Raw genomic sequence first — 144,179 nt, 5'->3', positions numbered from 1 at the left:
AAGTGAATGATTCTGAGAAGAGCTGCCAAACCCTCCTGTGGCGCCCGTTCACTGGGAGAGGGAAAACATTTCCAGGTAAGGAGGCTGCAGTGACTGTCCCTCCTCGGGGAGAGGCTGCGGCTGCTTTGGGAGACGGTGCAGAGCGACCAGACTAATGAGTGCCGCCAAGTGTGTGTGTCCCGAGGTCACAGCCAGGGCAGCCACTTTCAGGTCACCCTCACAAAAGGATGAAAAGGAGTGAGGCCGACTTCTGGGAAAGCCAGTGCTGGTGAGAAGAGACTGGCTGGGGTGGGTGTGGCTGCCCATGGTCCAGTGCCCTGGGGCCGCTGGAGAAAGAGGTGTGCCTGAGTCTGGACGGCCAGGGACTGAGGCCGACGTGGGAGCTGCACGGGATGGCTAACAAAGCCCTTTCCCAGATGGTCCATGAAAGACAACATTGTTCCATTCATTCATTCAACAAATAGCTATTGAGCACCTCATGAATGCTGCACTGGGCACCAGGGAGAAGGAAGTGAAAAACAGACAAAAATTCCCACTCTCTGGAGTTTTCCCCTGGGAGGGGCAGACAGGCCATAAATAAGGACATCCTCAAGTGGACAAGATGTGTCAGAGAGTGAGCAGGGCTATGAAATCAAGAAACAAGGTGAGGGGGTGGACAAGGGGGACGGGGGGGTGATACTTGATAGTGTGGTCACAGGAGGCCCCTCTGAGGGGGGAGGCGTTTGCGTTGAGACCTGAATGAATCCCTGAGGAGGGAAGAAGCAGGCGTGACGGTGACACATCTGTGCTGCTCTGGCTGCTCCTTCGTCCCACATGGCTTTTCTGCGATCCTCTCCCTCCTGTGCCCAGTCCACCCTCCATCCCTCTGTGCAAGTTGCCCTTTGCAGTCACCCCCCAACCACCTTACTGCCCACACCCAATCCCTGGCTTCAGTTAATGTTCCCCAGATCGGCTGCTGCTGCGAAACCCGTGCTGAGCTCCGACAGCACACCCCTACCTGGATGGTGCTTGCATCTCCATTTGGATGGTCCTGAACTCACGCTCAACTGGTGTCAAAAGAAATTCATTGTGTTTTCCCACATTGCCCCTTCCAACCCACTTGTGTGGCCCCTGTGTCAGCGAAGGATAACACCACCAATCGATCCAGAACTCTGAGCTAACTTCCCTCTCTCACACCCTCCACATCCAGTCTGTCTCCTAAACACCTCGTGTAATCCTTCTTTTTTCCATCCCCAGCACCCTGGGTTAGGTCACCAGCCTTCTCATTGGTCTCCTTGCCTTCAGGCTTGCCCTGCTCCAATCCATCCTCCATACTGTGGCCAGATCATCTTTCTAAAAGCTAATTCTGATCATGTCATCACTCCTGGCCCTGCCATGGAATCGTTACCTGCCCCTGCACTATAACGAGATGAAGCTCACACTCCTGTATTCAGCAATAAAGGATATCCTGGCGAGTCCCACTCCTCCCCCAGCCTCATCTACATCCATGCCACTCTTCCTTCACCCAAGACCTACAACTTAGTAGGTCACGCCTACTAAGGCTGCTACATCCTGCCTCTTTATCTTTTTACATGTTCCTTCCTCAGCCTGGACTATTCTGATCCCCTTTTCCATCTAGCCAACTCCTAGCTCCAGCATCACCTCTTCCAGGAAGTCTTCCTCGAAGCTCCCTGTGGTTACCTCCCTGGCACAGGCCTTGCTGATTCCCTCTGCTTTACACTTAGTGCATCTTCTCACTGAAGAACTCTGGTACCCAGTGCTTGTTAAATGACTGAATGGTGACAGTTTGTCCTTCCGACTACTCTGTGTAGGAGTAATGTGGGTAGATAGTACTGCTCCCATCCTACTGGTGAAGAAATTGAGAATCAAAGATACTTAGCGACGTGCCCAGGCTTATGAGCAATCACGTACAGACAGAAAATGGACCCAGGAAGAAGTCCACTTCAACCTCCACCCTCATCCTAGCCTCATTCCTCATCCTACTTCCTTCTCCAGCAAGTGAAAGCAGCAGTTTGACTTGGTGAGGACAAAAGTCTTAGGGACTGGAAAGAGATATTCCACAAATTTTTGTGTGTTTAGGAGGGCAGGTCCCAAAGATCCCAATGCAAGGCCAAGTGTTCTAAGCCCTGGGCCTCCTGCCCTGGGCCTGGCACAGATGCCCAGGGAAGCTGAGGATCAAGGCCTGGCTGGGTGGGCAAGGATGGGCCTGAGCAAAGGCTCTGGTCCCCTTCTGCTCCCCACTCTTCCCTCCTCCTGCTTTCCCAACTTCCCCCTCTGGGGATCTCCTGTCTATCCTTGGACATGGTCACTGGGGTAGAGCCCTATAGCCTCTCAGAGCCTACAGGCAACAGTGCCGTGTGTAAGCCGGGCTTACACTGGTCCCTTGGCTAATAGGGGCAGAATCAGGCTTGAAGCTGGGTCTCTTAATCCTAGTGCCAAAGCACTCTCTTGGGAGGCCCAGTGCGCACAGGAGAGCTAGTTTGGACGTGGCCAAAGAAGGAAGGCCCAGCCCTTTCAAGAGATAGACAGTGCTGTCCAATATGGTAGCCACATCTGGCTGCTCACATTTAAATTTAAAATTAACTAAAATTAAATATAACTAAATATTCATTTCCTCAGTCACACCAGCCACACTACAGATGCTCAAGAGCCACATGTGCCTAGTTGCTACCGTATTGGACAACACAGATTATAGACGTTTCCATCATCACAGAAAGTTTCACTGGACAGTGTTAGTCTGTACCAACATGGCTAAGAACCCACGCAGGAGATGGACTCCGCACAGACTCTACTCCCGTGTTAGACATGTACTATCACCTAGATACCAAACCACACATCTGTTATCCAGAGCTCCCACACTGTATTCTTCTCATTGCCTTCCTGAATTTGGAAAAATAAAATTCTTTCTCCTGTTTTTCTATTTCTCTTTTTTGGGTAATTTTAGCATTTATCTTTAGCGTTTATTTCTTCGGTTCATAGTTCTGTTTTGCTTATTAATTTTCTTTTAATTTCATTGCATAGTAGCTTTTAAATAAAGTTTGTAAATTAAAATGTTACAAAGTTTCAGTTATGCAAGATGAGTGCGTTCTAGAGATCTGCCATACAACACTGTGCCTATAGTTAACAGTACTGTGTTGTGCACTGAAAAAATTCGTTAAGAGGGTAGAGCTCATGCTAAGTGTTCTTACCACAGTAAAGAGGCATTTTTAAATATCTCACTGTAACTGTTGTTATTTTTTTCAAATCCTCCAAACAAGGCATGAGCCAACCTGTTGGATTTCCCTCCAGCTCCTCAGGGACACTCCCTCAAGGCCAGCAGCTCAGATTTCTGGGAACCAGGTCCCCCTCAGGGTCACTGGACTCCCCTCCTCTTCACCTCTCCTCACCTAGCCTCACCTGCTCATCCTTTGCATCTCTGCTCCAACGTCACTTCCTCAGGGAAGCCTTGGTCCACGTCCTCCTTTTCCCATTCTCATTGGATGGTGGTCCTTCACCTCGGACCAATGATCTTTGTCATATTTCCACATTAATTTGCATGATTGATTAACATCTGCTTCCTCATGCCCTGAAAGCTGACACTGTATTTCTCTTGCTCACTTATAGCTGACTTCACATCTAAAGATGTCTCAGCAGCTCCGGAGAGCTGAGCCCCGGCCCCGGTGGAGCCCATGGCTAGAGAGGTAGTTAAGCCTGGAGCTCTAGCCCTGAGCCTGTGCCTGGAGGCACCCAAGCAGAGACCCCGGAGCTTGGCCCTGGGCCCGGCTGGAAGAGGAAGGGGGTCATGGACAGCTGAGCCCCAGGCAGCTTAACCTTGGAACCTTGCAAATGGGCTTTGCAGCTGATTGCTCCCAAGGCAGAAGAGTGACGACAGCAAGAAAAATGATGACAGAAACATAGATTCTAGCAGCAAATCCAGCAGATATCGTGGTAGTGGTGCCTTAGGATTTATATCTCTGATACCTCTTACTGCATGCCCAGCGATTAATTCAGAGCTGAGTGCCAGCAGAAACAGGTGACACAATAAAAGGGTGTGGGGAAAAAACTGGAAGTGCAGAAGACCATTTCCCTGTGTGGTGCAACTTGTAGGTATTACCGTGGAAACTTTGAAAAGGGAGTTGTGAGCACACTGCTTCCTCAGAAACGGGGAGGAGGGAAGAAAGGAAAGATACCCAGGGACTTTGATGGATCCGAGCAGAGTTGGAGGAAATCTGGTGAAACACCCTCAGCTTTCCCAGCAGCTGCGAGGGTCCAGGAGTTAGAAAATGAATCTAGGGGCCAGCCCGGTGGCACAGTGGTTAAGTTTGCACGTTCCGATTCTCGGCGGCCTAGGGTTCGCCAGTTCAGATCCCAGGTGCGGGCATGGCACTGCTTGGCAAAAGCCATGCTGTGGTAGGTGTCCCACTTATAAAGTAGAGGAAGATGGGCATGGATGTTAGCTCAGGGCCAGTCTTCTTCAGCAACAAAAGGAAGATTGGCAGTAGTTAGCTCAGGGCAAATCTTCCTCAAAAAAAAAAAGGAAATGAATCTAGTCAATAAACACTGGGTGTTTGGTTACGGGGAGAAGGCAGAACTCCTCCCTGACTGAAAGGGATGCCCAAACCAGTGAGGGAGACAGAGAACTCAACAAATTACTTCCACAAGGTACCTGGTACTATTATAAAAGTAACTATCAAATTAAATAGGAATCCCCTTCTCACCCATTGGATGGCAATTACTAAAAGAACAGGAAACAACAAGCGTTGGCGAGGATGTGGAGAGATTGGAACCCTTGTGCATTGCTGGGGGGAATGGAAAATGGTGCAGCTGCTAATGAAAACTGTATGGCAGTTCCTGAAAAATTTAAAATAAAATTACCGTATGATCTAGCAATCCCGCTTGTGGGTATAGACCCAAAAGAACTGAAAGCAGGGACCCATGCAGATCTTTGTGCACCCACGTTCACAGCAGCACTATTCACAATAGCCAAAACGTTCTGGAGATGGATGGTGGTGATAATTGCACAACAATGTGAATATACCTAATGCCACTGAACTGTACACTTAAAATGATAAATTTATGTTGTGTATATTTTATCACAATTAAATAAAATTTTTTTTTCATTAAACAGAAATAAGAAAGAAACTAACTTGATTCTCCAAGGATGTTGGGAAAAGAGTTGTCCTGGGGATGAGAAGCAGAAAAGAGGGAGGAATGGTATTTGTATTTAGCGCATACCCAATGAGAGGACCAGGCTGTAACGGCAGCTGTGTTACTTGCTGAGTGAACAAGAGCGAATCTCTCGACCGCTCTCAACTCTGTAGCAGGAACAGGGCTCCTGGGAGGACAAGTTGACTCTGAATGTGCATGGATGCCCGCTGTACGGGAAAGTTCGACACAAGTGCATGGAAATAGGATCTCTGCTAAACAGAGCAACGTCATCAACCTGCTGAGAGCAAAGGTGATGAGAAGGGGGAGGTGGTGATGGGGGACGCTCTTGAGGTCTGGATGAAAGTGATGAAGGTTTAGTTCCCCCCTTTGAGGAATAAGGAGGACCAGAGGAGAGGCCTAAGGGGTTTGCTGGGCAACAGGGAGGGGCCCTGAATTACAAGTAGATGGATTCTAGAGACCCAGGCGGGACACTTTGAGGAACTCTCTTAAGCCCCCATGGTAGCCTAACACAAAGAATGAAGAGCTGTGAACATTGTCAGATGCTCCTAAGAGAAGAGTGAACATATGCCCTAAAATAGTAACCGTAGGTCCCAGCCTGGGAAAAAGGAGGAATACATGAAGATTAATTGGAGATCATTGATCAGGGTCAATGTTTCCCCAAATTCTAAGACTGCACCCCTAGGGGTATGTGAAATGATTTTGGCCAGCACACAGGCTCACATTCAAAGGCATAGCCGTTTTAATTCTCATCCAGTCTTTCATATGACTTCCAGGACAAAATCGCCCACTGGTGCTATGAATCTATCCCCTCTGAAATCTGTGAATCTCAGGACTTTATCTGAGAAAAGAGAGAACAGGCCTCAGGGTCAGCAACTTCAAGAGGCAACAGTGTCTAATTCTGCACTTGACAAGTCCAGCCCACTTCCTGATTTTGTAAATAAAGTTTTATCAGAACACAGCCACACTACTCATTTATGATTCATCTATGGCTCCTATCCTACAGTGGTAGAATTGAATGGTTACAACTGAGACCTTAGGGCCCACAAAGTCTAAAATGTTTAATACCTGGCCCGTTACATAAAAATGTGAGGACCTCTGGTCTAGTTTAATTACATTGTTTTGTTTTCATCGTATATATCCTTAAATACTTGTTTTCTATTACAAGTGATATCAATTTTCCACTGATGGTGACAATAATTAATTGAAATTAAAAAAGAATCTATTTAAAGAAAAAATTAAGAAAATATTATAATATTCACAAAGTAAAATATTATTATATTATAAATAATAGAAATAGATTGTAGCTGTGGCAGAATCCTGGGAATATATGACAAGGTTTGATAAACGCTGGATTAGGAGAGTAGGGAAAATCAAGAGATCTGAAAATGATGAAGATAAAGAGCAGCTTCAGTGGAGATGAGAGATTGGGGACTGGAAAAGCATTTCATGAGAACGAGGGATTTGTCCGCGTCAAGGGTGGATCCGTACATCAAAGATGCAGAGGGCTCAGCATGTCCTGATTGGACCCAGTGGGGGTCAGAGGAGGCAGGGGGACAGGGAGCTGTAATTAGGTGAGGCCAAGACTGATAAAGGGGAGAAAATGATGGTGTAAGAGAGTCGGTGCAGATCTCTTCCAACCTGGGGTTTCCCTACAGAAGTGTCCTGGCAGAAAGAATGTAAAAACAGCAGTGACAACCACAAGAGTAACACTTGTCTATGTTATAGTGTGTGGGTTCTAAGCACTTTGCACCTATGAACTCACTTCATCTTCACAGTAGCCCTGTGACATAAGAGATTACTTTACAATGAGGAAATTGAGGCAATGAGGAAAAGAGAGGGCAAGTGACTTGCCCAAAGTCACGCAGCTAGTGGGTGGCCCAGGCTGGTGTGATCTGGTTGCCCCCTCCGCAACATCTGAGCCCTGCCCCTCAGGAGGTGACTGGGCCTTGGTCATTCATAGAGTCAGGCCTGAGAACTGTGACTCTGGGTCAGGTGAGCACCTGGCTGGCCTGTCCCTGTCTTGGTCTTGGTCTGCCCTTTAGGATCCAGGTCACGGAGAGGCTGTCATCCTTGTGACACCACAGGGAAATGACAGATCATGATGACTTTGCCAAGGGAATGACAAGGTCTCAATTGCCAAGAGCAGGCAGAGCTGTGAGGCAGCAGCAGCGGGACAAAGCTGTCTGAGACACGGGGATAGCTACCAAAGTCTCAGAAGCAGAGGGGCAAGGGGCTCTAAGGGACCAAACCAGGAAGTCCCAGGCCAGGGGCTGGGTGTCCAACTGGGCCCAACAACACAGCGTGTTCATGGTTCAGAAAACATAACAGAAGCCTAGCGTCCTACATTTCCTGTTTTAGTAATTCTTTCCATTGTATTTATCATTCTCTGAAATTATACCATTTATGTATGACTTAATTATTAATTATTTGTCTCCCCCCTTAGAATGTGAACTCTGTGATGTTAGGCACTGAACCCCATCGCATTCCCTGCTGCCTGGCACACAGTAGGTGCTCAATTTAATTTTTCTAATTTAAATCCCACTTGGGCTCAAGCTTCTAAATGCGTCAGGGTCACTCAGGGTTACCCACCTGCGGAAGATGAGTGCTCACCATGGTGAACCGTGGGGAGAGCCAGCCAGAGCCCAGGCCAGCCAGCAGGCCCTGTGTCCTGAGCTTCTCTCCCAGTGACCTAGGGACAACCAACGGCATCTCGGTGTGCCAGGGGCTGAAGCACCCTTCCATGTGCCTAGTGGCTTGGTGGGCCACTTTGATGGGGTGTTGACTTTGTAGTTAAGTCTGTTTCCGAAAGCTTGGATTGAGAGTCTAAATTTTCTGTATATACTACACTCAAGTTGAAAGATGTCCAAAAAAAAACCCTTTCAGCAACTGTTATGAGCTGAACTGTGGACTCCAAAATTCATGCGTTGAGATCCTAACCCCTAGTACCTCAGAATGTGACCTTACTTGGAAATAGGTGCAGATGTAATTATTTAAGTTGAGGTCTTACTGGAGCAGGGTGACTCCCAATCCAGTGTAACTGGCGTCCTGATTAAAAGGGGAAATTGGGGCACAGAGACACGCACACAAGGAGAATGATACTGGACTACGAGGGTGATGTATCTACAAACCAAGGAACGCTAGAGATTGCCAGCAAACCACCAGACACAGTGAGAGAGAGGCCTGGAGCAGATTCTCCCTCACGGCCCTCAGAAGGAACCAACCCTGCTGATACCTTGATGGGACTTCTACCTCCAGGACCGGGAGGCAATCAACTTCTGCTGTTCAGGCCACGCAGGTTGGGATCCTCCGTCACAGCAAGCCCAGGAGCCTCATGCATCTATTTCCAACAGTGGATGCTAGACTGCGCAGGCGAACAGGTGACAGAAGCTGTCTGTGGGAGGAGGAGGGTGGCGGCGTCCTTGTTAAAACTGGGCACAGCAAACTGCGCTTTGTCAAGTGAAGTGAATGTTTCTTGCTAATGACCTGCCCCTGGTCTAGGCCAACCTCCACCCCAGGCATTTTCTGTTTCCCCCACTTCTAGCTATTCTCTCTGCTTGCTCTGTCTCCTGCCTCCTCTTCCAGCCTGTCCCACTCCAGGGCTCGAGTCTCACCTGGCTTTCCATCGAACGTCCCTGTCTGTCTCTCCCAGCTGTGTAAACACCTCAACTGCCTCGACGCACAGGAGATGGGATGTCAGGAAACAGGAGCAGGGAAGACTCACCGTGCTAGCGTGGAGGGCTCCTCACAGCCTGGGCTGTCCCCTGGGGGGCCCACAGTTGGCCATAGGGAAGAACGGCCAGGTATTGTGAGAAGAGAACGGCAGGCTGCGGAACAGAGTTCACATGCAGCCCATTTCTGTAAGAAAGAAGAGGAATGTTGATAGTTCTGGAGGATGAATACCAAGGAGTGGATGCTGGCTAGTCTGGATACCAAAATTGTGAGTGGTTTCAATTTTGTTCCTTTTGCTGGTGAACATGTCGTAGTTGTTTTTCAGCTAGAAACATACGTGTGGTGTGTGTGTGTGTGTGTGTGTGACAATAGTAGAAAAAAAAGGTTGAGGAGATCCAGCACCTGAGGAATCAGTGTTTCCCTGGGATGCTGAGGGTCGGTTTTGAATGAGGCTGACCTGAAGTGGGGTGGAGCAGGGAAGACTGCCCATTACAGCTTCTCTCTGACCCACCATCTGAGGTCAGATGGGAGGATGGTGACCAACCGTCCAGGTTGGCCCAGGACTCAGAGACTCCCCTGGCACGCAGAAATTGTAACACTAAGATTGTTAAAATTGTTGTTCACACGTACACACACGGGACTCTGTGAAGGTGCCCAGAAACCTGTAGATAGCTAGGCCTGGACACATCAGCCTGGCCCTGCACAGCCAGGGTAGGGGTGCTCAACCCGCCCCTGCAGAGGGCATCGCAGGCCATCAACTGTTCTTCCAGAGAAACTCTCCTAGTGAAAGCTGGGGGACATAGGGCGGAAGAGTCATGGTTTCTCCAGCACCCGGAAGTGTTCCTCCTGAGGATACTCCGGGAAAAGGATGCGAATATTGGTGGGAGACTGGCCTCCGCTACTCCTCACTCTGAGATGCTCCTGCCTGGCTGCCTGACTTGAGTCAAGTCTCATGGTGTTTCAGATCCTAAAAGTCCATAACTTTTATAATTCTCTCCCTCCCCGATCTTTTTTTCTGAAAATTCCCCCACATCCTGGCTTATTTCACATGTACAAAACTAAATTTGAACCACCCATTTATTCTCACCCACTGGGGAAGGCAAAAAAACAAAGAGTGGAAATACTTTCTTTCAGTTGTGTGGGGAAACGGAGTCCCAGAGGTGTTTGGTGCCCAGGTCAAGGCCCCACAGTGAATCAGGGCTAAAAACTGTCACTTTGATTTTTGTAGCTGGTTGTCACTCCGCACACCCTGTGAGTGCCCATGAGGTAAGACCACCCCATTTTATACATAACCCCTCAAGGATGTGTGCAGTGCCCCTGAGACAGAAAGCAGACATGAAGTTCGTCAGTCTGGAAAATACAGAGTCAGAGAAGCAGTAAACATTTCTTGACTTTTGCCTAGAGTGGCCTTTCAGTCCACGCCTGGTCTACTGCAGACAGAGGCCACAGGCCCGTCTCTCCCTGACCGCCCCTCTCTGTGGCGCCCCCAGTCTTCTTTCTGGCTGCCCCTTTCTGGAGGCTGCCTTTACCCCGAAGTGCTGTGATGAACCCTAGTGTAGGAAGCGCAGCTCCTTGTATCTTCAGAGTAGAGAGTCTGCTAGACACACCGAACTTCTCTTGCTAACGCTGATCGATTCTTACGGTATAATATCAAAATCTATTTACGTCAACAAACTCTCTTCCATATCTTTTACATACACCCTCCCTTCCCCACCAAGAAGAAGCGGTAGAAGGGGGAAGGGGGAAGAAAACCCCACGTCACCACATGAGCAAAGGAAACCGTGTCTCAGAACCTGGCGGGACCTGCCCAGGACTCGAGAGTCAGAGAAGGCGGCCCAGGACAGCGCCTCTGCCGGGCCCACAGGCTCAACATCCCGAGTCCCGTGACGTGGCAAATCCACCCACCCTGGCTCCTCCCCTGCCACGTAACTTGGCTGGCTCCAGCGACGACCAGTCCCATTAACAGTGATGTCAGGCTGTTTTGGTTGGGATCATTCCTGAGTCATGAAACAGTTAAGAAATATCCTGCCCCACTAGCTGCCGAGCTCATAAAGGTCGATCCACGTGTACTTCCTTGTGGCTCCAGACTGACGGCTCACTCATTTGCTCACACCCAGCAGGGAGAGAAGGCAGCAGGAGGCAGGACCGCCACCCTCCCATGCAAATCACCCCTCAGGAGTGCAGCCCAGCTCCTCCGGCTCCTCTGGGGCAATGCTCCTGGGGAGGCCAAGGCTGTGCGGAAGATGCAGCCCCGGAAGGTGTGCACTCTTCTTTTTCCTGGCCCTCCTGCTCGACGCTGTGGGCCTGGTCCTTTTGCTGGTGGGCATCTTCGCCACACTCGATTACTGGGACTTCTTGGTCTACACGGGGGCCCTGATCCTGGCTTTCAGCCTACTGTTCTGGGTCTTCTGGTATTCCCTCAACATCAAAGTGCCTCTTGAAAAACTGGACTTGTAGTTTGGCCGTGGGAAGAGGAGGAGGAACACAGGCTCCACATGGAGCTGCCTGTGAACCTGGGGCCGTCGGGAAGTTGGAGGAACAGAGACAAATTGCTGCTCCCACCCAGAATGTCCCACTGGGGACCAGGTGAGTGCACACAACACCCACCTGGCGAGGTGGCCAGAGAGGCTGGGCTGAGCAGGAGCAGGCTAGAACTTTTTGAGGCTGAATGGGCAAGTGGCCGGATGACTGCATCCCAGCTGGGGATTCTGTCAACCGGGGCTCTGGCTGGACTTGTGGTGACCATCCAAGAGAGTGTCAGGCAGGTATTTTCTCCCCTGGGAGGAGGGTCTCCACAGCCCCTTCCACTTCTGATACTCCACGAATGGCCCTGCCACACAGAACAGGAAGTTATCTCGTCAGCTTAAAACTTGGGAGAAAAGAGCCCATCTTGATTCTCTGTTGGGAAGAAAAGGCTTTAGCACTAAGAGAGGATGGAAAGTTCCCTGATGGCTGCTTGTGCCCTTGCATGGCTGGGGCGCGAGCCAGGCTTCGGCAGGAGGAAACAGAGCAGAACCACCCAGAACAGCCCTTCTCATTAGCTTCCTCCCTGCACCTGCCGAAGGGACACGTGCGAGGGGGTCAGGACCTGCCTCCACGTCTGCTCTGGGTGCATCTGCCTCCTCTCTCAGCAGGGCCCCCACCCTGCCCTCCTCACACACACTCCCATGCAGCCAACACCTCCCAGCTGCAGCCCCCGCCCCCTGCCAGCCTGGGAGACTCAGAAGTCAAGAGACCGTGGCTGACCACTTCACTGGCAAACTGTGCTTCCCAGCTGGGCCAGCGGCTTGGTTGACAGCGTGTAACCAAAGATAACCAAAGGTAGAGCTGATAGGTCCGGCCCCCACAACCCTGAGTTACAGATGCAGCTCTCCCCAGTGGGTTAAAATTGGAGCCCTGGATGCTTTGATGATTGGCATCCCCTCCTCCCCAGGCGGGCAGGGACCTGCACTCAGGCATAGCCAGGCGCTCCCTGTGGGTGCTGGATGTAGCAACAAAGGTGACTGCTGGGCTGGGAGGAGGAAATAACCATGGCGTCTTTTCTAGGGTTCCATCTGACCCTTGGAACTGAGAGACGAGATCAGCAACTTGAAGAGATTTTGGGAGAGTAGCATAAACCTGTCCCTGGCAGATAACAGGAAAAGATAGGAGACGGCAGAGTGCTCGGTCCTACTCCAAGTGACACCGCTTGTTCGCTGGGTGACATTGCCCAGGTGCACAAGGCTTTGAGCCTCAGTACTCTCAGGTGTAGAATGAGGGTTATTTCCTGCCCTTGTTGCAATGGTCAAAAGAGGCAAGGCAGGAGAAGGCTCCTTGCACACAGTGTGGTTCTTACAAATGTCATGTTGTTACTAAACTTGTGATATGGGGTGAGTAAACCGACCCAGAGTCCTAATTGGGAGTGCCTTGGTGTACCTCAAATTAGTAGTGGTGGGGGTCAGTTTACGCTTTGCATCATAAAACTTTAAAGCAAGAAGGGACCCCTAATTTGTTTGCTCATTCACGAGGATATGTCAGGCACTGTGCAAGGCACTGGGGACACTGGGAAGAATAAAGCACATGAGGTCTCTACCCGCAAGGAGTTTCCCATCAGATGAGAGACAGACATTAACTAAATAATCTCACTAATGGGGGTGCAATAACCGAGTCAGGTGAGGACTAGGAATAAAAAGGGCATCGCTCCACGGGAACAGTCAATAGAGAAACTGACCCAGAAGGTGCAGTCTTTCAGGGAGAGGCAAAGGCTTGAGCAAAGGTCCTGGGGTAGCAGGAAATAAATGGCAGCAGGAAGGTGGAAGGGCAGAGGGCAAGTGCAAGAGAGAGTTAAGGCCCTGTGGTAGATCAGGCAGAAGCTTGAAGGCCCTCTTAAGGATTTTGGTCATTATTTTAAGAATAATAAGCAGCTATTAAAGAGATGTGCAGAAGTAGGGGCTTGACATAATTGGATCTACGTTTCCAAGTGACCACCCTGACCAGGGCATGGATGATGATGATGATGACCAGTTCAAGTCCATTTGGGGAGCTAAGTCACTTGCCCAAACAACAAAGGGTGCCTAGTGTGAGGCTCCTTGCCCTGCATACCCTTCCCTCATTGAAGAAAGAAAGTTCAGTGAAGAAAGAAAGTTCGATAGCTCAGTTGGTGAAGAGCACGGGCCAAGACCCAGACTGTCTGGTTGGAATCCAGTTGTGTTCCTTACTAGCTGTGTGACTGGGGCAAGTTACAGCACTTCTCTATGCCCTAGTTTCTAAATCTGTAATATGGAGATGGCGTTAATAACAGCTCCTATTTCAGAGATGATGCTAATAATACCTCTACGTTGTAAAGATGTTGCAGAGATTAAGCAGGCTAATATGTGTACAGCACTCTACAGCCAATGCTTAAATCAAACAAGGCGCATTCCATTAAACATCTGTCATGACGCAGGAAGCTAGTACATTACAGCGGGGCGAGATCTTCCTCCAGGATAGGCATCCCTGAAGCATTATGGTCAATTCTTCAGTGTATGGCACTCAGATTTTTCAGTCGATATGAAAGTGAGAGCTGCCCAGCCTGCCAGACTTTTGTCCAGGCTCAAAGCTAGCCTAAAAGTTATGATATCTGTGTATTCTCACTGAATATAGTCACACAAATACCACTTTCACCTTCTCAGTCCCCAAACACCGTGTTCCACAGGACCCTCAAAGCCGGCCGGCCCTCTCACCTAGCCTCCCTTGGTCCCTCCATCCCCTGCAATGTCCGAGGCTGACAGAGAGTGATGGTGTAATGTGGGCTTGGATCTGCTGCTGGGGCAGGGGCGGGGGGCACTGCTCACTCAGAGGGGCTGCCGCCCACCCCCTGGATGACCATGAGCAAGTCCTTTTCCTTCCCTTTAGAGTAGGAGATGTGGTCTCCAGGAGAGGTTTCAAACTGTGCTCTGCAAAGGCCTGTGGGGGCTCGGGTGGAGGGAGAGCCAGCAGGCAGGAATCCAGCGCCCCACCCGCCCCACAATACACACCCGCACCCAGAGCACTGCATTCTCAGTGGTTTTATCTACTGAGCTTTCACATAAGGCTTCTGTGAACACAAGTCCTGATGCTAAAAGATATTGCTGAAGACGACTAGGCTCAACCCTTTCCATTCTACAACCTTTGGCCAGGGCGTAATCTCTGACCATATTCCTGATTTACGGGCAGTGTGTAACTGGCTCTGCCAGTCCCTGACGCTCAGAGGGGAGTAAAAGGAGACTGGGCTCGCTGAACTCACAGACTGCTGCTGCCGTCCCGAGCTGATCCTTCAGAGTCTCAGCAAGATGAGTCTGCTAGGACACGCCCAACCCACCCCTCCCCAGAGAGAAGCAGGTCACATCCCTGGCGTGAGGTCTGGGACAGACCTGGGACGGTTTTCTGGGGACCACGTGGCCACTAAACCTCAGAGGGTCCCAGGAGTTTCAGCATGAGCGGCTTGTTTTTACAGCCCAACCGTGCACCAAGCAAGACATCCTGCCTTTTGATTTTATCACTCGGTCATTGTATTTTCCGACGCTTTGTTTGTTCCACGCTCCACTTGCTTGGCATTTCTTGTCGACAGAGATAAGTCCCCGGGGAAAGTCAGGTGAGGACTTTTGTCCTTTTACAAGAGGGTATAAGTCTACGCTCCCCCACCCCCCACACACACCATACACATATAGCAACACTCTTCCACCCACACACATCCCCCTCGTGTATACCTCATAAGCACATGCACACTCACACACACCCTAGATATCCACCTACCTCTCCCATTGCCCACACACATACACATTTTTTGCACTCTCCCTACACACCCACACACACCCATATTACTCTCACCTACACCTTACGTACACATCAACACCCCACACACGCACGTGCCTCCCTCCCCCACTGCACACACACATTCATGCACACCCCAACACACCCCACACACACATCTAAAAACCTCACATTCACATATCCTCCACACCACATCCACCCTACTCACACACACACACATCCTCACATCTGCCACACACAGGCCAGAAATACATGCTCACAGAAACAAACACACACCCACCCAAACACACCCACTCCCAGGCAACCAAAGCCAAAGGCACGGGGCGCTGACAGCCCCGAGCCCTGGAAAGGGAAACTTGCTTCTCACCATCGACTTTTTCCAACACGCAGACTCTCCTCTCTGCCCTCGGAGGGGGCCAGGGGAGCTGCCAAGTGGGATCAGAGGAGAGGCAGGCAAAAAGGCCTGCACACCCGCTCAGCACACTCGGATCACGTGCAGACGCACTGCTGGAGCTGTGTGGAGGGCCAAACATTCTCTAACCCCTGGAGGAATTTTTCATCTAGAAGGAGAGATAACACAAGTATACAATACCTCACAAAAGTACACGGAAAATGTGTTCTGTGAAATAAGCGCAGTCCTACACTGGGCTCTGGAAGCCGAGATGAGGAAGAGAGCCTCCTGGCTGGTGGGGGAGGGGGCTGTGTGTGGCTTCAGATAGCTGGCCGGGGTCCTAGGGAACAGGTAAGAACGTGACAGGTAGAGGTGGCACTTGGGCAGAACCAGAGGGAAGGACTACAGAAAGGAAAGAATTAAAGTGTCCCAGAAAGGGTGAGCAGACACCTGTGACTGGGGTTAGGGGTGCTCGTTGCTGAATGTGGAGGACGTTGAAAGCCAGATGAGGATTCTGACCCTTGGAAAGCAAGGAGGACCCTCAATGGCTTTACGGACTGGAGAGTGACACAGCTAGGCTCTGCTTGAGGAAGAGTCACTTGGTATCATGTGCAGAACAGGTTGGTAAGGAGAGGCATGGAGACAAGGAAACCATTCAGAAAGCCCAGGTGGCAGATAATAAGGGATAGAACTGAAATGATGGCCGTGGAGAGGAGAGGAGAAGGGCAGAGACAGCAGGAGTGAACAGACAGGACTAGTAGACACCCCCCCACACACACACACCCCCATCCCCATCCTGGTCTCCTGCGGGGGCATGACAGTATCAAAGGCTTCAGAAAGCATTGCCGTCCATGGAATGAGGAAAGTCAGAAGGCGCGGGATTGGTTAAAATCATGTGCTTTCCTTTGAACATGCAGAGTTTGAGATCCCAACAGCATGCAGATCTTCCTCAACTTGCGGTGGGGTTACTTCCCGATAAACCCATCGTAAGTCAAAAATGCGTTTAATACAGGTCACCTACCAAACATAGCCCAGCCCACCTTCAACGTGCTCAGCACACCTACATTAGCCCCCAGCTGGGCAAAGTCATCTCACACAGAGCCTATCTCATAATACAGTGTCGAACATCTCACATCATTCATTGAATACTGTCCCGAAAGTGAAAATAGGATGGCTGTCCAGGTACAGAGTGGCTCTAAGGGTGCCAGCTGTTCACCCTTGTGGTCATGGGGCTCACTGGAGGTGCAGCTCGCTGCCCCTGACCAGCACCACAGAGAGGATTGTGCTGCAGATGGCTAGCCCGGGAAAAGAACAACATTTAAAATTCGCAGGCCGGCTTCGACGGAATGCGTATCGCTTTCACACTGTCGTAAAGTCAAAAAATCATAGGTCAAACCGCCGTAACTTGGGGACCACCTGTATCTGAGGCGAACTACTCAACTGGTGTTGAATGTGCAGATTCGAAACTCAGAAGGGAGATCAGGCATGGTGATGGATGCAGGTGGAGACATGACTATGGATGAAACTGTGGAGAGTGAGAAGGTAGAGAGAAAAGGGAAGAAATGGAGTGAGAAAGTGGTGACTAGAAGGAAGGAACCCTGAGACTCACTGAAAGAGGCCCTGCATATTATCGCATTTCATCCCAACAGCAACGCTGTGAGGAAAGAATTATTCTCCTTTTACAGATAAGGGATGAGCAATGAGCCTTTATCAGTAAATGGTGGGGGCAAAAATCAGATAAGTGCTATTTACAGAGTGGTTGCTAAGCTGTGCAAAGGAGTGAGTGCAGATTAGTCTTCAAAATATTTGGTGATAAATGATTGGGGTAAGGCTATGATGGCAAGTATGGTAAGTATGATTTTTTCAGAGGAGAGGATACAGAAAATTGAGCAGGATGGTAAGAGGAGGAGGGGAAACCAGCAGAGAGGAGAAGAGGATGTTGAAGTTACAAATGAAGACGGATGTCTGGCCATGTCCAAGGTGGAGGTGGGGGTTGGAATCCAGAGCCCCGGGGAGAGAGGTATTAGTTTTGCCCATAAGGAAGGGTAGGGAGAGGGAATTAAGATTTGATGAGCGCCTTGATGTTTATTGGGCCAATCACTTATTTTCATTACCTTATTCAATGCTCACAACTCTGAGTTAGGGATTCAAACCCCCATTTTACAGGTGAGGAAACTGAGTCTCAAAGTGGTTTCATGACTAGCCCATGGTAATGGTGAGATTGAGCAGCAGCACTAGAATTCAAACCTAACTCCGGTTGAGTCCAAGAACTATGCCTGGTTCACCACACACAGACTTGAAATCACATATTCAAGTCTTGGGCCAATCCATTTTGTCTTCGTTTGTTGAACACAGGTTCCACCCGATGGAGAAGCATCACAGGAAGAAGATGCTCTCTTCACAGCACATCCTTTAACAGTATCCAAGAGGGACCAGAGGCTGTGAGATCGAGGCTTTCAAAGCAACCACTAGGATGCCTATGAATGGCCTCGATGCCAGGCTTCCAGCAAGTTCCAGGCTCCATCAAGAGTCCAGCATCCCTGCACCAGGCCACTGATGCCACTGCCAGTGCCCCAGCTATTTGTGAGGCCCCGAGAAGCCTTAAAGTTCTCACAGTTGGGCTTTTACGGCAGCAAACCTGCTATGGGCTTAGACACCAAGAGAGAAGTTACGTCCACTGCTGCTCCTCTGCTCCATATTAACAACGGGAACCAAGCACAAAAGTGCAAATGGGATCTCCCGCGAGCACATGCCACACTGCACTGCTGCTACTTCTGCTCCTCGGCTCTTTGGAAGACTGTGTGAGCCCCTAGGGGCTCCACCTCATCCGCCTCTTGGTACTATCCAAGTGGCACATGGCAGCATATTTCAACATGTTGGGTGCAAAAGCAAATGCACAGCTAATGCTGTGTGCAAGAGGCCTCCTCCTCGGGGCTGGGCACTGCATGCTGCTAGTGCAGCCCCACTCGCTTGCACAGCCAGGCCACGTGGGTGGCTCATATTGAGCTTTTAGTCAACTGAAGCCCTCTGGGCATTTTCTGACAAGCAAGCTAGGCCTCTGCTGTGCTGTCCTCGTGTCATTCATTTCTTGATTCTATGAGCAGGACTCCATTTTTACCTTCATTCAATTGCATCCAGTCAAATGCAGGTCAGCTGGTGCAACTGAGGGTCAACCTCCATAGGCTAATCAGATGTGTTCATGCCCGTCAGTTGTGCTTGACCTGCTCCACTAATTTATATTTCCCCTGGACTAATTTTGTACTTTTTATTTATATTTCACCCCAAAAGTGTATGTGTTTCTTACAAGCCACCTCAGATCTTTTATGGTAAGAGGTAGTTACCTAAATAAAGGAATAGATTTGGCCTTTTGTTTTAACATGACCTTTTTATGAGTCTGCATGGTCTCGTAACAATTCTCAAACTTCCAGTTTTAGAGTATCCTCTTCCCATTAGTTCAACCTTCCTCTGTGCAAATCCTGGAATTCTACATTTGGTACAGCACCTCAGGAACACATGGAACCTAGTGTGAGGAAGATAGTACATGGGTTATCCCGATACCGTGGAATCTTCTGGAAGCTGTGTGCTCAGCCACAAGCCCGGCTTCTCAGAACTAGGCTGGACTCAGAAACCTGAAGAGATATCATGAAAGAACATTCTAGATAAGGCACTACGAAGACAGATTCCTCTCCTACTCAGAACCTTCCCTGAACATTTGTAATGCTATTGATTTTCCCAATTGGAAATTTCTTTGTATGCCTGACCTGACTACATACAGTAAGGAAGCATTTCCTCTTACCTGAAGCTGTAATGTTAGTATAGAAGGAAAAGTGACCTGTAATCAAAATCACTCTGAACAGTTCCTTAGGAAGACACTGTGTTGGAGGCCACATAACTTCTCTTCATGAGACCAACACAGTTGGTTTTTTTATTCTAGAAATGGAACAGGTTTCCCTTTCTTTGGTTGGGAACAAAATGCAATAGTTGGCTTTCAACAGTTGGCAGCCACATTGTTCAAAATATGCAAATCTTGAAAAACTAGGATCACACTCAGCCCAGAGCATACGTTCGTGTCTGAGAGAGGCTGAAGGAACTGAGATTGGCTGAGCAGCCGTAGATCCCAACCTCCCACATCACACTCACGCCAGGGAATTTCCCACATTACTTACTTCTTCCTCTCTCCTCCGTCTGGCTGTTAATGTGCAAGTTAAATGCACATGTGATGGTTCTCCATGTGGTGCACTCCTGAATCATCTCCCAAATTAAAGGGCATGTTTCTGCAGGCCGGGAATCTGACCACAGCTTTGAAGAATGAGTGTAGAGTGTATCAGTGATAATAGAAGGATAATTGTATTCAATTCAGCTGATCACCTACTGGCCTTCGCATTAGCCCCTTGGAAGAAAGGGGAGGACCACATAGAAGGGCTTCCCGGAACCTATCATCAACCATCTGGGAACCCCAGTTAAGAGCTAGAACTGAGAAGGCACACATAGGCAATGCATGTGGAAAGCAAGGGCAATCCTTCTGGGGCTAAACTTGGTCTGCAACTGACTATCTGCCAGGACAGTGCTCAAGGGAATGCCTTATGGCACAGTATTGGAGGCTGCAAGCACCAAACTTAATCTTGAGAGCAGCACTTCTCAAATTGTATGCAGGTCACCTGGGGATCCTGTTAAGTGCAGATTCTGATTCAGTAGTCTGGGGACGGGCCTGAGACTCCGCATTTCTAACAAGCTCCCAGGCAATACCATCACTGCTGGCCCTCATGACACTTTAAAGAGTGAGGATCTCGAGAAACCTCATCGTTTCAGAGATGGAGAAACTGAAGCCGGAAGGTGAAGTGAACCTCCCAAGTTTAAGCTGCTGAAAAGCAGCAGATCCAGGCCTAGAGCCCAGGCCTCCAGGCTGCCAGTCAAGTCCTTTCCCCTCAGTAAACTGCTGACTGGTTTCTCCCAAGCCCTGCTGAACCTTGGGCAGAGTGAGGGAGCCAGCAAGCAGGGCGGCAGCCAAGGCGGGTGAGGCACGCTCATGCTGCAGATGAGTTATGAACTGCCACGCCTCAGGCCTCAACTTAGCTGTGCCACGTGCAGGGGAACGCAGTCCTGACCAGGCCTCCACACTGCTCTGCATCACTGCAGATGCCAGAGCCATGAGCACACGAGTGCCCATCATGCAAGGCAAGGCAGGGTGGAGAGGGAGGAGAAAACAGGAGAAGCCAGGTTTCCACCAGGCAGGGCCACACGGAGCCAGAGTAGGTCTGATCTGGGCTCGTCTTCCCAGAAAGTTCTCCCAAGGGGTTGGGCATTGGGAGCCTCCTACAGCTCTCCAGGGCCATCTCTGTGGCCCCTCCTCCTATCTGTTCCATGTGGGGCCATTGGCCTTTTTCAGTGACTTGAACTCAGTCGACTCTGCCACTTACAGGCTGAGGGACCTTGCAAGTGATCCTCAGCTATGAGGGGATAATAATAACAACATCACAATCACAAGGATCAAATGTGGTTCAGCATTGGCCTTCTGAGACTCCCACATGGGCAAATACTGTTAGCATACCAGGTTTGTTTTTGCCCGTCACCCGGAAAGCCAAACACTGAGATGAGATTGCAGCAGAGAAAGGGTTTAATCACAGGGCAGCCAAATGAGGAAACAGGAAAACAAGTCTCAAATCTACTTCCCCGAAAATAGGGACTCAGGGATATTTATGGGATAGGGGGCAAGGTGGTTTGAAATGTGGAGAGAGGTGATTGGAGGTGAGCAGAGGTGAGGTAATTGATGATCTCTGCAAGTGTAGTCAGACATCACGGCTCTTCATAGGATGCATGCTCACAAAATGGCGATGTTAGTATGATCTGAGGGTGGAGTTTTTAGCCTCTTGATGTCAAAAGGTCACCTATCGGACATCTGCGCCACCTGGTTGATGAGTTGGTGGTCTCAACTGGCATGAAGTGGACAAAGGGTTCTAATTCCTGGAAAACAGCTCACACACCCATTACCATGGTGACCCAGGCTCCAGGGAGATGTTATCTATAGGAACCCAGCAGAGTCGGATAGCGTATTGCGTAAAGAGCCAGTTAACAATGGGTGGGTTAAACAGCTAAAAGCCATAATCAGTAATCGCAAAAAGGAAAAAAGAACTTTAGCTCCTAGCTACTCAATCTCCAATGGCCAACTGCCGTTTCAATACATTAGAGCGTATTGTTTCTCCTTTGTAGAAATCAAAGTGTAGAGCTGTAAAGTTTAGGTCATCCCCTCAGATACCTAATGATTCCAGGACTACAGGCGCTGTCATTTACAAAGCTATTTAAAGTCAAGTCTGCCGCTCGTAATCAAGTCCACGCTTCACAAACTTCATCTGCAAGGTTTACCGCATGAAGGACCAACAGGGGCCCACAAAGCCCCTGGCAGACGGGCTTCCTAGGGTAGGTGCACCCTGGTTCTGCAGCCCACCCTCAATCAGTAGCCTTGAGGCCCCTCAGATTCAACTCATCTCTCGGTGAAATTACAGTGTGTGGAGGAAGTGGATCACAAGCTGAGTCCACCACTGTTGAGGCCAGCTCAGAAATGTATTTGCATGAGGGACCAAAGAGCCTTCTGGGTAAAAACCAACCCTATGGAAAAACAGTAAGGCAGACAAGACTGGCCTGGTAACAGCAAGGACACAGGTATGCTCAGTTGACTTCATCTTACAACTCCTGTTTGTTCTCAGGGAAGAAGGGCTGAAGGAGGACTGAGCATTTTTTTAGAAAAAACTGTATGTGGTACTGGGGTCCACATCTTATCACTCCGGAGCATCCAGCATAGACCCGGGCTCTGTTAGTTGTGTTAGTTCCTGGTAGACGCGATGATGTCTGGCAGAAAAGTGAGACAGTCAGTTCTAATAGTTGACTAAATGTGTTTATGAGCTGAATTGTCTCTTCCAAGACTCCTGGAAGTTTCTTGGCAGGGTAGGCACACAGGGAGAGAGGGGCCAGCCAGGAAAATGTGGATAGCAGTAAATCACTCCTTGTGAAAGATGTTTGGATGAAAGGTCCAGACTGCTAGAAACTGCATACCAGCCTGGGAATGCCAAGGTTTCACTGGGTGAGAAAGTACGGTGTATGCATCCAAGGACTATCCACAGAAGGTCCGGTCTAGTTGTCTCTGACTTCAGAGCAGTCACACATTCTCATTCCTTCCTGCATTCCCTTATTCAACAGATATTCACCCCTGGCCTTCCTCTTCCTGGATCCCAAAGACGGCCCCTACTGGGAGATCCTTTAGCATTTGAGGTTGCTAACTTTCAGGAGAGGGCAGGGGAGGTGAGGTGCAGATCCCCAAGCCCCGGTTCCATCTCTGCAATGCCCCCCACTGTGCTGGGCTCTGTGCCCCAAAACTCCCCGAGTCAGCATGCAAAGAAATAATTAACAGACTCTATATTTTATAGGTCAACAACTTAGACTCTGCTTCCAAATACAGGCACTCCCTAAGCATTTCCACATCTTTCCTTGCCTGCTTCTCCTTCCCCATATTAGCCTCTCGCCACTAAGCAGCCATTTTCTTCTTCGCCCACTTCAGCCCAAGCCACAGGCCCAGCCCACAGTGAGCAGGGTGAGGCTGTCTGGATTCTGCTCACTGGGGCATGCCCCCAACACACACAGCCTCAGCTCGGATGTCCTCTCACCCCAACCCCAATTGTCCAACCAACCCTCCTCACCCCCGTCAATCTGGGACTCCACAGCCAAAGTTCCCAAGTCCACATCCACCTCCCTGACTGCAGCTCTCTGGGGTCTGAATTCTGGCCCCTGCCCAGAGCCTCTCATTCTGAAGAGTCCAGACGACGATGGCCAGCTCTGGGCCTCTGTAGTTGCCAGGGAACAATGAAACAGCGATTCTCAGAGTGAAGTTCTGGACCCAGCAGTGTCAGCTTCACCTGGGAACTGCTCAGAAGGGTAAAGTCTCTGGCCTTGGTTGGATGACCAACTCATCCCAATTTGCCCACCTTGGTTCTGGGGGATCCTATCCCGGACCTGCAAAATAAGAGGCTCTGGGGGTGGGGCCAAGCAATCGTGTTGACCAGACTCTTCGGGGGTTCTGATGCATGCATGCTCAAGTCTTGGAACTTGTACTAGAAAGGGTCTTGGATGCTGCACTTGTGCTTGGAGGCTTCCCTCCGGTCACCCCGTCTTCCCCACCATCTCTCTGGGCACAGGGAAGTAAACCTTGTCCACTGTCACATGGAGTCCTGGCCAGGCAGTACCAGCCCCAGGTGGCTTTATCAGCTGTGAGGAACCTCATGTCCTGGCCAACCCATACTGTCCCAAATCACCTGCATCTAGTGTCCCTTGCTGGCTAGGGTGATGGACTGGTTTTTCCTCCTGTCTCGTCTGCATTTTGGTTTTCAAGAAAATCAAGTTTCCCATGGTTGAGGAGGAAAGTCAGGTGTGGGAGGCTGCTGGAGCTGGTGTATGAAAAAGAGGGAGGAGGCAGGAGAAGAGTCCACGGGGAAAAAGGGTGGAAGGCATCGAGGGAGTGAGACGGTGGGAGGGAAGGCTGGGATGGGGAAGGGAGATGGAGAAGCCATGGAAGAGAGAAACTGAGACAGGAGCAAATGGGGAAAAAGAATGATCCTCAGAGTGTGGTCCCTGGACCAGCAGCAGCGGCATCACTCAGGACCGTGTTCTACATACAAATTCTCCGCCTCACCTCAGACCTTCTGAACCGGAAACTCTGGGAGTTGGGCCCATTTGTCCGAGTTTTTAAAAGTCCTCCCAGTGATTCTGATGGGCACCACAGTTTGAGAACCACTGGGCTGAATAGTTCTATTATTTTGAGCAGGATGCTGCCTCTTGATCTTGGATTTTTCCAGTGTTTTTGAATTTCTGCCTTGAGCATAATGACTCAAAAGAGAGAGACTGGGATCTCCCTAATGTGAATCTCACACACACCACCTCTTGCTCTTGACCTAGTAACTTCCTGAATCTGCAGAGATTGGAAGTGATAGATGTAACATCCCCTGTTTCCTCCATCTCTCCTGCTGTACCATTGGTACCACCAGCCTCTGGCAGCTGTAGACTGTGCAGCCCCTTCCTGGAAAGTTTTGGAGGCTGGACAGAATCTTAAGGAGCCTCTGATCTGGTGTTACTTCCCAACCTATTCAACATCAAGACCCTCCTTTATTATTTTTCTCCCAAATCTCCCTTGTCTTGAAATATGTTGTCTGCCAGAGAGACTAATCATTAAGGAATAATTAATTCATTTCCCCATGATTTATTAATCAAACACATCCATAACTGGGTATGCAAAAAGCAGAAAACAGATGTATTATGATTTCCATTAGAGTTTTTGAAACATTTAAAACAATCCATTACAACCGCCATGAACCCCTAGGGAACAGAGGAGGAACAAATGAAACCAGAGATTCCAGATCTCAACTGCCTGCGTGAACAAAGTCGTACAAGAAAACAGTGAAACAATAAACAAGTGATTAGAGGTTTCCGCTACGCTCCCCCCACCCTCAGCCCACTCAGGTCTTTGCCCCTTCCATGAACTCCACCCTCCCTCTGTTTCTGGGACTCCCCAAAGGGCATCTCATTGAGAAACCAGGTCAGTACCAAAGCAGGTGAGGCCTGCGGCCAGCGGCTGCTGCTTCTGCTCCTGCTTCCCCAGCATGACTGCACCAACCAGACCCCACCTCCACCTCCTACAAACACCAGAGTCAGTCTTCAGTCTTCACCATTACATCCACCAGAGCCCCTACAAGACAGACCCCAGGCTAACGGTGGTCTGTGGCAGAGTGGGAGAGTAAGCCCTCTGTCCCCTCGGTCACAGCAACCTCCAAGCCGAGCTGCTTGGGCCACAGTGCAATGCAAGGTACTAGAGAAGTGATTTCTCCCATTGCCGCCTCTGGCCCCCTGTTCAGACACAAATTCACGGAAGAGTGGAGCTGGTGGAAGATCAAGTGACGGATCCCTCTTCCCCTCCAATGACTGAAGCTTTGTTACTGCTTCAGGCCGGATGGGCCTGCCTCTTTTGTTGCCTAGGATACTTGTCAGCCAAGGCATCTTAAGGCGGAGAAGAGAAGGAGCAGGACCAGGGATGGAGCTGGGAGAGGCCCGCCACAAACAAGGAATTTCTTGAAGACCTCTTTGTAGCTTTAAAATTTGTATGAATGTTGCATTTTACTCCATGACACATTTGTGCTTGCTCACTACTTTTAAAATGTCCCCAAATCTTTCCTGTAGGTTTACTTTCCTCAGCAGGATGACACGGATCCCCAGAGGGCCACACAGCGCAGTTGAGAAGGAATTCTCACGCTGGGAGCAATTCTTTTCCTGGAGGATCCTCAGCCTATCACATGTGGATGTTTGCCAGCTCACCCTGCAGGTGGCCAGGCAAGTCCTGCCATGTCTAAACATCCCTACTCAAAATCAGGAAGCACCACTCTTATCCAAGCTCCATGTTTCCACTCGAGAAAGCTGAGGCCCAGGACGTTAAGTGACTCACCTAAGGCCACACGACCTGTTGCTGACAAGGCCTGGGCTGGAACCCACATTTTCTGACTCCTGACCTATTGCTCTCTCTCTCTCTGCCACCTCATCCTTCCTTTGTAGGTGATGGCAAAGGTCTAGCAGTGAAACAAGGATTCCCTCAAGGACTGAGCCAAAGCACCTGGTAAGCAAGCCAGGTGGATCAGATTCTATTCAGGGAACCATTCTGTGCCTCTTCTATAAAATGGGAATATTAATGCCAACACTATACACTCTGGAGGGTTGTTTGAGATGTATGCTGGGTAATAAACATAAGGGGCTTTGGAAAGGTGTAAACAAAATGGCAGGTGGCTCTTGATCCCACGCTGGGAAGGCCTAGATGAAGCTTTGCTCATTCCACTCATTTCCTTTCTCTCATCCTGTTTACAGTAGTGCATCGCACACATGGGTGAAATGTGGGGGACTCTGGAAAGCTGACTCTGAAATAGTGATGGCAAGCCTGGCACGTGAACTACACGCCCCCAGCACTGGCCTCCAAAGCCAATGGAGAGCATCAATCAAGGTTCATGGAACTGTGCTGCAGGGCACACGATGAACTTCACCCAGGACTATGGGACCCACCACCAACCCATTGAAAATGGCTCCTGAGATAAAATCCATTTATGGTTCCTATCGTTTACAGTTGCTATAAACAAATCATCAGTGGTCAATTATGCAGGTGAACTTAGACCAGCCACCACAATGGGTGGATGCCCACAAAACATGCCCCCCGTGCCCTGGAACAAAGTGATTCCAACTGGAAAGAGCTCTGATTAATTACAGACATGCTAAACAATGTAGTTCTACAGTAAATCCATAACACTTATATTTTCACTGTTCTTCATTCCAAATTCCTCTTGGCCTACCTGACTTGGTGAAAGGCACCATGCTTTTTATGTGTAACTATTGAAATGGGTTTGGGAGACCTGGTACTGAACAGAAAAAAAATACCCTGCTTCCCCATCAACAAAGGAAGCACACAAAGAGAACACAGAGAAGGTCCGCAGATGGAATTAAAGTGTAAAAGCAGGAAAGGTAATTGAAAAGGTGGATTACTTGGAATGGGTAGTTAAATGCTTCAAACCTGAACTAAATAAGCTAGTTGAGTGGCCTGAGGTTGTGTGCTTGTTACTGACCTTATCCATAAGTAGATCCCACTCTATACTGTAAACAGCTCTACATTTGAAGAGGTTCTGAATGTGCTGTGCGAGAGCAGATGGGGCGGTGGGGGGAGGGGTGGTGAAACTGAGGGAAGCAGCGGAGGAACCAGATCATATATCCAGGGCCCCCACCCTCCGACTACACACACACTTCCAATTCCCTGAATCTTGGAGGCAGAATAAGAGTCACGCAAGAGACAGCCACAAATGGTACTCCAGCAATGCGGCTTTCATTCGGAGCATAGTCTAGGACTTAGCATAATATAAAACGCCACATTTTGGTGGTAACCCCCACAAAGTCAAAAGCTAATAGCTGATTTGAACCTCGTGCAAAGTGTAATGCAGAGTTTCCCCTCATTATTGCAAACACACACACTCATACTCACACATACCTGTGGTCCCTCTCCCCTTGGTGGTGACCCTCAACCTGTATTTCAGACTCCACTGAGGTAGGGAGAGCTTTGGACTAGAAGTCAGACTTGGGTTCTAGTTTTAACTCGGCTAATTTTTGGCCAAATGACTTTGTCATTAAACCTCCCTTGGGGACTCCAATTTCCTCTGTAAAGTGGGCTTTTATAACCATCAAGTGGGATAATACATACGATAATAACTAGCAGTGACTGAGTGTTTACCAAGTGTTAGCATTTCACATGACTTTTCCTCTTAAATAGTTATTATAATCCTGTGAGGTTGTTATGATAGATAATACAAAGAGATTGAGATGCTTGTCCAAGATTAAAGTTAGTTACAAGTAGACGTCACACTGGAACTAAGCAATCTGACTCCAGAGCACTTTGAGACCTGTAGAGCACACTACAGCTGTAGGCTGAAAATGGAAGGTCTCAAGTCATTGCTTCTGAAATTGTGGTCAGTGCACTGCACTAAAATGCAGATTCTTTGCTCCCCCCGCCCCGGAGTCAAATATTACTAGTAGGAGCATCTGCATTTTAATAAGCTCCACCAAATGATTCTTTTATACACTAGAGTTTGAGAACCTGTAAATTAAAAGTAACTCATAAAGTTCCACTTCTGACTAAGATGACGTAAAAGAGACTAGATTTACCCTCCTGTTTAAAACAACCAAAAGAAAACAAACAAAACATACGAATTGATGGTTTACAAGGTAGTGGGCATCAGGCAGTGATACATAAACGATGGAAAACAAATGAGGTTAGCCCAAAAATTGCCCCCATCTTACTGCTTTGAGAGAGTTGACAGGCCATGGTGCAAGGAGGAGGAGTTCAAGTGAAGGCTGGCAGACTCCCTGAGTCGAGATGGAGGTGAGACTCCAAGGAGAACAAGACAGCTAGAATTCAAAGAGCAAAATATCAGAGAGGAGAGAGGTGCACAGAGAGAGAGCCACAGAGAGTCCTAATTGATCTTTTGGCAGAGTTTGATTGGTGTGTGTGCGTGAGGAAGCTACTCAAGGCTGGAGGAAAGAATGATCTGAGAAGATTAGAGGGTACAATGCAAGGTGTTCAGTAGGGCCAGGAAGAGTGCCCCTTCCAACAAAACACTCTGAAAACTCATGTCTTTCACATATTAAGTAGAGTACTCAGAAGGGCCTTGATTCAGGAGTGGAGAATATTAGTTCAGACTAAATGCTCCTCTGCTCTTGTATAATAAGTTTAAAAGCAAAACCCCAAAGGATCAAATTATTCCCGAGTAACTTAACTGTGTTGCAGAGCAAAGCTCAAGAATATTTATAGGAATACAAAGTACCCAGCACCAAACAAGTTAAAATTCACAATGCTTGGCATCCAATAAGTGATTACCAGATGTGCAAAGAAGCAGGAAAACATGGCCCATAATGAGGAGAAAAAATCAACCATAAGAAACATGAAGAAAATGATACTAAGGTACATCATAATGAAATTGCTCAAAACCCAGTGAAAAACAGAAAAACTCAAAAGCACCAGAGAAAAAAGACACATTACCTACAAAGGAATAAAGATAAGGATAACAACAGATTTCTCATCAAAAACAACACAAATGAGAAAACAGTATAGCAACATCTTTAAACTACTGAAGAAAAACCCAAAATACTGAAAAAAAAAAAAAATGACAGCCAAGATTTTTATACCCAGTAAAATATCTTTTAAAACCAAAGGTAAAATAAAGGTGTTTTCAGATATTCAAAAGCTGAAATAATTCATCACTAGCAGCCCCACGCTACAGGAAGTTATAGAAGAACGCCCTCAGGCAGAAGGAAGGTTACACCAGATGGAAATAAGGATCTACACGAGGAATGAAGAATATCAAAAAGGGTAACTATGTGGGTAAATATATAAAAATTTTAACTTACTATTTAAATCTATTTAAAAGATAATTAATTATTTAAACAAAAATGATAGTGTAATGCCATTATATATGTATATGAAAAATATATGACAAAAATTGCATAAAGGCAAGGAGGAGACAACCAAAATGAAGTGGTATATTACTCGAAAGTAGATTTTTATAACAAAGACTTATAGCTAATAAGCCAACAAGAAGAGACAAGTTGAATAATAAAATTATTCAATTAATCTAAAAGAAGGCAGAAAAAAAATAAGGCAAAAGAGTACAAAGAATAGACCAGTCAGAAAACAAATCATAAGATGATAAACTTCAACTGAGCCATATCAATAATTAACTGTAAATAGTACAAACACCCCCAAGACAGAGATTATCAGATTGGATAAAAAAAGCAAAAACCAAATATATTGCCTACAAGAAATGCATTTTAAATATAAGGACACAAATAGGTTAAAAGTGAAAGAAGGGAAAAAGATATTCCATGCTAACTCTACTCAAAAGAAAGCTGGAGTGGCTATATTAATGTCAGATAAAGTTGATTTCAGAGCAAAGAATATGACCAGAGATAAAGAAGGTCAATTTCATAGTGATAAAAGGATAAATTCATGAAGAAGACATAACAATCCTAACCATTTATGCACCTGACAACAAAGCTTCAACATACTTTAGGTAAAAACCATAGAACCACAATGAGAAATAGACAAATCCACAGTTATAGTCACAAATTTCAATAATCTGTCACAATAATTGCTAAAACAAGTAGACAGAAAAATCAGCAAGGAGATACAACACTTGAACAACACTACCAACCAACTTGACCTCACTGACCTGTATAGGACACTCCACCCAACAACAACAGAATATACATTCTTCTCAACTGAACATAGAACATTTACCAAGACAAACAACACTCTGAGCCATAAAACAAGTGTCAATAAATTTTAAATGACTCAAATCATACAAAGCATATTCTCTCACCACAATAGAATTAAATTAGAAACCAGTTACAGGAAGCTATCTAGAAAATTTCCCAAATATTTGGAAACTAAATAACATACTTCTAAATAGTCCGTGAGTCAAAGGAAAAATTAGAAAATATTTTGAATTGAATAAAAATGATACACGACGTACTAAAATTTGTGAGATGCAGCTGAAGCAGAGCTTAGAGGGGCTTTATAGTTTTAAATTCTTATATTAGAAATGAAGGTCTCAAGTTAACCTAAACTTCCGTCCTTTAAAAACCCAGCAAAAAAACCCCCAAATCAAGCACAACAGAAATAATAAGATCAGAGGAGAAATCAATGAAATAGTAAATAAAAAAAGAAGAAATCAATGAAACCAAAAGCTTGTTCTTTGATAAATAAAATTGACAAACATCTAGCCAGATGAGTCAGGAAAAAATGAAAGATACAATATGAAATCTGGAATTCAATATCGTGAATGAGAAAGCGACATAGTTAGATTTTATAGATGTTAAAAGAATATTAAATGAATAATATGAACAATTTTATGCCAATAAATTTGACAAATTAAACGAAATGGACAAATTCCCTGAAAGACACAAACTACAAATGCTTACTCATGAAAAACTAGATACCAGAATAGCCTTATATTTATTAAAGAAATTGAGTTTGTAGTTAAAAATCTTCCAAAACAGAGAACTCCTTTATGCTGAAAAGCGCAAAATATTGATGAGAGAAGTTAAAGACAGTCTAATGGAAAGATATACCATATTCATGGGTCAGAAGATTTAATAGTGTTGTCAGTTTTCCCCAAATTGATCTATAGATTCATATAATCCTAATCAAAATCTCAGCAGGCTATTTTTTTTATTGACAAATGTATTCTAAAATTCATTTAAACACAGAAAAGACAGCATTATCTGCTTTCATGACTTGTTATAAAGCTATAATATTCAAGATCATGTGGTGTTGGCACCAAAAAAGATAATTAGATTAATACAACAGAATAGAGTTCAAAAATAGATCCACAAATATACAAACTGATTTTTTTTATAGAGATGCAAAGGTAATTCTATCAAGAAAGAGCACTCATTTCAATAAATGGTATTGGAATAACTAGATATCCGCATCAAAAAAAAAGAACTTTGATCTTATCTAACACTTTATACAAAAATTAACTCAAAATGGATCATAGACCTAAATATAATACCCCAAACTATAAAACTTCTAAAAGTATATGAGAAAATCTTTGTGAACTTGAGTTAAGCAAAAAGTTGTTAGACATATTAAAGGCACAATCCAAAAAGAAGAAAATTAATGAATTGGACTTCTTCAAAATTAAAAACTTTTGCCCTGCAAAAGACATTGTTAAGAGAATTAAAAGATTTAATACAGACGAGGAGAAAATTTTGCAAATTACTTATCATATAAAGGATTTGTATCTAAAATATATAAAATACTCTCAAAACTTAACAAAAAGCAATTAAACAACCCCAAATATGCAAAAGACAGACACTTCACCAAAGAGGAAGGCAAATAAGCACATGAAAAGATGTTCAACATCATTGTCCATTAACAGGCAAATTAAACTCATAATGAAATATCCCTAAACACATATTAGGATGACTAAAATTAAAAATACCGCCCTTGCCAAGTGTGAGCAAGGATGTGGCGTAACTGGAACTCTCATGCATTGCTGATGGGAATGTAAAATGGTATGACCACTCTGGAAAACAGTTTGGCAGCTACTTAAGTTAAGCAAACTCTACCATATAACCCAGCCATTTCAAGAGGAAAGAAAGTATACATCTGTACAAACACATGTTTATAAAAGCTTTATTGTAATAGCCAAAAATTGGAAACAACCCAGATATCCATCAACCCTCCAACAGGTGAACAGATGTACAAATTGTTGTCTGTCCATACAATGGAATAGTATTCAGCAATAAAATGAAATGAACGACCGATACAGGCAACAATAAGGATGAATCTCCAAATAATAATACTGAGTGATAGAAGTCAGATGAAAAGAATACATATTGTATGAGTCCCTCTATATAAAACTCAAGAAAACGAAAACTAAGCTATAGTAACAGAAAACAGATCTCTGAAGGGAGGGCGAGAGGAGTGGGAATTGGACAGGGAGAGAGGGACTTCAAAATTTAGTGTAGAGATTAAGAGATTCGCTGTTTATTTTACTCCTCACTCCAGATTCCGTAGCAGATATTGCCAGTTGATCATGATGCCTTCCTACATATATAGGCATGTATGACACCCAGTGGTGTTTGTCCCCAGTCCTTCTCTCTGGGTCTTTCATCAGATGACTGAGCACTTGGGTTTGTCTATGCTTTTGGCACTCGTTTCCTCATCCTCTCTGCCAAAAGGTCAAATTTATGGGCCAAAAGGCTCAGTCCATCCCAAGTCTGGCGTGGGGTGGTCTGGGAAACGTATCGCTTTCCCCATCTAGCCCACCTCCCTTTGCTGTCGTTGCTTTCTATAGTCCCAGTCTCCTTAAACTAGGGGATTGCAGAGTGGGCATGATGGCAACAGTTGACTGCAGGGATCAGAAAATTGACATGTGGGCAAAAGAAATTGTGGGGGCTGCTTTGGGGAGGTGCAATATAACTGCTTTGGTGAGCTCCACGGGGGCAGGGATCTCTGTCTGTTTCGTTCTTTGATGTGTTCCAAACACCTAGAACAGTATTTGGTCCATAGCAGATGCTCAATATATACTCACTGAAGGAACAAATGATAAACATCTTAAATTATTCTTCCCTCTCTTTTTCCCATCAAATGACCATTTGTCTTTCCATGGTTTTGTAGCTCCGTTTTTTCCACTGAGAGCAGAGAGCAATCCAATATTATTTGTTCAGACCTTATTGGTGCATTGCAAATGATTTCAAATCAGGGCCTCGTAAATTCGGCGCCACTCAAGGCATCTTACCTGAAACATTACGTCATGGCAGTACGGAGCCGGGGGAGACTGAAGGGGTTGAACAGAAAGTGCCAGACCTCTGAGTCCTAGGCAGGGCCAGGAATGCTGCACACTGGCTTTTGGGGAGTAGGGGCCATAGATCTTTGAATTTTGTTAAAGAGTTTTATTGGTGTGTTTTTCTGATTATGAGTATGTCATGGAAATTAAACTACATTAGCGTTGTTTACAGATTTTGAAAAACTAAGAAAGGGAGAAAAATTTATGAAAACTCAGTTTAGCTGCATAATGCTAATCACCTATTTACACGAGCTATTTACTATTAATGTCGAATTACCATGCACAGAATGAAATCTGCATATATTACATCTATGTCAGATGGATCCTGGGACTTCATTTGATTAGGAAACACTGTGAAGGGTTTAGTCTCCTGAGTGGCTTAAGCATTTGCCCATGACTTTAAGAGACTTTGCCTGGTGAATTGCAAATCCCTGACAACATTCGAATCACTTGGGGAAGTTTAAAAAATAGCCACTGTAAAATAACACGATGTTTGGGATTTGCTTAAAATGATCCAGCATGAGAAAGGGGATGGAGGGCAGGAGAGATGAAACAAGATGGATGAAATGCTGGTATTTGTTGGAGCTGAGTGATACAGATTCATTACGCAATTAGCTCTATTTTACGTATGTTTGAAAATTACCTCAATGAAAAGATGCATGAGGAAGGTTCTTCAGGCAGCTGTGAGAGCACAGACTACAGTCCAGGAGACCTGAGGATAGGGATGTTTCAGTTACTAGACACTTATCTCTGTTTGCATATTTGCATTCCCTGTCACCAAAAAAAATTCTTACTTGGGGGCCAGCCTGGTGGTGCAAGGGTTGAGTGCGTGCGTTCCACTTTGGCGGCCCAGGGTTCCCCAGTGTGGATCGCGGGTGTGGACCTACACACTGCTTATCAAGGCATGCTGTGGCAGGCCTCCCACATATAAAATAGAGGAAGATGGGCACGGATGTTAGCTCAGGGTAAATCTTCCTCAGCAAAAAGAGGAGGATTGGCAGCATATGTTAGCTCAGGGCTAATCTTCCAAAAAAAAAAAAAAAATTCTTACTTGAACAATTTCCAGTGGGTATATCTATCTATCTGCCTACCTATCAGTCCCTAGACCAGTTGAACCAGAACCTCTGTGGGAGGGAGCCCAGACATAGTTTAAGGTATCCAGGTGACTCCAATGTGCAGCCAGGGTTGAGAACTACCAGTAAGGGAAAGTTTCTGAAGGTGAACCTCAGGCCAGTTCTTTTAGAATAAAGTAAGCTGCTTTGACATGCCTGTGAGGGCACAGACTACACACAGGGAGGCCTGCGTGGCAATAATAATCACCACCATTTATGAAGTGCCTTGTATGTGCCGCTGGGTGAGTTCCTTTATGTACATAAACTCATAGATTTTTCACAGCTATCTTGTAAAGAAATTGAGGCTGGAAGAGGAGAGGTAACTCCCACAGGATCTAGCGGCTTCTAAGTGTCTGAGCTAGGATTCAAAAGTGTCTGAGCTAGGATTCAAACCCTATCATCCAAAAGTCTTTCTGCTCCAGCTGCTCTGAGTGTCACAAACAAGGAATTAAGAGATCATGGCTCTTCAACACTTCCCCTCCTTCAGCCCATCCTCAGTTTATTCATTTCCTCAGTCTCCCCTGGATATCTTATTTCCTCACTCTTCTAACCTACATTTCAGCTCAAGCAACACCTTTTTTCCCTGCTTCCCCAAGTGTCCCCCATTTCTGCTAACAAGAGTTCAAAAGCAGTTATAAAATGGTAGCATTCTGTTGCCAACACCCACTTCAGGTGGATCTATAAAAATCTGTCCCAGAAACATTTTTCCTTTATTTAAAAAACATGTTCACCGCATTCCATATGTCAAGTTTACAGCCGTGTATTTGGTCAGGACCCAGAGTCGTGTGACAACAGAACAACGCAGCTGAGTAACCAAGATGAATTCCAAAATAAGTTCTTGATGGCATGTTTAACGTCCAGAGTTGTCAGACGTGAGATAACCACAAGATCAAGAGGAGAGGCAAAGGCATCTACAACTTGAGGTTTCTACATTCCACTAGAAGTGGTGCAATATTGATTCTAAGCAAACAGAAAAGTTAAGTACAGTATGTATATTGTAATCCTTAGAGCAACCACTAAAAAACCACTTTTAAAAAAAGATGTAGTCAAAAACACACAAGAAAAATTAAAATGGAATACTAACAAATACAAAAAGGCAGGAAAGTGGAAACCAAGGGGTTGGGGAAGAGAAAACAAATAATAAAATGGTAGACCTAAATCCAAAGCAAGAATTAAAAGAGATTGTATCAATGGATTTTTAAAAATCATCCAATTATATATTGTCTACAAGAAAATCACTTCAAATGTGATATTGGTATGTTAAAACTAAATAGATGAGAAAAGATATACTATGCAAATATAACCAAAAGAAATTTGGAGTGGCTGCATTAATAACAAACAAAGCAGACTTCAGAGCCAAGAAAATTTCCATGGGTATAGAGGGACATTACATAATTACAAAGGGTCGATTCACCAGAAGACACGACAATCCTAAATGTATATGCACCTAATAACAGAGCTTCAAAAAATATGAAGGAAAAACTTACAGAACTAAGAGGAGAAATAGAAATAGACAAATTCACAATTTGTTAGGAGACTTCAACTCCTCTCTCAGTAATTGATAGAACAAATAGAAAGAAAATAAGCAAGGTTTCAACCATAAAGTTGAAACTTTCTATCAGTTCAGAACTGACAGAACTGAAAAACCATAAACCAACTGAATCTAATTGACATTTATATAATATTCGACCCAACAACAGCAGAATATGTATTCTTTTTAAGTGTATGTGGAACACTCAAAAAGATAGACTATATGCAAGGTCATAAAACAAACCTTAACAAATTTAAATGAATTGAAATCATACAATCTACGTTCTCTGATCATAATAGAATTAAATGTGAAATCAACAATAGAAAGATAACAGAAAAATTTCCAAACACTTGGAAATTAAACAACACACTTATAAATAATGCATGGGCCAAACAGGAAGTCTCAAGAGAAATTACAAAATATTTTTAAGTGTACGATAAAGAAAATACAACCTATCAAAACTTGTACAATGTTGTTAAAGCAGTGATTGGAGGGAAACTGATAGCTCAAAATGCTTATTATATTAGAAAAGAAAGCTCTCAAATCAACAATCTAAGCTTCCACTTAAAAGAAAAGCAGCAAAAGAAGTGCAAAAAAAAATAACCCAAATTAAGTAGAAGGAAGGAAATAATAAAAATAAGAACAGAAATCAATGAAATTGAAAACAGGAAAACAATTGAGAAAATCAAAGAAATTAAAGGCTGGTTCTTTGAGAAGATCAATAAAATTGATAAGCAAGGCTGAAAAAGAGCAATAATCAGCATTAAGAATGAAAGAGAAATATCACTACAGACTCCACAGACCTTAACAAGATAATAAGATAATACTGGGAAGATCTCTATGGACATAAATTTGACAACTTTGATGAAATGGACCAATGCCTCAAAAGCCAGAAATGACCACGAGTCATCCAAGATGAAACAGATAACGTCAATAGTCGTACAGCTTTTTTAAAATTGAATTTGTAGTTAAAAACCATTTGTAAAAGAAATCTCCAGCCTAGATGTTTTCACAGGCAAATTCTACTACACATTTAAAGAATGAAACCAATTCCACACTATCCTGATACCAAAGCCAGACAAAAACCTTATAAAACTGTAGTAAAACTATAAACTATAGCTCTCATGAGCATAGACGCAAAGATTACCAATATTAGCAAACTGAATCCAGCAATATGTAAACAGAACAATGCGCCGTGAACAAGTGAAGTTTCTCCCAGGCTTGCAAGGAGAGAGCCAGGAGACCTGGGACCCCAGACAGAAAAGTGTGAACCTCTGGGGAGCTGTTAAAATATACAGATGCCCCAGACGCTACCTCAGGCATTATGGGGTTCAAGCATTAGAATGTACTAAAAACTCTCCAAGGAGATATTAATGCGCAGTTGGGATTAAGAAGCGTCCGTGGGTCAGGGGTCACCAAATGTTTTCCGTAAAAGGCCTGATAGTAAACATTTTAGGTTTTGCAGGTCGCGTGTGACCTCTGTCATTTTTCCCCCTCCTCTTCCTTCTTCTTCTTCCTCTTCCTCCTCCTGCCCTTTCTTCTTCTACAACCCTTCAAAAGTGTGAAAGCTACTTCTAGCCCAGGGGCAGTACACAAGCAGGCAGCAGGCCGGGTTTGGGCCACAGGGTATGGATGGCTGACCCCATCCTAGGTCAACAATTCTCAAACATTAGTCCTCGGACCAGAGATGAGTGGACTCAGTGGTACGCTGGTGAACTTGCTCTCATAAACCAAAACCCTCATCTTTAGCATTTGCTGATTTCTGTGGTGTAAATACTTCCACCAGGCCCAGTTTCAAACTACCAATGTGACGTCACAGAAGCAGAGCTGGAAGGAGGGGCGCAGAGCTGGCCCTCACCAGCAGAACCAGGCGGCTCCAGCACACCACTCCACGCGGGTCATCTGGGAAGCTGCTTAGCAAAGCACCCCTGGAAATGCTGGTGCTGCCAAGTATAGGTACCACCACCCCTGGTTCTATGAGGAAGCATTTGCTGATCCATTCGTTCAACAAACATTTACACAAGGCACTGCAGTAAACCTTGGGAACCCAAAGGTGAATTACACACACCCTCAAACGCGAGGAGGCCAGAGTCTAGAGGAGGAGACTTCAGAAACAAGCATTTGCAACATAAAAATAGACTGTGACGAGCGCGTTCAGGTGCTCCGACAGCACAAAGGAGGACAGCGAACCTGGACTCGTGGGTCAGGGAAAGTTCTGTTCTGGAAAATGATCCATGAGTTGGAAATAGGACAAAAAGCTGATTGTATGACCATTTAATGGCATACTGGAAAGGTTCTAAAAAGCCCACCCGAGGGTCATCTGACCCTCTTGGGGAATGTATCTTTGTTTGACAAATTCTTAATTAGAGCCTCATCATAAAATCAGAACTTATATAAAACAATGAAAGGACAAGAAGGACAGACTTGCTTCTGGGGAAAGGAAGGATTTCTCAGAGATTTAAAGGAGGTTCTAGAAAAAAAGGAAGAGGGGAAGGTGTTGTAAGAGGGGATTGGCAGGGACCTGGGTGCCGATGGAGGAATTTGCCCAAGAAGGGGGAGAGTCTGCAGTTGGGAAAAGCTGGGGTGTGGACAAAAGACCACAGTGAAGGGCCTTGTTCTACAGTCCAGAGGCTGCATAGGCCCCCCAGCCTCCACTCAGCCCTACACCCAGTCACCCCTCAAGCTGTTCCTCCCACTGGGGACAATGACACTCGACAGCATCCAGCAATTTTCCAGTGACTTCCTTCTTTGGTCCCTATCTGAGTGCCTCCTCTGGAAAACCCACTTTCTAGGCTCCCATAAGCCTAAGAAAAGAACCATTGAGGACGTGGACTGCTAGTGAAACGGGGGAGGGGAGGCGGTGAGGGCCGCCCCCCTTGCCTCTCTATCAGAGTTCAATAAGACGGCACTGAATCAGCTACAGGAGCCCTGAGCCTTCCCTGCCAGAGAGGACTTTACACAAGAACACGGACCAGCTCAAACACCTAGTCCCCTTTCCAGAGGCAATCATTGTGAATTGTTTCATGTGTGTTGTTCCAAAAATTTTGTGTGTATTTATATAAACTGAGCCATAACATCCGTAACTGTGTACTTCAGATGTGTTTTCAAACAGTTAGAGAAAGAGGAGGAAAAAAACTAAACAAACAACCTAGGTTCTTACAAGAAAACCTGATGAAAGTTGCTGGGTTGGCTCCCTGAAAGTATTGAGTGGTTTTATGCAAAGTAACTCAGACACAGGGGTCAGCTTCAAAGGCAGCGGGAATGAATGATTTAGCTTTGTTACCAAAGTCACTGGTCCTTAATTGCAGAAAGAAAAAGCGTCAGTCAGCTTTTACAATTACCCGCCAGGACATCTCCATCTTGCTCTCCTGAGCACAGAAAGGAAAGAAAACTAAAGTGACTTGCAAAGAACGGGCCCCTGGGAGAAGAAAATGAGATTCTCCCCCCTTAAATGCAACGGGGGAGGGAAGAGCAGAGAAGGCCACACTGACAGAAAAGCAGCTCAAGAGCTAATTAAGTCTGCAGAGGAGCCCAGCAGACCTCTCCCTGGGTCACTGCCAGCAAGCTAAGCTTTTTGATGTTGCTCTGTAATCTGAGCGGGCAGAGCCAACTTCAGGCCCCAGAATGAGGGCTTGTCTTAGGATTGCCAGAAGTGTCAGGAGAGGGGGAACCTCAGAAGGGGCCTCTGGGCAGAATAAAAACCTCCAGCTGATTGTGCCCTGATTGAGAAGGGCATTTAAACCCTGATCTTGATATATAAAGGATCATGTCAGTAAACAATTTTGTTCTAAACAAAGCGGGCAAATTACGTCCTCAAATGATACCCAGCTGTCCACACCATGAAGCAGGCACCGCTTAGAGTCGGCTCCTGGAATTGTAAGCACAGGCGTTACTGGATTTGGGTAGTTCTGCAAAGTTAAATTATGGAGTAATGACACACAGCAAGTGTCCCGCAGCTTTTCTTTCACTTCGACCTTGCTGTAATTTTACACCCACCTCTGGCCTCATCTTTCTGATGTCTACAAAGGGTTAACGCAAGTGATACTAGTAATATTTCCTTGCGTTCGTGTAGCCTTCCAGAATTTACAAAGCCCTTTCATATAAATGACTTCAAACCACAGGCAGGAGGTGGGCAGGAAGGTGTAATGATCCTCAACCTACTAAGAAAGAAAATTAAGAAGCAGAAAAACAAAGTAACCTGCTCAAGGTCAAAGATGATTTAACGATGAAGCCAGTGCTGAAACCTCCCGGCTCCGAGTCCAGTCGGTTTCCTCTGGGCCCCACTGCAGCCTCTCGGTGCACACCCCACAGGACGGTGAAGCCGTGAGGCACAGGCTCGCTGCAACTGCAGTCACCTGCAGAACCTCAAAAACATACCAGCACCCAGGTCCCGTGTCCAGAAACTCTAACTTAACCAGGGTGGGGTAACCCCTGGGCACTGGTATTTTATAAAGCTCTCCAGATGAAGCTAATGTGCAGCCAGGTTTGAAAACCACTGTGTTAGAGAAATACAACAGAAGGAGATAAAGCAATTATGCTTAAGTTTCAGAAAGCTGTATTGCCGCTAAAACACCACGTACCCCGGAGAATAGCTTAAACGTCACAGAGACAGAATCCAGAAGTGCCCTCTGATGTTCATCTCCTCAGTACACATGGACACATCCAGACACACACATAAACACACACAGACACATTCACACATACATACAAACACACACAGACACACACAGAGATACATAGAGACACACACACACACACACACACATATGACAACTTGACAACATACAAGGGATACATTATGCTTTTCTGGATTAGGACTTGCCCTCTTTTCTAAAGAATTCATACCCAAACCTAAACAGGGAGGTTCCCAGGCTCCGGCACCAGCCCCTCCAGGACTGCAGGACCCCTTTGCATTTACTGGACGCTGTTCATTGCTCGTGTCAGACATCAGAACGCAGGAAAATCTCCCAAACCCCAGCCCATTCCCTGCTTTCTCTGCTCAGAGGACTACACCATCCAGAAAGGTCTCGGGTCAACCAGTTCACACCACCCAGGAAGAGCTTGGCCCCAGAGCTGTCCACACAGAAAACTGGAGCAACTGGCTTTCCTGAACTTCAGGTTTCACTGGGGTAAGTCACGCAGTGTTTTCTGCACGTGGCAAAGACTGGGTTAAAGTCAGCTCTCAGTCAGGCGCCTGCCGTCCCCCTCAGACCTGTCTGGCCACCCCTGCGTAGAAGCCAGTTATGATGCGGTGGGCAGGGGTAGCTGTGTGCTCAAGGGCAGTCTCAACTCCACCCCTGGGGCGAGGAGACAGCGCCCCCACCAAGGCTCCAGGTCCCCTGGGCGTGAGTACAGAGCATTCATTCATTCACTCAGCAAATACTTATCAAGCAGTCCTATGTGCCAGGCTCTGGTTCACATACAGCGGTGAACCAGACAGACAAAATCCCTGCCCTCGTGGAGGCTCCATTCTAGTTGGATGGACAGACAGAAAACAAGATAAGAAACAAGACATAGACACATTAGCTAGCAATTAATGCTAAGAAAAAAGTAAGGTAAAAAGGACAGGATGAAGGGTTGGAACATCAGAGTGGGAGAGAAGGTGACATTCGCGTAAGGGCATGAAGGCAGTGAGGGGACAGCGTGCAGGCAGCTGGGAAAGATGAGAACAGTAGATGCAAACATCCTGGGGTGGCAGCAGGCCAGGGAGTCCAAGAAACAGTAAAGAGATGAGTGCAGAGGGAAGGGGAAAAGAAAGGGGATCATTAGGGGCTTGCCTTGCAAGATCTTTGGCTTTTATTCTGAGTGAGATAGAGACCCGCAGGGGAAAAGAAGGAAAAGAAAGGAGAGAAAAATAAAGGGAAGAAGAAAAATATGAAGAGGTCTATCTCTAAAAGAAAAGCAAAGGGGAGAGAGTGTTAAACCCCCCTCTGCAGGGGTGCCTGCTCTTCTCTCCATGGCCTACCCGTCTCCTCTCTGTTTCTTCTTCCTGGTCGACCAGATACCTCAGAACGTCTGAGCAGGCTTCGCCCCTCTCCTAGTGTGGTAACGCTCACCACTGCCCAGGAGGCCCCTGGCCACAGCTAAGCTGGATGTGTCCCATGGGCTCTGATCTTCTTTGTGATGGGCCAATTCCTGTTGGACACTGGACAGCAGAGATCCCAGGAAGTAAAGGGGCTAAGGGGTCTTTGCTGACCCAGCCGGAGCTCCAAAGGTTGGGTCTCATTCTGCCTGGAAGGCTGGGCAGGGGAGGCCAGGGAGGGCTTCACCCTACACCACCTCTTATTGAGGCCTCACTCAAGCCCCACATCTGAGTGGCCAAGCCCCCATCAGCCCCTTCTCAGGGCCAAGAAAGAATCTGAGATCACAAAAGTCATCTTCCTCACCCAGAACGGAAGGATGGATTTGGGACCTGGCCCTCCTGACAGTGCCCCACGTTTGCTGACCCCCAACGTCCAGGCCCAAACAGTTCGAAGGTCACCCAGGGCGGAAGGTAGATCAATGGGGACCAGCCACTGACCAGGGCCAGCATGTCCAACTCGACCAGGGATAGAGATAGATGCTACGAAGTGGATGAACCTTGAAACATTATGCTAAGTGAAAGAAGCCAGACACAAAAGATCCCATATTTTATCCTTGCATTTATATAAAATATTCAGAATAGGCAAATCCACAGAGAGAAGGCAGATTCGTGGTTGCCAGGGGCTGGGGGAATGCGGGAATGGAGAATAACTGCTAAATGGGTAAAGGATCTCCTTTGAGGGTGATGAAAATATTTTGAAATTAGATAGAGCTGATGGTTGCAGAGTCATGGCCTTGAAGGACAATGCAAGCCTGGCCGCCTGGGCTCAGGGAGGGAGGCTGTGTCCTTTGGGCAGCAAGGAGTCCCCACACACAGGCCTGGAGCCAGTGGTCAATACCTGATTGGACTGACCTTTCAAGAAAACTTGGGAAACACCTCAACAAAGTCTGCTGAGTGCTTGTTTCAGGTGCGGGCCTGATCCTATCTAGGGAGAGGTGCCCAGTTTGGAGGCAGACTTTGCCAGAGATCTACTGAAGGATGCAGGTAGACAGGATGGTGAAGAATCTAAGAACCCTTCTTCCTAAGAGGAAAGGTCGTAAGAACTGTGAGGTTTAGCCAGACATGCAGAAGGGGGCCACTGAAGGATGGCCTCAACCATTCAAACACCAAAAAGAAACTAGACTAATTCTGCATGGGCCCAGACAATAAAATTAAGGCAAATGAGTGGAAATTCAAAAGCGGAGATTTTATTCAATGTGAAGAAAAATTTAAGATCTGGGAGAGGGAGGCAGCTAGCCTATACAGTGCCTTTGTGGAAGAAAGGAAAAGGCGCCCTCCTGGGAACACCACGTACAAAAAGCCATCCTTTGCAGAAGATGCAGCCCAGAGGGACCAGGCTTGCTGAGCTGAGCCCAGGCGGGGGATGCATGACCTTGGTGGGCAGCCCTGTGTGTGAGTAGGATGGGCTGTCTGGGGAAGCAGTGAGTTCAGGATGTTCCCGTTACTATGGCTACATAAGAAACCATTCCACAACTTAGTAGCTTAAAAGCAAAACATCATTTATTTTGCTCACAAATCTGCAAATTGGGGAGGCTCAGCAGAGACAAGCTGTCCGCATCCGCTGGGGCAGCTTGGAGGCTGAGGGCTGGAATCCTCTGATGCACGTCTGTTGGCTGAGACCTACGTTGGAGCTGTCCACCAGAACACTTACACACGGCCTCTTCATGTAGCCTGGGCCTCCTCACAACATGGCAGCTGCGTTCCAAAGCCAAGTGTCCCAAGAGAGAAAGAGCCAGGTGGAAGCTGTCTTGCCTCTTAGGTCTAGTGTTGGAAGCCACACCACATCTCTCCACCATCTTCTAGTCATTTAAGCACTTTCAAGGGGAGGGGAAATAGGATCTACCTCCTCACTGGGGGAGTGGCAAGGTTCTAGAAGCATATGTGAAACTGGAAATACTGCTGCCACACAGGAAGAGGCAATGTGATTGTCTGTCTGGCAGGGACGCAAGGGCACACATGAAGAGGCAGCAACTGCTCACACTGTCCCACAAAGCGAGGTCCCTAGGAGACCAAAAGCTTGACACCACACTCTTTCCACAGGCCAGCACTGCAGGAGGTCAGAGTCCCGCTGAAGAACTCAGTACTGAGAGGCCTCTTCCGTCCCAGATAGAGGAGGGCGTCCAGTCTCTAGCAATTCCCTGACACACACTACAAGTTCTTTTTTTTTTTAACTCTTTTTTTTTTTGAGGAAGATTAGCCCTGAGCTAACTACTGCCAATCCTCCTCTTTTTGCTGAGGAAGACTGGCCCTGAGCTAACATCCATGCCCATCTTCCTCTACTTTATATGTGGGACGCCTACCACAGCATGGCTTTTGCCAAGCAGTGCCATGTCTGCACCCGGGATCCGAACCGGCGAACCCCACGCCGCTGAGAAGCAGAACGTGTGAACTTAACTGCTGTGCCACCGGGCTGGCCCCACACTACAAGTTCTAACCCAGGAGAAAGGACACTTCGCAAGAACATAATATAGATGTGCCCTGATACCTCTGTAACTATTCCAAAATTGTAGGCTTTAGAGTTAGCCCAAACTGGGATCAAATCCTCTTCTGCTGCTATGTGTCTTTGGGAAAGCTACCTGACTACTCAGAGCCTCAGTTACCTTAGCCTGTAAACTGTGGAAGTTACAGAACTGTCGTCAGGATTAAATGATATGCTCTGTATGTGCAGTACCTAGCTTCAGAGACCTGATGCGGCCGAGCCCAGCATGATGCTGAGAACGGCCACAGGACTCTCAAAGAGAGAGGCTGGTATCACCTGGGCACACAGCTGTCTCCCTGTCCCTCTCTAGATCCAGCCATGAGAACTCCTGCCCCACCTGCCAAGGCCAGGCCCACCTGCATGACTCCCAAGGTCAGCTACCCAGATGCAGCATCCCTGGACGAGGAGCCCTCTGTTCCAGAGGGTCACCCTTCCCAGCAGTCCTGCAACGAGCTAAGGGGAGCAGAGGAATCTAACAGGATTAGGTTAAGGAGGTTGTGGCCGGGGTGGCCTGCCTGTTTCTTAGATGGTTGCATTTTCCAGCTGGTGATTAAGAGGCAGGCCCTGCCGGATTCAGGCTCATTACCATGTAATTGAATCTCCTCCTGGACACCAGCTGAGGCATGGAGAGGTTAAGTACATTTCCCAAGATCATGAAGTCAGTGAGGCTGCCATCTGGGCTCCTCTGGGACAGTTCCGGGATGCTGGGAAGTGTCAAGACCTCTGGGGACAGCGCTTGAGCAGAGAGCTCTTTCTGTCAACTGGTCGTGGCCCCAGTAGCTGCTCTGAGCAAGGACTGCAGAAGAAATTCCTCCCCCTTCTCCTCAGCATCCACCCAGTGCTGCCCTGAGGCCTCGAGCCAAAAGCACAGGGCTTGGTGCCCTTGCTGAGAGGGGTTACAGGAGGAACGATGTGGGGGGGTGGCCAGACTGGGGTCCCTCAACTGAGCTGCTGGGGAGCCGCAGCTGAGAGGGGTGGAGAGGCAGCATGACTAAGTGGGTAAGTGTAGGGCTCTAAAACCCAACTCTACCATTTACTAGCTGAGTGACCTGGGGCAAGGTATTAACCTCTCTGTGCCTCAGTTTCCTCATCTGTAAAATGGCCATAATAAAATTACATATCTCATAGGTTTGCAGTAAACATTTAAAAGGTAACTGGCCTAAAACCCTGGCCAGGTGCTTGTGGCTGGTCTCATCTCTTGGCTTCTGGGCTCCCGGGGGGCTGTCCAGGAGCCGTGGTGGCTTTTCGTGCCTTTCTCAGACCTGAGCAGGAAGACATCAGCAGAATTCATTGCAGGCATCTGGGACTCCATGGGGATATGTAATAAGCACTTACTATGTTATAAATAATGAGCTAGGTATTTACGTATAAAGTCCATTGCACACTTCATGACATCCAAGGCAAGTATATAGTATACGGGAACAGGGTCAGAGACTCAGGGAGATAAAAGCCTTGCCCAGGGTCTCACACCCACAGCCAGTGAGTGACAGGGCTAGGATTTGAACCCAGGTCTTCATGATTCCAGTGTTCTTGTTCTTGCAGAGTACATCTTGTGATGCTTTAACTGATGGTGGTCTTAAGTTCAGGAGAGAATCAATAGGAGGAGCTGATGAGGCACTTACACCTCCTTGTCAAGGGAACACAGAAGTCTCAAGACTGGAAAAACAAGACTACACACTGTGAATGTGTTATTTGTGTCTGCATTGCTTTTCTTTCTTTCTTCAATGTTGACCTGGGCATCTATGTCCCTTATAGCACCATCTGTATCACTCTGTCTGTGGTAGACAGTGAGTTCACAGAGGCCTTCAGAGGGTTCATCACGGAGACGTTAACATTAAGGCAAGCTCTTTTTAGTGAATGAAGCTCTGATTTCCCCATTGCAAGAAGGAATGTACAAGAAGCAATAGGAACTTGCTAAATGCATTGTTATTTAACACAAGGTTTCTCAACCTCAGCACTATTGACATTCGGGGCCAGAGAATTCTTTGTTGGGGGGTAATGTCCTGTGCATTGTAGGATGTGTAGCAGCACCCTGGTCTCTAGCCCCTAGAAGCCAGTAGCACACATGCCTCCCCACCCAGCACACCAAAAATGTCTCCACACTTTGCCAAGTGTCCCCTGGGGGGCAAAATTGCCCAAAGTTGAGAACCACCACGCTAAATTTAAACACTTTCCTGTAAATTCTAGCCATTGCAATCAGACAAGAAAATTAAATAAAGGAAGTTAGCTACATAAGGAAGTTAGTTCACTTCTTTGTATGATATACCAAATTAAATTTCAGATGGTTTAAAGAATTGAGGTTTAAAAAGAATCACAGAATGAAAAGACACAAGAGAATATTTATCTGACCATACGGTCTAAAAATTAAGACTCTGTAATTTAAAACACCATAAATAAAAGACAAAATTCAATGTGCCATATTCTATATGACACATATAACATCTATGAATATAAGACAGTCTAGATTCCATATGACATATAAAGGATTAATAACCCTACATTATAAGTAAATTTTACAAATAGATAATAAAAGACCACTGTCCCAGTGGGGGACAAATAAAAAACAAAGGGAATGAACTGTGAAGGATATGCACAAAAGGAGGAAGGAAAGTACTCGATCAACTTCAAAATGTCTATTTTTTAGTATCCAAAACATATACAAACAAAAACAATTGCAATGTACCTTTGCACTGGCAAAAATCGGTTTTAAATAGTATTATCGAGTTGTGGAGAGAATGTTCAGAATCTGGCTCTGAAGATGGGAATTTATGTGCTATTATCTTTCCAAAGGAGAATTTGATGTTAAAACTGACACACTTTTGACCCCAAAATTTCATTTCTAGAAATTTATCCAGGAAAAAAATCATGAATGTACAAAACATATCAAGATTGCTTATCACAGCAGGAGGCAATTGGTTGCATGAATGATGCTATATCCGTAAAGGTGAATAGTGTGCAGCCTGTTCAAAGGAGGTGCAGGCAGTGTTTTCCAAACCAGCATTTCCCAAGTCCAAGGGGTTCCCTGAGCTGTTTCTGTGGTGGCCTGCCATGAGGGAACTGTAGCAGGAGGAGAGGGCCAGAGTACAAGAGCAGGTGAGACCGGGAGCTTCCACCCCCGTTTCAACCAGTCCAGCTCCGCTTCTTTCTGTCTTACATATTAAGCTCATGAGAAAACTCCCTTACAGAATGCATTCCAGAGCTAAAAGAGTTTGCAAAAATTTGTAGAATAGTATCATGGCAGAAAGGGCAAGGGTTGGGGGTCAGACAGATTTAGTTATAGTCCTAGTTCTGCAACTAAACCAGCTGTGTGAACTTAGCAAGATACTTGATACCTCTGTTCTTTGGTTTCCTCATCTGTAAAATGAGAATAATAATGGTTGCTCTCTTATCATTACAGTTGTGAGAATTAAGATAATGCAGTGAAGTGCACAGAGCTTGGCACATAATAAACAACAATGAAGGTTATCTATTATTATTGTTTAAGGAGATGCAAAAATGTTCACAGATGCACTGAACAAAGAACATCACGACACAGTGTAATCATATACACATCAATGTATAAATGGGTCATGTGTGAGAGAATGTATGTACAGTCGTGTGCCACATAATGACATTTCAGTCAATGACAGACCTCATCTACCATGGTGGTCTCACAAAATTAGTACCATACAGCCTAGGTGTGTAGTAGGGTATATCATTCAGGTTTATGTAAGTACACTCTATGATGTTCACACATAGACGAAATTGCCTGATGACACATTTCTCAGAACGTACCCCCGTCGTTAAGAGATGCATAACTGTACAAATGCGAGCACAGATGTTGCTGGGAGATAGAATTATAGGTGGTTTCGAGTTATAATTTTTTGCTTCCTCTCCCAGAAAGTGCTTTTACATAAGACTCTGCATCTCTTTATGTGTAGGGAGGGTCATCTGATAGTGACTCACGTTCCTTTTTACAATGTTCCAACAGTCCAGACAGAGCTAGACTTCACCTTTAGCCTATTTGATAGGTAGGATTTATATCATCTTCAGCGTTCATCTCATCTACCATTGCTGGACATTTAGGAGATGATATGTCTGTGTCAAGATTTGGGGATCATTAAATCCAACTGAGAATTGTCTCATGGGAGCTGATGGAAGGATGCTGTATATCACCGGATGCCAGCATCTCATAAGCCCCAAGGACAAGTATCTCTGAAATGGGGCAGGGATGAGAGTGCTGATGTGCCAGTCATTTCCCCTGCCTCTTTTGATATAAATGCTGCTTATTATGGGATGTACTTGATACTACGATAGGAGAGGGCAGAAGAGCAAAGGGATTATATAATGTCAGAAAGGGCATGGCTTATATAAAACTGTCTCAGACTTATCTTTATGAACTGTGCTTGAAGCCATATTATCTGGCAGCCATCAAGAGAGCAACAAAATGTCCTAAGAATCTTCAAATCAGTCTGACCCCTGTCCTCTCCACCCCAGGAACACCACAGCTACTGATGGGAGTGTACATGCATGGTTTTGCAAGGGATTAAGGGGTTGAAAGGGTCCAGGAAAAAGCGTCCAGGTCTACTGCAGAGCTCTCCAGTAGAACTCTCTAGGAGAACATGTTCTATATCTGTGCTGGTCAATGTTGTAACCACTAGCCACGTGTAGGTGGTGAACATTCGAAGTGCAGCTCAAGGGACTTAGTGGATTTCAGTGTTATTTAATATTAACTAATTTATATTTAAATAGCCACGCGTAGCTAGTGGCTACCTTATTGGACAGTTCAGCACAGGGGTTAAGAACACAGAGTCTGGATTCAGATTGCCTGGGTTTGAACTGTAGCTACTCTCACACTGACTTGGGACAAGTTATTTAACCTCACTTCACTTATCTGTAAAATGATGTGATGATAGGACCTAAGGTTCTTCAGAGAATTACGTGACTTGCATATGTGCAACATGAGTTGCCATAAATGTCATGTGCTCGGAACAGCTCAGAGGAAGTGTTATATAAGCCACTGTGCTGGTTTTCTCTATCCGTTCTTCCTGAGCCACTCTCTACTCTTTTCTGCCCCGCTCTGTCCTCCAAGAGGTTGGCCTTTACGGACCACATCAATGGCTCCCTTACCCTCTGGCTTTCAGTTGAGTTCAGTCAATAAGTGCTAACAGGAAGCTGGAGGGCGGGAAGAGAAGGAGTTTGGGGTATTCATTCCTCTGCTGCCTCCCTGTGTGGTCACCATGTTGTGTCCCTTCACTGAAGGCCATGCCCCTGTCAGGCAGCCCCCTCCTACAACTACCCTCTCCAGATCCTAGTGTCAGCTCTACCTCCTTGCCTCTCAGGCCAACAGGTGGTAGGGATTAGCTCCTGGCTGTTGTCAATCCTGGTGCTTCAGCAACTCTCTCAACTGGTTTCCCTTAATGCTGCCCACACTTGGTAAATAGTTCCTTTAATAAGCTCTCCTCAATCCCTCCATTCAAGTGTGCTTTCTGTTTGCTGCCAGACCTCAACAGGTACAGTTCTTGTTCCCGTTGCTTTCATTTCACTATCCCCCATCGTTCCCATCACCCCAGCAACATGGCGGTTTGCAGGTGCCTTCTAAGCTCCACGCAACCCATGGCTTTCTCTTTTTGATGGGCTCATAAGTCTTATTCACTGATCTCAGCTGGTTGGCTTGAGGTCTTTAGAAGTGTGAAGATGATCATCAGTGAAGAGAAAATGTGTTTTCTCCACAGAATCCCTGCCCCCAGAGGACAATTGGCTACACTTGTTAGCAAGCCAAAGCCAGAGAACATTCTAATTGCTGCTTTTCTGTGCTTTGCATGGCAACCGTGAAAGCCTGAATCCATTATCCCTGTTCCGGTGGGAGCTGTACTCTCCCGCCCCCACCAGCCTGCCTGCTTGTCACACTCTTAACCACAGCCATCACAGAGGACAGATGGGGATTAACTCTGTCTCCCTAAGGAAGAAACACAAGCTATGTCTCCACTGACATCAGGCCTCCTTGGCCGGAAAGAAGGCCAAGGTCAAGGGGTGGCAGCTGGGTGCTCAGGATGGGGACCAAGGATGGACTTGAAAGAGATAAAGGAGAGAGCTGGAATGGCAGCTTTGAGTCTTGGAGTGATTGATCCACTGGATCAGCAAACGTTTACTATTTGCAAGGTGCTGGTGTGTCTGTGAGGGTTTATAGTTGCAAGTGGCAAAAGAAGTCAACTCTGGCGAATTTAAGAAGAAAAGTCATTAACTGAGAGGACATTGAGTGGGTGCCAGAATGGCCACAAACACTGGAGAGACATATTCTGAAAATGGGCTGCCGAAAGGGAAGCTAAGCCAAAACCATGTCAAAGAGCTAGTCACGTGGCTTGTGCCATGCAAATGCTGGGTTCCCCAGCTCTCTCCACCGCACTGTTGCCTCGGGGAACTGGATCTCGCCGGGGCACCACCCAGATGCATCCTCCCCTGTCCCTGCTTCTTTGGGTCACGAGCTCCTGATGCAAAGTCCCCGGCAGGTGAGACTACTTGGCTGAGAATAAGTCACATGTCCACGTTCCCTATGACAGGGGACTGGGAGGGCAGTACTTAGACCTTTCAGCTTCCGGGGGAAGTGAGTTTAGTCTCCCATCAGGACAATATGGCAGGGAATCCCCCAAACAGAGGAAGGGGGTGAGATGCGGGGCAGCCATTACCACAGGGCGTACATGAATGACTAGCACAGCCTGTAGCTTGGGGGACTGACGGTCTCCAGACCAGTAAGCGTCAAACATTAACGTTAATGTGCATAAGAACCAACTGCTGAGTAGTTAAACAGCTAAGTAAAACTGCAGATTTGCCACACCACCTTTAAAGATGCCAACTCAAGCGACCAATGACGGGGTCTGGGAATATTTATGATCCTGAGGCAGGTGGTCCCTACACTGGTGTAGACACATAAGCAGATGCCAGTGGCATGCCTAAGGTACTCTGAGGGCACAGAGGAGGCTCTCACCTAACCCAGGGGGATGAGCTGGGCCTTGAAAAATGGCGGGGCGGGGGGGTGGGGTGCGACAAAGGAGAGGAGGACAATTTGGGCAGAGGGAATGGGGTGAACAACAGCATCAGTGAGGCCAGCAGGGGCTGTACAAGAACTCAAAGAAGCAGAAACTGACAAGAACTAGAGCAGGGAAGAGGGGAAGCTTAGGGGGTGGCAGGGCTGGGTTACCGAGGAGCCTCTATGACATTCCAAGGGAGCTCCGCTTTTCCCTTTCGGCCAACGTTTTTCAAACAGAGAAGGACTCAGTAGTGGATCATAAAGTCAGTTTAGTGGGTCCTGACCCGAAGTTTTAAAAAGTGATATAGAATAGAAACTCAGGTAAGTATCGATTCTCAGAAATTTTGCTTCAGTTACATAAATAAGCGTATTGTAAAATCAGCTGCAATGTAAAATAAATTTCTTACTCTGGGTTGAGGTCACAGAAGTTTGGAAGCCATGGTTGTGGGTGGAAAGGCTCTGTCTGAAGCTTTCTAAGGAGAGGAATGGTATGATCAGATCTGCAGTATACAAAGATCCCTCTGCTGCTGGTTGGATGTGGGCAAGACGGAAGACGGACCCTTTAGGAGAAGGCTGTAGTGATCTAGGGGAAAGATGCCGAGGGCCTGAACTTCAGCAGTGCACATAGCACGGAGAGGAGAGGTCAAGTTGGCACAAATTGGCGGGAGACTTGGAGAAGAAGAGGCCTCCCCTGTCCCCGGTGTGGGGGGCTAGGAGGCTGAAGGTACCATCACCTGAACTGAGGAATCGGGGGAGACGCAGGTTTGGCTGCTGTGGGAAGCAGAGCAGGTGGAGAGAATGAGCTAAGGGCTGGACATTGTGAGTCAGTGATGCCTGTGGAACCTCAAGGGGGCCTTTGTCCAACAGGTATCCTGAGACATGGGGCACCCACCTTGAACTAAGCCCATCAGACACTGGCCCTGAGATAGGATCCTTGAGCAGAGGGACACAGGCCCATTCGTTCTGTAAGGCTGCCCTGGAGAGAGTCACATTCCTGCTCTGGCAGATCCTTTTGCAGAACTGGTCCTTAAATTCTCCACTAAATCTGTGAGCTCCCCTATGCCCTTCCTGCACATACCCTTTTTGACTAAATTAGCCAAAGCCATTTTCCACTGCTTACCACCAAAGATGCCTGACTGGTAAATAACACCCGCTCTGCTGACCTCACAACATCTGTGCAGATCAACGAGGTCAAGTTTCAAAGTGTGCTACAAACTGTTAAGTGCCGGGTAGACGTAAAGAACTAGAAGTGGAAGACAACACCATCTCCCTTAGGCCCTTCGTATCCATTAGTCTCAGGATGCCATTCATTCCTCCGCTTCTGAAACTCTTGCGGAGAACCTCAGGGGAGGCATGGTGCCAGGTTAGGCTGTAGAGAATAAGGAGATAACCGAGGATGGTCCTGAAACACCCACCCACACAACAATCAACCAGGACAATCCACAGTCCACACCATCTATGACCTCCCTTTATAGATGAGGAGCATCTGTGATGGCCTTGAAATAACTGAGGTGGAATTTGGATCGAGAAGGGCCAGGAGAAAGGAGGAGGAGGGTGAGCAGGCAGAGGGCTGGCATGAGCGATGTCATGCGCTGCACCTCTGCTGGCCTACTTCGTTGCTGCAGCAGCCTGGCATTCTCACGCTTTGCGCAAGAGAGACTGGGGGAAAGGCCGAAGCCCTGCCTGTGGGGCAGGGGGCTCGGCTCCGAGGGGTATGCAGATCACAGCTCAGATTCGAACTGATTAATAGCCAGAGCACTTAGGAACGGATCTGGATGGGTTTAAAAGCTGTCCTGTCAGAAGTAGGGGGACAGAGTAGATTCACAGCTCCCAGGTACCAGTGTCTTTTCTCAGACCCTCTCCAACCCCGCCCCAGGACTAGGTTAGGTGCCTTCGCTGTGTTCTCATGGCCCCTGTGCTTCCCCGGGGTAATCATCCCTTCCTAGATTGTCTCTCCCAAACCTGTCAGACACAAGAGGGCAGGGACAGTACCTTCACTGTGCCCTTCATATGGTGCCTAGCACTCAGCAGGCGCTCCACAAGTGTCAAGTGAATGAATGAATGGATGAATGAATGAGGCATCCTTCCTCCTGCCAAGTGGTCCCAATGCCCCTCTTCCCACTAAAGAATCAGACCTGAAGGCCGTGCACACCTCCGCCTCAACCTGTCGAACCCAGAAGCCGCCATCTTGGTTCCTTCCCTGGCGCTGTGTGCAGAGCTCTTGTTTACCCTGATTGATAAGCAGCGGCCAGGTCTGGTCAGAGTGAGGGGAGCATTGTTTGGTCATGAGCCAGGCAGCAGTGGAAAATCCCCAGCCTGCCCAGCCTCAATGCCGGGCCGGGAGACCAGGGAACCCTGGGAGTAGGAGCCCAGAGAGGGAGTCCTCTCTTATCCAGCTGCAGCGTGGAGGACCTGCATGGCCAGCAGTCTTTGCCCAGCAATCCCTCTGTGCCTCCCACCCTTCTTCTTCAATATTTAGTGGGTGGGGGGAGGACACAGGCCTGGGTCCTTCGACCACATCACAGTCCACCAAAACCCGTCAGGGTCTGAACAGGGGTCCACAACCTTTTTCTGTAAAGGGAGAGATAGTAAATGATTTAGACTCTGCAATTCAGCTATTCAATTCTGTCACAGCGATTCAATTCTACTATTATAGCAAGAAAGCAGCATGTACAATACATCAATAAACGGGCGGAGCTGTGTTCCAATAAGCCTTTATTTATAAAACCAGGCGGTGGGTGGGAAAGTAGGGGAAGTGGACTTGCCAAGCCCCCTCAAGGATCCACCCAACCTTCAGCCAAGGACGAAGAGTTCTAGAGCAGTGATTTTCAACCAGGCTGGCTGTGCCCCCAGGGGACAGGAGACAATTTTGATTGCTACAACTGGGGAGGGATTTGATGGGTAGAGGCCAGTGATGCTGCTAAACATCCTCCAATGCATGGGACAGCCTCCCTTCTCCCCTAACACCAACAGCAAAGAATTATCGAGCCCCAAACATCGATATCATCCGGGTGGAGAGACTCTGCTCTGAAGCAGTGGTTCTCAAAGTATGGTAATTATCAGCTGGGAAATTATTAGACTTGCCAATGTTTTCAGTGTTTTCCGTGCTCCCCTTGCTACTTCATTGAATCAGAAACTCAGGAAGGGACCCTGTGGTCTACATTTTAACAAGCCTTCCATTTTCTCCATGCCCTCACGCATGCTTGCTGTCTTTGCTCTTTCTGATAACAGCCGTTCTAACAGGTGTGGGCTGACATCTCATTGTGGTTTGCTTTTGCATTTCTCTAATGATCGGTGAAGTTGAGAACCTTTTCATATACTTCTTGGCCATTTGTGGATCTTCTTTTGAGAGATGTCTATTCAGATCCTTTGCCCATTTCTTAATCAGGTTTTTTGGGCTGTTTTGCTATTGAGTTGTATGAGTTCCTTGCATATTTTGGATATTAAGCCCTTATAAATTGTGGAGACCTAATGTACAATAATGTGACTACAGTTAACAATTCTGTATTATATACACACTTGAAATTTGCTAAGAGGGTAAATCTTAAGCGTTCTCACCACAAAAAAAAAAAAGAAAAGAAAATGGTAACTACGGTGAGGTGATAGATATGTTCATTAGCTTGATTATGGGGATTATTTCACAATGTACACTTAAATCAAGCTGTACATCTTAAATATGTACAATTTTTAATTATCAATTATACCTCAGTAAGGCTGGGAAAAAAGCCATCAACAAAAAACAAGCCTTCCAGGTGACTCGGACACGCAGAAGCTTGAGAAGTGCTGTGGGGAAGAGCTCAAGAGGGGCTGGAGAAAGGGAGGTGAGCCGGATGCGCAGAGCCAGGAGCAGACAGGTGCAGGCCCTGCACGGGGGAGGCCACAAATGCAGTAAGACCTTGGTCATCAGGACCCACAGAGACAAGGGTCAAGATGGGAGCAGGGAGAGGTGAGACAGGGCGTTGAGACAGCCAGTCCTGACCAAAGGGTTTAGGAAAGGCTCCTGAAAAGGGATGGGGCTTCAGAGGAAGGAGGAGATTATGACCTGAGAGTTCTGGATGGGGAGAACAGGGTGAGCACAAGCAAAGAGACCCGAGAGAGCGTGTTCCCTTTGGGAAATTGTGAGATGCCCAGTACATCTCTAAGAGTGGGGGCAGGGAGGGCGGTGAAGCGAGACAGGCAGCAACAGCGGGAACAGAAGGGCACTGTTGCTGGCCCAGAAGCCCACAGTGGTTCTCAGCCTGGGTGCAACCCAAGATTCAACCAGGGAGCTTTTAAAAAACAGGGATGCCCAGGTCTCATTCAAGACCCGCTGAGTTGGAAAGGGGAGGGGGAGGCCCGCAGAGCATCGCTAGGTTTTGAAAGCTACCAGGGGATTCTAAGTGACAGCCAGGGTTGAGAGAACCTGAGTTAGAGCAGCCACTGGAGGGAAAAAGGTGATCTTAAAGGGAAGCAATTTACACCCATCGTTTCTTTTGATTCCCCACCACCCCATTTCATAGATAAGAACATCAAAGCTCAGAGAAACTGAGAGGCTGGTGTAAAGTCACAGAGCTAGTTGGTGAGGAGACCCCAATTGCACAGACACAGGGGATCAGGCTCGGGGGCTGGCAGGCACACGCCAAGGGAGCTCAGTATCCAGCTGCCTGGGAGCTCAGTGTCATTTCAGCCCTGCAGGATGATGCAGGAAGGACAAGATTATCCTGCCTTATCTCCAGCCGGAGAGCGGACAGCTGGGCTTGGAGAGGGCTGGACTTGGTGATGCCATTTGGGGGTCCTCTCCCAAGTGCATCCAGCCCCTCCCCGTGCCCTTGCCTCTCTGCAGCCCAGACCTGCACGCGTCCCTCCTTTTCGAGGCTGCTTCAGTTTTGCTCTGACAAATGCTGCCCTGAGGGATGATGCCTAAGGGGTGGCTGAAGCTCTTTACAGGTTACTGCGTGCTCTCACTCGGCAGGAAGCGGACTTCCGATGTGTGGGTTCTGTGCTCAGACGGGGTTGCATGGTGTCAGCCTTCCAGTGTGAGAGACAGGAATGTAAAGAGATAAAAACAACACTGAGAGCCAAGGGTGCACCAAGGTGTAACTGAAGGGCATGGACGGATCACGGAGAGGAACCATTAAGTGTGCGCCCAGTCTCAGGAAGCTGCTGGGAGGAAGGGCAGGGCCCCCTATATGGGAGGGGAGGAGAAAGGGCAAGAAGGGCATCTTAGACAGTCTTACTTACTCCTCACAGGACTCCTGAGAGGTAGGGTTGACTATCCTCTCTCTTTTAAGGGGGAGGAAACTGCAGCTCAGAGAGGTTAGGTAACTTACCCAAGGTCACACAGCAAGGCAAAGCTGAGGCTCAAACTCCTCGGCAAGGAGCCCATGGTCTTGGCTGGGAGCATGAAGTGACTAAAAATCTAGAGGAGATGGGAGCCTGGCTTTCACCACAAGGGCCTGCAGTAGAAGAGTTGACAGCATCCATTTATGGCAGGAACCATAATACCTCCAGCATCCCACTCCATTCAGTAGCTTCCCCACGCCCTCCCCAGCTGAATTCCTACAATTTCTCTTTTAGAGGAAAATTAGCCAACTGAGACAAACAATTATACAAAGTTTCAAATAAACGTAACCCTGGAAGGTAAGAATTCTTTTCTAAGTCTTTTCTCTGAGAGTCTTTTCTTGGCAGGGGACGCAGAGAAAACCATTCCTATATTTCTCTCCCATCCCATCCGTCCCGGCTGGAATTGTAAACTCCAAAATACCTCTTACTCGGATATTCTCCTTGGGTAAATTTTCCTCCCTGACATACTTTCTGCTGGATTTCGGGAGTGAACCAGAGATTTTTATCTTTGCGATTTAATTAGAATGTGTTTGCTGACTGGTTAGGAAAGACAGGCTTCACCACTGTTCACACCTCTTCAAACGCCATTCTCCAACCTTCTGGAGGATCTCCTCGCCGCCAGCCTTGGCTGCCAGGCCTAAGCAGTTGGGGAATGTGTGTTTTTCCAGACAGGCAGCTGCCAGAGCTCCCACTGCCTGCATAATGTCAGGGCAACCTGCCCCCCTCGTTGGGGCCAAATGACCCAGAAAGGAGGACGCGCTGGGTGCATTAGAAGGGCTAACCATGCAGATACCATTTCCTCTCTGGGTGGAAAGAAATTGCCTCAGCAGTGGACGGTTTCCGTAATGGGTGGCTTTGAGCTCCCGGGAGAAATCAGTGGAAAGGGTGAGCAGCAGCCGTCTCCAAGGTGGGCCTTCCTGGCCGGTCCCTTGGGAGGAAAGCACAGACTCCTGGAAACAGCCGAAGACTGTTTCAGCACAGGCGCCTGGAACAGAGAGTCGGAAAGGAGGCTACCAGTCAGTGTCCCAAAACAGCTCGTTCCTGGGTTCTTTTCTCTATCCAGGGTGACTCATACACCCTCACCAGCTGCACCCAGCCCCACCCAGCCACAGCCCAGCCAGTCCCTTACGCAGGTGCTTCTCAGGGTGCAGGTGAGACACAGCCCATCAAACGGCCTGAACGGTCAGGCCCAGGTCTCAAGTGCTCACTTCAGACATGGTGCTTAGGAGAGCAAACTGTCCAGAGACATGGAGGAGGGATTTGGAGGAGGGGCTGAGGCCAGCAACTCAGACGTGGGTCCGAAAGCATTTGGAGGCAGCCGATTGGGCTGTGATGGAAAAGGGGCACAAATCCTTGACTTGTCAAAGCCCTCTGTGCCTTCAGCAGTGGAAATATGCTTGGGCACGTTCTTCACTTGTCTGACTCCACTTTCCTCCCCCGTAAAATGGGATAGTGACAGATGTTCACGGGACTGTGTGCATGACAAGGGTCTCCCACGCAAGAGCACGAAATAAAGGCTGCCCCCATACTCCACCCCCATCACAGACTGCCTGACAATTTCTCCTGTGTGCTTAAATTTTATGAGATATACATATTAATCTTCAGCTTTCCTGGGAGTGTATGGTTTTCCCAACCAGAAAAAATACTCCTGGAGGTCAAGGTCCATGTTTGAAACCCCACGCTGTCACACAGCATGTTAGACCCATGTCTCAACCAACTTGATATTTCCAGAGACGTACATGTCTTAGTGGCTCGATAAATATACATGGTAGAGACACAAAATATGGTTACTGAATGAATGAATGAATTTAGCCTCCATTAGCTCTCGTGAGAGGGCCTACCCAGGACATCTCCTCCCCAGGGTCCTTTCTTGGGACCTTTGCGGCCTAGAACGCTTGAGTCACAGGCCCGCTGGGGAGGGCAGAGGCCAGTCTGCTGTCCCCCAGCCAGGAGCTCCCAGACAAACATTTACACAGAGCCCCACAACGAGCTCACAAGACCCTTGTTTTCCTCTGCCCTTTGTCCATACCCACTGCTCTCCCCCGGCTGCGACGGGCCATGCTGTGGCTAGGGCACCATCTCACTGAGCCTCCAGGGGAAGGAGGACCTGCAGCCACCAGGGTGCGAGGCCCACGCCTGCTTCCTGCTCCAGGGACTCGTGCTGGGACCAGCGTAGACCTCACCTGGCCCAGCACCTGTGCTGAGGGCTCTCTCCTGGGCCCGGTCAAGGCATGGATCGGGAAAGTGAGATGCCCAGGTCCTCCCGGAAAGGCCTCAGTCACCCCTGTGGGGAGTTTTGGAATTGAGCTGGCCCTTTGGAGTTGTCCCAGTTGGGGAGATGGAGCCAGGCCTCTATACAGTAGCTTTGATCAGTCGCTGATAGCAGCCTGCCCCTGCAAGGAGGTGCGACCCTGGGCAAGGTGGGCTGGTTTCAGGTGAGGCAAACTGGGGCTGATAGCTGACAGCCACTTGTGGCAGCACTTCCCGCAGCTGGAGAACAGAGTCCTCCATTCCTGAAGAGGGGTCTGGGTGCGTGTCACAGTGTCGACCCCAATCACCTCACTCCTAAAGGACAGAGCTGGAATTGTGCCCCATATGCCTTTCCCTCGCCATCAAGTCTCTATCCTCACACCCTGATCTTCATGGGGGCTGTGGGGCCCAGGAAAAGGACTCGGATCACCTTCCTGATTGGAGTTCTAATACCTCTGGGTACCCTCAGGGAACTGCAGGGGTGAAGTGGACAGGAGGGCTGCAGTGCAGGGCCCAGGAAGGGCAAGAAGCCGCTCCTGGGCACAGTGCGGATCACCCTGGACACCCTCAGGCGCCGTGGCCCGAGGTGGCCTCCCTCTGCTGTCTTGCCCTGCAATGCCTGCTGACTCCCGCTGGCTCCACCCCACCCCTGCAGGGCCTAGAACCCAGAACGTGAGTAACTCATCTGGGGACACACAGTACTGGAGGTAGAGGTGGGATTAGAACCCGGGTGTCCCTGAGTCCTGCTCCTGGTGTCAGGCACCACACCACACTGCTGCTGGCAGAAGACAGCCCATTTTATCTCCGCTTTCCTGTCTGTGTCCAGCCTCCGGGACTTCTCAAACTGTACCCTTCTGTCCTCTGCCTTCAAGGCTCTTCCTCCTCTTTGCTGGTAGCTTCCGTTCATTCTTCAGATCTCTCCTTCCCCAGGAAGCTTAGACCCCGCAGGCTGGGTCATTTCCCACCTCACTCCCTTGTCAGTCTCTTGCGGGACCCTGTACTCAGCCATCACACATGTTACTGTTGTCGTTAAGTAAACTGCTGTGCACTTGCTTATTTGACGTCTGTCTCATCAGAATATAAGTTCCGTGATGGTAGGGACCAGAGCATGCCCCGACACCCAGAAGGAATAAGTTAATGAGGGTACATTCGGTAGAGTGCTGTTCTCCAGTTCTTTCATTCTTAGCACAGTTGTCCTGACTTCTTGGACAAAAGCCAAATGCCTCAGAGGCACTTAATGAGGCTTAATAAGCATCCCTCCGCTCCCCCACTCCCATCCCTCGGCACCTTGTCCAAAGTCAAGCACAGGAGCGGATGGTCAACGGCAGTTTGCTGATTGATTGATGCCCGCTTGCTGCCTGGGCCTCCAGAGCACCCCTGCCAGGAAAGAGAGTGAAGGATTCTTTTGCTTCCACAGGGACTGAAGGGCAGAAGCCCACAACAGCTCTGGACTGGGCCCCCAGGCAGCAAGGAGGGAATTAGCTCAAATCACATTAACATGGTTCTCAGGAAATGCTGCTGAATTAGAGGTTACAGCCACAGCAGCTGCCTCTTTCTAATAGGACACTAATGCTCATTCTGAGCAATTACTCTATTTGCAATGGTTTCTTAATGTTCAGCTTCTGGAGCCCTGAGAGAAAAGGGCCTTGTGTTTCCAGTAACCAGCTCTCCAAGGCAAGGCAAAGAACGAGCTGGGGAAATGCCCTTCCTGGCCGGACCAGGGCACCCATGCACCAAACAGCCTGCAGAAGGAGCTGGGGGCTGGCTTCTCCGACAGCTCACAATCCCAGGGCCTTGCAAAGGGTAGGTCTACACAGGCAGGGGCAGGAAGGTCTCTATGCACCAGAGAGCCTCATTGAGCCCTCTCTACCGCTCTCTGCACAGGCATACAGCTGCCTAAGCAGGTCCCTGCTAAGTGCTCCTAACAGCATCTGGTACCTCTCCCAGCATAACACTTTTCATTTGGATTTTAATAGCATTTCCCCTCCCGATTACTAGAGTAATTAAGGTTCATTGCAAAAATAAAGCAAAGTGTAACAGAAGGAAACAGATCACATTGCAAGGCACCCAGACCCCAGCTCTCTAACATATTTTTTTCTATGCATAGACACACATAAAGATCTGTAAATACCATTTTTAAAAATGGGGGCAATCATACCATCACCCTGTTTTTTAACAATAGGATGACCATACTTTATTGTCATCGCTTATATAATTGTCTGCCTTTCCCAGTGAGTTTTAGCCTGTGTAGACAGTACCCAACTCCACCATGTTCACATGTCTGTGGGGCAAAGAATGGAGCACATGGCATCACTCCATAAATGGTAGCTGGAGGGATGGCCAAAGTCAGCATTCTTTGGGTTGTAAGTAACCAAATTAAAGTACCCAATTAAATAGCCAATTAAAACTGACTAAAGCCAAAAAGGAATGTATTAGCTAAAAAACTTAGATGTTCAGGAATAGTTCTAGCTTCAGATAAGACTTGATCCGGTAACTCAAACCATGTCACCCAGGACCTAGTCAATCTCTATCCCTATGTCTCTCTCCTGTCTTGTGTGGTGTTAATGTCATCCTTAGGCTCCTCGTGGTGGCCCAGATCCTCCGGGTAGACAAGACCTCATGTCCTCACACCACATGATCCAGGAGAAGAGAGTAAGTCACTTCCAATATATTCTAGGGGGTGAGGGAGGAGTGGACCACTCTCTCATTAACCTAAATTGGAGCACATGCCTTTCTCTGACCCCATCCCCATGGCCAAGAGGATGGCTAGAGCTGGGGGTGGGGTCAATCCCACCCAGGACCCATGAGTGAGAATGCAGAATAGATGAATTCGACAAAGGAAAATAGCGATTGTGTTGACAGGGAGGGGAAAGGAGAACACAAATACCCACCAGAAAGGAATGATGGGTAGAGGGATGGACACATAGGCAGATGGAAGAATGAATTAACTATTGCAGAAAGCATTGCGCTTCTCACTCAGAGAGGTTTGCGAGGCAGATGGAGTTGTGAGCTAGGCAGGGTCCTAGCCCATTTCATGAAGACGGCAGCGCAGAGCTAGGCAATCACGTCCAGAGGAGGCCCAGCTGCTTCCTGGTGACCGAGCACCTTAGCAGGGCACTGCCTCCCCCTGGGCCTTGGTTCCTCCCTTTGTAGAACGAGCTGGGGGCTGGGAGTTGACTAGATGATATCTCTTTCCGTTTTGAAATCCTATAGTTGAATCGTTTCAGACACTATCCTGAAACAGTTAACTGGCCTCAGGGCTCCACCCACCCACAGGATCAGCCTACCGCTGTGACAGAGTTAGGGCCAGGGAGCAGAGGTACCACTCCTCCCAGGACTCTGCCCATCCCTGGATCGCCAGGAACCCAGGGTAATGAGAAGGGAACTTTTAGATGCACCAGTAGTGTGTTGGCGCCCATTCCCCAGAATCCTTGGGAACTCTGGTGGTTTGAGTCTGAAATTATGGACTTTGGCTTGAGTCTGAATGTGATGAGAAACCTCTGGGGGATTTTAGGCAAAGGACTGCCATGATCTGACTTCTATTTTAAGAGTGCTCCCGCTGCTATGTTGAGAACAGAGGAGGAAGTACCTGCGTACTCCAGCTCTCTCCTCCTCTGCCTGTTCATATCACCTCTCCTAATCCAGCAGAGGGGCCAAGAGTTCTGCTCTCTCACCGGTGAATCTAACCATGAGGAAATGAGAGTGGGAGCTGGTTCCTGTTCTGGCTTGGGAACTTGGCAAATATGGGATTTTTTGTTTATTTTCCACCAGGGTGAAAAATAAATTAGACCTCACGTCCAAGAGCTGATGAAGCATATTACCTAAAATAAGCTAAACCTCTCTATCTGGATTATTGCAATCCCATCTCAACTGTCTCCCTTTATCCATCCCTGCCCTGCTCCCAGTGGGACGGGATACTCTAGTCTCAACACAGCAGCCAAGTGACTCTTAAAATGCAAGTCAGACCGAGTCAGTCCTTTGTCCCAAACCCTCCAGTGGCTTCCTGTCCGAGTCAAGCCCAAGTCCTCAAGATGAGGTCCAGGGCCCTGGTGATCTTCACGCTCACATTACTTCCATCCTCCCCCTCGCAGGCTGTGCTCCAGCCCCTCTGGCCTCCTTGTTATTCTGAAACACCAGGGGCGCTGTGGTGGCTGGGTTTTGCCTGGAAAGCTTTCCCGCTGGGTATCCCGCAGCTTGCATTCTCCCTTCCTCCAGGTCTTGAGTCAAATAACCTCTCAAGGCACCTTATTTTGTATCTAAAATTGTACCCCCTCCCCACACTCACTCCTCTAGACTCTTTCCTCCTTTGTCTCCACAGCATTTGTCACTAACACACCATCTGTTTTTCCTATTCATCCGATTTATTGTCTACTTTCCCCTCTAGAGTGTGGCCTCCATGTGGGTAGGCTCTTTTCTCCGTTTTGTTCACCACTCTACCCCGTGCCTGACACACAGGAGATGCTCAGAAGGGCTTGTCACCATCTGTTGAATGCACCCCGCTTCTCCTACCCTTGTTTTGAAGTGAGGTGCAGAAGATGGAGCCACCGAGGGTGAGCTGCAGTCTGAGCCTGGCATTTCCAGGGAGGGAGCAGGAGGAGGCACAGAGAAGGCAGAAGAAATGCAAGAAGCTACAAAAAGCTTGCCCATCAGATCAGCTTTTGGTGACCTAGGTGTTCATGGAATTAATTTCTGCAATTTTGTTTACTTTAGGGTCAAATATACCTGTTTGTTTTTTTCCCCCATTGTTTTTCCATACTATCCAAACTGAAGCATTCAGAATTAAATAGAAAAAAATTCTGCTGGTGCAAGAAATTGGGAATTCTGTTTCCTCAGAGATTTGTCTTGGATAACTGGTTTCCTTCCACATCAGGAGAGAAATTGGCACTCTGCCTCACTGAGCCATTAGAGGTCTGGGTTTGCAAAACTCACACTCAGGGCTTTCTATTGTCTCCAAAGCACTTGGCTTGAAATGAAATAATGAGGTTGCTGGGTGCATGGAGGTGCCTTAGTTGCAGCAAGAGATTCAAACAGGAGTGATGAACCCGTCCTACAGGGAGACTGGCAGGCCTTCCTGCTCAGGTATCCTTAGTAATAAAGGCAGCTCTGCATTAGGCAGACCAGTCTGGAGGCCTGCCCTGCCCGTGGCCTGTCTAACGACAAGTGCCCCACCCACAGTCCTGTTGATGGGGTAGCTCTGTGGGTGCAGGTTGGGTTTCAGGTGACCTCCCATCCCCTACCCCCACACATTCCCCCCAACATCCCATCTGTGCCAAAGCAATTGGACAAGGGTGGCCAGGTGACCCACAAGCAGCCAATCCTAGGCTGGCAAGCTACCCCTGGTGTGGCCTGGTACAGTAAGAGGACCTGGACCAATCAAATGTTCTCTCTCCAGAATTTGATCAGGATGATGACGCTATTTGCTATGGGAGCAGAGCAGAAAAGGTGGAGAGAGGCTAGGGGGCCAGGGGATCAGCAGAATGACACAGAAGGGAAGAAACACAGAGCTGTGGGGTAAGGAAGCCATCCAGGGGCACAAGATGAGTGGACGTTGAAGTAGCTGAGTCACGTTAATGATGGACCGTTACTGCAAAAACCCCCCAGTTCCCGCTTCTGTTGACCCAGAAGCCGATGTGGGTCACAGACCCACCTTCCACCTCCAGGCTCTAGGAATCACACCATTCTGGGTCCTGGGTTCAAGAACCCACCCTTGTCCTCTTCTGAGATTTTTGTCTTCTTTTTGCCTGTGGCATTCTTACAATAACCACTCCACCCCTCATCCCATTTCACTTGTTTCTTGAGATAACTGGAGTGTTTTGTCTTTCTTCCAACCAAAGGGGCCAACTAAATAAAATATCTATATTAATTTGACCAAGTATTAATATTAAAAAGAATGAAGTTGTTGGCCTGATAGAACTAATCATTAAAGGGAATTTTGATGCCTTGCTTCATTAGCGATTAGCAAGAGCTTCTTAATCTAACCTGGGTTCCCCCCAACAGAGTTAAGAGCAGCCACCATTTATTGAGTGTCTTTACCATGGGATGGGCTGTTTCTAAATGCTTTACATATATCCACTCATTTAATACTCTCCACCCTATGAGGTACTACAGTTTTCATATAGCCATTTTACAGACAAAGAAGTAAAAATAGTAGGAAGTATCATTGGGATTTGAACGCTTGTAGTCCAATTCCAGAATCTATGTTCTTAGGTACTATATTTTTCAGTCTCTCGGTATGGACTACCCTTCCTAATGTATCCTAAATCTGCAGGCGTTGCAAATCTCTTTTTTCATTTGATATATTATACAGATCCACAATATAGAAAACAAACCCAACTGGAGCTGCTCTGATTGAAGATGGAGTGGGTCCCTAGTGTTGCAACTGCCTGATCCCCCTCTGTCTCTTTGCAGTGGCCCCTGGGAATCACCCCCGCCCTCCTCCCCCACAGGTAGCATGCTTTGAAAACCTCTAATTTCTTTGTGGATGTGAGCAGGGGGACAGAAGCTGAGCAGACTGTAGGCTTCCAGGGGCATTCTGCCCCCAACTCACTCTATGATGCGCCAAGTGACATCACCTCTCAGATTTCAGGGTAACCACCTGTAACTCACAAGGGGACCAAGCTGTGTCTGCCCATCTCAGGATGCTGCTTGGTAGCTGGGCCAGGATGCTGCCAAAGCCTCTCTGGCAAATTATCTTCTGCCCAGATGGGTGGAAGCTAATAAAGGAAAACAAAAGGAAGGAAGGAGCAAGCCTTACTCTGCCCCTAGCTCCCAGCTCACCAACTAGGTGCAGAAGCAAAATACAGTGGCACCCACATCAGTTATCAGCTTGAATCCTTGGGATTGCTCTTCCTCCAATGTGAAGTGTTATGCTCTCTCTAATCTCTCTCTCCCTCTCTCTCTCTCTGCATGTATGTGTGTGTGTCTCAATCCCCTTCTCTGTCTTGCTCTTTCTATCAGGTATTTGAAGTTTACCAAACACAGTTACTATATCATCAACCAAGTAGGCACTCAGTAGCTGTTGTATGACTATAGTACTTAAAATCTCCTTTCTGATAAATGAATCCTGCTTCTTTCCATTGACAGTGATGTCTTAAAACACACGCAGAACACAATCTGATTTTTGAAAGAGCTATAAAGCCAGTCTCCTCCACGGAGATCAAAGGCCCCACTTCCTGGAGGTGGTACATAGGGCTATATCTGTTTGTCTACAGAGATAAGAAGGGCCAGTATCCAAGCTGAACTCATTTCAGAGCATGCCCAGCAGACTTCTGATAAGCGTCTTTTAACCGACTGTTGAAATGTGGGAATAGCCACCAGAAAGCTCTATGCCCTGGGGTGTAGTCACTGGGTGGTGGTATGTTAGGGCCATTTCAAAGAAATGCTCCCCAGGCAGAAACAGGGAATCAGGAGCCCAACAAGGAAGAGACTTAGGCAGGAGGACAGAACTATTTACTAGAAAGTAGGGGCAGTAATTTCTGGGTCATGTGACACTCTAGCTTCCAGGTCAGCAACTCAACCTCTGACCATACCCGCAATGAAACTGCCCAAGGGATTAAAGTTTTTTCCACTCGGGTCACAATTTTAGGACTAGAATTGGCTGCCCCTGCCACCACTAATTCTGTCCTTTTTCTCCATAAAGGACTGTCAACAAAAATATCTGGAATACAAGAATTTAGTTAGAAAACCTTTATTGCTCATAAGTTTGCAAACCAGGGAGGTTACCCTTGGCAGCAAACCTAAAGTATGCTCTGGGAGAACAAAGAACAGGGCTGCCTTTATAGAAAAAGTTTCCTCCCAGTTTCCCACTCAGGTCTATTTATGCAAATAAGGGATGCAAACAAGGTTAGTCCTGATTGGTTGGCCCAGATCACAGTTTGATTGGTTAGGTCCAGGCTGTTAGGGGCTTTTGTAAAATTAGGAACTCTGTGGCTGAGTCAAAGCTTAAGAGTGCATTCTGTGGTTTTTGCCAGAACAGAGTATGTGACTGCATTCCCGTTGTCATGGCCTCTTGACTCCCATTTTGTTTTTAGGTCCTGGTTAGCAACACAGAGTCCATCTGGTTCTCAGGGGTCTTCTTGATGTCATTTTATCCCACAGGACCATCATTATGGTGATGACAATCACTGTGGGTGCATTTTCTGGGCTAGCGTTAGGCTAGTGTCGTTTGCTTGTTCATGCATCCTATAAATCTTAATTGGCAAGCTGCCGTGTGCTAGTTGGGAAGATGAGGATCCAGCAAAGAAGGCTGAAAAAGAGTAGCCAGGGAGGCTGGGAACGACCTGAGAGAGAGTGGTGTCCCGGGAGAGAGTGGTGTCCCGTGGCTGAGGGAAGCAAGAGTTTCAAGGAGGAGGGCCTGATCAGCTTGTCAAAAGCTGCTGGTAAATGGAGCAAATGGACACAGAGGCCCTACCTTAGATTTGACAAGTCAGACGTGGATGGAGGTGATGGCTAACCTTGTGAAGGTCACATCTATAATCCTGATATCAACACTGCCAGCCAAATACTACTGCCTCTATTTTACAGATAAGCAAACTCAGGCCCGGAGAGGTTCATTGACCTACTCAGGGTCACACACCCAGTGAGTGGCAGGGACGGCGCCATTCTGCCATTAAAGTCGTCACACCCTGGCCACCCAGGCTCCTCACTCCCTCCGCCCCTGAGAATGTGGGCTTGAATTTACTGCCAAGTGGGTAACATCAGCATGCAGTCCTTCTGGAAAGTACCTTAATCCAATTCAAAACATAAGCTTGGCTTTTCATTTTCACTGTCTTTGTTCCTAAAACTTACTAGGCTTTCCCTCAACTTAGCTCCTAAGAAAATGTCATCGTTTCTAACTGGGCAATAGTTCAGCAAGTGTTGAGGGCTAACTCTGCCACCCTTGACACCTAAGGGAGGAGGTGGCTGCTGGCTACGCTCGGTCCCCAATTCTACAACCTCTCCAGCCAGAAGAGAGGCCCACCAGATGCCTCTTCTTCTAGATCCTGCCAAGATTTACTTCCACCTGGTTCCAACTTTCCTGGCCCCTTCTCTGCATCCTCCTTACCCATCATCCCCTTGAAACTAACGCAAAACACAATGAGTACGTTTCTATTCCCGCATCTTTGGATTATTCCACTGATTTCAACTAACAGTAACTACTTTTGAAATACTTTTTTCAGCTTACATTTTACTTTTTTCAACATTTCATTAGGAAAATTTTCAAACAGAGAGAGCAAAGTTGAAAGTATTGTGCAATGTACACCCACATACCACCGCCTAGAGTCTACATTTAACATTTTATGCACTTGCTTTAACATCCTTCTGTTCATCATCAATCCATCTCATTTTTTGACACATTTTGAAGTAAGATGCAAACATTAGTACACTTCACCTCTAAACTCTTCAGGGTGTATATCATTAACTAGAGTTCAATATTTGCTTAAGCTTTCTTTTTTTGAGATAAAGTTTGCAAACAGAGAAATTCATAAGTCTCACGTGTACATATGCTGAGTTTGGACAAACACATACACATCAGGGTAACTGAAACCTCTACCAAGATATGAGCATTGTCGTCACCCCAGAAAGTTCCCTCTGCCCTTTCCCACTCAGTCCCCAGCCCCACCCCAGAGGTAACTGCTGGTCTGATGTTTTTCACCATAGATGGCTTTGCCTGTTCTAGAATTTCACATAAATAGAATCCTACAGCACGGCTTTGCTGTGTCTGGGTTGTGTAGGTCAGCATGGTGTTTGCGCAGTTCATTGACGCAATAGCATGTCATTGGTGGTCCATTTCCCGTTTTTGCTAGGAGTATTCCACCATGTGACTAGATCACAGATGGTGTATCCATTCTCCTGTTGACTGCAATCATTATTTTAATAAAGGAAATTATTCTTTCATGAATTTCTAGTTCAGATGCTTCTGCCTTTCTGTTAGAAATTTTTCTCATCATCTAAAGCTAACTGAGTCAGAGTCAGGGCTGTTAAGAGCCTAATCTCTGAAATCAGAAAGCTCTGGAGTCCTGTTGCACGTCCAGCTGTCACCAACTGGGTGACCTCACTACACCTTACTTTTCACATCTGTAAACTGGGAATAAAAATAGAGTTGTCCTTCATTGCTTTGCTCATTCATGTAATAATAGTTAACGCACGACTGCCATGTTCCGCTGTGCTAAGTGCTGGGAAAGCCATGGGAAACAAAACAGCATCAGCCTCCTGGGGCCTTCAGGCTGCGGGGCTACATGGACACCAAACAACTAATTGCACAATTAAGTATTTAATTCCCATTGTTATCAGTGCTGCAAGGGAGATGGGACAGCTGCTAGGAGCATAAAGCAGGGCTGCTCAAGGAGGCTGAGGGTAGACAGATGAGCTAGAGTTAAGCAGACAAAGGGGGAGCCTATCCTGCAGAAGGAGCCTGGAGGGAAGGAGTGCTGAAGCAGGCTGGGAACTGGAGGGTGCGGGTGCTGCAGATGTGAAGTGCTGGGGAAGGAAGGTAAGCAGGGAGCAAGTGCAGGCTGACCAGGCTAGGCAGCCTCCACCATCAGGGCTTCGGAGGCCGCGTTCAAAATATGGGTCTTTAACCTCAGAGCCACAGGCAGCAGGGCGGCTAGACTGCAGGCTTCACAGGAGCCGGTCAGGCAGGCCTTGTCTCTTGTTCACTACCGTACCCCTAGCGCTCAGAACAGTGCCTGGATCAATTGGTGGGAGGAAGGGGAGCAGGAAGCGTTGATACTAAGCAGAGGTTGAGATTTGTGCCTCATACGGGTCCCTGGCTGCGATGTGGAGACTGCGTGGGAGGAAGCTCGGAGCATGATTTATTCTGCTCATTCTGCCATAACAAAACACCACAGGCTGGGTGGCTGAAACAACAGAAATTTATTTTCTCACAGTTCTGGAGATGGGAAGTCCAAGATCAAGGTGCCTCACGATGAGTTCCTGGTGAGATCTCTCTTCCTGGCTTGTATCTGGCCAAATTTTCATTGTGTCCTCACATGGCCTTTCCACTGTGCATGCATGGCGAGATATCTCGGTGTCTCTTCCGCTTCTGTTAAAGACACCAGTCTTATTAGATTAAAGCCCCAGCCTTATGACCTTGTTTAACCTTAATTAGCTCCCTAAGGCCTCTATCTCCCAGTGCAGTCACAGTGGTGGTTAGAGCTTCCATATATGAATTGGTGGGGCGAGGGGCACAATTTGGTCCATATCAGGGAGGATGCTGGGAAACCATGTGGGAGGTTAGGGAAGAAGTGCTGCTGGCTTGGACTAGGTGATGGCAGTGAAGATGGAGAGACACTGAGCAGAAAGTCTACCAGAGTCAGTGACGGACTTCACGAGGAAGGAGGAGGTGTCAAGGACAACTCCTAAGTTTCTACAATGAGTGTAGTGGGTTGAATGGTGGCCCCCGAAAAGATATGTCCACATCGTGAGCCACGGAACGTGTGAATGTGAGCTTATTTAGAAAAAGAGTCTTTGCAGATATTATTAAGTTGAGAATCCTGAGATGAGATCATCCTGGGTTAGCTGGGTGGGTCCTAAATCCAGCGACAAGTCTCCTTATAAGTGGCAGAGAGGAGAAGACACAGACACAAAGAAGGTGATGTGAAGGGACAGACAGAGACTGGAGTGATGTGGTCACAAGGAGCCACCAAAACCTGGAAGAGGCAAGAAAGGAGTGTCCCCTAGAGCCTTCAGCAGGGCGTGTGTCCCTGCTGATACTTTGATTTGGAGACTGTGAGCGAATATATTTCTGTTGCTTTAAGTCACCGATTTTGTGATCATTTGCTAAGACCGCCCTAGGCAACTAATCCAAAGAGTAATTGACCAGGTGATGGTGCCACTCATGGAGGGAGGGGAACCTGGGGGCGCCCAGGTCTGGCAGGATGGGAAGAAGAGGAGGAGTTTAGACTTAACAATGTAGAATTTGGGGTGACTTTAAGATGTCAAAGACATGAAAGGGCAGCAGCTGGGCTCACAGTAGATACTCCATAATTGATAGGCATTATCATTATTATTTACTTTTGGAATGCTCCCATATTTGATGATGTGATTGCTCCTCTTAAGCATGTGTGATTTTCCTGGAATCTTGGGGCAGCAAACAGTCTGAAGTTCCGCCAGCACCACAGCAAAGCACAGCTCTTTCCCTGCAACACCCGTGTTTGGACACAAATACTTCCTGGTACAAAGTTCTGTTTGTACCTCCTCACCTCAGGCTGGTACCAACTCATACCCACCCAGAAAGTCTACATCGCAGTTTCTCAGGGGGAACTGAGCGAAGCAGAGCCAGCCCACTTTTCCCTCCTCCCCGTCTTCCCCCCACAGAGCGACCGAGGGCGCTGACATTGGCAGCAGAAGTCCGCCATCTTGTGGACACCCACGATTCTAACAGCCTAATGCTAAATCAGAAAGGATTAGAGAGAAAATGGCTTCAAAGTCGCTTAACTTCTCTTCCTACCGCCAAATACAGCTTCATCAAATCAGGCTCTAAAATTCAAGGGCATGAGTGGAAAATCTTTCTGGTCTTGAAAACAGCTAACAGGTCAGTAAAATGGAATCAAAGCGGGCCCTGAGGGACTGCGCCTTCAGCCTCTGGTCTACAGATGACCCTGAAGCAGCTGTTTAGTGATATGCTTCACTCTTGTGGGAGAGAGAGCTTTGGGCCCATGCCACTCACTGCTTTCATAAACCACAGGAGGCCTCTTCCTGGGCTTGGAGAAGTCCAATTCTGACGCACAGGTCAGAGAGCTGCAGTCCTTGCTTATTTCTCAACCGGTGTATTTTGAAAACTAGTCTATGCCTCAGTTTTTCCATCCATTAAAGGGGGATGATGATGATAGTATCTCCCTAATAGATCTGTTCTGGGCATAAAATGAGTTAATCTGTACAAAGTGCTTAGAATATTGCTTAACTCAGCAGGCTCAATACATGTTAATCACTATATTCCCCAAGACAGTCAAACCCAACTTTCAGCAACATTCTTACAACATTTCAGTGTATCACCACTTGCTATTGGATACCACTGGAATCCAGATATGCCAGTACAGTGGGAGAGAAAAAAATAAGGAAGTTATAGTCCTTATCTCCTGCAATTTGTGGGATGGTGGGGAGCATGAATAATACATGTACACATGTAACAGTCAGTGCTGGGTAAAAACTGAGGAGTGCTACAAAAGCAAAGTGTAAAGAAAAGCAGGAGAAGAGGACCCTCGTTCCCACCTGGGGAGACAGGAGAAGTCCAAGTGAGGCCAGCTCAACTCCTGACAAGCCTGGACCCTCCAGCGAACCCGTACGGAGCACAGGCTACGTGAGGGAGGGGTCCCATCGTGGGCAGGTGCCAAGAGGTCTCACCACTTCCTCAGTGAGTTCACCTGCCTCCTGCAGCCAATCCTCAGCCATGCAGGCCCGTAAGAATTTTGTCATCACAGGGAGAATGGATTGGTTTTTCCTTCCCCACACACAGCCCTGTTGGTTTTATCCCCTCAGTGTCGCTCATTCGTGCTTATTTCTCTCCATGGCCATGGCTACTCTCCTAGTCCCTGCCAGTGTCACATCTTTCCTGGTCTACTGTAAGTGCGTCCTGGCCAATCCCTGCTTCTTCGATGGGCTCTCCCAGCCGCAGCCCACGCACGCCTCCCACCTTGCGCCCCCCTGCTCAGTGCTCCAGGGGCTCTTCCTCGCACTCAGGGTAAAACCAAACTCCTTAGCCTGCACCTTGCCAGCCTCATCTTTCTCCACTCACAGCCGGCCTTGGTGAGCATCAGGATTCAGGGCCTTCTCTCACGCTCCTCTCTCTGCCTTAAGCACCGGTCCATGCCTTCTTCACCTGCAATCAACCCTCCATCTTTTAGGGCACTCCCGAAAGTCACCTCTCCAGGAAGTTTCTCAAATCCTTGCAAGAGGTCTGATTCCCCTCGTTTCACACATCCCCCCAGCTGTCCTCACCTTTCCTTCGCTGCACGAACCACAATTACCCGCTGTGATCACCTGCCTGTCTGTGCAATCACTGTCTAGTCTGTCAGCTGCACAGGACACGGCTGTGTCCCTTTTGTTCACAGTCCAGCCTCAGTTATCAGCATATGTGTCAGTGCCTAACCCATAGTAAGTCCTGAACAGATACTGAGTGAGTGAATGAAATAAATGGCTCAATGAGTGAGTCACACTGATGAGGAGCATAGTGATGGATATAAATATATGCAGAGGATGCACTGAACCATGAGTATTCTCCTTCTCGTGGCATAAGGGGACCTCAGGGGTTTCCAGGAACATTATTTGAGCCAGGTATCTTTCACTGTCAATCAATGTGAGTAAGCCGTAAGGCTTTCATAATATGGTCTAAGTTTTGCGAACAGTAGAAACCTGAGTCCTTCATGGAGACCGGATGGATTTTGCAGAAGGAAATCAATCTTTGCCATGGTGAGGCTCTGATTTCAGAGCCTTTCGGAGCAGCCTGAGCAGCCCAGGTAGAATCCCTCTGCTGTCCTATTCCAAACCCTCCTTCCCCCAAAGCTTTCCTGACACAGAAGCAGCAGAGGCTGGAGAGAAGGCGGAGCCTCTGCTGATCTGGTATGGTGAGCAGAGGAAGGTAGATGGGACAATAGCTGGCACAGGGCTGTATGCTTGTTCCCTGTCATCCCTGTCCCCAACCATGGCATCTGGTGGGCTTCGCCAATGCCCACACTCAGGGCACTCTGTAAGGAGAAGGTCCACTCACCCATGATGATCCTGCCCCAGACTTTGTCCATCCCCCTCCCACGCTCCAGAGTAGCTGACCACACCTGGCAGGACAGATAATGGAGACACGGAGACGGCTACAAGGTAAATGAGTCTATAAAAGAGAATGGCGTTCCATCAACATATCCTTAGAAATACACCTGGCTCATTGACAGACTGTTGGCGCTGGCAGGTCAGCGCACTCTGCACTCTGTAGGCAAGCTGTGAGGCCACATTCTGGAATTGGAGTTCTAGAATCACAGCAAAGACAGGGATTGAGCTTGTGAAGTGCCTCTCAGCCCATTAGCCCCTGGGAGGCTGAGGCTGGGCTGGGGTGGGCCTGCCGTTGCCTCCTGAATGGAGGTTACTCTGTCTGGGCCTCCACAGCCCATCGATCCCCATCTGATGATGCTCTTCCTTTAGATGCGTTCATGCATTTGTCAGCTCTCTCTCAATCTGGTGGCCCTGGGAGGCATCTGTTCCTTTGCATGAGCTTGCTGGTTTCTGCTCCACCCTGAGCACTGGATTTATAATCCTACCACAGAGAACAGCTAAGCACCTCTGTTTCCAAGTTCTCAGAGGACAGATGTCCACATGCTGCCTAGACACTGTCACGTTCTGGCAGAGAGCGAGCCCCCCTCACCCGGCACCCGTGGCTCTGATTGCTTTCATGATGCTGTCACTGACCTGGCAGCCAGGGATAGCCCAGCAGGATGAAGGCCCTTCATGCCGCCCTTTCTGCAGGGGGAAGCCAGCTTTGACAGGCCCTACTCCCTTCCAAACCTCATCATCTCTGCAGTAGTGCAACGCTGCAGTTAAAAAGGAAAAGGAAATGAGTCCTCAAGCAGAGCTCTCTGGGATACTGGATTCATTTAAATTTATTTCACATTACTTTTCAGACTAAGCCTTCTCTTCTCTATCTTTGCAAAATCTGGACAAATATACAGCAGGGGCGTTTAGAGGATTTCAAGCATCAGCTTAACTTAACTAAGTCATGATTTTACCACTCATCACTGTTGTCACAACTGACAAAAACTCAACTCACACAAACTTATATGTAAAGAAGGGACTTTGTTGGCTCACAAAACTGAAGGGTTGAGAAGTAGTTCCAAGCTTCAGGTGTGGCTTGATCCAGAGCCTCAGGTGATGTCATCAGGTACCAGCCTCTCTGTCTCTGAGCTCTGCTTCCTCTACATTGAGTCCCCATTCAGGAAGGCTTTCTCGTGGCAGCTTCAGCTACCAGCTCAACACACTCAGCAAAAAGAAAGCTTCTCTTTAATAGTCCAGCTAGGGTTACCAGATTTAGCAAATATTTGGGACACACTTACACTAGAAAATTATTCCTTGTTGATCTGAAATTCAAATGTAACTAAGCATCCTGTATTTTATCTGGCAACCCTCAGTCCAGCACAGGTCCTAGGACTGAATCAGGGCAATTGGATCACATACCATCCCAGACCCAGTTGCTGTGGTCAGGAGAATGGGCCATGCCAATGGCAGGCCAGGGTCACCTGCCTATCCCTGGAAAGAGGGGAACAGGGTCAGACACCTAGTGTACATGATCCAATAGTGGGAGATGGGGTCCCTTCCCCAATAACTGGGATGCTGACCCTAGAAGAGGGGAATGAACCCTGACAGGCAAAAAGAACAGAAGTCCACACAGTGACCTGGAAAGTCCCAGACAACAGTGACAATCATACAGCTCCACGCGGTTGTATGGCACACAGTCATTTACAACGCATTTTCCCGGCTCTCTTTCTTTGCCACCCACACCTCTGTTTGGTTGGCAGAGCAGGTGTTATAATCACTCCATGTTACTTCGCGAGGACTGCCATCACAAAGTACCACCGACTGGGGCCTTAAACAGCAGACGTCTGTTTTCTGACTATAATTCTGGAGGCTAGGAGTGCAAGATGAAGGTATCAGCAGGGTTGGTCTCTTCTGAGGGGTCTCATAGATGGCTGCCTTCTCCCCGTGTCCTCTCACAGTCTTCCCTCTGTGTGTCTGTGTCCTAATCATCTCTTATAAGGACAGCTGTCATATTGGCTTGGGGCCCACCCTAATGACTCATTTTAACTTAATCACCTTTTTAAAGACCCTATCTCCAAATACAGTCCCATTCTGAGGTCCTGGGGGTTAGGGTGTCAACAGATGAATTGGGGACAGAATCAGCCCATGACACTCTACCCTGCCCTTTTTTTTTCCAGATAAGGAACAGGACAGTGAGGGTGGTGACGACTTGTCCCCAGTCCCAGGGCTGATTTAGTGGTGGCGCTCAGTGAGGAGGCTTGTCCAGCTCCAAACAGCGGCAGCCCCTGCACCCGCGGAGCCTCTGCCTGGCCTTGTCCCGCGTCGCTGCTGTCGAGCCGCCGCTCCCTCCCTGGAGAGCCACAGCAAGCCCACCTCCGCAGTCCCCGCGCCAGCACGGGCCCGGCGCCCAGCAGACAACCTTCTCGAAATCCTTGAAAGGAATGAAACTGGAAAAAAATTCCTCCAGAGTTTTAGATTTAGCTAAAAGGAGAGGAGGACAGGCGCTCATGATTTGAAGCGATAAAGACTCTTTAGATCAGCGAAAATGATGAGGCCTATGGATGTGTAAATGAGCCAGGGAAGAACTAATCAGAGGGGTAAATTACAAAACAGAAAAAGACTATAAAATAAGCGAGGGGAGAGCAGTGAATATTTCAGTGTCTTTAGTTCATAAGAAATTCATGAGCAACGCGTGTGGAAATTTTGTTGGTTTTGGTGGTGGGAAAGAATTGTAAATATGTATAATATGTAAATACCTTTTATAAGAAAAGCCCATGAAGATAAATGAGCCTGTCTGCAGAAAAGCTGTGAGCTGTATAAGATGCTAATATAACTGTCGTCACTCTAAGAAATTACCATAATGCTTACAGGGCCTGGAAAGTTCCTGAGCTTGGGAAAGAAACGCATAAATACTAACCAGAAAACAGCGTGCGCACGTCTCTTTTCCCCCTTCTTTCGTCCCAACTTCCCTTCCCTTTAATTTCCTTTAATTTTTTTTTAAACGTGAGAAAGGCAGCCTTGGTGAAAACAGGCATTGGAGTTGCACCGATGTGGGTTCAACACGACTTCCTTGCACCCCCGACGGGCCGTGCGATCTTAGGCAAGTCGCCGGGTCGCTCTGGGACTCACTTTGCCCATCTGTGAAATGGGGCTACCGGCCCCTACACCGCGCCACGTCTTGGGGAGGAGCGAAGGGGAGGGCCGAGTAAGGCTCAGGCCGCGCCTCTCCCCGCCGGGCGCGGGCCGTCGCCCGCCCGCTGCCGAGGGCCGGCGGGGGAGGAGGTGGGGGGCCGGGCCGGGCCGGGCCGCGGCGGGGCGGGGCGCAAGGACGGCCGGCCCGATGGACTCGGGCCCTGGCCGAGCCGATGCGCTGCGGCGGGGCGCTGGGCGCCTGGCCTGTGGCGGGCCTGCAACTGGCTCATGGCCGCCTTCTTCGCGCTGGCGGCCGTGGTGCAGGTCAGCGCCCAGGTCCCGGCCCCGGGCGGCGGGCGGCGGGCGGCGGCGGCGGCGGGAGAGGGGCCTGCGGGCCCCGCGGGGCGCCGGGCTCCGAGCACCGCCCCGGGCCTGGCGTGCAGTGTAGACTGCGAGCCGGCTAGGGCGCCAAGGCGGGCAAGTTAGGCGGAGGATGGGAATTGAGGGTCATGCCTTGGGAAGCCCTGCTCCCTCCCCCTGAGCAGAAGCCGCCCTGGCACCTTTCTGAGAGGGCAGCCTGTGGATGAGGCTGAACACAAGTCAGGGCCTGGGAGCAGGAGCAAAACCCTGAATAGCGTAATTATCCTTTCAAGTCCGCTTTGGGGCGCCCTTCATATAGCCTTCCTCGTTCCTTGAGGCTGGGCGGGGCTTAAAATACCGAGTCTAGGTTTGGCTCACCCTTTTCAGAGTTCCTGTGCATTGTTTACAAAAATGTGTGGCTGTATGTTCAAACCATCTGCTGTGGTGGCCAGAAGCCCCTTAACCATCGTGACCCCTAGACTCTCATTCCTATTTTGTATCCTTGGTGCCTATAGCAGCATCTGGCTCTTAACAAATGACTGAAATGAATAAAGAGCAGACCAAACATAGGAAAGGCACATGACAGCATGTCTGCTAATGCCTTGATGTTTTGGCATTTCAGGTAAATGATCCAGATGCTGAAGTCTGGGTGGTGAGTATGAGGTGCTTTCCTCCATTTGAAAGAATTGTGCAACTGCGTGAAATTCACACTTTTATCTGTTTACCCCTCCTTCCTGCTTTCTGTACTTAAAAGCTTAGAAATCATATCCTTTCTAAGTTTTTTCCCCTAAAATATTAGAGAAAAGGGGTCAGACTGATAATGTAATGTGTTTGTAAATTCATAATTTTCCAGACACATAGGGGCTTTTCAGCAATATTTTCTTTGAATAAAAGGGTCCAACTGAGGACACTCATCTGAAGACAGAGTGTACCTCTGAAGGTCAACTGAACCATTTCTCATGAGTTTCTACCCAAAAACTCCAATAAACCTTTAAGTAGAAAGCGGCAGGCTTAAGGTTTATGGTTCTGCCAATTCAATGAGTTATATTTATAGAAAGTCATTAAAGCCCATAAAACCTGTAGTGTACACGGAACCAAGGCTCTGATCGAACCATTTGGAGGAGGGGGAGATCATTCCACACATTTTCGGAAATATCAGATTTTGCCCAGTTTCTTTGAATACAGATAGACGAGCCTGTACAGTGTCACCAATTAGATTATTTTGGGCTTTGGAATAATGTTGACCATGTACACATTAGCAACAAGTGAAATCATTTGGAATTATAATGTGAAATTCTAGTCAGCTGAATTCTAGCATTCTGATATTGCTTATTGTCCAGATTCACATGCCCCTGAATCAAATCAAATTGCCCCTTCCTCCACATTCTGGTCCATACCCTGAGTTCCAAATACTATTTCCCTGCAGACAATATCCACTATCTCAATATCTCAATAACCAGTATCTCAAATATCCAGCTTAATGTTGAATTTCCAAAAGACTGCTAGACCTGTCCACCTGTACATCATCCTGGCTCCTCAGGTATGCCCAAGGTCCTCCCCAGCATCTTCCCTCCCAAACTCACTCCTCCTGACTCACCCATTTCTCTTACCAGCAGAATCACTCCCTGGGTCATCCTTGCTCAAAACTGCAGCCACCTCGAACATCTCTCTGTTCCTTATCATTATCTTTGAGATCCCCCTCAAAAAACAAAATAAAGAACAAAGAATTCCAACAAAAAACAATTTAAGTCTAATTGCTTGTCTATACAGTTCCTGTACATTTTCCCTTTCACTTCATGCTTATATGACATAATACGAAAAATAATAAACACCACGGCCCCACAGACATCCTCCCTCAGCCCCAGTTCAGCTCTCCATCACCTCCCACATGGACCCTCGTAATAGCTTCCTAAACCTGCTAGCTGCCTCTAATCTCTTCCACTCCTAGAACACTTCTTACATATTGTTTCCTGCTTCAGAAACTAGTCATTTTCCAAGATGCCTAAGCTGAAGCTCTCCAACTTGGAATTCAAGGCCCAACACAACATGGCTCTGACCCACCTTCCCAGCTTGGTCTTGGAAGCCCAGTCCACCTAATATAGTTTCTGTGACTTGCCCCTAGAAGTCCTGTGTCATACTCTACTCAAGCTTCAAGGTCTATCTCAAATGCTCTCTCATCCAGAATCTGTCTCTGCCTATTTCCCATAGGTTCCAGCACCCTTCCTTTGAAGCTTTATTGTAGCACTAACGCGTTCTGCTTTGCATTAGAGTTGGCTCTGTACATGCCAGCTTCCAGGGGGACAGGGACCAGTTCTTCCTTATTCTTGCTGGTCCTCAGGCAACCTAACGTAGAGACTTCTTATGGCAGTCCTTCCTGTATTGACTCGAGCGAGTGAAAGAATGAACGGATGCTCAGATGAATGAGTATTAGGTTACTGGGTTGGGAGGGCTCATACTCCACCAGACTCATTTCCATGTTCCCTACTTCCTCTTGCTCATAGAGGACAATTCTATCAGGATAGAAAATCTGACTAGCTTCAGGCTATAAAAATAGAGTACCTCATCTAACAAGAAGTCCAGAGGCAGCTGCTTAACGGTCAACAATCAGCAAGGACCTGGGCTTTCTGTCTTTCCTCTCTGCCAACCTCAATGTGTGGGTGATACATCCTCTCATGTTTACAGAATGGCTGCTGCAGCTCCAAACATCGTCCCTACACAAGAACATCCCAAGTAGGAAGAAACAAGGCAGGAGCAAAACGAGTTTTCCTCCTGTGCTTTCCTCCCCTTTATCAGGGAGGAAATGTTTTCCAGGAATCCCCTCAGACAGGCTGCTAGTCAGTCGGTACATACCAATATGGCTTATGGCCTGGGATCCGTTTTGCTTGGTCAGCACCCATGCATATTGGTTGCTGAGTGCTTTGAGTATCAGCCTTGCTATGAGACTTCTTACATTTCACTGCTGGAGCATGACCATCCCTAGCTGCTGAAGAGGCTGGGAAAACAAATGGGCTTTTTTAGCTTTTACAGCAGCAGGTGAGCAAGGCAGAGTGGTGTTAGGAATGACTGCCATGGGACTCAATGACTAAGTGGGGAATTAAACTAAATATTATAAATAAATATTATGATGCCCTTAGTTTTAAAAAAAATCCACCAACAAAAAGATAAAAGACCATTATAAATGGGTTCTACTGAGTTCATTATTGAGTATTAGTACTGTATATTGTTTTAACTTGTGTACTAGAAACAATTATTTCCAGTCTCTCTGCCCTCAAAACAAATTTTTTTATTTCATTCAAGATAGAAAAAAGCATTTAAATAAGGATTAACATGGCACAATTGCCATGGGAAACCATCACTTAGTTCAAAGGGTCATTTTTACAATACACTGAAATAAGAAGGTTTTAGACATCTTAATCTATTAATGACAGATAGCTGATACATTTGAATGCACAATTTAATAATCTCTGCCAAACAGTTCTTACGGAGAGCACAATTAAATATTGTATGATGTGTGTTTGCATATGTTTAAATTCTCTGTCTTTCTCCCCCACCCCACCGCCCTCTCTCAGGAACTAAGTCATGTAGTTTTTCACGGGGGGGGGGAAGCTAACCCCTTACCGCTCTAAGTGTGGTCCTTGGAACAACGGCAGCAGCAGCCCCAGCCCCTGGGAGCTTGTTAGAGAAGCAGAACGTTGGGCCCTACCCCAGATCTCTAGACTGAGATCTGCATTTAAACAAGATCTCCGGGTGATTTGCATGCTCATTACAGTTTGGGAAGCACTGGTCTAGCCGTCTGTAGCATGACTGTCCGCCTGTGAGAGATGAGCAGACTTGCAAATGCCGATATCGGCCAATATCCCAGCAATCATTTGGGATGGACCAGGAGAGATGAACACAGAGTCTCTAATCCAGAGGCTTTCTCTCTCTAGGGTCAAGACATGTTTTTATAGTGAAAACAAATCACTTAAAGTGCACAGCTCTGACAACTTCCAAATAAACTAAAAGTTTCTAAGAATCACAATTGCTACGGTTAAGCAGCACCAGTTTTGGGAAAGCCCCCAAGCTTCTTATAAACCTCCCATCCCCTCCTTGCTCTCTGTCTGCAACACACATGGCAATAGCAAGTTTGGCTAGAGTCTGCTTGCTATGAATGAGGTTTGAAAATAGGGCTTCTTTAGCACCATCTGCCAGACTCCAACTTCTCAATAGTTTCCAAAATGAAGAGCCTGATCTTACTGGGGACATCAGATCCATATATTGTTTGTAAACTTTCTGTGGTCTCACCTGCAGAGATGGAATATTGGACTGGATGGCCCATGGGGCCAGACCCAGCAGGGCCATCTAGCTAATTATGGCTCCTCCTGCCCTACTTTTCAAAGAGCATTTTCTTTTACGCAAGTGGGGAAAGGCCATTTGGGCATGGCTTGGGAGAGACTAGGAGGTCAGCGTGTCTTAAGACAAACTCTGCTCAATGCTAGAGCTCAAAGATGAATGAGACTTTCCTGGAATAGCCTAAAGTTTAGGCATAAGGCAGATAAAATTACAAATTGACATGGTAAATGCCATAGAAGCAGAGGTTACCACTTCCCCAATTGTTACTGAAACTTAGGGGTAAAGGATGGAGCGTGACACCCACTGCAGTCATCTTTCTTTATTTCCGAGCTATCTCGGAACACCTCCTATACCGGGCAAACTTCGTAACCCACATACTTTCCTCTCTTTGCTGACAGATGGTGTATATGATACCTGCAGTGCTGACTCTCCTTGTTGGACTCAACCCCCTTGTCACAGGTATGAACCTTGGATTCTGGATGGAGATACAGCAAATCAGATTGCCTCATAATAGTGAGAGTCGATCTGCCCAACTCCCGGGAGAAAACCAGGGCTCTCCAGGTCCTCCCTCTCCAGAGGAGGCTAGTTGTAATCCAGACCACCCTCACCCATCTTCAGGTGAACTTCACAAGGACTTGCCACACTAAGACGGTCTTTGTCAATTTGGATCCCAGGGTCTCTGATGCGGTTGTGGAATAGGAATTACGCAGTTCAGCGCCTAAGAGAGAAGGGCTTCAGGCACTGCATTGATTTCTTCAGCCACGAAGCCAATGGAAAATCAACCGCTATCAAAGTGCCAACTTTGTGTCCCCATACTCAGTGGCAGTCAGTGTCTATTGTATATTTACTCTTTACAAATTCTTCTTAGACCAATACCACTCCCGTTAATCATTTTCTTATTTTGAATTCATCCAATGTCTATGTATACGAACTGCTACTTATGTAGAGAAACTGTTTATAAAATCTCTAACAAATCCCTAGATTTTTGATTACTACATGTTGCTCTCTCTCATCTCCCTAGATGCTGTCAATGTACCTACAGCGATTTATTGTATGCTTTTCTCTACGTTTCCCCCTGCTAGGCTGTAAGCTCCTTAAAAGCAGGATCATGTCTCAGCCATCTTTGCCCAAACTAGCTTAAATATGACCAGGAATATGGTAGGTGCCTAATGCTTGCTCAGTAAATGGAAGGCTGTGCAACAGAGGCTTTCCCATATGTTTGTTTGTAAGCTGCTCCTTGCGCTTCTTACATACAGATCCCAGCTGGGTAGACATGTAAAACGGTTTCACTTAAAATAGTGATTTGTATTGCCTGCGGGCTACCAACCTCAGTGCTGGGCAAAACGCAGCTGCTTTGCCTTTTATGGCCCTAAAAACTCTCAACAAACCTTAAGTTGGACAGCTTTATACTATAAAACTGTGTCTTGTAACAGAAAAAAAAGACATTTTACATTGCTTACTTACATTTTCTTATTAATGGGACGCCTAGTCCTGACAGGTTATTCGTCACTTCCTTTAAAACAGCTTCTCCTAGTGGGGCTTGGAAGTTCTCAGGGTTTAGAATAGAGACTAATGATCCCTCCTGGGGGGAAGCTCTCGTCCCCTAGATTGCACAGGCTCCTTGTTTGGGCCCCTAGAACTCTGCCTACATCTTTAAGGTGTATCCGTTAGGGCTCCATTAGTTGCAAGCAAGGAAAAAACTCAACTCATATGGGCTCTAAGTGAAAAAAGGGATGCACTGGGATACTTGACTGACAGGCCCGGGGGTGGTGGAGGCTTCAGGCACTGCTGGCAGCTCAAAAGGTAAACTTCTCTGCACTCTGAGTTCCACCACCTGCTGCGCTGACTTCAGTCCTGGGCTCCACACGGTAGCCCCGCAGCTCAAAGTTCACCTCTCCCTGCTGCCAAGTCCAGCAGCATATAGACTCCGCTCCTCTGATAGCTCCACAAGGCTCAGAAGTGAGCTGTTGGCCCTGATTCATCAGATTTGTCATGTATTCATCCTGCGCCGCATCACTGTCGCTAAGGGGCTGAAGTGCACTGATGGACCTAGCTAAGGTCCAGTTGTCTGGGACACATGGACTGGGGGTGTGGGAAGGGTGGATCCCCAAAGGAAATAAGGATAGTTGTCATAGAGGGGGGAGCTGCTGGACAACCAAAATGATCAGCATCCACGTAAGTTTATAATTACTGCTTTAACACCTATGATGTCCTTTAAAACAAAACAAAACTAAAAAAAAACCAACCCAGCTTGTTCTGAATGCTTTCCCTGAAAGCAGATATAAAAAGATGATTTTTCTCTGGGATGTGATCCATAATTAACAGCACGAGGACATCTCTTTTTAGGGAACTTTATTTGGAAGAGTGTCTCTGCAATACACATATTCTTCTGCATCACGTGGGCTGTCGGCTTGGCATACTACCTCCTGCTTCATACACAACAGAACATCATACATGAGGAAGAAGGCAGGTGAGCCGTGACTTTCGCTCTTTGGAAGGTGTGGGGTAGAACTGAGGAATCTTCTGTCCCTTCCTGACACCTTTTCTGCACAGTGAGGATGTAATTCCCCCAACGACACCCTGAGGAGCAGGGAGTGTATCATCTCCTTTATAAGCTAAAGAAACTGAGGAAATGATGGAGCCAGGATTCAAACCCAGCACCATCTACCACACTCCATGATCACCACCACAGGCAGCCATTAAGCATTACATTATATGAATGTAAATTACCATCAGGCAGTTTGGACCTTGACCCCTTATAACGAGCAAAGACAGTATACAGTAACACTCAGTCCAGTCTAAAGGTGAAAACTCCATCAGCATTCTGATTCAGTTCTAGTTCAAGCCAAAATCTTATCTACAAGTGTGATCAGCTACCTCAGAGGTCAACCTCTGTCAGCCTTGCCCACGTATGTCTCATGTCATCTTCCTCTGTGGCAACCATTCATGCTTTTTTTAAAGATTGGCACCTGAGCTAACATCTGTTTCCAATCTTCCTTTTCTTCTTCTTCTTCTCCTCCTCCCCAAAGCCCCCCTCGTACATAGTTGTGTATTCTAGTTGTGAGTGCCTCTGGTTGTTCTATGTGGGATGCTGCCTCAGTGTGGCCTGATGAGCAGTACCATGTCTGTGCCCAGGATCTGAACCAGTGAAACCCTGGGCCGCCAAAGCAGAGCGCAAGAACTTAACCATTTGGCCACAGGGCTGGCCCAAGTCACAACCATTCATTCTTTCTTTTTTTTTTTTTTTAAAGATTTTATTTTTTCCTTTTTCCCCCCAAAGCCCCCCGGTACATAGTTGTATATTCTTCGTTGTGGGTCCTTCTAGTTGTGGCATGTGGGACGCTGCCTCAGCGTGGTTTAACGAGCAGTGCCATGTCCACGCCCAGGATTCAAACCAACGAAACACTGGGCCACCTTCAGCGGAGTGTGCGAACTTAACCACCCGGCCACGGGGCCAGCCCCACAACCATTCATTCTTAAAATATCACCTCTTCTTTTGCTTCCTCTCACCCTTGATTCCCTGGCCTCTCTAATAGACCCTTTCCTTTCTTTTCTGTCCTGCTGCTAACATCTGCCAACAGTAAGCTTTGGAGACCTGTAAGTTAAGCATCACTAGTGCTACATAAAAGGCCCTAATCCTTGAAAAACTGGATCAGGTTGGGTCAGTCAATGAGAATGTAAACCAAATGAGTTGAATCATCTCCACCAACTTGAAACCCATGAGTTATGAACTCAACGTGGGGCTTTCAGTGGTACAATGGCCAAATGTGATTGTTTTCTACTCCATGTAAAATATATGTGTTTTAACACATATTTCTAGAAGCATATACCCACCCAAAAATCATTAGTCTGACTCAAACTACAAGTCATTCCTCTCCACTAAGACGTGATCCAATCTCCTACAATACATGCTCAAATTATTGATTTGAGCTCAACCTGCCTAACACCGAACCCTCTAGAACAATGTAAAAAGAACCCCTGATCAATTCCGGGATTGTTCTCTTGGCTATACTACTCCTCCCAGTGATGTGAAGTAAGTGATTTATCTGTGTTTTTGTTTTGTTGTTGTTTTTGTTCATTTATGAGTTTGGGAACAGTGATGGAGCTCAGATCTGCCTCATAGCATGAAATCTATTTTCATATAAGGCTTTAAGCTGTCTGAAAAAAAGTAATTTATGAGTCATGGCCAGAATGGAAAATATTCTGTAGATGCTATATATCTTGGGGGAAGTCATCCAACAATCAGCAGAATCAAGTGGTCATGGAGAGAAAGGGATGATATGCATGTCACTTGCAGCTACTTCAAAAATATGAAATGTATCCTATTTTATAGGGAGCTGTTTGGTCTGGTGATTATTACGGCATGGATGAGCCTATGCCACAGTTCATCAAAGTAAGTTTTCAACTTGATTAAAATCAGATGTCTTCAAGGTTGGTAAAGTGAAAATATTGATACACAAGTGAAAACAGGAATCTTTTGAAAGAAATCTTTCCTTTTCCTAAAGAAAGCTAATAATAGTTGGTTCAGAGTTTCATGATCACTCACACTTTCATGAGTACCATGGTTTCCCATGTGGCCCAGTGTAATCATAGGGAGTTGCCTGCCTGAAGGGTTTTCTTCAAGGAGAAGGAAAGTTATCTCAGAAGGAAGCTTGGAGATTCAGGAAAGAATGAAGGACAAAGAAAACATAAAAATATGGGCTCATATAAATGAATGTTAACTTTATAAAATAGTAATGATGTGTGGTGGGGTTTAACATATAAAGAAAAAAATACATGACAACAGTAGCATATAAGTTGGAAGGAGACAAATGGAGTTAAAGTGTTTTAAGGTCCTTGAATTGTCTGGGAAGAGGTAACAGTAGCAGTTTATACTAGGCGTTTATAAGTCGAGGATTCTTGTGGTAATCCTTAGGGTAAACACTAAAAGAACAGAAAGTGAGTACAGAAGGCAGGAAAAGAGAGGGGAAAAGACAGAGAACAGAAGGGAAAAATAGGAAGCAGATGGTTAACATAGAGATTTAAACCCAACTATATTAGAAAATACATTAAATGTATATGTTCCAAATATTCCAGTTAGGAACCAGAGATTTTCAAAGTGGATAAAAAGATTAAAAACCCAACTAAACACTGCTTCCAAAAGCTAACCCTTAAATACACAGATACAGAAAGACTGAAAGTCTAAGGATGGTAAAAATATACTATACAAATACCAACCAAATGAAAGCCAGTGAAGCAATTTTAATTTTAAAAAGTAGACTTTAAGACCAGAGAAAAAAAGACCACGTATTTTTAGAGAAAAGTGATTTTTTTGGTGATTATTTCAATTTTTTTGTTTTAATTTTTTATTTTGAAAAAATTTCAAATATATATAAAAGCAGAGAGACTAATATAATGAATCAGATGTACCCATCACTCAACTTCAACAAATTAACATTATATGTCCAATCTTATTTCATTTATATCACTGTCCTCTTCACACTTACAGATTATTTTGAAATAAATGTCAGACATCACCTTGTTTTACCTGTAAATATTTCAGTATGTATCTCTAAAAGATAAGCACTTAAAAATAACCACTCTAGGGGCCAACCCGGTGGCACAGTGGTTGGGTTCGTGCACTCCACTTCAATGGCCCAGGATTTGCGAGTTTGGATCCTGGGCATGGGCCTGCACATCGCTCATCAAGCCATGCTGTGGCAGCATCCCACGTACAAAAAAATAGAAGAAGACTGGCACAGATGTTAGCTCAGGGCCAATCTTCCTCACCAAAAATAAGTAAATAAAATAAAAAATAACCATTCTACCATCATTACACAAAAAATAAAAGAACAATAATTCTTCAGTATTTTCAGTTAATGTTTACATATCCCAATTGCCTTATAAATGTTTATTCTTCTGTGTCCTATATTTCTGATAAATTGGTGGTTATATCTAGAGGCTTGGCTAGATTCTGGTATTATTACTTTTTTATTTCTAATATCATTCCTAGACAGGACTACTTCATGGGTGGTGTTATGTACTTCTATCATAATATACATAAGACCTAGCTGTTTCTCTGTGATGTTAATATAACAGTCTTTAATGATCATTGCCTAAACCTATTGATTCATTCGAGTTGCAAAATGGTGATATTCTAATTATAGCCTTGCTTGTTTATTAGCTGGAAAAATTCTATAAAGAGAAATTTCCATATATCAATTCTTTGACTACTCTGAGGTACAGATTGTAAGAGGAAAAGGAGTTGATTTTGTCTCTTAATTTACCAGTTTTCAAAATAACAAGTTGTTTCTTACCTGGGCATCTTCTGAAAGTGACTAATCAGTTTTATTTATTTGTTGTTTTAGTAGGGCCATTATAAAGTCATGGATTTCAACATATTTGATATTTTTCAGTCCATGGCAGTTATTATCTCTATTGATGCTCAGATTGTCCCTTTTTTTTTTTTTTTTTGACCAGTGGTACATACTCAGGTTGGCTCCTGAATTCTTTTCAACATGACCCTAGTAATGGTATTTAGAGCTCACAATCTGGGCATGAGCAATGCACATTGCTAATGGGTTTGTCATTGGTTCTTTCTAGTGCACAAAGCTAGGAAATTCACATATATGTGCATATGTATGTGTATATATGTATGTGTGCACCATAAACATACATGCATATATACATATATATTTATATATATTACATATATATTTAAAGATAAAATACCTTATGAGTTCATACTAATCCTAGCAATTCGAATTCAGGAACACAGGTTTTCATTTAACCTTATCAGCAATCTTAAATCTGTATCTCCTTTTAATCCTGTCAAAAAATCTCTAGTCTCAGTGACCTCAGCATAATAATTCATTTGACTTATCCCACAATGCAAACACAATCTCAGAATAACAACATAATTATTAGAAACAGGTTTTTGTTTGTTTGTTGTCATTGTTAGGGAATATCCCATTAAGGGACGTGCATTCAAATTGCTTGGAATAGTTCTCTGTGTGCTAATGCCACCAAGTGAATACAAAGTTAAGTTATCACATTTTACTTTCAATTTCTAGGGATAACTTTATTTAAAATATATTAATTTTGTTTTATAATTATAAAAAATATCTACATGGTTCCAGAGTCAAATCTACAAAACAAAGTATATTCAAAGAAGTCTAGCTTCTCTATCCCCTGACCCTATATCCTCTCTTTCTCTATAGGTGAAACTTTTTTCAATTTTACGGTTTATCCTTCCATGGTTTCTTTTTTTTCTTGGTGAGGAAGATCAATCCTGAGCTGACATCTGTTACCAATCTTCCTCTTCGTGCTTGAGGAACATTGTCCCTAAGCTAACTTATGTGCCAGTCTTCCTCTACTTTGTATATGAGACGCCACCACAGCATGGCCTGATGAGCAATATGTAGGTCTGCACCCGGGATCTGAAGCCACGAATCCTGGGCCACCAAAGCGGAGTGCACAAACTTTAACCACTACACCACCAGGCTGGCCCCCATGGTTTCTTAATAAAGCAAATATAGTCATGCATCACTTAACAAGGGGGATACATTCTGAGAACTAAGTCATTAGGCGATTTTGTCATTGTGCAAACATCATAGAGTGTACTTACACAAACCAAGATGGTATAGACTACCATACACCAAGGCTATATGGTGCTAATCTTACGGGACCACCATCATACATGCAGTCCATTGTTAACCAAACTGTCATTATGCGGCACATGACTGTATGTGCAATCTATTTGTATTCCTGCTTGTCCTAGATAAGTGGTAGCACTATTGTACGCAATTGTATTCCCCTTGATTTTTCTCTTACTACATCCTAGAGATCATTCTATAGTATGATTTATTGTATCTTCCTGATTTAATGAATTATATAGCATATCTTCCTTACCTAATGAAACTTTTGTCATTAAAAAGTATCTGCTTTTGGCACTTTTTTTGAAATCTACTTTTTAATAAGTGGTGTTGAGATAACGCTAAGTGGAAGAGATAATATTGGTATATAAATATTAGTATAATATTAGTATATAAGTATATAATATTAGTATATAAGAGATAATATTAGTATATAAAGACTTTCCTTATTCTGTTGACAGAGCCATAGTTTATTCATCCATTCCTCTACTTTTTAGATTGTATCCAATCTTTTGCTATTAAAAATAGTGCTAACAGAATACATTATCAGAATTTTGAATTTTTACTAATGGGATAGTTGAGAAATGGGTATTTTTAATCCGCCTATCTCTTATTAGGTGTAAAGGTGAGCATATTTTCATATGGTTAAGAGCCATTTGCATTTCTTTTTTAATAAAATGTTGGTTTATCTCTGAGAGATAGAGGTTAAACCTTTTTCTCTCTAAGGTTGTTGGCCTTCTCTATTTTTAGAAGCTCTTTATATACTATGGCTATTAACCCTTTGTGATAGAAGCTGAAAATTTTTTTTGCAGTTTCTTATTTTCCTTTGCTAATGCAAAGTATACTTTGCCACAAAAAAGCTCTGTGTGGTTTTTTTTTAATGTAACCAAATTTATCAATCATTTCCCTTATTGCTTCTGAATTTGGAGTCATAGTTAAGAAAACTTTCCTTCTTCTCAGGTTGTAAAGTAACTTACTAAGAAAACTAAGTTTTCTTCTAATACAAAGGTTCATTTTTACATTTAAATCTTTGATCTATTTAGAATTTATCCTAGTGTAACGTTATAAAGAATGGATCCAATATTATCTCTTCCACTTAGCATTATCTCAACAACACTTATTAAAAAGTAGATTTCAAAAAAAGTGCCAAAAGCAGATACTTTTCAATGACAAAAGGTTCATTAGGTAAGGAAGATATGCTATATAATTCATTAAATCAGGAAGATACAATAAATCATCATATCAGGAAGATATAACAATTCTAAATTTGTACATAACTAATAATTACAAAATAGATAAAACAAAATAGATAAAACAAAATTGACAGAACTAAAAAGAAAAATTGAAAAATCTATAATCATCTTGGGAGACTTTAATACACTTCTCTCAGTCACTAATAGAACAAGAAGAAAAAACAAAAATCAATAAAGGTATCAAAGATTTGAACCACACAATAAAAAACTTGACATATACATAGTGGACATATACAGAACACCAGAACCAAGAATGGCAGAATTTACATTCTTTTCAAGTATACATTGCATGTTTACAAAAAGACTTTATGTTGGGCCATGAAATAAGTGCCAACGAATTTCAAAGACCTGAAATTCTATGGAGTATGTTCTTTGACCACAGTGCAGTTAAGCTAGAAATCATTAACAAAAAAGATAGACAATCACTGTATGTTTGGAAATTAGGAAATATGCTTTCAAATAACATTTGGGTAAGAGAAGAAATCATGATGGAAATTAGAACATATTTTGAACTGAATTATGAGTACACCACATATTAAAATTTGTGGGATGCAGCTAAAAATCATGTTTAGAGGGAAATTTATAGCCTTAAATACATATATTTTAAAAACACAACAAGAAAGGCTGAAAATCAGTGAACTAAGCTTCCAAGATGTCAGGACTTTTCCAGTTCAAGAAGTTAGGAGAAGAACAGAAAATTAAGCCCAAATAAGGAGAAAACAAATGTAAAAACAGAAACCAATGAAATGAAAAATCAACATAAAAAATAAAGGATTAAGAAGGCCAAATATTGATTCTCTAAAATGATTCATAACGTTGATAAGCCCTGTCAAGACTAAAAGGGGAAAATAATAAGAGTGAGAACAAGGAAGAGGAGGCACAAATAACCAATATCAGGAATGAAAAAGAGAACGTTACTACATATCTAATAGATATTGCAAAAATCAGAGAGGATATTATGAATAACTTTTTGCTCAAAAATTTTAAAATGTAGATGAAATGGACAAATTCCTTGAACAATACAATTTATCAAAACTGACATAAGAAGAAATACTCAGAGCAGTCCCATAACTGTTAAAGAAATTGAGTCCTAGCCAGTACAATAAGACAAGAAAAAGAAATGAAAGGCCCAAGGATTGGAAAGGAAAAATTAAATTTTAATTTTTCATGGGTGACATGATTGCGTATGTAGAAAATCAAAAAGAATCTAAAAAGTTATTAGAATAAGTGAGTTTAGCATGATTGCTGGATACTAGCTCAGGATACTAAATTGCTGGATACCACACCAATATACTAAAATTAACTACATTTTTATCAGCAAGTAACAGAAAATGATAAAAACAAAAACCATTTATAACAACATCAAAAAAAACAAATCTCTAGGTATAAATCTAGCAGATATGCAAAATCTCTACACATAAAACTGTAAAACACTATGGGAGAAATTAAAGACGATCTGAATAAATGGGGAGAGAAAGCAATACTGGCAAAAAGATGAACTAATGAAAGAGTAGAATCTAGAAAGAGATCCATACATAGGTAGACCCTGACTTACGAGAGAGGTGGCTCCGCAAAGGAACATAGAAAAGCAGTCTTTTCAATAGTGCTGGATCAATTGGATATCCATGTGGAAAAAAACTGAAACAACCCTTACTCACTCACAACTTTCATAAAAATCAATTCCGGGTAGATTATACCTCTAGTGTGAAAAGCAAAACAATAAAACTTTTAGAGAAGATAATATCATCAAGACCTTGGGGAGGAAAGTTTTCTTGAACAGAACACAAAAATCAATAGGAAAAGATCAATTTTAACATTGCTTAATTAATCCGTGACTTCAGTTCCTCAAAAGACATCATTAAGTGAGTGGGAAAAGCTATTTGCAACATATATAAGCAAGGATTTGTATTTAAAATATATAAAGAACTCTTATAAATCAATGAAATTAATTGATTTTAATTCAATTTTTAAAAAAACTAAGAAAAATACAAAAATCTATTGATGTGTTTTACCAGATTCAATCTTTATACTTGTTTCCAAAGCAAGCCATAATTTTTATTGGATTTTTCTTTATAATTATTTTTGTGTCTTTGTAGGAAGCCAGTTGGTGGAAGAATTCAGTTGGCTATTGCCGTTGTCATTGCTCTCTTCCCCCTTCTCTCGTGGGTCTACATATATGCAAACAAGGAGATGCGGTCCTCCTGGCCCACTCACTGCAAGACGGTAATTTAAGTGAAGTCAAGAAGCCTGTTCTGAAAATGAGGATTTGCAATTTCTTATAAACATGGTTGTAACAAGCCAACTTCCTAGCAGTTTATTTCCGGTAATTTGAGCAAATACTACAGATTTTTCTTTTTAATACTGAGAACTTTTTAAGGTTGCCTACAATACAGTGTAGCATTGGATGGGACTAGTAAGAGCAGGGTCTCACATTCTATTGTATCAGAGTGTAGCAGAAAAGAACAAAAGTTGAGAAAAATGAATTCTAACTCAGCTTATCACTATCTATGTGACTTGGGCAAATATATAAATCTCCTGGTGGATATGTCTTTATCTATAAAATAGGATTAATACCAGATCTCCTGCTTAAGTTATACGGTTGCAAGGATTAAACTGGATAACATGACAGCACTCCGAAAATATAAAGTGCTTACAAAGGGCCGCACATGATTAAAACAGAGGGAGGCAGGGTCTGGGTAACAGGACAGAAGGAGAGGCCCAACAGAGGGCTGCACCCTGAGCTAATCTCGTATACTGAACTGGTACAGGGCCATGAACTGAACGAGGGCGCCAGACGAGCCAAACGAACAAGCACGTCTTGGAAAGGAAAGTCGGATAGAATAAAGGAATTTGGGACCGAAAACAATAGGGAATATTAATTACATTGTAAATGAAAAATAAGACCAAAATCCACCCGTTTTTTAAAATGAATATCAAAAGTAACCCCGGGGAGAAGACTGTGTTCGAGCTGTACTCTCCGATATGGTAGACACTAGCACATGATGCACTGAGCGCTTGAAATGTGGCTAGACTGACTGAGGAAGTAAAGCTTTAATTTTTTCATTTTAATTTTTAATTTAAAAACTGCTAATTATTAGAAACCTTGTGTGTTTAGAACATTTGTTTTAAGTGTGTCTGTAACAGCTTGGGTATATGAGTCTACTTCGACTGTAAATTTTATGGTATCTAAATACAGATTTAGTATTTCCAATGAAAATCTGGTGTCCAAAAGAACGTGCTATGAGTCTAAAATATGCACTAGATTTTAAGGATGTAGCATAAAATGAAAGAATGTAAAAAACAATTTTTGTATTGATTACATATTGAAAGAATATTTTACAGATATTAGGTTAAATAAAATATATTAAAATTAATTTTATCTGTTTCTGTTTACTTTTTTAAATGTGCCGGGTAGGATATTTTATCACTTATGTGGGTCACATTCTATGTCCGTTGGTCTGTGCTGTTTTGAGCATCTGGATGGCAGCTTTTTTACAGATGTTAGCATCAAACCCGGTAATCAAGCCACTGTTTCATGAGATTTAAGAAATATTTCACTGAAAAAAGAATTAGTACCTACTGTATGTCAGGAGAATAAACATGAATCTAGTAGTTTGTCTCTTCATTTGTATAGCCTTTAATACATGTTAAGTATTCTACAAATATTTGTTCAAGGAAGGATGCATATTTTTTGCTTGCTTTATACAATGGCCACTGGACAGTCAAATTTTCTATCAAGATCTGGACGAAGGAAAAGGAAAAAAAAAATCTAGTTGATATTAAAGCAAATAAAGTGAAATTTAAGGGCCAATAAAATGCAAGGAAAAGATTTGAGTGTTTCAGTGTACATTGAGCTTATATATTTATGGCTTTATATCTTTTAGTATAAGTCACACACGAAGAAACAGACTTATTTGCAAATTCTATATAGGACCCTCCCATCCTCCAAGTAATACTTGATTCCGTACTTAAAAGATAGCAATGTTCCAATTTTTTTTAAAAGACAGTAATGTTCAAGATAGATTTTCATCATATCTGCATCTCCCATATCAGACTATTAATTCTGTGAATATACCCAGTTGCTTTTTATCTCCATAAGCATGTAAAAGGCACCAACTTTTGGTGGAGTACTGCCTTTTGAAAATGAGTCTTTATTACTGAAATTGTCTTTAAATTCTATTTTTCAACCGAATGTATTATTAGTAAGTTTAATATTTCTATTATCAAAATTTCTGCCTTCCCGCCCTCAGTCTTTTTTCTTCCCATTGTCGCTCTTCTACATCAGCCTCTCATCCACTGCCTGGACTGAAACACGAATCTAATCATACATTCCCCAGCTCGGAAAACTGAGGGTTCCTCACTGTCTGACCAGTTAAATTCTAACTCTGGGCTCGTCGCTCAAGGCTCTTTGCCACCTAGCCCTCACCTATCCTTTTCCTGCTTTATTTCTTGCCATAAACCCAAGCACCTTGTACTGAATCCTCACAGCATTACTTGCCACTCCTAAACTCAGCATATCCTGCAGTGACTCTGCTTATGTTATCCTGTCTGCAAGAAATGCTCTTATTTACCCTTTTTCTTCCTTCTTCAAGTCATCCCTAAGCCCTTCAAACAAAATTAAATTCTTCCTCCACATTCCCAGTCCTTTGGACACTTGCACCTATGGCTCTGTCTCTCTCTCTCATGGTGAGGTCAGTGGACGCAGGGAGCACATTTATAGTCACCTCTGCGGAAGGCTGCATGGCGCTTAAAGATACCCAGGGCCTAATCCCTGCAACCTACGAAGCCTACCTTCTATCACAAAATGGACTTTGTAGATGTGATTAAGCTAAGGATCTTCAGACGGGGAGATTATCTTGGATTCTCTGGGGGGCCCTCAATGTAATCACAACCGTCCCTATTAGAGGGAAGCAGACGGAGATTTGACTACAGACAGAAGAGAAGAAGGTGATATGACAACAAAAGAGAGAGATTTGAAGATGCTATGCTGCTGGCTTTGAAAGTGGAGGAAGGGGCCATGAGCCAAGGAATGCAGGAAATGCATCTCTAGAAGCTGGAAGGGGTAAAGAAACAGGGTCTCCCCTAGAACCCCCATGGGAGCATCGCCCTGACAACACCTCGATCTTAGCCCAGGGAAAATGACTTCAGACTTCTGACCTCCAGAACTGTAAGAGAACACATTCGTGTTGTTTGAAGGTACCAACTTGTGGTAATTTATTACAGCCGTAGAAAACTGACCCACCTCTATACCCCCGAGTGCCTAGGTACTCAGCGGGCATGTTCATGTTGACCGCTATTGGTTTTTTTATCTCTTACTGTTTTTAGACCCTGAATCAAACTTTCTTCACACTTAACAGTCACTGTTTGCCATCCAGTAAATGTTTCCGCAAATAAGTCTTAGCATATATGGCAAGTGAGGTAAACCTGTCCCCTGTCCATAAAGGGAACCAAGGGTAAATGCATTTCCCTCCCATGGTCTCACCCAGCACTAGCTGGTGGCCCAGACAGACCACGCTAGTGACACCCAGCTGCTCTGGCACTGGCTCCTGCTTTGGTTAGAATCAGAAGAGGATCGCATGACTAACCTGGAATCCCTTCCTACAGCCGCACGTGGGCGACCACACATTCACCGGTGGGAACGGGAGAACCATTCGCTCACCCGCGAAATAACTGTTGGTATAGGAACACAAGCCTATAAAAGTAAAAATATGATGGGTATTCTGAGCAAAAAATGTTCAAAGCTCATTCACACAGAAGGATAAACAGAAAAAGTTGACCTGAGCTTATTTTCTTTCTTTTTTATTGTGAATTTTAAGTTACATGAATACATTCTCCTTTAAAAAGTAAAAGAATGTCAGGTAATGCTAAATAACAAAGTCCATTTTGAGGACCAATCCCCCCCTCCCCCCACCCTGCCAGAACCTCACCCTCCGACCCCCCGCAGTCTCCTCCCTGTTTTTTTCACGCCACTTTCATTCATTATGTTTCTAATTTTCAGCACTGGATATATTATCCAAAAATGCCATTTCAGAATATCTGAGGAGCTCTGGCACACTGCAGCCATACATACATTTTGTTATGCAAATGACTACGAACAATGAGACTGAGGATTGGGGGCTGGGAGGGGAACAAAAACACAAAGCTAAGTCATTCTGTCTACAGAGGTAAACAAAATCAGACTAAAAGTGGAAAAGCTCTTTCCTTCTCGTAATTCATAATTCTGTCTGGAACTCTGCCTCTCCCCTTCAGCATCATTTTGTCAGGATAGACATGAACTGTGCCAAAAGCCTGGCTGTCCGGAGCTGTCTCAATAACCCCTTCCAGGTTGACATGGTGCACACCGAAAGGATCCTTAGAGTAGCCACCATCATGAGTGTGACCAGCAAAGAAACACACCACGCACTGGTGAGACCAGATGACCGCCAGGGCGTCCCTGTAATTCCAGGCCAGGCACACACTGTCAGAGGCCTCAGGGTAAATGGGAAGATGGCCTGTTAGTTAAAGAGAAGAAGAGTTACGAGTGAATTAAAAAATAGCTCTTTCACCAAAATAAATGGCTAAAAACTAGTACTCAGAAAAAAAACTGTGTATTGCTGGTGTATTATGGACTGAGGACAGAGAGAATCCACACACATGAAGAATTAGGTGATCTCCAGCCACATCTCTGGAGCATAAAGAAGCTGAGGCAGTTCCCATGCAAAGGGAAAGAGGCCACCAGAGGCAGAACCCCTGAGATCACTATAGCCTAGAGTCTCAAATGAGAAAACAACAAGGGAAACCAAGGGCACGCTGTGCAAGGTGATCTGCAAAGGCAGCCAGGAATCAGGCAAATTCTGTTCTGGAATCCAGTCTCATTGATTTCCTTTTATGAGTGTCACATACACTACGCCTTAATAGAAGAACAGTTTAGGGATGGGCCATGGGTTATATGTCACATAAACACTCAATGCTGTAGAACTGACTCACGCCATTTAAACACACCTCTGTGAGATCAAGGCAGCCAGGAGAATTTCAAATTCCTGATGCCTGATATGTGATGAAGCCAAATCATATATCAGGCCAGTTTCACAGTAAAGTAGAGGTACAATAGTTCACTGGTCCTTGCTGCTTCCTATTAAATCACTTTCCTTTTTTCTCTCTGCTACTGTTCATTTTTATTATTATTGTTATTTTTTCTCGCTGAGGAAGATTTGCCCTGAGCTAACAACTACTGCCAATCTTCCTCTTTTTGCTTGAGGAAGATTCACCCTGAGCTAACATCTGTGCCAGTCCTCCTCTATTTTGTAGGTGGGTCACTGCCACAGCATGGCCACTGACGAGGGGTGTAGTAGGTCCATGCCTGTGAACTGAACCTGGGCTGCTGAAGTGGAGTGCACTGAACTTAACCACTAGGCCACAGGGCTGGCCCCCCATTTTTAGTTTTATTCTGCTTAATATCTATTAGTTTATAATACAAATAAAAATGGGGGAGGGATTAACAGAACCCTAAAGCAGAAAGGAGTCATAACTTATGTGTGCATGTTGTGCATGCACACACATGCACACACACACTGACAACCACCCTTCAAGCTGTGATAAAAGCTAAGAGTCCAAAGACGCTGTGTGACTTTCCAGATCCAGATGCCATAATGGACTCATCTGTCAAGTACCTGCAGCATTTGACACGTCGCTCCCTTCTCCTTGAAATAGTTGGCTCCCAGGACACCACTAGTGCTCCTAGTTTCCCTCCAACCTCAGTGGCCACTAATTCTCACTCTCCTCTACTGGCTCCTCATTCCCCAGTGTCTTATTAGGAGCGCCTGAAAGCTTGGACCTTGGGCTTCCCTTCTCGATCTATAACTAATGGCCTGCTGATCTTAGTAATTTACAGTTTAAATGTCATCTGTATTCTTTCAAGTTCCACATTTATGTACCTAGCGCAAACTTCCATTCTGAATTTCAGACTGTGCTTATTCAGTATCTCCACTGATGTCTAATAGGCATCTGACATCTAATAGGCATCTGAAACAATATTTTCAAACTTGAACACCTGAACTCTCCACCCAAAACCTCCTCCTACTGCAGTGACCCCTCCTACAGCTAACAGCAATTCTCTCCTTCCATTTGCACGGCCAAACTCAAGCAGCAGGCAAAATGACCTCTGAGTAGCCAGAATGAAAGTGAAAAAACAGACAAAAACAAAAGAAAACTATTAGCCATTTTAAACTTTGCTAGAGAAAACCTGAGGCACTAAGCCGTGAAAGGCTTGTTCATCCAGTGTCTAAGCTTAGAGCAAAGTGGAAGAACTTTGAGACTGCTAATGCAGATAGGGGCACTGACGTAAGCAGAGAAATGGGAAGAAGAGAGGATAACTCGGGAAAAGAGACTGGGATACAAAACGTGGACTTTAGTCTCAGTTCTGTCTGTCAGTAGTTATATGATTTAAGCTATGTAGTTTAATCTCTTTTGGTTCAGCTTCCTTATGTTTAAAATTAAATGGTTTGGCTATATGATCTCTAGATCCCTTTTGGCTCCAGTATTCTTTAAAGCAAAGTACAGCCTGACAGTGGAAACTAAAAAGCAGAGACAAGTCAAGACGTATCACAGTTTTTGAGACCATTTATTGTAGAGCCAGATAGTGTCACATCATGCCGATAACCCCCAAGGGCACCTTCTATTTTCCAGGCCTTGAATGATATTTAATGTTCCAATGGTAGCAAAAACACCCCTACTCCATCTACATATTTTTACATTAGGGAAAGGTTAATAAGTAAAAATTACTTTTATAGAAATATAATGTTTATATTATCAACCATCTGAATAGCCTGCCATTTTCAAAGAGTTTTCATGTATACAATTTCACTGATACAATATTGAGAAAACGGCAGTTTGTAGGGTCAGCATTTGTCCAGTCACACAGCTCAGAGAAACAAGAGGCAGAGTGGCAACCCGTCCTTGTGATCCTGAGCCCAGCCTTCTCGTTCATTGGGCCACATCCATTTTAAACCAAGGGATCTAATCTCAGCCCCCAAACCAAGTACGCCAGCCATACTGCAAATTCAAATTCAGTTCTTCATGTGTGTGTGTGCGTGTGTGCACACACACACATGCGCACACACCTGCATCTGAGTGTATTTTAAGCACCTCCAGATTCCTATAATCTCTGATGGCAGTACCTCCGTAAAAAATGATGCTAAATGAAAACAGCATAAATTTTATTTCCTTGCGATCACATGGTAAACAGAGTTATGGAACTGAAGTGCCCATGGCCAGCTGGGTCTCTAGCCGTGTCCCCTGTCGTATCAGCCTTGCTGCCATTTGGGCAGCAGAGGGCTCATTTGGTGGCCACTGCAGTGACAGGCAGGTCTCCTGAGGCTGAGATTTGGTGTGGGGCCTGGACTGAATTTCTCATTTAAATATTACTACATAAACTGATCCCACTTGGGGAAATTCTACTTTGAAACCTAAAAGGCCAACTCACAGGCCCTAATATATGGCAAGGGTTTTCTGTTATTTTACAGTTCTTTCCTGACTCACCCTTAAATGTTAATCTTATATTCAGATTGTTTCTCAGTAAAAATTTTTAAACTAAGCATTCATTTTCTAGAAAGAGGATATCACAATACAAATATTGTTAGTATGCTTTAAAACCTAACTTTTCCCATTCTCTAAAATGCTAGTGTAATCAAATAATTTAAATACTTACTCACAATCACCACCTTTTCTTGGTTTGTGTCAGAGAATGCAAGAACTTCATTCAACCAGTTCAGCTGTTCTTGGCTGAATCCTCCATTAAACTGGACAAACTGGGGCTCAGAAAGTCCTGAAATGATCAGTCAGTTAGACCCGTCAAATGTCATTTTTTCACTCATTTGGGCATTTGAACTTAGCTAATGTGGGGACACCTGTACTTTTCTTTAGGAATATTTGGCAGCAATTAACTTAAAACAGGAAACCACAAGAATTTAGAGCAACATACAAATGAACCAGTGTATCTTACTCCTCATCTTGACACCCTCTGCTTGCTTCACTAGCTTCCCAGTACACTGAAGACAAAACACAGATTCCCTCCTATGCCCACTGAGCCACGACAATCACCTGGCAGCCACTGGCCCTTTCCTGCGTCCTTCAATAATGCCAAGGTCGTCTTCTGCTCAGTGCCTCTGCATTTTTCTGTCTTGAACAATAGGCCTACCCTGCTCTTCCCAAGAATGACTCCTGCCTGTCATCAGGGTTCAACTTAATGTCCTTCTCCTTGGAGAGGCTCTCTGTGACCACCTAAACTAAGACAGTACCCCTGGTCCTTTTCTATACTTTTTTTGTGGTGGCATTTATTACTGTGCAAATAATCCTGTTTCTGTTTCATTTATTATCTGTCCTGCCCACCTAAGTCTCTTGTTCCCTCCACTCCATCTATAGAAAAGGTGATAATGTCGGTATTGCCCCAAGCTCTGAATAACTAGCCCTAGAAAAAGTGCCCAACCCAGAAGAGGCATTCAGATCTGTCAAATAAACGATTCTTGAACCAACTGCAACCAATCCCTGTGCCACGAAGCCTGTGAGAAATCCTGACCCTGAACAACAGTGACAATATATTTTTACCTTCATCGTCCATCCTCCTGCTGAATAAAAGGTAGCTGAAGAATTTAAAGACAATGTATTAGATTGTCAGTTCAAAGGAATAATTCACCTTGAGGACTATTCAATTCCGTATTTGGATTGTGCTCCCTCAGCATCTGCAGACACTGCTGGTATTTTGGAGAAGACTGATCCACACCCAAGACACTCAAGTCATAAGCATCGAGTAAAATGAACCGGAATTTAGGGAATGGCACAAAATGGTAAGCATAATAATCCTCTGAAGGCATAGTCTCAGGATGATGTACAATGTGATCTTCTAGAAACTTCGTGTTAAGTTTGGAGTTTGTTAAGTAGTCTCTGCTGAAGTTGTAGAATTCGTGATTTCCCCACGTATGATGGACTGGGGCTTTCAGCGTTTGGAATGTGCTCATGACAAGTTCTAGTGATTTTTCTGACGCTTTATACTGCGCGTTATAGCCATCGATGATATCTCCCAGTTGCAGTACACAACAGGGTGCGCTGCTTTCTTCATTCCAGTGTTCAATGGCACCCCGTAAGTGAAGAAGACTGTGTCTGTAGTACCTCCGTCTGCTTCCATGGAAATTATAGCCGTCTTCTAAGTCGGCATACTGAATATCTGCTATAACTCCAAAGGAGAAGAGAGGTTCTGAGCTCTCACTCAGGGTTCCAGGATTGGGCTTATCATCCATAACCTCCAAACAAGTTTCTAAATAAACTAAATAAAAGGAAAAAAGATAACTAAGTTATAAACATCCTACCTTTCTAAATGGACTAAAGAAAATGATAAAATGAATATTAAACTTAATAGTTAATCCACTAGGTAGCTTGGTGTAGAGAAAAGTGCACAGGCATTAGAGTCTGATGGTCTTATGTCCAAATTACCAAGTCCTCGAAATGCTTCAGTATTCCCATCTGTAAAATGGATGATAACCTCTATTCTTTAGAAGAGTAACAATTTATAAATACCCTATTAATGAACAGGCATTCTAATTCTAGTAAAGTCAAACTCAAATCTGGTATAATTTGTAATTATTAAGAAATATACAGGGGCCGGCCCAGTGGTGCAGCGGTTAAGTTCGCACGTTCCACTTCTCAGTGGCCCGGGGTTCATCAGTTCGGATCCCGGGTGCGGACATGGCATGCTTGGCACGCCATGCTGTGGCAGCTGTCCCACATATAAAGTAGAGGAAGATGGACATGGATGTTAGCTCAGGGCCAGGCTTCCTCAGGAAGAAAAAAAAGAAAAAAAGAGGAGGACTGGAAGTAGTTAGCTCAGGGCTAATCTTCCTCAAAAAAAGAAAAAGGGGAGGGGGCTGGCCCTGTGGCTGAGTGGTTAAGTTCGAGCGCTCCACTGCAGGCGGCCCAGTGTTTCGCTGGTTCGAGTCCTGGGCGCGGACATGGCACTGCTCATCAAACCACGCTGAGGCAGCGTCCCACATGCCACAACTAGAAGAACCCACAACGAAGAATATACAACTATGTACCAAAGGGCTTTGGGGAGAAAAAATAAAAAATCTTTAAAAAAAAAAGAAATATATACTAGTTTAAACACACACATACGTACACATACATACACATACACACCTTAATCCAGAAACACCAAAATAATGCTATCAAAGGCTCAGGATTTGCGGGGAGGGAAGTTGTATATTACACTCATTCATTGCACTTTTTACATTAGATGCCTGCTATGGGTACTCTGTATCAGGCTGGATCTTTTCTCTTTGTTGGCGGTAGGTCACCTGAAATAACTTCCTCTTATTTTGTATCTGGAATAACAGAGAGAGGCAATTAAGATATGAGAGGAATAATTTTAAACAGGCAAAAAAATCTGGCACAAAAACTATGACACTGATGTGACTATTTTCATTTCTGTGAGTAGTGGTTCCTCGTTCTTCAACAGCTAAATTCTAATTTGAACCAGGTTTTTAATCTGGTTCAAATTAACTCCCCTCCCCTACAACCAAAACAGGAAATATGTAATCTTTTTTTCTTACACATGATTTCTGCCCTGCCTCAGTGGCCAAGAAGAGGTTTAGACTTGAAAAAGCTATTATTTTATTAGACTGATTACAATCTAAATTTAGAATCTCTTAAAAGAGCCAAGAACACTAAGGATTAAAATAAAAATCAAAGACCAAGATCCTAAATTATCAACTATTCTGGTTATAGAGGCTACAGCAATACATTGTGCTGTGGTATCTAGGTTTATTAAAACCTAGTTGTTTCTAAAAATTCATTTGGAATTTCTAAAATTACTTTCAGACTCCTGGTCTCCGGTCATTTGCCCAATGTACTTACTGAGTTCTTTTTAATCCTCTACAGACTTGTGAAATCCTAATTGTCAGTGCTCCTATCAGAGCTGGAGGCCACAACTCCACAACTGACAATAAGGGCCGGACTTCAACATGACTTATTTGAGAATTAGGGGCCTCTTTTTATTCTAAAACTGTTGTCACTAATGGCACATTTTTTATCTAATCCACCCAATTATGAGCTTCAGCTACTTTCCTTTCTTCCTTAATCCAGTTGGGTATAATTAGCTCTAAAACAGGTAAAACAGCACCAGAAAAAGAGAGAGAAATCCTGGAAAATGACTTGGTGTTCTTATACTGGTTTTTCTTCATTTGCTCATTTTGTCCTGCAGGCCCCATCTGAAAATCCTACCAGATACCAAGTCAGTTAGTATGTACGAGGGGTGGCACAGATGAGACATCTGATTGGAAAGCTGAACTCAGATATAATTACAATAAATACAAAACAACTAAGTTAGCTGAAAATCTCTAGTCTTACTAGGTTTCAATATTTGCCATTCCAAACACAGATTAATCAAACCAGAAGATAATTTAGCAAGCGTATCACTGGAATGTTATTACCAAAGCTTAAGAGAAAACTGTTTCTGGGAATGCTTTTATCTCCTGCCAAACAAGCTTGTTCGTTTTTATCTTTAAACTCAGAGACTTTCGGGTGATAGCATGTACTGTGGATCTCCTGGAGGGCATTTAGTCCCAATTAACTTGATCTTCTCCAGTAGACAGCTGTTATTTTGGTCTCCCCAGCATTCATTTCCTGTCTTCTGGTAACAGCCCCCTGTCTCTTCAGGCATCCACCCAATTCCTCATTCTTGGTTCATATGGTTTGACCTCTACCCACTGGCTGAGGAAGGAGAGAGGGAGACATGCAACCCAGAGCAGGCCTATAAAAGCCCAGTTTCTCCCTGGTTAGTTAGGGGTAGGCATATAAACAAGCAGGGTCAATAAGCATCAGCCCTGGGACTTTGGCTGGAACAACTTAGCAAAACTACAGAAAGTACTTCTGCTGAGAACTAAGATAGGAGTTGCTGGGGAAAAGTAAACTGAAAAAAAAAAACAATCTAGAAGGAAGCAAATCTGAATGATGGAAAGATGTCAACTCCTGGAAGCATCAGCTGATTACCTGGATGCACCTGTCCCTTCTAGGACTACCCTCAGTCATTTAGTTATATCAGCCAATAAATACTCCTTTGAGTAAAGCCAAATTGAATTGGCTTTCAGATTTCTGTCCTGTGATACCAAAAGTCCTGTCAGATACACCTTCTAAGGGAACACAGGTCAGTTTAGGGAAACACAAGGGTATACTAAGATTTGCCAACTTTTTAAAGAAACTTACGCAACGTGGAAAGAAGCAGCAAGGGCCACACACTCCAAAACAGTAATGTGTTCTGGGGTAGAAAACAGATCCAAAATACTGAAGAGATATAGCTTTAAAAAATAAGGGTGAGAATAGGGAACATTCAGTTTTATTAAATAAAGAAATTATTCTGAAAAACAGAAACTTAAATTCATACTGGGATCTGTTAAGGAAAAGATAAAAGGCAGGAGAGGAGGACAAGGCCACCTTCAAGGAAAGACAGGATCAGGAGTAAGGCGGGGCAAAATGAACCAAGTGGGCATGGGGCTGACTCTCCTGACTAGTTGAGAGTCTTTTATTTGATGGTTCAGGGAGGTGGCAGGAGCTCAGAAAGATACCTGGTGGACCGAGGGATCAAAAACTCAAAGACACCTCCAGTGGGGAGCCAGAATTAATAAGCATTTCAATGCCACAGAAATTTTTCAAAATACTCCCCATCCTCCACCAAATACACACAAAAATGTGGGTGAGCAGAGGATAACTGTTGAAGCTAGTAAGGGGTACCTGAGGTCTATTCTCGCTCAAAGTTTTTAGTAAACTTTGTTCTGAAAGTTTTGCCTGCACCATTTATAATATGCTAAGTTATCTAAGTTTTAGTTAACAGGTATTATGATGGACTGCTGAAAGCTCTGAAATTGAAGACCTGGAACTCAACTGTAATCCCAGTTTTTCCTAGAGCAAAATAACCCTCACCAGCTGTTGTGAGATTCAACAGAGTTATAAGACACGGTAATCTACTTTGTAAATCATAAAGCACCATATGCATGTTAAGAAAATTATTTTTTAATTACACATCTGACACTACATCTGCCTAGTGAACCTTGAGATAACTGAAACTACTACAACTTTTTATACAACAGAATCATGTAGAAAACTTTACAAGATTTTCTCCAGAAATTCCTACAAAAAGTCATGGTGCAGGATAAGCAGCCAGCATTTTGTGAAAACCACCTTTCATCAAGATTTTTAAGAATAGGAAGAAATACCCAGAGATGGTTACTTGCTGAAAACTTGCTACAAGGTGATACTAATAAAATTTCTGTAATAAGACTGGCAGAAGGCTGAAGTTCCTTTTAGACTATTGTCAAAGGCAAAAACAAGGGTTTGGGGGGTGACAAGTCTGGACATTAGTAAGGGGAGACCATTTCAGGGGAACTACTGCAATAGAGAGGCGCTCAAACCCAAGCCAGAAGACTCTTAGGCAAGCTGTAGGGGAGCCAAGTTTTTATATGCAGAGCCCATATAGGCAGCTGTGGAAAGAGGAACGGGGTGGCTTTGAAACTTCACCAGGCTAAATATTGCCCTAACAGCAAAGGTGAGGCAGGAGATGTCTGTGGCTAGGCACATGGGGCACGAGTCTAGACTGGGGATGAAGCAAACAAGTTGCAGGGCTGGAAAGGTCACACACAGTTCGGCCTACCTGTCCTAGTCAAAACAGCCTCAAGTTATGTCGAGCACAAAATGTCAGCGGCCTTGTCACTACTGAGAGAACAAATATTAGATATTATCTATGTCCTGTCTCTTTCAAGAAATCTAAACTGAAAGAGGGAAAAAACCTCATTTGGTGATCTTGGTGGTTTAATGGTAGTAATAAAAGTGCTAGGTTTACACTAGATAATGTTTCAGATATCTTTTAACACTAAAGTTTCATGGGTCTGTAACCAAAGGCCCTCCAGGACCAGTTCAACAGACCCCATCTCTTATCAACAGAGTGATTAAGAAGTGTCTTTCAGAAAAACTGCAAAGTCAAGTAGCCAGAGCATGCGTAAAAGAAGAAATCGTGACCTGAAACGACCTGGGAACTAAAGATCCTCCTCCCCACAGAACCCAAGGACCGGGACATGACCAGAACTTGAAAGTCGGACTCTTTTATCAGAAGCGAAGGGGTCCCTCACTGAGGAAGATCCAGTATTAAAAGTCCTCCCCCGCTTTACCATAGAAGTTTAGGAACTTCATCATAAATGTTTAAAGCCTTACCATAAATGCTTGAAGCCCACCAATCAAAACCTGTCTCACCAGCATTTCTGCAAGCCAGCCAATTCTCCCTAACCTATTAAATTTCGCCCCAAATCCTGAATTGGGGAGACAGATCTGAGGGCACAAACCCCCTGTCCTCCTGCAGATCAATCTCGCAAAATAAAAGCTGATTTCTCCCCAAAAGCTGATGCCATAATTAAGTGGCTTGTTTATGTGCATCGGGCAGAGAACCCCAATTTTATGCGGTAACAGGTCCATGAAATCAGGCTCAGAGGTGTTGTTAGCAATTCACCCAATGTATAGTTATAAAACCCCTACTTTGAGTCAGGAACTGTTTTAGAAGCTAGCATTTTATTTAATAGTATAAATTTAATATGAAGAGGTATAAAAATGCTTTGATAAATAAAGGGTCAAACTATTAAAAGAATTACTTTGGCAAATAAAATTTAACAGATCAGCTGAAAACACTGAATTCAATTTTAATTTATATGACATGTGTTCAATCAATTAATTTACAATTGAGCAAAGAGATGAACAATAATTTTATATGCTCATTGCCTCAGTACTTCTGTGTCTTTTGTCAATTTAAGGAATAAGTTCTCCCTAGGCAAACAGATACACAGAATTAAGAGAGTAAAAAGATCTTACCCACGGGCAAGTGAAGATAGAAACATTAGTTTGATTAAGAAGATTTAAAGTGCTGAGCAAACATTTACTTTGAGCAGGTATTTCAGAAAATTCCAGCTCAACTTCGAATCAAGAACCATGGGTAATACTCGACTACAACTTTACTGCCTTAAACTGCAGCAGCTTGGCTAATTATGCTGGCTCACAGAAAATACACACGCTCCAGTCCCACAATCATAATCATTTCCTTTTTCTGTATTTTGCAAATCCACCACGGAGGTGAGTAGGGGTTAAGACTGCAGCTACTGAGACAAAAACAGAGGCAGGACAAATGAATGCGAGTTAAACTTTCACAAGGAATGAAAATAAACCCACGAATGCTCTTGGCCTCATTAATATTCTAGGGCTGTAACCAACAAGATAAGCAGTCCCAGAGGAGGAACTCATCAACAAACTTGACATCACAAAACTCAAGGGGGCAGTGGAGTCAGCGAGAGCATTTTAAGAAACTGGGGCCCAGGGAGACTAAGTTAAGGGATGATCTGACGCAGTATATACTACTTCGTCCAGTGCTGTTTTCTATAACTAAGTTACATTATAACCTGGGAACAACTAGAAGCACCAAGCACTTCAGTCATACTTGTCTATCCACCCTCATCACTCAAATTATCCTTATTAGCAATTTTTCTTATTTTAAGTCAAAGACTATATCAAGTGCCACGGATCCGCTTCTATGACAGGCATGCAAAGGCGTTAACAACCTTGCACTTCCATTTGACCGGCCTCCAGACTGGGCTGCACGAGGGGGACAAGGGTGGGGATGGGGGCTTCCCGGCCGGGCGGGTCTCCGGGCGGTGCTGTCTTGTCCTCGAGGCTGGGGATGCCCGGCGGAGCGAGGAGCCGGCTGCAGGCGCCGAAGCCCCGAGCCTCCGACCGGCGCGGGACGTCCCCAGCGCTCAGGACCGCCCGTCCCAGCCGCGCAGCACGGACCTCGAGGCAGCCCCTCCTCGGGGCCCTGCTGCCCATCCCGGACAGCCCGGGCCGCGCAACCCCAACACAACCGCGAGGGACACCTACCGCGCGCCAGCTCCTCGGCCAAGGGCTTCCTGACTACAGGCTAAGCAACCGCGCCACCATCGAGTGGAGCGGAAAGAGCGGCTCCTTCTGACTTCCGGAGGAAGCGGAACCGGCCCCGGAAGTCGGGGGGCGGGCCGAAGGAGGCGCGGTTTCCTATGCTCATGGCGAGTGCGTTGGTAGTACGCGGCTGCATCTTGCAGCTTCCTGGTGGCCGATTGTGGCGTCTCTTGCCCCGCGGACTCGGAATTTGGGGCCCGGCAGAGGGGACCGCCAGGGTCTTGCTGAGGCAACTCTGCGCGCGGCGAAAGGAGGCATGGCGGGCCTCGGGGATCGCTGGCAGCTGCCTGGGAAGCCGCCAGTTCACGGCGAGACCGCCCCCGCCGGGCTCGTCGGGGCCGGGGCCGGAGGGCCGCAGAGACCCCACGCGCCCCTCGCAACCCGGGGTGAGTGCACACCTGGAGCCCTTCCTCCGCTCGTCGTGGTTGTGGGGCAGGCCTGTGGCCTTCCCATGCGACTTAGTCATAACCTCTGAAACCTCTCTGCCTGGCCGGAAATTGCCCTCAGCTCCGCCGGCTTGCCTGGGTCACAGTGTCTCCTCTCGTCTCCCTTGGTTTGTCGGTCGTCCCAGCCGTAAAGAGAGGACTTGAGTCTCTCCACGTGGTTAGATACCCCGGCTTGGGTTTTACTTAGCTTTTGCGCCAAAAAGTTAAGTTTCACGATTTCTTAGGGGGTCTCAACCTAAAGTTTACCGTGATTGAGGAGTCAGAGCATTTTTATGATTTCTGTCTCTGGAATCTGTCTTCAGAGGTTCGGTGTATATTTTGAAATTGAGCAAAATGTGGGTCATAGTTGCATGCTGGTTATGCCTTCTTTGGTTTCTCTCGGGTTCTAGTTCTGACCCAAAAAACTTAAGAGCCACTGCCTTCTAGTGATAGGTGATGGAAGTGGTTTTTGGAGGTGGGGGAAGGTTAATGAGTTGGGCCTAGGTGGTCGACATCCTGCCTTGGGACTTGAAAGGGAGTACAAAGAAATAACTTCATGCAATTTGCAAGAAGCTCCGCATTTAGATCTCCTCTACTTTGGTTTTGTTACTTCTGGAAGCCAGAGTTAGTTTAACCTCCCAGATTTTATTTGGTTTATTTATGTTCTCAACATCGGCACAAGCAGATAATTAACAGGTTTTAAATCAGCAGTTGGGATCAGGGTGACACGTAGTAACATGTAATAACTTGAGCTTTGGGTCGTTTTTTCACCTGAAAAGAAATCGACTCAGGGAACTTTCCCTTGGCAATAAGTGCCTTTGTAATTGTGTTAGGAGCCCAGATGCAACTGCAGCCACAGAAGCTTTCAGTATTTTCTCATCCCAAAGTAACATGAAGCAGTCTACACGGTTAACAAGATCAAGGCCTGTGTGTGTATATTAGAAACTAGTATAATAAATGTCGTATGATTAAATGTTTGCATCTTACTAGAATTTTTATTTTTGAATTCTGCCCCAGTAGCCTGTTTCCTGGAAATCCTTAGCAGTCACATTCGCTATTGGAGGAGCCTTATTGGCTGGAATGAAGTACTTCAAGAAAGAAAAGACAGAGAGTAAGTGGATAGCATCTGGTCAGCCCTGAATAAAATACTTCCTGCTATGGACTAACGTCTTTTTTGTTTTTTTGTTTCTAAACTATTTATCTTCAAATAATTTTAGATTAATACAAGAGTTGTAAAGATGGCATGGAGAGTTCCCGTATACCTTTCACCTAGCTTCCCCAAATGTTAACATTTTATATAACCATGGCTCATTTATCAAAACTAAGAAATTAAAATTGGTACAATACTATTCATGAAACTGCAAACTTTATTTGGCTTTCACCTGTTTTTCCATTGTCTTTTATCTGTTCCAGGATACAATCCAGGATACCACGGTCTAACAATATGAAAAGACTTATTGTGGGCAGAGTTGAATGTGGGTAGTATGAAGTCCAGAGGGTACAAAGATGACTGAGACGCAGTCCAGCCACCAAGGTGCACATAGCAGGGAAAGAGATACAGAAGTAAAGGGTTTCACTAGATGAGTTTCTGCCAAGCCAGAGAGAAGTTCAGGGTGCTCTGAGGGCCACAGGCAGGCTCAACCCTTACTGCAAACTACTGAGTATCAGAGGGAAAGGCCAGAGGCTGACCATGGATGATGGAGAGAGAGAGAGCAAGAACCGGGGCGGGCAATGCCAGGAACTGCACAGGATTAGCACTTAAAGTACTTAGAAATTGTGTACAAGAACTTTATAGTTTAGTGAATATTCCAGGACTTTTAACATTTGGTTTAGAAGTTTCCAGTAAATCTTTAAAGTATTGCTTAAATCTGTTCTGATTCTTTACTTTAGTCTCTTTTGATGCCATTATATAAATGGTAATGTTTAAATCTGGGAGTGAGAATTCATAGGCTTTAGAACCTTAGCCACCATAGGATCCATACTGATAGATAGACATATTTCTTTTGTATAACAAGCAATGTTTTATTGATAGGATTTTCATATTTTAATAAGCAGTGAAGTTCCCTTAGTTTCACAATGAAATACAGCTGAGAAGCTAGCAAAGTAGTGGTAGAGACAATTCTAGAAAATGCAAGCTTCTTTTGACTTTGGTTTGGAATTTCACCTGCAATTAATAACATTTTATTTTATTAAAAAATGTATTATGAAACAACATTAAAAGTGTTTGTAAATTTGCTGACATGATGCCTCATCATCTCCAAATACTGGATTGTGTATTTCTTACAAACAAGGACATTCTCCAACATAACCACAGTACAACCCTCAAAATAAGAAAATTAACATTGATAATGTTAGTACCGTTCGATCTTCAGACCTCATTCGTTTTTCAACTTGATGCCCTTTATTATAGCACAAGGATCCAGTTCAAAACCACACCATACCCAATTATTGTCTCTCTAGCCTCCTTCAATCTGTAACGGTTTTTCAGTCTTTATCTGACTTTCATGACCTTGACAACTTTCAATATTATAGGCCACTTATTTTGTAGAATGTCCCTTAGTTCGGGTTTGTCCGATGTTTCCTCATGATTAGATTCAGGTTATGTTCTTTTGGCAGGAATGTCACAAAAGTGATGCTGTGTTCTCATTGCACCTCTTCAGGTGCCACATGATTTCACTTTATCCCATTGCTGATAATGTTCAGTTTGATCATTTGATTAAGGTGCTATCTGTCAGGCTTCTCTACGGAAAATGTAGGTAATATGTATTTTTGGATGTATATTTACATATGTAAACATTCTGTTCCACATCAAACTCTCAGTTCATTTATTTATATCAGTATGGACTCATGCTTTCCTATATAGTCAATGAGTTGTAATCCATTGTTCTCTTTATTTATTTATTTATTTTGTGGAAGATTAGTCCCGAGCTAACATCCACTGCCAGTCCTCGTTTTGCTGAGGAAGATTGGCCCTGAGTTAACATCTAGGCCCATCTTCCTCTACTTTATATGTGGGAGGCCTGCCACAGCATGGCTTGATAAGCCATGGGTAGCTCGACACCCGGGATTGGAACCGGCGAACCCCTGGCCGCCAAAGCAGTGTGTGCGAACTTAACCACTATGTCACCCTGCCAGACCCCTGTTGTTCTCTTTATTTTGATGCTCAAATTGTCCCACATTGGTTAATGGGGGCCTTATTGAGCAGGCTTCTGTTTCTTTTTGACATGTCTCCAGTATTCTTTGAGTTCTTTCTTAATTCTCACACAGCAAGATGTTTCAGGCTCATCTTAGACTCTTTCTGCCCCAGCCCTGAAATCAGCCATTTCTCTAAAAAACCTGTTTCCTTTTAGTGGAGGATGATATTTAGAAGTCAGGATATGAACTTTTTGCTGTTGGGGTGTGTCTTCCCAGGTCCTGTCAGCGGCCAGAGTTAGGAAAGATGTATGTATGTGTTTCTATATCTGTATACATTGACACCATAAGTTCACCGCATCTCCAGTTTCTTTCTGATACTGTAAGGTTTATTCTAGTTTCTCTTTCTGTCATTCTAACACCTTTTCCATTTATAACTCTCTTTGTTTTTAGTATGTTTACTTATTTGATCAATCCCCCATATGTAACTGAGGTCGCATCACTGCCCTCCCTTCCCCATGCTGCTGCCTTCTTTGGCACTCTCAGGCCCGGACTCCCAATGCGGGCCACCCACCTTGCCCACTTGGGCTCAGACAATGTGCTCTGCTGTACCCTTTCCCCCACCCCCATTGTGGCCACACCTAATGGCTTAGGACCGAATTGTTCTGGAAGAGAAAGAAATATTTTTACCATTTTCTTTTCTTATAGTCCTTACTACATACCATAGCATTTGATTTTGTTCTACTGTTTTATGCTTATTTTTCTTAAAACGTTTTTTAAAGTTCTTGAAAACTGAGACTGTTTCTTCCACATTTTGTACCCTCACAGTCATTATTATAGTACAGACCCTGTATCAGGCATTTGAGTATCTGTGGTTAGATTGACTTTTTTTTTTTTTTTTTTTTTGGTGTGTGTGTGTGTGTCTAAGAGCTGGAGAAGCAACGGCAGCGAAGCATCGGAAAACCTTTACTTGGGGGCCCGTTTTCCCTCACAACTCATACTGGAGAGTCCAAAACTGATAAGGACTACCTGGGTCAGTGGGTATTGATTTATTTTGGTTTCACTCATTGCCCTGATGTCTGTCCAGAAGAACTAGAAAAAATGATTCAAGTCGTGGATGAAATAGGTAAGTGCCATCACTTGCTATAAAAATTATCTGTTTACTTAATGTTACTATGCTTTTCACATCCTTATGGTACTGATGGAGGAGGGTTGTAATTATCTGGTTTATGAGAACATAAAATCTCAGCATTAGGCTTGTTTGTTGCTTTGATTCCCATGATTCCATGCTTATTCTCCACCAAAAGAAGCTTATTTTGATGCCAAATGTTAGATTGCTTAAAAATATCAGTGTGGTCTGGGTTTCCCTTAACTCTGCTTTGTGTCCCTCCCTTTACTGTGGCCTCCCATCACTGACACTGCCATTGCCTTTTCCCTGGTAACTGATGGTTAAGCTGGGAAATCTGTGGTATGGTCTGTGATGTGCAGTTGGTGGCATTTATTAGTACCAATGAAAAGGGTACTGTCCTTCTTAAAATGAGTTGTTCCAGGGTATTCAGTCCTTGTTAATAGTTTGCCTTGCCCTTGAGATACGATGGGGGGTTGGGAGGGGACTGCAAACGTTGGATTGGATTAGGAGAGAAGATAGTCACGTGGTGTGATCTGGGTAACAACGTGTGCACTGGTGCAGGTATTCGGTAGGATATACATCTGATTTCACCACAGGTAATACATAGATCTGCTTCTCTGGGAGGCCATCCCATCCTCCTCCCCGTCCGCTCCATGCCAGTGTTAGATGTTCCTCCTTGTTTCCTTAACACCTGCTGTAGCACTTACTACACTCTACTGTAGTTGCTGGTTGTCTTTGTCTTTTCCGTTAGAGTTTGAATACGGACTAATGAGATAGTATTCCTCCTTTCTTTCAGACAGTATTCCAACTCTGCCAGATTTAACTCCACTTTTCATCACTATTGACCCAGAGAGGGACACAAAAGAAGCCATTGCAAATTATGTGAAAGGTGTGTTTTATTAATAATACTTTACATCTGTTTACCTCTTATAGTTCTTGAAAGATCAGCTTACTTGAATCTTACAATGTCTTATGAAATATCGAGGACAAATGGTATTATCACCAATTTTACAGACGAATAAAAAGATGAGGCTCCGAGTTGTCGCTGTGGCTAATAGGTAAATAAATAAGAAACAAGTTTCTCAGTGCCTGGTGCAGGACTCTTACTGTTTTGTCACAGGAAGGCTTGAACTTGGCCTTCACATATCAACAAAGTTCGCAGAGACTTGAATTGAAAATAAGGCCAGCTTCTAATTCCAGCTCTGTACATCATTCTCTCCTTTGTAAAATTAGGATAAACATACATTCCGATAGTATGTACGTTGGGAGATTAAAGATGAATTGTTTAATGTAAACTTATTTTGAATTCATAGGACATATTTTATAAATTCAAAACATTTATTATGACACATTTATGACTTTTAATGGAAGAATTTCAATTCAAACACCTGAACGTGCCAGCTAAAACTATTAGAAAGTACTTATAAAGGCTGTAAATTATGGTAGAATTAAGGTTGAATACTTAGGTTCTGATGAGCTTAGGTAAGTTGCTTAGTTTCTGTGGATTCAAGTTTCTTCAGCTGAAAAATGTAATGAGAATAAAAATTGATCAGATATGTTTTGTTATACTAGTGTCTGGAACGTGGGGGCTTAAAGATCAGGAATTTAAATTTTAATTATGGTGAAATTGATTTTGAGCTACTGGTCAGAAAGATAATGAATAGTTTTATATTTATTTTTGTTATATGACACATTCTAATGCATATCCTCTAAAACTTTGAGGTTATTTAAAAATGTGTTCTCTGAAGGACCTGCTATATATTTTTATTATTTAACAGATTTATTGAGATATAATTGATATCCAGTGAAGTGTATGTATTTAACGGTGTACAGTGTGTTACCGTTTGATGCATGTGCACTTGTGAAACCATCACCACAGTCAAAATGAACACTTCATCCCCCCAGCACTTTCCTCGTCCCTGTCCCTCGTTCCTCCCTCCCCTTCACCCACCTCCTGTCTCCAGGCACCACTGCTCTGCTTTCTGTCAATGTAGATTAGTTTGTATTTTCTAGAAGTTTATGTAAATAGAATTATACACGATGTACTCTTTTTTTTTGAGTGGCTTCTTTCAGCATAATTATTTTGAGATTCATCCATGTTGTAGCATTATCAATAGTTCATTTCTTTTTATTGCTGAGTGGTATTCCACTGACGGACGTTGGAATTATTTCCAGTTTGGGGCTATTACAAATAAAGCTCCCAATATGCAAGTCTTTGTATGGGCACATGCTTTCATTTCTCTTGACCTAGGAGTGGAGTGGCTGGATCATGTGGTAGGTGCATGTTTAACTTTTTAAGAAACTGACAGACTGTTTTCCAAAGTGGTTGTACTTTTTTGCATTCCCACTAGCAGTGTATGAGAGTTCCAGCTCCTCTCCGTCCTCACCACGCTTGATATGGTCAGTTGTTTTCATGGTAACCACTTCAGTAGGTGTTTAATTGTATCTCCTGGTGGATTTATTATGCGTTTCCCTAATGACTGTTAACGTAAGCATCTTTTCATGCTCTTATTTGCCATCTGTGTGTCTTCTTTGGTGTGAAGTGTCTCTTCACGTGTTTTGCCCATTTTTATGAGGCTGTTTTATTTTTTAAATTTTTTGCTGAGAAAGATTCTCCCTGAGCTAACGTCTGTGCTACTCATCCTCTATTTTTTATGTAGGTCACTGCCACAGCATGGCTGACGAATGCTGTAGGTCTGCTCCTGGGATCCGAACCCAGGCTGCCAAAGTGGAGCACATTGAACTTAACCACTAGGCCATGGGGTCGGCCCCTTTTTCTTTTTATTTATTTGTTTATTGTTTGTATTCCTGATCAAGTCTTTTTATCAGGTGTGTGATTTGCAAGTATTTTCTCCCAGTCTCTGGCTTGTCATTTCAGTCTCTTGCCAATGTGTTTTGTAGATAATTCTTTCAGTTTCATGTGTAAGAAATCTTTGCCTAACCCAAGGTTATAAAAGTTTATGTTTTCTCCTTGAAGTTTTAGAATTTTCGTTCTATCTTTAAGCAGAATGTATGTCCACAGTTTGCAGGTTTGGCAGACACTTAAATAGCATAGTTATTTCCCAAAGCAGTAAAAAGCAGGTATAACTCATTGGATGATAAACAATCCCCAATTTAAATGTGTGTTATATTGGCAGTTATTTTTCACCACGTATTAACCAAATTCTAAATATCCCCAAATAAGTAGACATCTGAGTTCCTATACCTAGCTGAGATACCAAATCCTTATGGTAATATTCTTCAGCAGCACATACATAGAGTGATTGGTGTGTGATCATTACTAGTTACATTTGGGGGGTATTTAAAAATATTTAAGTTGGTATTTAGAAAATTATATCAATTTCAAAAATTAAAGAAAAGGTTTGGGTGTGCAACTAATTCAGGCTTCATTCACCTTTCGCTTTATTTACTCATACAGTAAAAAAGAAAGACAAGCCATCTTGCTTTTTCAGTATCTGGACAATTTTTCAATTTAGATTGAATTAGTCCAAGGAATGAAAATAGGTTTTCTCTACCTTTGGAAGATGGTACTGCTGTTAAATGTTGGGCTCTCATCTCAGTATCCTGATGAATCCAGGTGTTTTAAGTGACTTCCACCAGCTCACTTAACATAAATTACAAAAACTTAACAGCAAATACATGCTTTGAGATTATTTGCTGGAAAGTGAGATACAGATATTTTGACCTGGTATGAACTAATTGTGAAGCAGACTTTTTTCTCCTATGATTCAATGAAAAACAGTAGTGCTTAATTCATGATGATAACTTTAAATTTCAACATATCTCAGAACTACGTCTAATTATTTAAAAACAACTAATTAATAAAAAATATGATTTAAATAATTAGAATATATTCTCTCCGTATCTTCCTAGATAATCATGAAAGGATTTGACTTTTATATTATGAAGAAACAGCTTTTGGTTTCATTGATTTCTCTCTATTAATTTTTCTTTTCAGTTTCATTGATTTCTGTTCATATTCTTTTCTCTTGCTTGCTTTGGATTTAATTTGCTTTTTTCTAGTTTCCTAAGGGGGAAACCTAGATTATTGATTTTAGATCTTTCTTTTTTAATATATGCATTCAGTGCTACAAATTTCCCTCTAAACACTGTTTTCACTGCACCCCACAAATTTTGATAAGTTGTCTTTTCATTTTCATTTAGTTCAAAATATTTTTTAACTTCTCTTGAAATTTCTTTTTTAATGGTGTTTAATCTACGTGTTTTAGGATTTTCCAGATGTCTTTCTGTTATTGATTTCTAGTTTAATTCCGTTGTGGTCTGAGAGCGTACACTGTGTTATTTCCATTCTTTTAAATTTGTGAAGGTGTGTTTTATGGCCTTGGAGAATGTGACTTATGTATTACAAAGGAGTATTGTTCTGTGTGAATTTCTTTTCTTTTGAATCGTGAGGAATTATTTAGGAACTCACAGGAAGAAACTGGCAATAGGGCTGCTTTATAACTCATACTGGTTTTTGAACTAAGGATGGTGATTTTGCTTGGTTCTCATTTTTCATTGTCTTTCTCATTTTTTATTTAGAATTTTCTCCCAAACTGATTGGTTTGACTGGCACAAAAGAAGAGATTGACCAAGTGGCCAGGGCATACAGAGTATATTACAGCCCTGGTCCCAAGGACGAAGATGAAGACTACATAGTAAGTAAATGCTCAGGCTTCAGCCCATGGCCGGTTCCCAGGTCCCAGACATTCATACAGCTTTAGGTGACCGCTGGCTTCAGAGATGAAAGAATACCTGAGATTATTGAAAATTCCTTAGGAATTATAGATGCTTTAAAGGATAGTAGAAGTATAATTTTTTTTAAGGATATTTGTTTAATTTATATTCACTCTTATAGTTTAATTGCCTGCTTTTCTTTTCTAGTGGTACATAAAATTACGGCACAGTATAAAATGAGTGGTATCTTAGATTCAGTAGAATATAATACTCGGGTACCATGTTGGAAATAAAGAGACACACTGGGGACAAACAAATTGTGTCCCCAGTGAAGAGGTGTAAGAAATGTGTTCCTTTTGAGAAGCAGTGTTAGGCCACAGTGAATTGCATTTTGGGGTAGAGTGAATAAGACTTCATTCTGTGCCATGACCAGTTCCCAGTAGCGATGTGCAGAGGGGACATCTCACTGTGATGCTTGGTCTCCACGGCCCACTGTGACTTCTCCATCGCCTTTAAACCTGGAACACATGTGCCCCTGTAGCCTATGGCCTACATTAAAGGCAGGCTTCTGGTCCCTTTGCTTTAAGACCACGCAGTAATCTTATTTTCCAGTTCTGGTGCCTTAGAGAGTTAGGGAAACTTGGATTCATGGGAGAAAAAGATGAGAAAAATTAGCATTTTTCCTTAAGCCCTAAGGTTAAGAAAAGTGGGGGACCCTACTGTGGTTTCCTCTTGTTGCACCAGCAGTATGAGAAGAATGAGAGAAGAGCAGAGGGGAGCAATGGCTGAGAGAGGGAGCCATGGAAAAAGAACTTTTCAGACTTCTTCACCCTTTGTATACAAGAAAGTTATATTAACTGGTTTTAAGTTTAACTTATGATAGTGGGAGCAGGTGAGCTGATCAGTCTGACGTCGGTGTTAAATGAGTTTTATTAAATTGTTTAAATATATATGATTGTAAATTAGGTAACACTCCTTAGTCTTTAGTCTTATGAGCTTATAGCTTGTCATTCTAAGGTCAAAAAGAGGTTTTACAAATAAAACCAAACAACCTATAAAATTCAAGTAAAACTTTCAGTTAATGTAGGGCGAGGCACTTGCGTGAAGCCAGAGCGCTGCTCACCACGAGAACGTGCTTTGGGCCGGCTGTTCTCAGACACCCAACTGTACCACCACCTGCCCCTCGGGTTTTCTTATTTAAAATATTTTGAAACCTTTAATCGTGTAGTCTACCTTGACTGTTTGGTCTTGACTCAGCAAGAATATATCATTTTCTTGTTGTCTGCCTGTAACCAGTAGTGTACAGCCAGGTGCCAGTAAGCTCATAAACACAGGTTTGGGCACTGAGATTTGGAGTCAGTTAAAAAGTAGTCATGCACATAATCCAGAATATAGACATTAATTTTTTTAATCTTAAAATACAAATATTTAAGTCTTATGAAGACTTCTTGGACCCTCTGGAATACATCCTAGACGCCATTTTGAGAAATACTGGTCTGCTACCAGAAGAATTTGGTAAGAATCAATGAGTTCACTGCTGTACATTTGCTAAATGAACCAATAGGGGGAGACACTCTCCAGCCTCTTGGGTTTTGCATTAGTGTGACTTCTATCCCTTGAGGTCACAGATTCTCATCCACAAGATGGTATGGGCAATTTCTTTTAAGATGTAAGGACCTGCGGGGAGTGAGAGAGTGCCTTCAAGGTTGAGATGTAATGCTGTGAGGTTTTCTTAATCTCAGGCAACAGCAGCAAAAGGGAGGCTTCTTGCTTTTGAATGCTAGTAGAATCCTCAGACTGGTAGTTTATGTGAACTGGGCCTGCCAAACCTGGAGGACTTCATGAAAGCTAAATGCACATGTCACTGCATTATATGTAGAGTGCATTATTTTGTAAGTATTAATTAGAAAACAATTCTAAAAAAATACAAATGGCTTTCAAACTTAAGAACAGATGTTCAGTTTCACTCATAATAAAAGAAATGTGAATTATGTAATGTGATGCCATTTTTCACCTGTTAGATCAGCAAAAGTCAAAAGTTTGAAATATATTGTCAAAATGTAATTTGGGAAAAGAGGAGATTACACTGTTGGAGTGAAGTGGAACAACAGACACATTGATGCACTGTACGTAGGAATTAAATTGATACACACTCTTCAGAGGGCAGTTTGTCCGTATCTTACCAACACTTAAAGTGGACTGCTTGTCAGCTTAGAGATCCTACTTTTTGGAATTTGCCCTGCAGCTATACCCTACAGCATTGTTTGTAAAAAGACTGAAAACCAAGCAGACATTTCTCAAAGGACTATTATGCATGTACTGATAAAGAACAATATCCAACATATTGTTAAATGAGAAAACAAGTATAGTATATACTTCTGTAACTTCTGTTTAAAAAGAAATAGATGGAGGTGGTAAAGGAAATCAGTAGATGTACACATACTAATAAATGCAAAGAATTTCTCTGGAAGAATATAGAAGGAGCTGGTGGCAGAGGTTCCCTCTGAGGAAGAGAACTGAGAAACCCTGGGAATCTGAAAGAGGGGAAAGACTTTCATTGTATAAGTTTACTGCATATTCTTTTTGTTTTTTATGTGCATTTTTTACCTTTTCAAAAAATAAAAATTTTAAATAGAACTTGCACATTAGAAAAACTGGATGGTTCTCCCGTAGAATTCCAATAGAGGTGGTGGCAAAATGGGGATATGAAAAGATTGTGGACTTGAGAATTGAGCAGATCTGGGTTCTAAGCTTAGGTCTGGGACTTACTAATTAGGTGACTTATGTCTGTGTAGCTTAAACTGTTTTGTGGGTTGTAAAGGAGTATGACACCTGCTTCCTGGGTTGAGGTGACACATGGAAGAGCCTGTCAGTAAACGCTAGTGTTCTTTTTCTGTACTAGGATCTCTGAGAACATTAAGGCACTCTGTATTAGAAACAGATGGACATTTGCTCTGCCCACAGCCCAAATGAACATTGAGACCTGGCCACTGATGAGTTTGACAGATAGGGATAGAACAGTATTTTTATTACGTACTAGAAAGTCATTTATATTAAGAATACTCATAAAATAAGTCCAACATTGGAATTCTGTTTTTGAAGGGAGAGAGAGAACAGGGAAGAGAAAGAATAGAAAAAAGGAAGAAATAGGGAGAGAGAGAGGTGTAAGCTGCAGGGTATGGTTTGGAGAGCCATCAGGAGACCTGATTGTGACTCTGTATCAAATGTGTGGCGAGACAGACATAGATCCCCTCTCCTACCCCTGCAGTAAATTCTTCCAAGATGCACAAAGTCGCCAGCTGTTTGAGCCCTTTGGTGTACATTCTTTCCTTATGTGAGTGGGCAAGTGGCTCTTTCCATTAGCTATCTCCTTATGAATGTGTGTGTATAAAGAAATGACCTCATAGCCGTATGATGTGTGTTTGGGTATATTTGAGGGTGTCTCCAGTTTGGTATGTGTGATCACATTCCTGTCTTGTTGTCTTGCCAAATAGCAATCAAGTCTGCAGTAAATTCCAAGGACTGTTAAGTGCCAAGTCTTCTGCTCATTCACAAGTGGATTTTTTGGAGGCACATAACTGAAAAAAATTTGATGACTAATCTAAACTTAAGATAGAGCTAGGAGTGTTTTAAGAACTTTGCCAGGAAAATGGATAATGGATTTAAGATGAGTCCTGGGAGGCGTAGCATTTATGGCTCCTGAGGAGTTTCCAGGTCATTTCCTTCAGGCAGTATTGTTCAGTGTAGTATAAAAATTTCCCAGGGGAAAAAACCATTTGTTTTCATGTGTCCATTTGAATCACTAATATCAGGACTAAGTACTGTGGTAAAATTTATAAGTTACATATTTAGTGGTTAGATTTCTTCTCATAAAATGTGGTAAACAGAATTTAGGTACTAATGAATGATAACCAGTTTTTCTTGAAACTTGAAGGAATACACCCAAGAACTTTTTATTAAAAAAAGTAATTTCTCACCAACATTTTTAATTCTGTGTGACATGTCTTTACAATCTGGCTAAGGGGTTAGATGAAGTATTTCACTGAGAAATGTAAGCTCTCTCCAAGTCAGCCTGTTGTTCCACAAGCCTTGACTGTTTCAGGAAGGCCAGCAGCAGCCGTTTCATACAAATGGGTTCTTTTCTCAGGGATTATGTAGATGAGTATGTTAAGGAGTGAACCGAAAGAATTCTAGGTTCTAGCTGATGTATCAAACAATAGTCAGTGCAGATTTCTGGAACATAAAAGATTTTAGATAATTTGCCACTGAATTACAGGCTTAGGCCTGTAAGAGTAATAGATGTTACAAAGGTTATTTAACCATTAATGTGAAGTTCTCTTATCCTGCAGTATTTATACAGTAAGATAAGCAACTTATTTTGGTAATCCTCTTGTCATCTCCACCCCACCCCTGTTCTCTGCAGGTGGATCATACAATAATAATGTACTTGATTGGACCAAATGGTGAGTTTCTAGATTATTTTGGCCAGAACAAGAAGAATGCAGAAATAGCTGGTTCAATTGCTGCGCACATGAGGGAACACAGGAAAAAGAGCTAGCCAAAGCAGCGGTGCCGGGCGCAGTGTTCCCCTGCTGAAGAGGAAGGAAGCTTTGTCTCCCATGGTAACCAATATCTGTTTATATGTATGTATATAAAGGTGTAACCCACAGAATGGCCTTCATACCGTGAGAACATCTGTATTTTGCACAGGACATGTTACCCTTGGCTTCAGCCGAGATAGATTCTTGGAACTGTAAAGATTGCAACTAAAAGACTTCCAAATAGTCACCTTGAGACCAGTGGACCAAGTCAATGTGAAGCCAGAGGAGTGGACCTCAGGGAAGGATACAGCCGGGAGAGGCACAGCTGGTGCCTTTCCTCACGGGAACAGGGCCCTCTGATCGGCGTTGCTACCTCTGCAGGGTGTGGGGCTGAATTTCCAGGAGGAGTGTAATTTCCATAGTGCCTTTGCTTTCCTCTTCGAGTTCTTGGTAGCTGATACCAGTCACATTAGGCTCTCTGGCATTCATAGTTAATCTTTAGACTTGAAAGACTTTATGAATCTTTAATTCATAGTTAATAAGTACAGTCTTCCTTGTTACTGAATATCACTGTCAGGTTTGCATGATGTTTCCCGTCAGCAGGTGCCAATCTTACTAATGAAGAGGAAATCTATTGTTTGGGGAAAACCATCAGATCAGTTTCTCTGGCATCTTTTATGTGATTTTTATCTAAATGACATGCCAGGTTTCCAGTGACATACCAAATGGATATAAGAGGATATTGGTCATGAGTGTGATGCAGAGTACTTTTCTGCCTCTACTAGACTGCACTGTGTATGAAATAAAGGCATATTCAGTTTTGCAACTCAGACAAGCATGACCTTTCTTGTGGATGAAGAGTGGGTGCGTAGATGGCAGGACACAGCTCTCAGGGCAAGACTCACAGACTCAAGTGGGTGGGAAGGTGGGTGCTTGTTGAAGTACAAGTTCCAGAGCCCAGAGCTGGATTCACTGAGTCTCAGTGAGGTAGGATACAGAGACCTGCATTCATAGCAGACATCCCAGGTGCCTCAGATGCTGGCGGCCTGGGGACACACACCTTGAGAAACTGTTTTATGAGGAAACAAGGTTTTGTTCTGGAGTTGACCCATCTTCTGGTGTGTCAGTTGACAAAGTGATGTGCACATAATTAGCCATTCAGGAAAATGATTGTCGAGTGATGGAATGAATCTCGGCTTTTATTCCTGAATTTCACTTCTCTCGGTTCCTGGGCTTGACTACACCTTTTCCCCCTGAAGCTGCTGCCCGGGGCAGAGTTCTCTGAAAGTCGGTCAGTAGATCCTAACGCACAGGTGTAGTGCCTGGTGAGACACAGATTCTCTGCACATCTGTTATGTTTTACATGTACGTGTTACAGGCCTATCTTTTGGTTTTTAAATTCTCTTCTCAATACTTACGTTAAACCCACTCTAAATACATATGTCAAAGTATGTGAAAGATAAAAATCATAAACTGTAGCGGTTATGGGCTGAATCCTGTCCCCCATTGTCCATATGTTGAAGTCCTACCCCCTAGTACCTAAAAATGTGACTGTATTTGGAGATACGGTCTTTAAAGTGGTAATTAAGTTAAAACAAGGCCCTTAGATTGGGCGCTAACCCCAATATGACAAGTGTTCTTCTAAGAAGAGGAGATTAGGACACAGACACCCACAGAGAAGACCACATGAAGACATGGAGAGAGGCCTCCAGAAGGAACCAACCATGCTGACACCTGGCTCTCGGACTTCTAGAACTTCCAGAACTGTAAAAACATAAATGTCTATTTCAGCGGTCCAGTCTGTGGTGTTTTGTTACAGCAGCCCCAGCTAATTAATACAATAGCCATCCTCCTTTCTTAGGATAGTCTCCTTAATAACAACTACAAGATTTAGTTCATATAAACTTCAACTCAAGATGTAGTTGGTTTGGAATGACTTTCCTAGGAACCTTGTCAAGAAGGTGAGGAACTTACTAAAAAACTAGTCTCGAGGCTGGCCCCATGGCCAGGTGGTTAGGTTCACGCCCTCTGCTTCAGCGGCCCAGGGTGTCACTTGTTTGGATCCTGGGCATGGACATGGCACCACTCATCAGGCCATGCTGAGGCAGCATCCCACATAGCACAACCAGAGGGACCCACAACTGGAATATACAACTATGTACTGGGGGGCTTTGGGGAGAAGAAGGAAAAGAAAAAAGAATGATTGCAACAGATGTTAGCTCAGGTGCCAATATTTAAAAAAAAATAAAAATAAAGCCTTGTCTCATGTAACAAAGAAGATATTAGGTATCTAAAATGCCGGACATTAAAAAAGATAGTCTGTTTTAAGCCACAGAGCATTTGTATGGATCACTTTGCAGTAAGCTTGCTCTAGATAAAATTTAGTCTTCATTCTCAGCTGTTGCAGGTTAAAGCTGTGTAATGATCCAGAAAGGGAACAGCAGCTTTGGAAGAAACCTTTTATTTGCTCTTCATTGCAGTGTCAAGTTTAAGGGCCCAGGATCAGGATGTTGGAAGCAGGGAGAGAGGCCTCAGAGATGATGTGGACATCTCTTTGCACGTGAGGAGACAATTCCAGAGATTACGATGTTTCACTTACTTCTGAGTCTAGGTTAGAACTTGGATCCTAGTTTCTCTTCAAGCCTGTGCTTGTGGGGTGTTGATATTGACCATGTGAATCCAACCAAAAAGGGGGGGGTCCTGCGTGCTGGGGGAGCAACCTTTCAATTGTGAATCTTGGGAAATCGAAATCAAGACTGCCTTTCAACATAGTATCACTTGCAGACCTTTACCTGGGGGGGTTACAGTGTTTTCACTGGACTCTTCAATGCAATTAGTATTTTAAGAAATGCTGTTTATTTGAAAATTCTAAGAATCTTGCCTGTGCAGTAGGCGTGGAAGTACTTAATGTGTCCGGCTGTCTATGAGGCAAGATTCACTGGATACCAGTAAAACACCCCTGTGAGTTGGGAGGTTAATGTGAACCCAGTAAAGTGATTTCAAATTGTATATGTATCTGCATAAGATATTTTAAAATACCTTTTATTGTTCCTTATAAGGTTAAAAAATTTTTTCAAATCACCTAGAACCCCTCAAATAACTTTTTTCTTTTCCTACATGTAGTGCAATTTAAATCTCTGTATGTGTATGTGTGAGTTACCTTTAAAAGAGCAGTCACCACACAAGCATTTTTCATCCATTTAGCTTATATTTTTTACTCGTAGTTAGGAGTTATGTTACTCTCTAACAATATGGTGGTTATTCCTATTTATTAATGAGGTGCAGTTAATGACCTCTTTAGCCATGTGTTCCTTCATAATACCTTTAGAACTTAGGAGATAAGTTATTTTCTATTAATTTGAAAAATACATTTTATAGTTTATGGGTTCTTCCATAATTATACCATATCCTCAGTAGAGAAAATTTGGAATATATGGAAAAGTTGGAGGAAGATATTTTAAAATCACAATTGTTCCACTACCAGGAAGCAGTATTTGGTGGATGCATTTCTTTTCAGTCTTCAACATTTAAAAATTTTTTATTATACCATACCAGAAACTCATCCATGTATTTCTTTTAAAAAGTTAGACATGACACATCAAGCTTAGTTGTCTTTTGCACACCACTTTCCCCCTCCCCACGGTGCTGGGTGGGTCTCTTTCCAGAGTATTAAGCATCCACTTAGGCTGTGTTTCCAGCTCAAGTTATGAATACTAAGTTAAAAGTGTTAGTACCATAACTAGCACAGATACTGCTCAGTTTTTATGTGACTTATTTTTGTTACATTTTTGCATATTTGTTACATTATTGAATCTGGTAAATATTGAATTTAGCCCAAAATAGCTCCCCCCTTCTCTGTTGCCAAGGTTTGGTCATGGAGCAGCTAGAGAAAAAATTAGTTTGCAGGGTGAACTTCAGTTGTCCCCTCCCCACCACACACACGCACACACCTCCCATTACTGACGGATGGCGTCGTTTGGAGTGTGAGATTGGATAAACTTCCTTCTCGGAATGGCGATGTGAAGCTGGGGGCCACATAGCAGGCCTCAGATGGCGGGACGCGGGCTTCTCCCCGCAGGTGCTGGGCGTGCAGCTGCGCACGCGGCCTGCGCTCAGCCCTGCTGCTGTTGCTCCTCAGGAATTCACTGCACTGAAACCAGCTTGGTCGAATCCTGATGCTGCTGCCTTTTCTAACCTGAGAATCCTAGTCACTGGTCAGTTTGAGGTGAGAGTTAAACGAAGCCACGTAGAAGAACACCTGCGCACCCTCAATAGGTGGTGGCTGCCGTTATTTTTGGTCCCGATGAGGGTGATGACTTGGGGCTGACTTGGCAGAGATTGTGGAAACAAGTGGGTTTGATTATAAGTGTTTTCCACCCTCCCTCCATCACCTTTGCCTTCCCGGAGATATGCTGATTTCTGGTAGTCTCCCACATTTTCTGCATCCCCACCCCAGTACACATAGCTAGGCCTGGAACTGTTGGCCATCTTGCCTTAATGAACTATTCAAACCTGCTTTCTTATATGGCATTTAAATTTAGAGATAAGCTTCTTGAAAAAACATAAGGTTCAAACCAGAAACTCAGGGCTTTTTGTCTCAACACAAGAACACCAGAGCATGAATATAAGGTATGAGCAGACACCTTGACAGGGTTCCTTCTCAGGAGGTTGGTGGGCACAGGGGCCGCGTGAAGCTGTTGGTTTTCAAGCGACACAAGTCTGTTGAGGAGGGTCACCCTCACAGTCCTCAAATGGACTGCGTGGGATGGCACGTTGTGTGGAGGGCTGTTGGTCTGTCCGGTCCTGGTCATTTCTGTAAGGATTTCTGGCTTCAGCAGTGAAGCATCCCTCCCCCCTTTGACGTAAGGGACCAGTTGCTGGCTCTACTGCTCTTTTCATGGTTAGTTTAGTTCTGCAGCCACCTCTGCCTATATCTGTTGGCTCACAAGGTGGTGGATATCTTGTCTTTGGTAGGTTCAAGAGCAGATCGTGAGCAAGAGTTTTTCCTTCCCTGGGCCCCAGGTCATCCAGCCGGGAGACCAGCTTTGCTCAGCAGCCTACATGTCCGTGCATTCCATTAATATTTCTTGCATATCTACTACCTGGCTGGGGATACAGGAGTGAACTGAACATAGTTCCTGCCCTCGTGGAGCTTACCTTCAGTGAAGTAGACGGACTGTAACCAGATAAATATGTTGAATGGCGTCAGATAGTACTAAGTGCTATGAAGAAAAGTAAAAGAAGGTAAGGGTTTGGAGAGTGATGAGGATGGGGATTAGTGTGATTGGTCGTGGAAGGACTCCTTCAGGAGATGACCATTTGAAAGTTGGGAGTGAGCTATGTGAGTATCTGGGGGAACCTTCCAGCACAGGGCCTGTCCCTGGAGTGTGCTTGGGATGCTCAAGAATGGCAAGGAGCCCAGCACGACAGCTCGGTGAGTCAGGAACGGCGGTAGGGAACAAGGCCCGAGAAGGCCTGGAACCACATTCCCTTCGCGGCAGGGGCTCTGGCTCTGTTGTGAGTGTCCTCGCCCTGCAAAGGCGGAGAGCAGAGCCTGATCTGATCCATCCGCCCACAGCGCCCACTGTGATTGTTGCTTGATTCACATAGGAGTCTGAGAGTGCGAATGTCACCGCACCTGGGGGTCAAAAGTCATTCACCCTGTGTGCTATTTCAGGAGAATTCCGTGGATATTTAATTGAAGGAAAACTTGAGTTTTCTTTTTTCTTTTTATTATGGGAATTTTAAAACGTATTCAAAGAGTAGAATATTTTAATGAACTTGATATGCCTATCACCAAGCTTCGATAATTATAACGTAGGGCTGATCTTGTTTCACCTGTACCTCCGGCCACTCCCACCCGCCCCGGGTACTGCATTTGTAAGTATCTCTAAAAGAAACCAACTTTATCTTTTAAATACGTAACCACAATCCCATTATTACAACAAAAAGAGATTTTTGGTTTTTTGGCTTAATGTCATCAAATATCCAGTCAGTGAAAAATCAAGCTTGTAATTGGGTCTTTTGCTTTCAAGAAGCCACGAGACTGTTCATTGTGGACATGTGTTCTGTCCACATCGCACCTGTGACTCTGTGTCCACGTTTGCACCCAGTTCAAGGAGGATGTGGCGGGTGTAGACAGAGACAGGCCCTGCACGCCTTCCGCCATTCCCACTCACAGATGCTCAGGTGGACCATGTTGGAACGACCAACCCACTGGTCTTGGTTTTTTATTTGTAAAACAGGTGTAACTGTGAGGATGAAATGAGATACTGTGAGAACAGGGGAAACTAATGAATGGTCATAGAATCATGCTTACCTCTGACAGGAGTTAGGTGGTTATTAATTGAAAAGCCCGAGAGAACTTTCCAGAGCCATAGAAATGTACTATGGCTTGATCTGGGTGATGACAATATATCTAAAAATGTATTAAACTATAAACAAGATTTATGCATTTTGTTGTATGTCATGTATAATAAAAAAAATGGAGGAAAAGAAAGCGCTCCTGGGAGAGGCAGGGTGAGGGGAAACTGCGTGATGTGGGAAGGCATAAGACTACACTCAGCAACTGGCTCCGGCTTGGACAGGAGGATGCAAGCTACTACTGACATTCTCACCCGCACTCCGAGGTACGGGAAATAAGGAGCTCCGGTGACCCGCAAGCTGGAGGACAGGGGCTAAAGCTGGCACAACTGTGAGAGGCAGAGAGCTTTGCTCAGAGGCTTTGGGAGGCTTTCTGCGACCCGGGACACTGAGCAGAGAACAAACTGGAGGAGACAGCAGCACAGTGAGCAGCAGCTGGGCGTTATTAGTCAAGCTGTGGGGCCGCTCTGCTGATTCTTGTGCTGATTGCGTCCCTTTTTATGGAGTAAGCGGGGACACTGCCCTTACACTTGAGCCATCTGATGTGTTCTTGGGCGGGTCCACAGTTGACAGCGCATTACCCATTCTTCATTCAAGATGACGCAAAGGCGCGGGGACAAGCTGAACTTAGATGTGTGAGAGCCGCCGAGTCTCGGGAGCTCATACTCGGAGCCTTGGGCTCTGCATCCGCGGCATCTCTGTGATGACGTGAGGTGGTCTTCCTTCACAGTGTCAGATGTGGCGGAGACCATCTAGCATGTCCTCATGGTGTAGGAGAGGAAGGGCCCAAGCGGGGCCTCGTAGCCAGTTTGCTTCAAAGCTGATAGCAGAACTTCCTCTGCAGCCTTGCTGCCCAGCTGTGCTCCCTGGTCTAGCAGTGTCACGTCACCTGGGAGCTTTCTAGACATGCAGTCTCAGGCTCCACTCCAGATCTCCTGACTCAGAAGCTGTATTTCAGCAAGATCCCCAGGTGAGTGTAGGCAGGGTGAAGTTTGAGAAGCGCTGCTCCACAGCGCGTTGACTTTTGCCCTTCGGTACCACAGAGCCTACTAAGTTTTCCATAGTAGGGAAGGAAAAATAAAAATAAGTGATTAATCTTTCCCCACGAGGCAGCTCTTTAATTAATTTTGCTTCCATGAAACACATACTTTGAAAGAGTTTCTCAAGTAAACAAATTCCATTTCTGATAATTTGATCACCCCATTTTAAAAATTTTAATCAAAGACATATTTCCTGTCAGAACTTCTCTTCGGCATAGGATTCCAAGGGTTTCTCCATTGAGTTGATGTAATTCCAGCAAAAATCAAGGCGATACGCTGTTTGGTTACCCAGTGACACCTGGTCAAGGCTAAATGCAGTATTTCCATTTGGCCTTTTGAAATTTGAATTGAAACTGGACTGAGAACCATGTGACCTCCAGTCGGCCCTAGTGCAGCCCGGCTGAGGAGAACGACTGACACAACTAAGTGAACCTGGGCGAGGTGAAGTCTGCCTGTTTCCCGGTCCGCTCAGGCTCTGGTGAGGCTCTTCGTTGCAGAAAACAGTGGGGCCTTGGAGCTCCGCAAGGATCGCCCTCCATTCCTAGCAGGGACAGGCATTTAGTGTCTCGAACAGGCCAGGCCTTTGGGTGGGTTGCTTTTCTTCTGCTGCTTTTCTCTCTGCTGCCTCTGGTGGGTCTCCCCTAACTCCTGGGCCCCTCACCCTGCAAGTGCAGAGGGCACCACCCCGCATCATGCAGAAAGCCCTGGAGCAGGAGGGACCACAGCAGTAGGGCAGCCATTCACTGAGGCATTGATTAAGCCACCATCTTTGGAATGCCTAAGCACGAGGGACAGATAGACAGAGATCTAGATAGAGATAGAGATCTAGATAGATAGAGAGACTCAATCCCTGGACGGTGCCTCCAGGATGCAAATAACCCCACCAGAGATAAACAAAGAATAGGACAGTTTTAGATCATTCTGCCGCAACCGTTTTGCCAACCAGTACATCTAAAATTATCCCCTCTTTTGAGTGTTTTATGTATCTAATCAGTGTCCAGTTATAAATAAGCAAAAATCAATAAATTTACTATATATCATAACAGCCATGTAAGAAATATAATGAAAAGATTATTAAATTCACAATAATCACACAATTTGTAATAAATAGAATAAATGTAATAATGATTCAGGATCCATAAGAAGAAAATTATAAAATTTTGGAGAACAGTTTTAAAATGTCAGTGAATAAAAAGGCACAGTTCGCTCCTTGATGAGAAGACTCAATGAGGCAAATATGTTCATTTTCTCCTCCTCAAATCGTCGACATGGTTTCAATAATATTCCAATGGCGAGTGATTGCCGAGGCCTGAAGGACCTGTGGAGGGCAGTGGAAATTATCAGCGTGTTGATTGTAGCTGTGGCTGCACAGCTGCATATATTTGTCAAAGCTCATCAAACTATATTCTTAAAAGGGTGAATTTTAATGTATATACCTCAATAAACCTTAGTTTTAAAAGTTTCAGTGGCATTTTTTGGGAGCTCAACAAAAAAAGCTTCTGAAATTAACCTGGAAAAATAAATGTAAAAAATGGTTGTAGGAAAATAAAGGATGGTAGTAGAAATAAAACAAGGTGGGAGGACTTGCCTTACCAGTATTAAAATATATGGGGTCGGCCCTGTGGCCTAGTGGTTAAGTCTGCTTTGGCAGCCCAGGTTCAGTTCCTGGGCACAGACCTATACCACTCATCAGTGGTCATGCTGTGGCAGCATCCCACATACAAAATAGAGGAAGATTGGTACAGATGTTAGCTCAGGGCAACTCTTCCTCAGGAAAAAAAAAAATATTACTAAACCATAATGTAATTTTTACGGGTGCAGTGCTTACACAGCATTTAACAGATCAAATCGGAAGTAAAAGTATGGAAACATCCATGTCATATAAAACTTTACTATATAAAAAAAAACACTATAAAACTTTATAACAAAGATCAAATCAGAAATAAAAGTATGGAAACAGATCCATGTTCTAAGAAACCTGCTGCCTGACAAACAAAACTATATTATATTGGTGAAGATTACTAAAAATTAGTATTGGAACAATAATTAACAAAATGGAAAAAAGATTCTTTCTGCATCCTTCATTAAAATAAATTTAGATGGATTGAGAATTTAAGTATAAAAAGTAACAATAAAAGCACCAGCAGGAAGTACATGTGAACAGTTACCCTGTTTGGGATAGGTTTCCCTGCCCACGTGCGTAGGGCCGGTAGCTCACTCACACCCACTGCTGAGGGGCCATCGTGGTCTGTTGTACCACGTGGTCATCGCACCCCCGCAGCCGGGGCTGGCCAGTTCATAGGCTGGACCAATCAGATCCTCTCTCTGGAATATGAGCAGAGGAAGGCGGTGTGATCAGCAGTGGGAGCTGAAGCAAGAAGGTCATGATGAAGAGGAGCCAGGGCCAGGGCCAGGCCAGAGGCGGCCACCGCGAGCCACAAGCAAACTGAGACGATGAGTGCAAATCAGTAAGCAGAGGAAGCCTGTGGGTAGAGAGAGAAGCAGGCAGCCAGGGATAAGCGGGCGCCATAGAAGAGAGATGAGATCCTTGAATGGCCATCTCCAAACTTTTGATTACAATTGATTTTAAAAAATTAAAATTAAAAATTTGACATGCATCCTCCAATATATGTATATTTACTTATTTATATATTATATACGTGTACTGCTGCACAAATATATATGGCAAGTGGTTGCCAGGGATAGCACATGAAAAAAAAGCAGAAATGAAAGGATGAGGTAGCAAATAAATGGTATTATTAGTCCAGGTGATGGATACTTGGGTATTTGTTTTATTCTATAAACTGAACATATATATTTTTGTATGTCTTTGCTCTATTTTCCTATAAAAATGAAAAACATGCATATATGTAGAAAGGCTAATATTTTCTTCCCACACTCCACTGTTGTGGGTGCTGCTGCCTCTGGAGACCAGTGCTTTAGAGCTTCGGTATTCCAGTGTTAGATCTAAGCTGCATCTATTCTTACAGCACCCGCCCTCCCCATCCCACCTCCTTTCTCTGGAGGTTCCGAATGAGCATCTTTTTTGCAACCATAAAAAGCAGACGAAAAGAGTAGAGAAAGCTTTTGTAAACATTAGACTAAAGGCAGGAAGCACAGAGTAAGTCATTGCTAGGCTTGATCAAAAACATAGAGTTGCTATCACTAATATATAAGGAATGTTTACAAATCCGTAAGGAAATAGATGAACACCCCAAGAAAAACCTGGGCAAAGAACATAAACAGGCAGTTCAGAGAAGAAGAATATCAAATAGTTAATAGCCATACCAAAAAAAAGCATGACTAGTGATCGAATAATGCAAGTTCAAAAAGTAGAATTTCTTTCTCTCAGGTTGGCAAAACGCTAAACAGAATGATGTTAGGCATCGAGGATGAGAGATGGAGAAATGGACCCCCACATAGAGCTGGTGGTATCTGAAATGTGGCAGCATGTCTGGACGGCAATTTGTCAATATATAGCAAGCCCACTATTCCATCTTTGTGGATATAGGCATGGAAAGAACCATAGTGCACAAAGATTTGTTCACTTCAACATTTCTGTAATAGTGGTTCATGGAAATGGTAGATAAGGATAAGCAACCTAGATGCCCAATTATAGGGGATCTGTAAGATACCCAACTACAGGGGAGAAATAAACTGTGGTCCATTCATAAATGGAGTACATGGAACCATTAAAATTGAGCAGATAATATTTACTGATATGGAAAGATATCCAATATCTACTTAAGTGAATAAGCTACAAAAGTTTATTCTCATTTTTTGTATAAACACAAAAAGTACACATGAAATTGTTGTTAATGATGATATGTTTATGGATGATTTTTATTTTCATATTTTTGAGGGTCTATTTTCGAAACTGGTCTAAATGAACATACATTAGTTTTGTAGTAAAAAGTCATTATTAGGAAAAATATTCTAGTAGCAGGAAGACAAATAGTTTATCCCTGTGTCAATTTTAATCAAATAATAGTTGCTTCCTGCAACACAGCACTAAGGAGGATTATGAAGCTGTGACCAGGCTCAGGTGGTATGTGCTGTGATCCACTAGTAATGTCTGCATGGACCATGGGAAGAGGTAATAGCTACCTTGATCTAGAATTCTTCAGCAGTGACACAGAAATGCTGGAGTTTCTGTGCCTTGTGCTTTTGATTGCTTTCCACTGGGGAGTGACACGGCTAGACTGAAGCTCCTGGTTCCAGCCTGGGGAAGTCTAGGTGGAAATACTCTTGGTAACTCACTGTCATGGACACTCACCCTGCACTTCATACGTAGAGAAGGACCCAGCCGCCTCCTGTTCCCTGCATATGTGCTTTGAGGATACAGACAATGCTTTCATCCAAGTGGATCTCTCTTGTGCCTGAAATCAGAGAATCAGAAGACAGTAGAACTGAGAAGGATGTAGGAAATCATTTGGTTCAACTCTATTTTCTTACAGAAGGGGAAACGGGGGCCCAAATATTTAAGACATTTTAATTTGCATAGGGGAAAAGTTATTTCCCCCATAATCTTAAAGGACGCGGTCAGAGCCCTGTTGGAGTGGTAGGACAGCTTGATGCACCACACTCAGAGCAGGGAAGCCAAGGTCTTCCCGTGGCCCCCTTACCATCGGCCAACATTCCTGACTGAGTCATGGTTTCTACTCAATTAAGTGGGGATAATTGCACCTGCTCTGCCTACCCCCCGGGATTGCTGTGAGGCTCAAATGAGATAAGGAACGAATGGGGAAAACATTTGCAGTATACACAAGAGATTACTAAAATCTCTGATAGATGAAAGTTCTTAAAATAGAAAAATATTAACATCTCAGGAGAAAAAGGACAAAGGACGCAGAGACTCTTCTCAGAAGATCTGCAAATGACCAGGAGCATTTATGATGAGATTCAACCTCACTCATAATAGAAAAAAAGCAAATTAAAGCTACCTTGTTGACCTATAAAACTGGCAAAAATTAGAGTGATACCCAGAGTTGGCAAAGATGTGGGGAAATAAACCCTTCCACAGTCGGGGGGAGGAGGGTTGTAAATGGATACGATCCTTCAGGAGACGGATGCGGTCATAGGCACCAAAGGCACTAGACTCCGCGGTCCCACTTCTAGAAATGTATCCTTAGGAAATAATTGGGTAAATGCTCAGAGACCAGGACGCTCTTCACTATATTTTTATAAGTGGGATTTATTAAATTAATTATGCTACATAATGGAATTGTGTGGCGCCGTTAAAAATGATGATACAAATCTAAAGTCGCTGATGTGGGAGGATGTCTACAATACATCAAGGAAGAACAAAGTTGGTTACAAACACATTTTTGCATGATATGATTTTATTTTTACGGGGAGCATGTGTTGCCTTAATAAAAAAATAGGTAAATATCTCCCCTTTTTATTATGAAAAGACAAACGTGAATAGCATATAAAAATGTTTGGAAGTGATATATTAGTGGTTGTTAGCTCTGAGTGGGGAGATGATGATTTACCTTCATTATCTTCTATTTTCCTATAATTTAAATGTTATATGAATATGAATTTTATAATCAGAAACACCTCGGGAAAGGGAACATCTGCCCACAAGGTCTGGCTGCTAAATCATTTTTGAATTGACTCGTTGCTCACTGTCATTCCCAGTTTTCTGAAGAACCCATAATTTGCTTTTCTAGAAACGGCTACTCTGCTGGAGGGGTGATCCCTGTCCTGGACTCATGTTTTTGGCCGGTGCCTCCATCCCCAGCCCATCCCAGTGCTGGGAAAAGCCGTGGTGCTTCCACAGTTTGGGAAGAGGGATGCAGTAGTGGGGCGAGAGGGACACTGTCCCCCCCTGGCAGAATGCAGTCGAGCACAGGGAATGGCAACTGTGGGCCTCCCATGTTAGGGAGAACGTGGAGTCAGGTGTGTGGGAACCCTCGAGATTACGGACAAATGAGGTGGCAGGAGGGTCACTGCAGGGGAGAGGGTGACAATTTACAGGTCCCCTAGTGCCATTTGCTGCCAGAGGGCAGGGCAGTGCCCCTGACAGTTGTGCCTGGAGTGTAATGGGCAGGTGCGAGTGGGGGTGAGGTGCCAGGAAAAGGAGAGAACGTTGTTTTGGGAGGCGTCTGGGGTGAGACTGTCTCAGAGTTATCTTGGGAGGAAATGCCTCACTAACCCCACCAGGGGAGAATCTAGGCCCCAGGGTGGGCTTGCATCCAGGCTTGAGATAACGAGAAAGCTACCCGGCATGGCCAAGAGAAGAGTATTTTAAGCTCCTGGTTGGAGGGTAGGGAGTGGGATGTGGAAGGAGGGGGGTAAAATGGAGAAAGGTGATGCGTCCCCGCCCTTCCCCTCCCATCTGTAAGAAGCTGCACGCAAACCGTAGAATGCCCAGTGCAGTTGGATTTCTCGCCAAAGCAGGGATTGGAGTTCTGCGTTGGCGCTGATGTGTGGGTAAACAAAGGCAGCACTGAGGTTCCAGGGGTAGGAGGCCTCCAGGCCTCGTCTGGGTAACTTTCTGAGCTCCCTGCATTTCCACTTTGCAGTACGAATCATGAGGGTACATAATTCCTCAATTAATTGCACAATTTGTTCATCACTTGTCTCCTGTTGTCTGACACAAGCCTGAGCACATCCGTGGGGGCCTCTGTTTCAGGCTGGGGTGGGGGGCCGGCCGTGTGTCAACCAACCTGGAGTCTGGAGGCCACGGTGACTGGACAAGTGGGGTCAGGGCCACTTCTCAGCAGAGACTGCCATGGACAGATGACAAATGTAGACCAGAGGCCCCTTCTCCCATCTGCCAACATGAGACCTACGGTACCCCCTCCCTGAATTTAGAGCAGTACTGCGGAGACGGGGAGGAGAAGAGCAGCAGACAGCTCCTGAATTTCATGTTTATCAAAAGATACTGGAAAAATTCTGGAAGAAACTCACTGACCTTGAAGTGGCAAAATTTAGTCTTCTCTTGAGGAAGTGGAGATTTGAAAACAAAGATAAAATCGATTAAAGAGAAATAATGGTAGTTACATCTTCACGCACTCCTGTGGTCTGGGAAATTGGTACCTGCTTCACAAGGGCGGTCTTGCAGGGGGACAGCACTGGCCAAGGGCTCTCACAAAGTGGGATGTAACTGGCAACCAGACCCCCTCCCACCCACATTACTGTGGTGGGAGAATGAATATCATGACATGTCGCAGCCCAGCTCATCCTTTTTAGGGCGTGCTGGCTTGCTCTCCTGATGAGAATCATAAAACCAGAGAAAGTAGGGACCAGAGGGAACCTAGGAGATCAGAGAGATCCATTTCTCAGATGAGGAAACTGAGGCCTGGTGAAGGGAAAAGATGAGCTGAAGCCTAAGGTCAGTGCAGCCCTGGGTGGGGTGGGGCCTGGCTCGCTTTCCCTCCCCTTCCCGCCCCTTGGAGAGCACAAGTGCCTTCTCTGGGCCTGGAGCTCAAGTGTTTGGCGGAAACTGCTTGTGTTTATTCTTTGCAACCTGTACCTCCCTCCACCTTTCTCCCCCATTTTAGACATTTTAGAATACAGACCCAACGTTGGGGACTCCAGTGGAGGACAACCATGCCACCTGCTTTCTTTGGAACCAAGGCCTCTGGGTTCCAGTTGCTGTTGTATCTCCTGAGGAACAGCATTGGTTAGGGGCAAGGCCACCCCCAGCCCTCCTAGATTTGGAAATGAGGTGTGTAAGAGTGGAGTCACAGAGCGTCGGCGTGGAAGGAAATGAAGGATCAGCTGTCAGAAGTTCCTAACCAGGGTTCTTCCTCAAAATGACATGGAGAGCCTTTGGAAACCCCCGCACTTGAGTCTGACCCCCAAGATTCTGATTCAATGGGATTTGGTGAAGCCTGAACATCCAAACCTTTAATAAACTTCCCAGAGGATCCTAAACCTGGTTAAGAGGCCCAAACCTGGTTAAGAAACCCTCCTCCAATTCAACTACTTTTACTTACAAAAGGACACTTGGATCCTCCCTCGGCCTGTGGCTTCGGCTTCAGTCACTGTTCGAGGCTGCTCCTGAAGGCTTTCCCTCCACAGTCATCCCCCGACACCTGCTCAAGTCTGGGGCCTCTTCTTGCCATTTCGGTCACTGTTTGGGGGAGTAGCTGTATGCTTTCAACTTTATCTTCTCACTTTAGAATTCTATCATTCTAGGCTTTGAGTCTCGCCTCCTCTCCTCTCAGCCCCAGCCAACCCCACGCCCAGCCCCTGGAACTCCGACTGCTTAGTTTCAGCTGTGGACGTCCCTTAGGATCCCGGGGCACTCCAGAGGGGAGCTTTACACGCCATACCTGAGCCCCACGCCTGGAGATTCAGATGCCGTTGGTCTGGGGCCGTGGCAGGGCTAGGGATGTTTTTTTTGTTTTCGTTTTTATCGTTTCCCCTCAACTTTTTATTTGAACATTTTCAAACCTATAGGACACACATTTACCCTTCTCCTAGAGTCATCTATTGTTGTTTTTGCCATATTTGCTTTATCTGTGTGAATATATTATTTTTTTTGGCCAAACCATTTGAAGTTTGTTGTATAAGTTAGGGTGTTTCCCTAAATATCTCAGTATGAAACTCCTAGAAATAAGATCATTCTTCTACATAACTACACTCGCATTTTCACACCTAAGGAAATTAACAATAATTCCATATCATCTGATATCCAGTTTATATTCATATTTCCTCAGTTTGTCCCCAAAATGCCTTTTCAGATTATTCCTTCTTCCCCCCTCCCTCCCTTCCTTTCTTTTTTTCAATCTAGGATCTAACCAAGGTTCATGTATTGCATTTGGTTCTATCTCTGCAGTCTCTTTTAACCTAGAACAGATTTTTTTTTACATAGTGTTGATTCATTTTGAATGATCTGGGCCAGTTTTCTTGTAGGATGCCCCGCATTCTGAATTTGACCGATCATTTCTTCATGGCATCACTTACTTGTTCTCTCTCTACTTTCTGAAAGCATGAAGTTGTGCCCAGAGGCTCGAAAAGATTCAGATTAAACATTTGCAAGCCTGTTGCATAGCAGATACCGTGTGGTCTCTCCTGCACCATCCATGTCAGGATGTCAGGTGTCCATTATTGGGGGCTAAGTTTCATCATCTGCAGTTCTCTCTAACGTCCTTTCGCCCAGGGGTTTTAGCATCACTGGTGATCCTTGCCTGGATCTATTATGATATTGTTGGTGGCAAAACGATGACTTTTCTCACTTCCTCACTCTGTCCGGGGTATTAGTGGCATTCTTCTGTAAAGAAGAGGGGTTTCCTTCCTCACTGTCCCCACCCCTCTGCCCTGCCCCACCATAGGACTCCAGATTATTCCCTATTCCATGTGTCGATATTTAAACAGCCATTACTCTTTCAGATGCTCAGCTTGATTCATACTAATAGGTCCAATTCAAGTTAACATTCTGGGGGTTTTCTTACCTTCTTTTACTTTATACTTGTGTCTTTTTTTATCTCAGAGTGAAGATCTTCGTTTCTCATAAGATGAATATATTTACTTACTTGTATCATCTAAAAGCATATACATTGTTTCAAATTACAATCCAGTATTACAACTGATAACAAAGCTACTTAGAAAAGTTCCCAATTTCCTTGTGGTTCTTTTTATGCTCTGCATACATCTCACTAAGAATGTATAGTCAGTGTACTTTCAAAATTGACAGGAATTAAGTCTTTTCGTTAATTTGTCATTAATTTGATATACATGAGGTTTATTTGCTCTGTTTGTATTCAATTTTAGGAATTGTTTTTTTCTTCCTTTTCTATTTAAGTTTATTTTTGAACATATAAATCATTTTCATAGTTCAAAAGTCAAAACCAGGCACAAAGACATAGCTGTCCCAGTTCCCATCCACCCCCTATAGGTAACCATTTATATTAGCTTCTGGTCTATCTTGCTTGTGTTTCTTTTTGCAAAAATGAGCAAATATGTATAGATATTCTTATATCTCCTTTCTTCCACAAAAGGTAGTACTCTGTATACCTGTTCTGGACCTTTCTTTTTTCACTTACAATATATCCTGGAAATTACTCCATCTCAGTTCATTAGCGCTTGTTCTAATTCTTTTTTATGGCTTCATAGCCATATATCCACATATTCTGCCATGTGGATATAGCATAATTTATTCACTAAGCTTCCTATTGATAAATACTTGGGGTAATTTCAACTTTTATTATTATAGTAGTTCTACAGTAAATAACCTGGTGCTTACAAAGTTTTAGTATTCGTGGACATACATCTGGTGAGTAGATTCCAAGAAGTGGTTTTGCTGGGCCAAAGGGAAATTGAATATTTACTTTTGTTAATTTTTTCTAAATTCCTGTCCATGGCAGTTGAACAATGTTTCACCCACCAGAAAAGCACAAGAGTGTGTGTTTCATCACAGCTTGCCGACAGAAGGTTTCTCACCATTCTAATTGGTGAGAAAGTGTGGTTTTAATATGCATTTCTCTTAAAATAGTGATGAGCGTTTTTTCATCTGTTTAAAGACCATCTGTACATCTTTTTTGCGAGTTGTCTGCTTGTTTGTTTCCCATTTGTTTTTGAGGGTTTTTTTCATCTTTTTTTTTTCAACTTGTAAGAATTATTTCTGTATTAAGGAGATTGGCCCTTTGTGATGTCAATTGCAGATATTTTCTCCCAATTTGCCTTTTGTCTTTTGCTCTAACTTTTTTTGCCATAAAGTTTTTTTAATTGTTATGATGTTGAATTTTTCTTTTTCTTTCTTTTACTGTTCTGGATTTTTGCCATAGCAGGCCTTCCGCACTCCCAGATCGTGAAGCAATTCACTCAGCCTTTCTTCTAGTACTTGTTGCATTTCTTTATGTTTGGATCTGGTACAGTTGTCACTTAATCTGGTGTGTGGTATGAGGTATGGCTCCAAATTTATCTTTTTCCACATGGCCCTCCAGCTGTTCCTGCACGACCTATTAGAGAGTTTCTCTTTGCTCCACTGACTTGAGAGGCCACCCTCATCCTAAACCGAATGTCCATATGCGTTTGGGCCTTTTTCTGGCCTTTCCATTACGTTCCTCTGGTCAGTCTGTCTCTTCAAGCACTGGTAGGACACTCTCTTCATTACTTAGAATTTTTTTTCTTTTTTTTTCTGAGGAACATTCACCCTAACCTAGCATCTGTGCCAATGCTCCTCTATTTTGTGTGTGGGTCACTGCCACAGCATGGCCACCGACAAGTGGTGTAGGTCCGTGCCTGGGATCCGAACCCAGGCCACTGAAGCAGAGTGCACTGAACTCAACCACTAGGCCACGGGGTCTGTCCTCAGTACTTAGACTTTAGAGTGTATGTTTTAATATCTGGTGGAATGTCCTGCCTGTGACTTTTGTTTTTTCAGGTTTTTCTTTACTATGCATGCATGAAATTTAGAATTAACTATCCACCTCCAGAGAAAAAAATTGTTGGTATTTTTATCGGAATTGCCTTAAATTTACATACTAACTTGGATAAAATTGGCATCTTTAGGATGTTGATCATCCTATCCAATTGCACGGAAAATTTACTTTTGTGTCTTTCAGTATTCCTTTAAGGTTTTTGCATATATCTTGTTAAGTTTATTCTTTGGTAGCTTATCTTTTTTGTTGCTATGGAGTCTTTTCTTCCATATGAGGTCACATCTTCCAATTGGTCATGCATAGTTGTTTTCTTAACAGCTCCTCAGATGATTCTAAGGTATAGCCAAATTTGAAAACCACAACTTTAAATAAAAATTCAGTGTTATCCTTCAACTTAAAGGTTATGGCGTAAATCTTAATCAACTGCCACCCCAAATTGGCCATCCATCTTCCAGATTCCCCAATTCACCCCGTTGGTAACGTCCTGGTGATCTCTGATCTCTCCCTTCCACACCCCATGTGCAGCTTGTGCACTAGTTTCCTTGCTTCCTTCTCTATGGCATTGTCCAGACTCCTGTGTCATTTTCATTCCTTTCCCCAAATCCCCTGGCAAGGTCCTCGGCCATGCCTGTCTCTTTACAACCTCCTTACCCTTGGAATGACAGTCTTCTCCTGTCCTGCTCAAAGCATTCTTCCCTGCTTCCATCATGTTGCTTCATGCGCCCAACCACCAGGGCCCATCAATCATCTGGATCAAATGCAGCCTCGTGACAGCTGCCCCACCTTAGTTATGGGATTTATCTCCTCTTTGCTGGCCGACTGTCTCAAGCCCTCCCTCCCGCATCTCTAGTCCTCCCCTTAGGTTTTGCAGGGTCTGGAGAATCATCTCCTTACCTGGTCACCTTTTAGCACCGACTCTCCCTTTCACTTACAGATTACAGTGTGACATTTTCAAGAAGTTTGCTCTGATTAAGTTCACAAACTTCTGGCTCATGTCATAATTCCGGAACCATCCATTCCCTGAATTCCTCTCGTATAGACAGTGAGGAGGTTCGTAGCACAGCTTTGATGTCAACCTGGGTGTTCATTTACTCTGCTTTGTACTTACCTGTACGTTTGAAACTTTACCTAATATAAAGTTGGGAAATGTGGGTGTTTGCTGACTTGAATTAAAGGAATTAAAGTTATGGGCTCTGTCTGCTGGAATTTCTACCTGGAGCTCTGGGCTTTGGTTCAGGACCCCAACCCATTGTGCCAGTGCCAGGGAATGGTCTTGGCTTGGAATAACTGAGCTCCCTGCTTCCAGTGACATCCAACCCTGCTCATGGCCGGACACAGAGAAGGCACTTGATCCTGGAGGCCTCTGCTCCCCGTGGCTGACTTCATGCTCCAGCAGGGAGGCTCCTGAGGTGCTGCCGTGTGGCCGGGAGCCCCGGGGCACATGCGGAGCAGACATTGAACAGATGCAGAGGAAAACAGCTCGGGAGAAGACAGCGAGCCTCCAGGCAGGGGAGCGCAGCAGCTCTCCATTCATCGTCTCTGGAGCCGGCGAGCATCCTTGAGACACTATACTCTGTTTTTTCCAGTTCATCCAGGAATAAGTGCAGCTCTCTGCCCTGGCTGTGGGATTAGCTCTTGCTCAGTGATGGCTGAAAGAACAAGGACTCCTCCTGTTCTCAAAAAGCCAGCTAATAATACACTGATAAGTCATCTGTCCCGGTTGATCAGAAGAAGAAGTCCACCCCAGGAGAGCATCCTGTTTGCCCTGGATGCTACCTATTTAAGCAACAAGAGGTTCTCTTCTTTAAGATTCCTCTCTTTTTGGATGGAAATCTTTTTTTTTTAAAAAGCATATGTCCTGGGACCAGCCTGGTGGTGCAGCAGTTAAGTTCTCACGTTCTGCTTCTCGGTGGCCTGGGGTTCCCTGGTTCGGATCCCAGGTGCAGACATGGTACCACTTGGCAAAAAGCCATGTGGTGGTAGGCATCCCACATATGAAGTAGAGGAAGATGGGCATGGATGTTAGCTCAGGGCCAGTCTTCCTCAGCAGAAAGAGGAGGATTGGCAGCAGTTAGCTCAGGCCTAATCTTCCTCAAAAAAAACAAAAAGTCACTGCAAGCACTCATCCCCCTCCCACAGTGTGCCCTGCATGTGTCACTGCCCAAGATGGAGCCAGGGCCCCTTAAACTCTGTCCCTTGGCCCCACAGGGCTTGTTAACACCTCTGCTCCCACACTTGACACTTACCTGTCCCATGGCTGTCCTGACCAGGCCTCCCAATCGCACAAAGACTTGGACTCATGTGTCACTGGGCAGGCGGGACAGAGGCCCCAGGGGACCACTCCTCTCAGGACGAGGGTGGAGACTTTAGCAGTGTCGTTGCTCCCTCCTGGGGTGAGGAGGGTCTCCAAGGAGGGCCTCAGTCCAAACTAGAGGAGAAGGGGTAGCGACAGGCCGCAACCCCATACAGGCTGGGGGCAGGCAGGCAGGTGGGTTGGCAGTCCCTCCTGGCTTTCTAACCTGGTGGCCACTAAACCTGACCTAGCCTTCACAGAACAGATACTTAATAAATGTGTGGCTTTGATCTAAACTCGCCTAAATCTAGAAAACGACTGACTCATCATTTATAACATAAACAGTCGAGGATAAGGGCAGCATCTTCCATTTCTTTTGTTTCATCTTGAAGCGCTCTGTCTAGGGGCCAGCACACAGTGGGTGTTTATTAACGTGCCGTCGTCACAGGGCTGCTGTCCTGCTTCCCCTTGAGTAGCCTCACATCTGGGCTTGGTCTGGGAGGTTGGAAGGGGGCAGGTCTTACTCTCGGCGGGAACGGTTGACTCCCACTTCTATTTAGAATTAACAAGCATAGGATGCCCACCTGGCCACCCTCCTGAAGATTTGGTCTGGAAAAAAACAAAGAAGAAAGTAGGATGGGAATGGGGGAAAGC

At 44.8% G+C, this 144,179-nt stretch overlaps 3 protein-coding genes and 2 long non-coding RNA genes across 12 annotated transcripts; 3 read left to right on the top strand and 2 right to left on the bottom strand.

Annotated features, from left to right (window-relative positions):
- The first annotated feature begins 10,861 nt into the window (after positions 1–10,861).
- Positions 10,862–18,856, top strand: LOC139074155 (uncharacterized). Its single transcript, XR_011523674.1, has 2 exons — positions 10,862–11,403; positions 17,834–18,856. It is a non-coding gene; the product is annotated as an uncharacterized lncRNA (long non-coding RNA).
- On the bottom strand, positions 18,844–20,900 carry LOC103557157 (uncharacterized). The gene is made up of 3 exons (XR_546385.2): positions 20,796–20,900; positions 19,645–19,777; positions 18,844–18,998 (listed from the first exon to the last, which is right to left on the bottom strand). It is a non-coding gene; the product is annotated as an uncharacterized lncRNA (long non-coding RNA).
- Positions 20,901–70,007: 49,107 nt separating this feature from the next.
- On the bottom strand, positions 70,008–108,701 carry ADPRM (ADP-ribose/CDP-alcohol diphosphatase, manganese dependent). 8 transcript variants are annotated; one of them, XM_070563431.1, is made up of 6 exons: positions 108,530–108,653; positions 102,764–102,948; positions 101,268–101,894; positions 100,284–100,400; positions 74,545–74,666; positions 70,008–70,195 (listed from the first exon to the last, which is right to left on the bottom strand). In XM_070563431.1, the coding sequence occupies exons 3-6, from the start codon at positions 101,866–101,868 to the stop codon at positions 70,139–70,141; spliced, it is 897 nt and encodes a 298-aa protein (XP_070419532.1). In that variant the 5' UTR covers positions 101,869–101,894; positions 102,764–102,948; positions 108,530–108,653; the 3' UTR covers positions 70,008–70,138. The 8 variants fall into 8 exon arrangements, with proteins under 8 accessions (XP_070419532.1, XP_070419527.1, XP_008527751.2 ...); XM_070563426.1 differs by lacking the exons at positions 70,008–70,195; positions 74,545–74,666 and adding exons at positions 96,385–97,089; positions 104,828–104,919 and having other exon boundaries at positions 108,530–108,585; XM_008529529.2 differs by lacking the exons at positions 70,008–70,195; positions 74,545–74,666 and adding an exon at positions 96,385–97,089.
- On the top strand, positions 77,181–93,972 carry TMEM220 (transmembrane protein 220). The gene is made up of 6 exons (XM_070563434.1): positions 77,181–77,343; positions 78,002–78,031; positions 82,110–82,170; positions 84,058–84,181; positions 86,045–86,104; positions 92,695–93,972. Exons 1-6 carry the CDS (start codon positions 77,308–77,310, stop codon positions 92,828–92,830), a joined length of 447 nt encoding a protein of 148 aa, XP_070419535.1. The 5' UTR covers positions 77,181–77,307; the 3' UTR covers positions 92,831–93,972.
- SCO1 (synthesis of cytochrome C oxidase 1) lies at positions 108,625–123,316 on the top strand. Its single transcript, XM_070563433.1, has 6 exons — positions 108,625–108,972; positions 110,032–110,122; positions 113,072–113,269; positions 114,069–114,161; positions 117,815–117,930; positions 122,373–123,316. The coding sequence occupies exons 1-6, from the start codon at positions 108,685–108,687 to the stop codon at positions 122,505–122,507; spliced, it is 921 nt and encodes a 306-aa protein (XP_070419534.1). The 5' UTR covers positions 108,625–108,684; the 3' UTR covers positions 122,508–123,316.
- Positions 123,317–144,179: the final 20,863 nt, after the last annotated feature.

The sequence above is a fragment of the Equus przewalskii genome, chromosome 10 (genome assembly GCF_037783145.1).
Source record: "Equus przewalskii isolate Varuska chromosome 10, EquPr2, whole genome shotgun sequence".
In the NCBI taxonomy this organism is placed as follows: domain Eukaryota; kingdom Metazoa; phylum Chordata; class Mammalia; order Perissodactyla; family Equidae; genus Equus; species Equus przewalskii.
The sequence above is the reverse complement of the archived record's forward strand: the minus strand, read 5'-3'. Positions and strand labels throughout refer to the sequence as shown.

Coding starts and splice junctions, on each gene's coding strand:
- TMEM220 (XM_070563434.1), top strand. CDS start 77,308: ATGGCCGCCTTCTTCGCGCTGGCGGCCGTGGTGCAG. Junction 77,344..78,001: donor CGCTGGCGGCCGTGGTGCAG/GTCAGCGCCCAG, acceptor TTGGCATTTCAG/GTAAATGATCCAGATGCTGA. Junction 82,171..84,057: donor ACTCAACCCCCTTGTCACAG/GTATGAACCTTG, acceptor ATCTCTTTTTAG/GGAACTTTATTTGGAAGAGT.
- ADPRM (XM_070563425.1), bottom strand. CDS start 101,868: ATGGATGATAAGCCCAATCCTGGAACCCTGAGTGAGAGCTCAGAACCT. Junction 100,401..101,267: donor GGAATTGAATAGTCCTCAAG/GTGAATTATTCC, acceptor TGATCATTTCAG/GACTTTCTGAGCCCCAGTTT. Junction 97,090..100,283: donor AGAAAAGGTGGTGATTGTGA/GTAAGTATTTAA, acceptor TTTAACTAACAG/GCCATCTTCCCATTTACCCT.
- SCO1 (XM_070563433.1), top strand. CDS start 108,685: ATGCTCATGGCGAGTGCGTTGGTAGTACGCGGCTGCATCTTGCAGCTT. Junction 110,123..113,071: donor CAAGAAAGAAAAGACAGAGA/GTAAGTGGATAG, acceptor TGTGTGTCTAAG/AGCTGGAGAAGCAACGGCAG. Junction 114,162..117,814: donor CATTGCAAATTATGTGAAAG/GTGTGTTTTATT, acceptor TTTTTTATTTAG/AATTTTCTCCCAAACTGATT.